General features: G+C 45.0%; 3 protein-coding genes and 1 pseudogene across 6 annotated transcripts; 1 reads left to right on the top strand and 3 right to left on the bottom strand.

The window, feature by feature from the left end:
* Nucleotides 1-16,871: 16,871 nt before the first annotated feature.
* SLC35B1 (solute carrier family 35 member B1) lies at nt 16,872-23,565 on the bottom strand. Of its 2 annotated transcripts, XM_004012787.6 has the most exons (9): nt 23,377-23,565; nt 22,526-22,629; nt 21,824-21,954; nt 21,503-21,533; nt 20,760-20,917; nt 18,866-18,992; nt 17,994-18,100; nt 17,687-17,840; nt 16,872-17,027 (listed from the first exon to the last, which is right to left on the bottom strand). In XM_004012787.6, exons 1-9 carry the CDS (start codon nt 23,478-23,480, stop codon nt 16,975-16,977), a joined length of 969 nt encoding a protein of 322 aa, XP_004012836.2. In that variant the 5' UTR covers nt 23,481-23,565; the 3' UTR covers nt 16,872-16,974. The 2 variants fall into 2 exon arrangements, with proteins under 2 accessions (XP_004012836.2, XP_042111772.1); XM_042255838.2 differs by lacking the exon at nt 22,526-22,629.
* Nucleotides 20,282-20,406, bottom strand: LOC114117053 (small nucleolar RNA SNORA70; annotated as a pseudogene).
* Nucleotides 23,566-25,855: 2,290 nt separating the features above from the next.
* Nucleotides 25,856-88,307, bottom strand: FAM117A (family with sequence similarity 117 member A). 2 transcript variants are annotated; one of them, XM_060395548.1, is made up of 8 exons: nt 88,230-88,307; nt 43,504-43,673; nt 35,093-35,188; nt 33,064-33,174; nt 32,545-32,679; nt 31,219-31,420; nt 29,925-30,075; nt 25,856-27,097 (listed from the first exon to the last, which is right to left on the bottom strand). In XM_060395548.1, exons 6-8 carry the CDS (start codon nt 31,310-31,312, stop codon nt 26,797-26,799), a joined length of 546 nt encoding a protein of 181 aa, XP_060251531.1. In that variant the 5' UTR covers nt 31,313-31,420; nt 32,545-32,679; nt 33,064-33,174; nt 35,093-35,188; nt 43,504-43,673; nt 88,230-88,307; the 3' UTR covers nt 25,856-26,796. The 2 variants fall into 2 exon arrangements, with proteins under 2 accessions (XP_060251531.1, XP_014954207.2); XM_015098721.3 differs by lacking the exon at nt 88,230-88,307 and adding an exon at nt 68,014-68,265.
* A 581-nt stretch (nt 88,308-88,888) lies between these two features.
* Nucleotides 88,889-124,804, top strand: KAT7 (lysine acetyltransferase 7). 2 transcript variants are annotated; one of them, XM_015098720.3, is made up of 15 exons: nt 88,889-89,057; nt 91,766-91,913; nt 96,351-96,527; nt 97,929-98,168; nt 102,540-102,622; nt 105,514-105,603; nt 107,031-107,129; nt 109,530-109,640; nt 111,474-111,665; nt 117,039-117,128; nt 117,335-117,475; nt 118,387-118,480; nt 121,069-121,215; nt 121,811-121,917; nt 123,136-124,804. In XM_015098720.3, the coding sequence occupies exons 1-15, from the start codon at nt 89,043-89,045 to the stop codon at nt 123,235-123,237; spliced, it is 1,836 nt and encodes a 611-aa protein (XP_014954206.1). In that variant the 5' UTR covers nt 88,889-89,042; the 3' UTR covers nt 123,238-124,804. The 2 variants fall into 2 exon arrangements, with proteins under 2 accessions (XP_014954206.1, XP_012041321.1); XM_012185931.3 differs by lacking the exon at nt 105,514-105,603.
* The last annotated feature ends 9,430 nt before the right edge of the window (nt 124,805-134,234 follow it).

Below are 134,234 nucleotides of genomic sequence, written 5' to 3'. Positions count from 1 at the left end.
TCGCAGAGGGTCGCGTGTAGGGCGAGGCAGGCTGCGCAGAGGTGCGAGGACGAAACAGCGACTGACCAAGATTGGGAGTCGGGATGAGCGTAACAATAAAGGCATTTAACAACAGCACCTTATATTCGCTAGCAGCTTGTGGATTACTAAGGACGTTTACATATATTATCTCATTTTTCTAACCAGTTCTGTGTCAGTAAAATATTTTGAACTTTTTGAAGATGTTAGACACCTTTAAGTAACTTAAAAACTTGAGCTTTTGGAAACAAAAACAAAAAGGCCCATTCTTTTGTGGTAAGGTGGGCATGTAGGTGGCTTAACTGATAGCAATCTTATTCAGGGACAATTTATTTTCTTGGACACCTGGGTCCCCAGTTGGTCTCACATCCTGTCTCCTAAGGACTATCATTGATTGCTGAGTTGAGTAAAAGAAATATATCTCAGGGATTTCCCTGGCAGTCCAGCAGTTAAGAAAGACTCTGTGTTTCTGCTGCAGGGGGCATTCGTTTGATCCCTGGTCAGGGAACTAAGATTCTGCTTGCATGCTGCATAGTGCAGTTAAACAAACTTAAAAAAAAAAAAAAAAAAAGAGGTCTCAGAGCATCTGGGAGAAAGAAGTTACCTTCACCAGTGATGGAATATTTCATCTGTTATTGCTACAATTCTTGCCTAAGCTTAAACTTTAAAAATTTTATTCTTACTGAATCGAGCCAAATAATCTGGAGCAGGCACTGTCTCTTTTCCATACTGAGGTTGTATCATTATGTAGACACACAAACACAAATGTGTGAGGAAGCATCTTATCCAAAAAAGCAACCAGATAAACCTGTGGGTCATGGGGGTGACAAAGTATGAACCCTGCCTTGGGGATAGCTACTGGAAGCTCTGCTTCTGTGGGACTGTCTCCAGGACACGGTGCTCACTATGTCCTGCCACATGTGTCCTGGGGCCCCTTGGCTGGTGAGTCTGTTCAGCAGGGACAGCTGGAAGTACATGAGCCAAACCACATGGGAGGCTGTGACAGTGCCAGGCTGTTGTCCACTTTCAAATACACAAGCAGACTCTACAAACTATCCTTGGAATGACAGACAAAACACTCCTAAAGCTTCTTCAACCCATATTTTAGCCAAAATGATCAAGAAATGGAGATCCTAGACTTCCTGGTGGTGTATGGATAGGAATCCGCCTGCCAGTGCAGGAGATGTGGGTTCAATCCCTGGTCCAGAAAGATTCTACGTGCCTGGAATCAACTAAGGCTGTGCGCCACAACTACTGAAGCCTGTGCTCCTAAAGCCTTGTGCGCCACAAGAGAAAGCCACCACAATGAGAAGCCTGCACACCACAATGAAGAGTAGCCCCTGCTCACTGCAGCTAGAGAAAGCCTACACAAAGCAACAAAGACCCAGCACAGCCAAAAAAATATTTATTTTAAATGGAGATCCTAAATTCAACAATGGTGTGGTTACTATCCCTGCACCACTTAAAACAAGTACTTTTGTCACCTATTAGGCTGATGCTTGAAACTTTCCAATAGATTTCACTCACTCATCGTAATCATCAACAAACATTTCATTCCATTATCTGAAGGCATCAAGGGTGTTGGTCCTTGAATAAATGTAGAGTGCCCCACAGGCAACCCAGTAACCAGCTACAAAGAATCGATTCCTAGTGTCACTGAAGCTGTTAATTTCCTGTTCTCTTGACTTCAGATTTCACAGGATGGCAGGGAAGAAAGAAAAAGTGTACCACTCCTTGGATGGAGAAGTATGGAAGTGGGGAAGGGGTGCTCAAAGGGGAGCAAATCTGCCTGCAATGCCAGAGACCTGGCTTCAATCCCCGGGTCGGGAAGATCCCCTAGAGAAGGAAATGGCAACCCACTCCAGTATTCTGGCCTGGAGAATCCCATGGACAGAAGAGCCTGGTGAGCTACAGTCCATGGGATTGCAGAGTCGGACACAACTGAGTGACTAACACTTTCACTTCTTTTCATTCTCACTTCTTGGAGGGGGAAGCATGGAGGTGGGGAAGGGGTGCAGAAGGAGAGTACTGGAGGCATGGTCAACATACTTTAGCTACCTCACAATTGGGGCTAATCATTACAGTTTAGTGAGGTTCTGCCTGGGACCTGGGAAGTGACACCTCAGAGCTGGTGAGTCTGCACTAGCAGCTTGTCCCAGCTGGCTCTGAATCTCTAGAGATCTGGAAGGACGTAAAAGTCCTATGCCCATCTGTGGCCTGGTGTGATGAGGCTCCCATTCTTCTGTGTGGACCATACCGCCCACCTGAGACGTGATCCCACCAGCCTCTGTACAAAGGGCTTTGATTTGGTGTGGATCTGATTAAATGACTGTAGATGTCCTTGGAAGCACTACGTGGAAGAATTTTAAACAGCTTCTCCTTTTTAATATGCACTTCCTCTTCGGTTTTAATTATTTTGTTCCTACATTTTCCCTTTCAATTTACTAAAATCTAGAAATGTAATTAGAGCAGAGGCTGGGCTCAGAGAAAGCTGCCAGGATTTCTACAGCATGATTAAATATACTAGGCATCCCTTTAGTGTGGGACTGAAAAATAGGATTCTCATTATTATCTTTCCTTATCCAGGAAAGAATCAGCACCACGTACAGATATGGATTTATTGAAAATGCAGCACTAATTAAAAACTCACCCAGTCTCTTGATGAGGATTGGTTGGGGCGGGGGGAGTGCAGTTATTTAAGTATTTCCTCCATTGACTGTTTTGTTGTTGTAACCACAAGCAAGAACCCCCCCGCCCCCATTCTTCTATCCTCAAAATAAAATTCTCTTCCTCATGAGGGACTTAATGAGGCTTTTATCTATGCCACAACAATCAAGCTTACAGTGGCACCAATTCAATTCACTGCTCTTTGTGATGGTAGGAAACACGCAGAACTCGTTTTCTTAATCCAAAACACAAATGACACAGTGTTCTTCGGCCATCATGAGCCAGGTCTGGGCAAGGAATCTGTCCCAAAGACCCCTAAGATGTCTGGTATTTATTCTGCCTACGAGGATCTTCAGTTCCATTTTACAGTCCAATAAGCAAAGGCATGGTTTTCGAAGGGGTAGGGGAGGCAGAGGCAGGCAAGAACGCACAGAGCATGAGCAGAGGCGTAGGAGAGGGAAATGCAGGAAGGAAGATCCTTAGGAGCGGCATGTGTGTGCTCTCAGTCTCTCAGTTGTGTCTGATTCTTTGTGACCCCATGAACCAGGCTTGTCTGTCCATGGAATTTTCCAAGCAAGAAGACTGGAGTGGGTTGCCAGCAAAGTCCTGTCTAAAGAGGCAGATGACACCCCCTGAGATGCGGGTGTAAGACTACACTCAAGGAAGCATACCAACAAGAACACACTGATTAGATCATGCTAAGGCTGCGATGGGGTTAATAGAAAATTGACAGCGACAAAATATTTATTGATTAAATTTCATAGTGGAACAGCTGTGGCTTAATGAATGAGCTCCAGGCGCTTCGCCTGGAGACTCAAGTTCAAACCCAGCACTAACGCTTACTAAATATAAACTTGGACAAACCTCATTGAGCTTCAGTTTTTCCATATGAGCAATGGAGAAAATAATGTCCACCATATCATGTTGTTGTGAGAATTAACTGAAATCATATTTGAACATATCACAATCACTATACACAGACTAGGATAGACCCCACTTATTTTTAGATGTGTGACTGAATGTGGATTTGGGGTAAGTGTTCACATGCCTGCTGGTCTTCAAGCCTCACTCTAATTGGTGCGCCATCCTTGCTCGTTTCCGCTATGCCCTTCTTTAGATTTGTTCAGGAAGCATGGAACCAAGGAAGCAGCATGGGCTTCTCGGCCAGAACACTGACACTTGCTAGGCGGGGCCCCTGACAAGCTCCTTGGAGTCTGTTTCCTCAGAGATAGTCAGGTTTCTTGTTGCAAGAACTCCCCGAATACTGGCTGCATCAGCCCCAGCTGGAATTTACTGAAGACATATCTCTGGCTCCCAGAATGGTCAGGAGTGGAAGAATCGGAAATTCAGCAGAAACCAAGGACTAATAGAGGAAGAGCAAAATCTTCTTTAGCAGGACCTTATGGCTAGGAGGTCCAACCACTGAGCACTGCCAGAGTGCCACCACCAGACACAGTTGCCCCTGCTGCTGCTGTTGCAAAGGACATCTAACCTTCTTCCCATCTGTGTGCCTCAGGCTGCAAACCCAAAGCCCCCTGTTGACTAATCCTAGACCACATCCCAGGCCCTGACCACCTTGGTGATGGTAGTGTTGGGGGTGGGGGGTGGGAAATGAAAAAGGCGTCGCTGCCATAGTGTCCATGGCGTCACCTTCAGCACTCCTCTTCAAGATGCTGTCCACAGCAGGGTACTCATCCCAAGCAGGAAGAGAGACAGATGCTGGACCACCAACCCTGCCACCTCATCTGTGAAATGGGCATTCATCATAGGGCAAAAGCAGCAGTGAATGACATGCTTGTTCAGAAATGCTTGGCATATAAAAGACATTCTCTTACTTTACTTCCCTCTTTTATAAAACAAAAGACTTGAAATGGTATACTTATCCGAGGATTTGATCAATGAGCTTATAGATATTGAAGTTCTGAGTTTTTGACCTGGAGAAATGGTTAGGAAAGATGATGTCGGAACAGTGGAGGATCAAGCAGAACAGATGCAATGGGAAAGAGAGGAGAGGAAATGGCAAGTTTCAGTCCAGCCTGTCTTTGATTTTTATCCTGGACTGGCCACACAGTTCCACCTCCATCTTGTTCAGCTTTATTTATTATTGGCCATGTGGCATGTAAGGATCTTATTCCCGACCAGGGTTCTAATCCATGGCCCCTTCATTAGGAGCATGGCATCTTAATCACTGGACCACCGTGAAAGGCCCTCCTTCATCTTTAAAATGGTCCTAAGAATTACCTAGTCATTGTTTCAAAATAAGTTTTGAAGCATCAATATTTGTTTTCAACAAAGAATATATATTAATAAAATATAGGTTATATCCCATGTTATGAATTATTTTCAGTGGTTTCTTGGTTATATTCTGAACGGGCTTGATCCATTACCTGATGTTATTTGCCCTAAAATAACATTTACTTAAATCTAGATAATTTGTTAAGCAAAAACAATTTTTTCTCTGTCTCCACTCGAATAGAAGTTACTTCTGATTTTGTAATTTTAGGTTATCCTTGCCATAGCTCTACTTTATCGAGGTGAATTGATTTCAATTGAAAGTTTATTCTATGTTAGAATCCTATTTTAAAAGGGGAATTTAATCTAAAATTCAATTATGGAAGGTCTGTGCCCAAATGAACAGTCAACTAGCACTTACTGAATGCTCCCCAGGTACGGAGCTCTACCGAGGAGAAGTCAAAAGAATAGAAATATTGTCCCTAGTCACAGAGAGTTTTCAGTTTAGAATTTTAAAATTTCAAAACTAGAAGGGACCATACTGAGAGTCTCCAGCCCAGTGGTTTCTAAACAGGGCTTGCTTCTCAAGCTCTGGGCTTCTGAAGATTTGCCTCAGGGTTTCCAAGGAAGAGGGGAGCAGCAAAGGGAGCTGGGGCAGTCCAAGCCAAGCCAATCTGGCTCTCTTTTCACTCATTCAGGCCAAAAGTTGAGCATCATCCTTGAGTCCTCTTCTAATACCTCATGTGTAAAGCATCAGGGATTCCCTTTAAATCTAGTTTCAAAGTATCCCTTGGATCTGTCCACCTCTCTCCATCTCCTCAGTCCCATTCAAGTTCTAGCCAACATCCTCTTTTGCCTTAACCCCAGTGATAGGGTCCTAATTGGACTTCTTAATTCTTTGCTTGTCCTTCAATCTAGTCTTCACTCTGCAACTAGAGCAGTCTAATTAAAACTTGTCAGATCATGCTGCCCCCCTGCTTAAAAACCTTGAATAACTTCCGATTGTACCCAGACTTTGTACCACTGCCTTTAAGAGTCTCATGTTCAACTATGTGCCCTGTTTGCTCTTCTCCCCCGTCTTCATTTTAGCCACACTGGCCATCTATCAGTTCCTGGAAACCATCAAGCTCTTTCCCCCCATGAGCGTTTGTGGTTACTATTCCCCCCGCCTTGAACACTTTCCCCCTAACTCTTTGCATTAGCTGGTTCTGCCTCTTATTTCAGGTCTCAGTTTAATTTTCACATCCTCAGAGAACCTTTTCTGATCACCAGCCTCAGTGGTCAGGACCTTCTTGGTATCTTGGTACTAAGCTTACTTCCTTTACAGCACTAACGATAACTTGTAGCTGTGTGTTTACTTTTTTACCATCAGTCTCCTCTAATCAGTTGTTGGCTCCAGCCCATTTTTTTGCTCTCTGTAATGTCCCAGAATTCAACACAGTACTGACACATAAGACAGAAGGTGCTTAGTACGTACTGAATGAGTGAACGTACAACAGAAATCCCTAGGCGTGTATGGAATGTCAAAGAAGGTTGGAAGTACATAAGGAAGCTTAGTAGGCAGAGTGCGCAGAAGGGGAATGAGGAAGGAAAGCAGACCAAACCAGATAAAGATCCTAAGACCAGAAAAAGCATGGAGTTTTTCAGGAACTCAAGGAAAATTTGTGTGGCTGGAGTACAGAGAGCAAGTGGGAGAGCTGTGGGGAAGGGATCAGGTGGGTGCGGAAGAGCCAGCCAGCATGTCTCCCCTGTGATCCAAACCGTGGAACTGAGAACAGGGTAGGAGTGAATTCCCCAAAGGAAATCCAGGGCTCTCTTGGTAGAAGGAGGAAATGAATGCTGGAGGCCAACGACAGAAGACCGTTTCTCCTGGTTTTCCTTCTTTCTTGCTGGCTACTTCTTCTCAGCCTCTTTACAGGCTCCCCTTTTGGCCATCCCTTGAACATCAGCTTTCCTTGGATTATGTTCAGTTCCTCTCCTCTTCACACTGTCCTCACTTGCCTTGAGATGGCTCCTTTTTTTCCCCTCACAGCTCCACTGCCATCCATCTGCTAAAGAATATTCCAAATCTATCTGAGCCAGGCCTTTCTTGAGCTCCAGACTTACATATCCCACTGTCAGCCTGATATCTTCAGTTGAATGGACCATAGGCGCATAATATCCAGCAGATGTAAAACCTGCTTCTCCTTCAGTGTTTTCTCATCTCACCAAATAGCTCAAGCCTAGGAGCTGGAAAGTATCCTTGGCGTCTCAAGTCCATTTCTAATTCAGCACGAAGTTCTGAGAGTTTTATACTTTAGTTATCTCCCAGTTCTGCCTACTTCCTTCTGTCTTCTCTGACACTCCCCTCATCCTTCCCAGGATCACAGCAGGCTCCTCCCTGGGCTCCCAACCTTTGGTCTTCACCCTTCCAGTTATTCTCTGCTCTGCAGCCAGACTGAGAGTTCTAAAAAACCAATCTGATCAAGCAATTTCTTTGCATTCCACCCTTCATTGCCCTCAATATAAAAACCTTAACAGAGGTGAGAGGCTCTTTAGCAGTGACCTATGCCTCAGTCTCCAGGCTGTGTCTTATGCTTCCCACTGTACCCAGCAACTAAGTTTCCTGTCATACAAAGAACTGCTTTCATCTCTGAAAACACCACGTTCTCTCATGTTGCACATACTATTACTTCTTCCCAGAACAGTCTTCTCCACACCTTTCCCTGATCTAACCTCATCTTCTCCTGGTTAATTCCCTGCTGATTCTCCAGCTTCAAGTCATCTATCTATTCCTCCAGAAAGCTCTGCATGTTACCTAGCCCTGAGCTAGGCCTTCCCGTATTTCTCTTCTCACTGCAACCCCTGTGTTGCTGTTGCCTGGTTCCTTCTCTGTTCCTCACTAGATGATAAGCACCTTGGGGGCAAGAATTTCCATTTTTTTTCTCTATTGTGTTTCCAGTACAGGGAAGCATTCCTAGCACATAGTTGAGTATTCAGATAAGTGCGTGTGTGATGAATAAACAAACGAACAAGAGGAACAAACATTCCTTCCAGGAACTTGGATCCTATGGTTTCAGGCACAGAAGCCTCCATTGGCTTCCTCTTCCTGCATCCACTGTTTGGCCACAGGCTGGTCAGAAGCCTGTAAAAACTCTGAACATACGCAAGAGCAGCTCCTTGACTCACACCATCCACTGGGAGCCCAGTCTTCCCTTAAAAGGCCACCTTATCAGAAAGTGCCAGGGATGGCATTTATGAGCTCTATTTTTATCTATGTTGGAAAAGTCTCAAAGTTAATTCCCAAGCCAATGACATTAAACTCAGGAACGTGGATGAGCAAGAAAGCATCTACGTGATGCCTTTGAGTCACAGCTTTGTCTTCCGTGGCAAGGCTTGCAGTTGTCCCAGTCACTGGGCCCTTGTTTTTCAGGACAGCTGACTCTAAAAAGCTTTTGATCTCCCATTCATTAAAACTAGATGCTGGAGTCCTTAATGATCGAGGGACAGGTGTTCTCTTCCTTAAAGTTCCCTTAACTCTGCTGGGGCCCTCAACGAAGAACAAAGAATAGATTGCCAAACACATCCCAGGTTATTCAAACCAACTTTCTACCCTCATTCCCAGATGGAAATGAATCACAGGTGATAGCATTGCTAGCAGCAGGAAGGAAGGAGGCAGCATGGCCAGAGGAGAGGGCTCCCGGTGAGCTTGGCCAGAGAGCTAATTGGACAGAAGCTACAGAAATGAGACGAGTAACCAAGCAGGGCTGGCAAGCACGCCGAGGGTCTGTGCCAGGGAAAAGATTCACTGTCAGAACTGGAGGAGAGTGAGAAAGAGAAAGAAGGAAGGAGATGGGGAGAGGAAAATGACATGAAGGACTGAAGGGGGAGGTGGCGGGAGGGTGGCAGGCAGTGGCAGAGATGGGAGGAATCTTAGGCAGTTTGCAGAGAAAGTGAAGAGAACCGAGGGAGCACACGTTTCCCTTTAATCCAAATGGGGTCCTTTGGGGAAAGGGGATGTTGGAGAGTCAGATGGAGGCCCCAGAGAGATGGTCAGTCACCCCGACCCCAGGCAGATTACAAATGAGACAAGGAATGGTCTTACTTCCAGATTAAAGATATTAAATTTGCCATCATCTCTACCCCTGGGAATTGAGGAAAGATAGTTTTTGTCAAAGGATGCTGGAACCCAGAGGACTCAAGCCACTATTTGAGTCTCCCTCCCCTTATCCTTAGCAAAAGCTTAAGCAATTTAGGGTTCAAAGTTAGGGTTCAATTTGGGTGCAATTTAGTCTTGCATCCCCATCCCCCCTTCTAGGCAGCATCACACAACCCAGGATCATAGCCCCCTGTGCTCCTCTGCCCCTTCTGGCTACTCTGGACCAGGGACCAGCCTGAGAGCTTGGAGTCTGGGCTGAGTCAGCACTGCCTGTGGGAGAAATTGCTTCCTGGAAGGTCTTGCTTCAAAGCTTCTGGCTGGCCAAGCTCTGGTAGGGTGCAAAAGGCACACTGGAGGCTGGATAGATCTTTGGCTTTCAAGATACTTCTCACCAGAGAGAGAAACGTGCGGCAAAAATTTCCATAATCCAGTTTAAAGAGTGACTCCAATGTACTTCAGGCTGCCCCTCCACCCTCCATGATTCAGAAAATTACAGTTTTTTTAGATCCCAGAAGAGATTTCGGGGCCAAGATGGAAGTTCTGATTCCTGATAGATCTAGTTACTTCTCCTGTAAATCAGACAAAATATACTTTCTGAACCTCAGATTTCTGTTTTCTGGAGATATGTCCTTATTCACTGGGGCAGCAAGAACGCTCCCTTGCGTGGGCACAAGGCAGCATCCTCTCTTGATAAAAAGGACAGCATTACCATTAGCAGAATCAGCAGACTGCTCCAGGGGTCAAGCTTCCTCTCTGTCTCTGGAGGCTGCGATGGGGAGTCAAAGCCATCCTCACCCTTCTCTTTAAGTTGGGAGTTTTGATCCCCCAGTGTAGGATGAGAGGTCATTTTGATGATCTCACTTTGGACAAGTGAGAAGAGAAAGTGCTTTACTTTGACCCCCACAACTGCTTGCTATGCAGTGGGCACTCTAGCGGGCAGGCAGTGGGTGGCAGCAGCTGCCAGACACCTTCCCCCGAGGATGTATCAGTTTGTGCCAAAAACCTCTATAAGCTCTTTCTGATCTCTCTGCCAGTGACTACAGGTCCTGGAAGGAAGCCAGGAGTCTACCCTGAGCCCTGCATTCTTCTCCTCCCCCTCATCCGCCAAGAATGGGGGAAGATGGCTTGGGAGCTCACTGAGAAAGGAACTGATGGTTCTTAGACATATTTTCCAGCTATCACACCTGCTAACATGGGAACTCACACTCATGAGCACACACACACTCAGCAATAAATTGTTTCAGGTTTTCTTGTTCCATCTGTCCCATGCCTAAAGCAGTGGGACTAAGAATTTCCACCAACAAGCTTATTCCTAGTTTATTTCCTTCTTCCTCCCTTCTTTCTCCCAAAATTTCCAATAGACATTTATTGATGTTTGACTGGCACCTACCCTGTGTCAGTTACTATGTGTTAGGGGATAAAGACACAAGGACACAGTCTTCGGGGAGAAAATTCATATCAATACTAACCAGATGTAAGACAGTGATACAGTGTTGCAATAAGGGAGGTGGCAAACTGGTGGCCATAGGCCAAATCTGACTTGTAGTCACGTTTAGTTTAGTAGGCAAAGAATTTTAAAAACTGTCAGAGTTCACATAAAAATCAATATTGCCGTCTTTTTTTTTTTTTAATAACAAGTCTGGCTACAATCCAGAGGAGGTGAAAAGCCACTGTCCCCTGTAGGTGGGATGTACTCTCAGTGCTCTCATAGGCCACGTATAAATCCACCATATCCGCCCACATCATCCGCTTCCTTGTCGAGTTAAACTTGTTCTTTTCATTCATCCATGTTCATCCACACGATTGGGCAGAATTTGGGACCCTTAAAATGAAAGCCATCAGAGGACCCAAAGCAGTTATCCCTCGAGCTAAGTCTGAGTACATTGTTGATTTGGTTGCTTGTGTGGTGTTTTTCCCTTGCCCCGATCATGAGATGTATAAGGGAAAGGCACCAGTCAGCTGCCTCCAAGCGTCTCCAGCCCACAGCAGAGTGCCTTGTACAGGACCGGTCTCAATGCACACTTGGAAAATGTGTTGAATGAATGGAGTTGCTAGAAGCATCAAGTGGAAAACGGAATTCCAAGCAGAGGGGCCTGTGAGTACAGAAGCATGACAGCGAATACCGTAGTGGGGAGCTGCAAACAGCTCATGGTGAATGGAGGTGGGGTGGCAGAAGTGTGAGGAGTGTGGGACCAGGTAGGGCGGAAGCAGCAGGAGATGAAGCAGGGAAAAGACTCCAGTGGGATCCCCAAGGGCTTTTTTCAGTGTATTAGGAAGTTAATCATGGAATCTTGGAAGTGATTTAAGGAGTGAAGTGACAGGATCAGATTCTTGTTTCACAAAGATAACTCTGGCAGGGTGGTGATGTGGGGAGAAGTGGGAGGCTCCAGAGGGAAGACAGAAGCCGCAGGAACTTCAAGTCCCTTTTCTGAGTCCCTAGAAATGTCACTGGGGATCTCTTTTAAGAAAATGGTGCCCCCTGCTGACCAAGTCTGGGATTGCATCTCACCCTGGCCAAAAGGAAAATTACAAAATGTTTGGCTCTGAGCAAAAGTACCTGGAAGCCCTGTGTATAGAATTGCAAGTGGTGATGCATCTGAGTGTCTTCTTTTCTAGGAAAAGAGGGGCCCATGAGAACAAGTGACAGTGACTGATGCCACAGGCTGTGTTTCCAGATAGTCACAGAACACCAGCTAAATCTCAATTTAAGATAAATAAGACAAAATTGTTTGGTATAAATATGTCTCAAATATTGCATGGGACATACTTATACTAAGAAGGCACGTGCTGTTTGTCTGAAATTCAAATTTAGCTGAGCATCTTATATTTTTATTTGCTAAACCTCAGAATTCTAGATAAAGTATATTGGAGGGGCCTAGAGAAAGCTAGATAAACTGGATATGTTACTCTTCTTGGGTTTCTCTGCAAACTTGATCCCACCCCTCCATCTAAACAGAGCTGGAGATGATGCTTTCTCATATTCTGCAGTGGTGCCCAGTTATACAGTAACTCTAGTTGGGAAATCAATTTTCATTAAATGAGAACATGATTACAGTAGACCCCCTACAAGAATATGAGAGAGATGGGCCCTTTTTACAGCAAAATTAACCTACTCGCTTGACATATGTGTGACCACTTGTCTTACATCCACATATTTACATTAAAATGTCAGAGAGTTCTCAGCCTTCCTGAAAGAGTGACACGTTCTCTCTAGGGCTACAGTATGAACGCGGCAATTTCAGGGTCCCAAGTAGGAGGAAATGGTGTCTAGTCAGTCCTTAAGCTGAAACATGACGCTTTTACTAGCTCTGGCCACCCATATACCATGACAAAACATGCAAGTAGACAGAAAGTAATTTCTGTCCCTCCTCTTGGAGAATGTCTTTTTTTTTTTTTTTTTTTTGGAGAATGTCTTAAACCTCTCTCTTCCACTTCTCTCCAGAAATAGCAGGGAGTCAGCTATACCTGGACAGAAAACCACCAGCCCTCATGAACTTGCTACTCAGGTGGAAGGCACTGGATGAAACCACTCCTCATTCCAAGACTCTCTTCGTTCTTCTTTCTAGCTTTCTTGCTGTGGCAGGCACAGCCCTGTGGTTCTCAGTCTGAGGACTGTGCCGGTTGGAGTTCAGCTCTCCCCAGTAGGGGGAAATTCTTCAGGAATCAATTCTAAGCTTCCTGAGCTGGGTGATGGGAGCCATTGCCGAAACATCCTGGGAGCAGCAGAACTGGGAGCCAAGGTGCCAAGTCAGTCTCCCTTCCACAGCCCTTGTGAAAAGCCTTCTGGCCCCCATGGCCTTCTCTCTTCCTGGCCCTGCACAGGGGAGGCAGAAGTGGCTCAGGTTGGGAGGATGTTGTTTTTAGACTCTCTCAGAATGTTCTAGATGATGTAAAACCTCATTGCAGGTTGCTTCCATCTTTGTCAGCATGCTTCTGTGACATTCAGTTCCAGTAGGCTGCATTATGGAATACAAGCCCCAGACAGACCACGGTGTCTCAAGCCAACAGTCAGAATGATGCACCTACAATGCATTGCCATAGGATGTTTTATGTTGAACATTTTCTGAAATTAATCAATTTTTATTACCTATATAGTGGTATGATTTCCAACTATCATTTCTGAAAGAAGCATTCTTTATTCTGAGGTGGATAGCTTTTCCTAAAATTTTGTAAACCATATGACATTACATTTTAAGTCCTTACTTGAAAATATAAAAAACCAGTATACCTATTATCAATACCCCCCGCCCAAAATTATTTGAAAATCCTATTGGATCAGGAAATCCAAAAGCTGGGAACCACTGATTTAGCTCATTGACCTCTGACATGTGCTGAGTGGAAGCTCACTTGGGCCCTGTCCTCCCATGGAGTCATGTGACCTTCAGCTGATGCACTTCAGTGTTTGTGGGGCTCTCTAGTCTGGATATGGGGAGACTTGTTTCTGGCTTAAGCTCTCCCCAGGAGTGTTGTAAGGATAAAATGTCATGAACTAAAGAGCTTTGGGAAAGGAGGAGTTCAATAAATATGAGATTGCTGTTCCTAAAGACAGCTGGTGTGTTTTCAGTGGGAAGGGCTGAACGATCCCGCAGAGACCCAGGACAATTTCTCTGCCAGGACATCTGGGGAGAGTGACCAGCACCACTTATAAAATGTGCAAACTGTTTCACCGCCAAGTGGGACCAGACAGCAGAGGCAATGGGTCTCCTGAGGAGGTTGCCTTCTGCCCTTCTGAGGGCATGGGTCCAAGATACAACTATAACTGGGGGAAACTTAAGTTCTCATTAATCTCCCTGGGACACACCCAGGGACCCACTGCAAGCTGCCCCCTTCCCTAACTTGTTTTTCCATTTCCAAAAGGTGCAAATGCCTGCTTAGTCCTCTTCACAAGGGTTTACAGGGCTGAGGAAACACATCACATAATGCTAAAGAACCCACTTTAGAGATTATCCACAGTGCCCCTTTAAGTCATTTGAAAAACAGCTTACGATTTTTCCCCCTTATGATGATTAATTCCAGAATAGTTTTCCCTACGGTTTTTACCCCCAAATCATATTTGCGTCACTCCCCTTGCCCTAGCCTAAGAGGTGTACAGGAAATGGAAAAACCACTCTACCACGAGCCTGAGTACAAACAGCTAAAGAGGCAAGCCTGATAGGCGGACCAAAATAGCAGCACAGTACACCCGAAATGAAAAAGAGTGCTTGGGAAAATGTGTGTGCTGGTTCCCTCCCTTCTCACAGAGCTGAGAATTAACTGCAGATGAAAGTCCTTTGATGTTTAGAAACCTGAAGCATCAGGCCGCCCAGGGTTAGTGATCAACAATACTTTTGTTTGAACTTGCCTGGTATTTCACGTTTATCAGTACCATAATAACCTAGCAGAGTGTTACTGAAGAGAGTCTGGCTTGGCACTCTCAGTTCCTGTGATCCTGTAGGTGAGTACAGCACCCCGAACAAGCTGGCAGCTTACACAACCTTTTAAAATATCTTCCAGTTGAGCTGAAATGATGCCTCACTGCAGAGCCACTCACCTGCTCCTGTGCTCTCACTTGAACTGACTAGAAGCAGGAGCATGGGGGAAAAAGACAGTTAGGGAGTTTGATATGGTCATATACAGAGCACTGTATTTAAAATGGATCAACAATGACCTATTGTATAGAACATGGAACTCTACTAATGTTATCATTTAGCTCATGGAATTCTGCTAACAGCCCGGATGGGAGGGGGCTTTGGGGGAAACTGGATACATGTGTGGCTGAGTGGCTATAGCCCAATATAAAATTAAAAGTTTTTAAGGCAAAAAGAAGCAGGAGCATGGGGAGAAGCCAGACAGTTTAAAACCCTATTTCCCACTTGGCAGTAGAGCCAAACCTCCCTTTTCACTTCCTTTCATCTTCCCACACTCTCTCCAGCTCAAGCCTCACCTTGCCCAGACACCTTTCTTCGTTGCTAGCTCTGCATTTCTGAGATGCAATGATTTACCTACCCGACTCCCTGTTAGACCCTAGAGGGTAAGTACTGATCCTAGTCAACTTTGAACTCCCAGCATGTCCACAGGATGTGGCATACAGAAGGACTAGAAGAACAGGCAAAGAACCGAATGAATATACCAGAACTGAGCTCCTGGCTCATTGAGGATAGGACAGCCTTGCTCTAGTATCAGGTGAGAGCCATGCTGAGCTGTTGGAAATCCTTCTTGCTCTTGGCAACTAGTATGAGGTGTGCCTGAGACCCCTGGTTGGGTAAGGCAGAGGGTAGAGGTGGAGGGGACTGGCCTGATAACTGGGAAAATGTCTCTTGTTAAAACACCAGGCCCAGAGACTTCCCTGGTGGTTCAATGGCTAAGACTCCATGCTCCCAACGCAGAGGGCCTGGGTTTGATTCCTGGTCAGGGAATTAGATCCCACATGCTGCAACTAAAGAGCCTGCATGCCACTGCTAAGATCCAGCACAGCCAAATAAACAATTATTTTTTAAAAGCCCAAAATAAAAAAACGCCAGGCCCAGGTAAGGACTGCTAAATAGGCCCCTGGCCCTGGTAACATGCTTTCACTGCCTAACTAACCCACAGAAGAGAGTTTAGAAGAACTGTCCGTCCAGTAGGTAAGGAGATAATTGATGCAACTTTCAGGATGAGAAGCACAGAGGAAAGAAAGGGGTGGAGAAAAGAAGGAAGTTCAGCCAGATGCATCTAAAACCTCTCTTCTCAAGGAGGAGTTCAAAATGAGAGGGGGCCTTTCAGGGCAAAGCTGCAGTGACACCCAGGGCCCCAAGAGAGTGAGACGAGTACAAGTGAGCCAGGCTTGAAAGGCTGGGTGCAGGGGGTGCGAAGGCAGCAGCGCAGGAAGGAGGCTGGGTGCCCATCTGGAGAGCCAAGGGGCTGGGGCTGCTGAACAGATGGAGTGAAAGTTGCAGCTGGTGGAAATGCACTTTCATGTGTAAAGTTTGGTCCACGGAGGATAGTGATTTCCAACTCCGAAGGCAGCAGTAGCAGGTGGCTCTGCTCCATGCTCCGCCTTCTCCCCCTTCTCCCCCCACTGCCACCCAGAAAACTCAACAGCGGCTCTATGCCAGGACTCAGCCACTGTGCCTTCCGCCAGCATCCCTTTCAACAGGCAGGAGCTGGCATGGGAATACCAGGGCACCGCCAGGATGGCAGAGGCCTGCAAGGCTTAGCAGCTGAAGAGGACAAGGGAGGATTAATCCAGCCTCCCCAGGAGGGGACCGAGAGGACGGAGAACAGACACGGAGGCAGAGGGAGGGAAGCAGACCTTCCAAAGCTGCTCACGACATGCACACTGGGTCTCCGCTCTCGTTTTGGTTGAGCTTTGGTTGAAGGGGAGGAAATGGGGAAATGTCAAAACGCAGCAGACTCTGAGGCTCTGGGCTCATTTTATCTCAACCTCAAAAGAACTTTCTTGAGGAGAGAATATATCTGCAGTTTTTTAAGAAATATTTGCCCACCAGAGCTTTAAGAGATAAAGTGCTTTTTGCATCCTCTAGTTCTCATACACAGCTACCTGTTCTAGCATATTTAGGCCTTCGCCTGTGGGAATAGAGGCCATAAGCGCAACAGTTCTTGGGGGAACCAGCCACCCAGCCAGGTTAACCACACCCACGTGGGAGCAGCCTGGGCCATGAACACCAAGCTCTGCCTCTTCTCTTTCTCTCTTTCTTTGTGCGAGGCTGTGCTCCTGGTCAAGAACAGAAATAGCCAACTCTTTCTTGTTAAAATCCAAATGCTTTTTTTAGAATATGTGATTTTGCTTCTTTAAAAAACAACAACAACAACAACAAAAAACAAAAAATACCCAGACTGAAACCTAGTCCTTTATCTCTATTGTGTCCATTTTCCCAAGAGATGTCACTGTTGGAGAAAATAACTTAAATATTCTTGGAGTGGAGGTAGTCTCTCTCTTCCTAGTGGGATGTCTTCTTGGCTCCCTTCCCAAACTTGGCATCAAGACCAAGACCTATGGAAAGAGAGAACATGGGGAGAAATGAAGTCTACAAATTATCTGGGGATGGGAAGTGGGGTGTGCCTTGGTCTCCAAAATTGGTGCTTTAAATAAAACTATAATTTTCAAACATTAGTTTTATAAAACCTCCTCAGAGAAAAGAGACTAGTATCAAATGAAAAAAATCACCAAGATACTGATAAATTACATGTGTATATAAAATACAGCAGGGATTTTCTGGGCAGTCCAGTGGTTAAGACTCCTTGGTTCCACTACAGAGAGCACTGGTTCGATCCCTGGTTGGGGAACTAAGATCCTGCGTGCTCCATGGTACAGCCAAAAAAAAAAAAAAAAAACAAAACAGCAAGACTGAATGAAGTTTAAGAGTCAAACTTCTAGTTTGACTCAGCTCATCCACAGCAGTGCCAATTAGTAGGGAATACGTATAACAATTTTACCCTGCTCAGTGTCTGGGGAAAAAAGAATCATTGGAAAGAAATCATTCAAATGAAATGTTCCTTAGGAAGGCTGGATTACAGGTAATGCTTCCTCTTCATTTTTAAAAAAGCCTGCTCTAAAATAACACATTTCAAAAATATACAAGTAAGTATTACGGGAAAAAAAATAAAGTCCCTTTGTATGGCCCAGAGCTGCATGCTCTGGATGTAACTTACCCAGGAACACCAGCACGGTGCCCACCCACTGCATGGGGCTGATGGGGTTGGCGAAGAGGATCACAGAGGCCAAAATGGTGAAGAACTTTCGAGTTGTGGTGATGATGGAGCAGGTCAGGGGACCAAAATACACAACTGTCATGAAGATGAAGCTCTAGAGAAAGACACAGACAAAGTTAGGCTGGTTCCTGGGTATCTACCAAGGAAAGTCTGTAACAGGACATCACAGCTGATCTTGCCACCCTCTTCTCCCAGCCAGGCCAGTTTCTCTTGGAGAAGCTAAGCCATCGCCGATCAAGGCACTCACCTGGCCCAGGGCACTAGTCAGGCCAAAGAGGAGGATGTTATAGATGATGGTAGGGTACCTTTCGGCAAAACTCAAGAACTCCCAGAGCTCCCCGGTGAACAGGATTCCTAGAAAAATACATCCAAAGATGAATGGTGCATCCTGTGTGCCCATACTCACGCATAAACCTGCAGAGGCCTGCAAAAGCACTCTGACGGAGGGTAGGGCAAGGAAAAATGTATGGTGTGAGTTTGTATTGTCCCATCAAGCATCTCCTATTTTTCTGAATAGAGAAACTAACTGAAGACTCTTCTGGGAAATACTTAGAAGTTAATGAGTTACTTCTGTCAAAGTGACAGGAAGAAGCAAACCTCAGATGCTGTGAAGATACTGATCCACACATCCCTAGCTCAAGGCAGCCCCAAGTACTGGTCAATTCCAGCCATCAGCAGCCTCCTCTGTTAAGCCTAGCATACTGTATGAAAAATACTCCGTGTGTGTGGCCAGATTTGGGAAAAAAGTTAGAAAGCACTGATTTAAAAGCAAACACATCCATGTTTGAACCATCTTCAGTATTCACCACAGACTGTCTCATCTACCTCAGAGAAGGGTGAGTTCCCAGGGCACCCCTGCATTTTACTACTGTGCGTCTTCCCATGACTCCTGACACAGATCTATTTCTGATTGTGCCAGTACAAGCAGCAAGCAGAGCTGACTGGTGCAAGTTTCTCTAAGACGGCTTCTCAAGGGCTTGGACAATACGGCATCTGAGAACTGAGGCTGACCTTTGGCCTAGGCAAAGAGCACAGCTGGCACCAGAGCTAGAGATTAAGTGGATGAAGGCAGTCTGCCCTCTGCTGATACATGGAAAGAAAAGCAGAACCACTCCTTACCAGCTCCCAGCAGCAGTGTCGACCAAAGGTTGATGTTCAGCATCATGTGGTTGGAGCCTGTTTGGTAGTGAGCTCGCATGTGGTCCTGGGAAACACCAGTCAGTCCATCCAGGGTTAGAGACAAGAGCTGGGAAAGAAAGAGTACAGCCTGCAGTCAGGCCACTGGGGCCCTCCCTAACTCAGGAAACAGACCTCTCACTTTTCTGAGATCCCTCAGAAAGCTGCTGCCTTAAGACAGAGTCCTCAGAACAAAACGCTGCCGTTTGCCCACAAGCAGAGGGCAAGAAACCTCGTGAGCTCCCTGCTGCCCCCAGCACCGGAAGGACAGGTGATCTGAGCCACACAGGTGTAATGTGATCAGAGCAGGGCAGGAAGCCTAACACTTCTCAACGCAATGCCATGAAGCTTGGCATGCAGGGGCCTAGAAGAGGCCGTGGTGAGCCACACACATTCTTCCACTAAAGGTGGAGAGAGGAAATCTAACCCCAGCATGTTAGCCTCCTGGCTTAGGAGTCCAGTGCTCCAATTCTGTGGATTCTGTGGTCATATTGCCGGATTAGAATCCAGGGCAACATTGGACAAAATTTGTTCAGTCATGTCCAACTCCTTGGGACCCCATGGACTGTAGCCCGCCAGGCTCCTCTGTCCATGGGATTTCCCAGGCAAGAATACTGGAGTGGGTTGCCATTTCCTACTCCAGGGGATCTTTTCAACCCAGGGATTGAACCTGTGTCTGTTACGTCTAACCTGCATTGGCAGGCGGGTTCTCTACCCCTAGCGCCACCTGGGAAGCCCATGTTAGTCCACTAATTCTTCCAATTAACACCCATATGGCCATGGGCAAATGACTTAACTTTTCTTTGCCTCATTTTCTTCATCTGTAAAATGGAGATTAACACTATCTAAGTTATGAAGTTATTGTAAAAATTAACTAGTTTTCATGTAGAACACTTGGAACAGTACCTAATACCTAGTCAGCAATAGCTACTATAGTATTATTATTTTTTGACAGGAAAGTAGGATTTATTGGTGGGCAGGAGGAAGGAGGGGACAGCACCCTCATGAGTGCAGGGCCCGCCATTTGTCCAGAGGACCACGATTAGGGATGTATTTGACCCTACAGCCATCTGGGATGAGCCGCTTTTCTGCCACCATGGTTTCAAATTCATCTGCGTGAAACTTAGTAAATCCCTACTTCTTGGCGATGTGGATCTTCTGGTGGCCAGGAACTGAACTTGGCCCTGTGGAGGGCCTCAATCATATGCCCCTTGTTCTGCAGCTTGGTGTGAATAGACCTTATAACTTGGCCAAAGTGGGCTCTGGCCACTGCGCCCTAGGCTTTCCAGAGGCACCACGCATACCTGTCTGGAGCCTAGACTGGGGACAGCATGCCAGTCATGAATGTCCACTGGCCAGAGTTATCTCCAAGGTCCCTTAGGGCAATCTGTACAGGCAACAGGCTACCAAGGAGGCTGCTGTTTGCAGCCACTGCACACTGGGCCCCATGGGGAAAAGAACATGGTTGGCTTAACTGGCTATACAGTATTATTTTAAACTCTGGCTTCCAGGTTTCTTGGAAACCCACAGTGAGAGACATACTACTCCTTTCCTCTTTACTCTCAGGTCTCAGGGACCTCACAGCAGCATTTAGACACGGGCCTCAGAGTTATCTCTTCTCCAGAAGGAGAGCTGAACTGTTGTGAAATATTCTAGGCTCCCCACTACAGCCTCAGCAGAGCCAAGGACCCTGCAGCAAGAGACAAAGACCGGAAATGGGGGGCAAGAAACATCACTTATCTCTCTCAAAACATAACTGGCCTTCTGTATGTGCCGGGGGTGGATATTCCTATGAAGATTACTGGAAAAGGCTTCCTTTCCCAACAGGATTACATACCAGGAGCAGCTCTCCATAGCCAATTGTGTGTTCTTCTATCCCGACTACTTTTTTGGGTTTGTACATGAAAAGGGCCACTCCAGCCACAATTAGCAACACACACAGGTACTTGGCCATTGGGTACTTCTTCTTCAAGAGGGTCACTCCAAGGAGCATGACTACAGGGAAGAAACAGGGTGGAAAATTCAGGCACCCATAGGCACTGTTGAGACCAATAATCTCATAGGAGCCAAAGACTCGTGGGGAAAAAAGAATGTCTGAGAAGGAGAGCTGACAGAGGACAAAAAGAGGAGAGAGCAAGACTAGCACCTACGTAGAGATGACGGTGCAACAAGACTGAATGAAGAATATAAAGCCGAGAAACATAGAGAACAAAGGCTCCAGGAAGCAACCTGGCAAAGGTGGGGCAGTAGGGAAGAGTGAGAAATTGAGAATAAGGAAACTGATGATCAAATGGGATTTAGGGTAGCTAATGACAATGTAGGCCACCAAAATGACTGACCATGTGAAGCAGATGAGGTCAGCTTCTAGCTCACAGTGAGGATTACCAGCTAATGAACACCCAACACAACAGGAAGTGATACAGATGACAGGATGGGCAGGAGGAAGGGATGCAGGGAAGTCCCTATAGATAGCAATGGTGAGATGACAAAGCTCAGAGGAATACAGCCCTAGCAGAGGGGGCTCAAGCTCACTCCAGGAAGACTGAGGATGGATGGCGGCGACCATCTTCTTCTGCTTACCTGGGATGGGCTTGCAGGATTTACCAAGGACCTGAAATTAAATTGAGCAAAAATAATTTCTGAGCTTCTTTGACATGCCAGGTACTGAACTAGGTGCTACATAAGATGAGTAAGTTAGCATGGGGCCTGCACCAGAGGCTGTAGCCTCAGAAAAGGGCTCTATCATGGCCCACCCACCATCACTAAATGTCAGATCTGTGGCTCTTCACACTCCTAATTTCCCAGACACATTCTCCTTTTATTTAAGTCACAGACCTGAGGGAAGAATCTTTCATCCTTTTGAACTTCTGAGCCAACCCTCACCCCACCCTGAGGTTTCACCTGAGTTGGGTAGTTGACAAACTGTAGTGCTGAGTTGCTGGAGACCATAGCACCCAGATAGGAGACAGAACACGCAGCATAGAGCCAGCTCCGAGTACGATCCACTCTGGCAGTGTCGAAAAACTGGATCACTGGGAGAAGACAAAAGAAAGAAACATAGAAAGTTGGTAGGGCTAGGATGGACCACTGAGCAAAAGTCAAAGGCACATGAAAGGAATTTATCTGTCAAATAAGATGAGAAGTACTTAGACAGAACTATTTCCGTCCTCTTAGACTGGGAAATCTCTGAAGATTCTCCAATTCTCCAACCCCATCTAAACCTAACACAAGACCTCATGCAGGGCAGTGGCGGGGGGTGGGGGGGGTGGATGTTCATTCAGATCAAGGGATCAGTCAGCCCTGCTGCTAGCCCCTGGGGAACAAAGAGAGCTGACACAAAAAGGAAAACCAAAAAGACAAAGAAAAAAGTTTTACATATTCTCATGGGGATCCGGAATACAGATCCATTCTCTGCACATTTCTGACTGAGAAATTGATTTAGTTTAAGGAAACAGAATTCCACCTTTTTCCAAAGCCACTAATTTTATAAGTTTAATAGAGAGGTTGTTAGCACTAAAGGGGCTGAGGGTCTTGAAAGTTAGACCTAATGCCTAGGATACATAGGGAAGGGGACACAAAACAGATTATTATCTAAGTACTCACAGATCTTGGCAAACACAGCATTGACCACACATTGGATGAAGACCAAAGTTAAGGCAAAAGTGAAGGTCTCCTGCTTGGCTCCCTCCCCATACTTTCCTCTTGTTCTAAGAATAAAATGCATGGGAAAGAGACCAATTAATATACTTCCCTCAGGGTCCTCTAGCAATCCAGAGCCACTGAACGCTTTGAAATTGTTTTGCTTCTCTAGACTTAAGGGAAAGTTTGGTAAGGATCACCGGGCACATTTACAACAGAAGCCAATTTTACTGGAGCTAGAAACTAGATACTCCAGGCTGCTAATCAGAGAGCCGAATGAAACAAACTCTGTGTGTGTACACACATATCCGTACAGGATGGTGCTGAAGGAAACGTGAAAAATTGTGTGTGTGTGTGTGTGTACACATATCCATACAGGATGGAGCTGAATGAAACGTGAAACATTGGTGAAACGACGTACACCGGGGCAGGGCCGGGGGCGAAGTAATCAGCAACCTGCAAGAATATAGGCGTTCCAAGGACAGCCCAGCACAGGTCATGGAAACCTAAGTCTGTAAAACCCATTCCTTTAGAACCAACAGGAAAAACATCAATTAAGGGAAGAAAAATAACCACCTCCCAAGAATCTAGGAACCAACTTTCGCGTTTTGTATAACCCTTGGGAGGTTTAGCAGCAAAGGGGTCAGGATGCTTGGAGAGCAGAAGGGGCCAAAGGAAACACTGGGGCTAGGGGCGAGAGGACCGCGAACCTGAACCTGACCGCAGGCTGGGGAGACACGGCAGGACTGAGCGGGAGGGGCGCGGGTGGTGTGCGGTGGCGGGGGTCCGCGTTCCCACCCCGGGGATCCGCTCACATCTTTTCCTGCAGGATCCCATAGTAGAAATAGCAGACAAAGACACCGAGGAAGCAGAGCGGCAGACGCAGCCGGTCAGGCACCAGGGAGCTGCTAGCGGCCATGAGACGCCCGGAGGACCCAACCGGAGACCCGCTCACAGCCGGCAGCGGCGGCGGTGACAAGTCCAGCCGGACATCGCCGACCGGCGACAGGGGCCTCATAGGAGCTGCATGAGACCGCTGCTGAGGAGGGCCCCAGCAGCCACCGCTGGAACTGCCAGCTCAGGAGCACCTAGGGGAAAACTCCTCAAAACCCAGAACCCGCTTCCAAGGAAAGGAGACCCACCCTGGGGCCTTGGCCTCGTCCCTGATGGCCAGGGGAGCCAGCTGAATCGAGGGCAACCCCTCGCCCTCGAGACTTTCCGATCAGGCAACTCCGAGGACAACTGCGACCCGGAACGCGACGGGATGGCCTAGGCGATACGCAGACGTGGAATGATGACGTATAAGGATGTGGAGGTAACCAATTGGCTACGCTGTGCAAAGATAGACAGGTGGGTGGGAAGGAGGAGTACGCCGGCCGAGCAAATCGAATAGCCTTTTTCCCGGTCGGCTGTCAGGCTTCTGCTGGGTCCTAACTCCCGGAAACTGTCAATGTAACCTTAGCGCCCCCTAGCGGGCCCCCAGTGTCCCCGACTCTACCCTCTTTACCAGAAGGCCTGTCTTTGGGGAGCCATCCTCCTCCTAGAGCACATCACAAGGCTCCCAAGGGCGGCAGGGCTCTTGTCTCAGCTCTGTCACTTGAAGGCAGGGTAACCTGTGCGTGTCACCTAAATGCCGAGCTACAGTTTTCCTAATCTATATATATAGTCCATAGGAATTAGTAATAGCCCCTTTGTCACCTCTTGACTGTTGAGGATCAAATGAGCTGAGCTTGGTGAAAGTGTTTTATAAACTGTAAAAGTGTGCTGTGCAAGTTTAAGGTATTTATTAGTCATGACTTGTTCTCAACTCTGATCTTATTTCCTCACATCTGGAGATGGAAATGGAAGCTTGCTGAAGTGGATTTTCTTCAGGGTCTTACAACTCACCAAGGGAGCAAACCCTCCTGCATTAATAAACTCTTTATTGGGCCCCCACCTAATGACACCAGGAGCTAAGGGTGGACTAACCCCAGGGCTTGGCACTACCAGCCTCAAGCCCCACAGTAGTCATTGGACTCCGGGCTGCTCTCTGGGTAGAGGCTCCTTCTCCCCTTCCAGCAGCCTACTCCTCTGGCACAGCCTCAGGCAAAGGAAGGAAACTCGGGGCAGCACCACACCCATCCCTCTGGGCCTGACTCACTAAGACTTTGGGGGTAGGCCAAACGTCTTTCAGGGGAGGGGCAAGAAGTAGAAGTAGGGTCTGTCCCCAACTCTGTCTTTATATTAATTGGGGAGGGGGACCCCCACACTTTTGCTCTCTTGCTCCTCTACTGAATTAGCTGATGATTCCAGGGCACCGAACTAGGGTTCCAGTCCCAGCTCTGCCTTTTTCCTATCTGGGACTTCAAACAATTCATTTGACCTCTGAGTCGTTTCCTCGGTTGAAATTAATGGAAATATAACGACTGGGAGAGTACTGTGGTTAGAAGAATGGGCGCTGGAATCAAATGATCTGGTTCCCAATCCTAGCTCCCATTTGTCCTTCCCTCATTAGTACAGTGGGATTTTCCACAGCAGATGGTTTATGATATTTCAGTGACCTTTTAGGTAAAGCATTTTATAGTGTATCTGTTGCCTACCTAGCTAATTCATGGTAGTTGGGATAGCCTGGTTTGTTTTGAGGTTTTATGAGATAGATGCAATTGTAGTTATTATGACTGCCCTTAAGGTAGTCAACTTTTTACCCATACAATGGGGATAATGTCTTTTGTGAAAATGCTTTGTAAATTGCAAATCACTAACAGAATTGTGGGTTGGTTATTCTCATTTCCCCCACAAAGCTCTTACAGGTGGAGCACTATAAAAGCTGATAGGCTGCAAAAGGACCAGAACAGTTTCTTCTGCCATCTGTGTTGTGGGTGCTCACTCATGTGAAAAGAACACTCAGAAGGAGCTAAAGCTTCCCTAAAACTGTGCCCAGAGATTCAATCTGAATGCCATTCCCTTGTCTTGTAAATTGCCAAACCGTTTCCCCTTGGTCACCCTCATGTCCCAGGTAAAATCCATTCTCTGTTAGGGTGTTTTCCCAGACTCACCCAAGAAAGGATGACTTCCCCCACTAACTCCTTCACCCCTCATGCACTGCACTCTTCATTCAGGACATCCCTTCTCTGGCTGCACTGTTTATATGTCCATGGCAAGTCTGCTGTCCTGAGGACACAGACTTTGGACCCATCCACCCAACATCTTGTGTTAAGGAAAGACTCCTCTTGAAGACAAGGATGAAGTGATTAATGATACCCTCAATCTCCATCCTGCTCCCTCACCCCCAAAATATTTAACAGAAACTCAAGCTGCTGGGAATACTTATTTATTTGGTCTATTAACACCAAGATCTGCAAAAAAAAAAAAACAAAACAAAACCTTCTAAACACAGGATAATAAAACTTGAACATTAACATTCTTCTTCAATTTTGTGTAAGCTCTGCAGTACGGAAAATATACAAACTTCAAACAGCTGCAAAAATAGTGTCTTTGGGAGAAAATAGAGTTTCTACATCGATACAAGAAAAATAGGCATTTTCCTAATCCAACCCAGTCCTGGGGCAGGTGGAGGGTGGAGAGTCGCCACTTGCCACCCAGAGGAATGCCAGCTCTCCCTCTCCCCCATGACCCACCTGGGGCTGGGCAGGCTGGGCTGCTACTTAAGACAATCTTAGGGTGAAAGCGAGATGAAAACGCCACTTGGGAAAACGTCTGGTTCCCCCTCTGCCAGCAGCTGGATTGGTCAAGTGTCATGCCCCTTTCAGGCTGCTTTGGTCAGCTCCTCCAGTGAGAAGGTGGCATGCGGATGGGACTGAGAGGATGGGGGTATCTGTTTGGGTCTCCTTGTCTATGTCTGAAGGAGAGGGAGGGAAATCTGTGGTGTCTCCTCTCCTTAAACCACGGCCAGCTCACTCCATGATAAAGACAAGGGTCCCGTACACAGCCCTTTGGACTCATACCCAGGAGTGGGAGACCCAAGACCTTCTGGGTGAGTTTTCCACCAAGTGAGAGAGGTGGCAAGAACACAGGTGTGACTTGTGAGCTGCCCAGCTATTAGTGGACAAAGCAGGTCCCCTCACATTTGAAGGGGCCAGTGTTCATCAGAAAGAGGACCCAGGGCTTTGACACGATAAATGAAAGTGCTCAAAGGCCGAGAGGGAAGGGCTCCTTCATCTCCCACCTCAGGGGAGCTAGGGAGGGTCCTGCCACCAAGGCACTGGTCTCCATGGTAAAGTGGAGGTAAAGCTCCCTCAGACCACCAGGGAGCTCTGGAAAAGCACAGGCTCTTCTGATGGTGGGGTGCGCTGCCACGGCTCAAAGGGCAGTGAGGAGGCCTTGGAGGCCTCTGGATCCTTCCGAGGCGGTGGCCTGGAGCTGGCAGAGGGAAGGGGGGATCCCGGGCTTGAGGGGCAGTTACGGAAGATGAAGCCCATGCTGGGGAAGAGGGGCTTCATCAAGCTGACGGGGCAGAAGGCCGAGCCGGTTGGGTTGAAATGGACTTTGTTCTTGTCAGGACAGGAAGTCAGGAAGGCCAGGTCAGGATCTGGGGACCTGGAGGATGGAGACAGAAACACAAACACAAATAGCCAGTGAGAAGGGATGAGAGGCGTCACAGTGTCGGGGAGCTGGGTCTCTGTTCCAACAGGTTGGTAGCTTGACCAAAAACACGACAGGCTACTGAGCAACAACCAGTGTGTAGGCCCCTCAGCTCTCCATGTTTTAGAAACAGGGCTAAACAACCGGAAATCTACTTTAGCTAAAAACAGAAGGGATTAAAGCTAGACAGGAAGGAGAACTTCCTGACTGTGATTCTAGAAGAAGAGACTGAGAGACCTTTTAATTTGAGAGATGTTTATCAGTGAACAGTGTTTTGGGGGCAGACCTCTTGCCTGAAAGCAGAGATCCTAGCAAAGTGAGTTTCTTAGACTTGTTATAGCCTAAAGGTGAGATTCTCAGCCTCCCCATTATTGGCATTTGGAGCTGGAGACCTCTTGCCTGCGGGGAGCTATCCTGTGTGGCGTGGAATGTTTGGCAGCATCCCTGGCCTCCACCCACTGCATGCCAGCAGCGCGACTGCCACATGTGTAACAACCGAAACTGCCTCTCGACACTGCCAAACGTCCCTCAGAGGAAAACGACCCCTCGCTGAACTCTCCTGGCCTCGAGAATCTAATTCTTGAGCAGATTGAAAAGATTTTAAAGGTATGATTTTCAAACACCCTTGCTGAAAGGAAAGGACAGCAGCTAGACCTTACCAGGAGATCTAGGTTCTAACTTACCATGTGCTCTTGGCCTAACCTGCCTCACCTAACGTGGAAAGAATTCCCTACTCTGCCGATCACATAGGCGAAACAGAAGGATTAAAACAGGTCAGGTCAGAGAGTTCTAGAGTAAGGAATCCATATGATTAAAAAAAGGTTCTTTCCCCTGAAAGAATGTCTGGCCATGCTTCAGGTGAAGAGCCCCAAGAAGCTGCTGGTTGTGAGGATTCCAGGCAAGAACACAAACACAGAGAAGACAGTTGAGCCCTGTGCCAGAGCTTCGCATCGCCCAACTTTTTCTTGAAGTATAACATTTACAGACAGAAAAATGCACTCAGTGCACAGCTTGATAAACTGATTACCATTTTAATTACAGTACCATTTAATTTAAATTCTAATCATTACAAACCCAGGAAGAAGAGCAAGGCATGTGGAGGAGGGCAGATGTTGGCCCAGCGTGGGAGGTGGGAGGAAAGGTGGAAGGAAGTGAGGGCCCATGTGCAGGGTGTGTTTGGAAGCCTGGGGTCCCAGAGAACTCCGCAGTGGCAAGGTGTCCCCTGACTGAGAAGGACTTACAAGAATCCCACTTTAGGAAGAGGTAGGGGATGGGCAGGAGAGGGCATGCCCTCGACGTAAGCAGGCACACAGGAGGGTGACCGAGGGAAGACCAAGTAACGCTCAAAGGGCATGACAACCAGCATGACCCTGAACAGCTTCATTCCCTCCCCGGGAAATCCAGGCCATCTTACCAGCTAGGCAGCCAGGAAGAGGAAAACATGAAAGAAGAAGGAATAAACAGAAGAACCTCCCAGCAGGAAAGTTCATATAATGAAGAGACACCAATGAGTTGAGAATTTCTGTCACCGGATATCTTAGAAAGTAACTGATGGCTCACCACCTCGCTTAAAAGAGTTAAGACAGGGGCAGGAAGCTGGATGAGATGGCTTTAACCCTCTTCTGGCCTTCAGAGCCTACAAAAGAATAAAGTCGAGCAGCAGCCTAATTGTCACAAGCAATTCCAGGCTATAACTACTCAACTATACCATGCATTGGGGAAGGAAACAGGGTCTAGAGTCTGCTTCAGCTACAAGATCTGGCCTTTTCCCTCTCACCTACCCCAGAGGACCGAGGATTCTAGGAGAAATGGCAACAGTGATGATGGGAGCAAACCCCTAGTGCCCACAGTTTCCCCCATAACTCCCTCTGGGTTATGTATGTATCTCTGGCTACTACCAAGGGTCATCCTGTCCCTTATCTGGGATACAGATAGAGCCATCAAGCCCCCAAGCCCTGTTCTAGCTAAATCTCCACTCATACACCATAACTCAACTTCCTGACTGCAGTTGAAACCATAGCTTTCACTGTGAAATGGCCCCAAGGAACATTACAGTGATAGAGGGAATGTGATGCGCTCTCTTCCCAGCTCCTGCTAAGCAGGGCCATGGGCATTTGGAAAGCTTTGGCTCTGGATTCTCTCTGCTAATGGGAGGGGACTGTAGTAAAGATATCAGTTTAAGAATGACTACTGAACTGTCCAGGCTGGTTTGGGGATATTCCATAGTCCTTACTTGCAAGGACTGGAAATTTCTGTCGGGAAGTTCATGACACTTGAACCACTGCAGCTGCAGGGTGAAGATTTGACTCAGAGGCAGTAGGAAAGCTGTTTAGGCTCCCCCGGCCGCGCCGGTGGGCGTGAGACACTTCTAAGCTCTGCCTGAAGAGAAGTACTAATAAGTTCTCTCTCTCTCTCTCATTATGGTCTAACAAATTCTCACACCTTCCTTGGAGATGGAAAAAAACAGAAGAAACAAAGGGTTTAAGTTTCAGATCTCTTTCCTCTCCAGCTCCTGCTGCGCTTGTGGCTGGCATGTGGGCAGAGAGCAGGTTTCTATGGAGATCATGATAAGCACAGATTTAGGTGCTCAGAGGAGGTAATGTCAACAAGTTTGATCATGGAAAAACTGCAGTACTGATTGTCTATGGCTGACAGTGTCTCCTGACAAGAGGGAGTCCGAGCCTGAAGAGGGGCCTAACTGGTGGGGCACCACAGGGCTCAGCCAACATCTCTGTCCCTCCCTCGCACGCCCAGACCCCCACCCACTGGCTGAGGTACTCACGTGGCCTCTTCAAACACCCGTACTCTCTCACAGCCTTCTGGGGGCTCCCGTTTGAAGACATAGCTGTGATTGGGCCGAGGGGAGGCGGCAAAAGCAAGGACTGGAGATGGGCTGCCATCTTCAAGGAAGGTGGGGTGGCCTGGAGAGGAAGCTGCACACACAGTAAGGCTGAGTCGAGCGGCACCAAAGGGAGTCTCAGCTCTCCCAGGCGGGACTGGGAGACACGGCACCATGGGTGGCAGTGGCTATGTTAATCCAGGTTGTTTGTCTACGCTCTACCTTGACACATCTTTGAGGCAGCTTACAAAATTATAGCTTCTGTCATACAGGGTAAAAAAAACACAGTTGAATTGAGGGGAAAGTCTGGTCTAATACCAATTCCATATGCCCCGGAGGTAGACTGCAATCGGAACTTCAAGTCTCAGATTGAAAAGAATCCTAACGTCTGTGTCTCTGCCTTCTTCCAAGACTGCACCACCCTGCCTGCCAACATACCATGGCTTCTTCCTTTCCACGCTCTTGAAAATCTATCCCTTCTTCCAGGAAGAGCTCTTCTACTGACTCAGACAAGCAATCTTTACTCACCCCACTTGTGGGATAAGATTCCTCTCATTTTCCACACAGCAAATGTACTTGGCCGAGGTTTCAAATATTGACTTTATCTGTGTTTATCTCGCATTTATCATTCTACGCTCTGTTCACCTCTGTATTGTCAGATCATGCCTTTGACCGGCCTACCTGACGGGGTTGCTATGAGATCAAGTCAGGTGATGCAGGCAACAATGCCTGCATGTTAGAATGTTAGGAGCATTCATACAGGAAAAGAGGGACTCGTGTTTCGTCCTCTCAGTGATCCAGTCAGGGTGGAAGCACAAAGTGGAGATCTGGAGTGAGAAAGCTTGGGGTTTGATCTGGGTCAGACTGTGTGACTCTGGGCAAGAGTCATTCTTTTATTTATAGCACTCACACCTGCCCTGAGATGCGTGCCTGGTTATGGGTACAGTGAACACTTGATGGGCTCATGGGTTCTCCATTACAGCCAGACCTCAGCCAAAAAATGGAGGTGGGAGGGATTGCTTCTCTGGATTACAAGTGAGAATTAAATAAAACTGTAAGTGCAAAAGCTTCATATAAATTATAAATCAGAATCTGTATCAAGGATCAATATAACATACAGAATGAAGATGTTCTAGTTGGTTAGTAAGTAGAAGTACCCAGCCAAAAGCTGATGAGTTGGGAAAAGGCACAGAGGGGACCCCATACTTGTCATGTGGCCTTGGCCTCCCTAGCTTACCTTTGTCACTGGGGACAGATGCCAGCTCCTCGGCTGCACCCCGGTGCTCCTCACGGCTGGTCTGGCCAGAAGGCTGGGGGGATGCCAGGGGCATGGAGGGAGAGCTGGCAAGGTTTCCAGGCTCCAGGAGGAGGAGGGGGTGATCACAGCTGCCGCTCTGGGAGGGAGCTGGGGCGCGGTGCCCGTCAGGGATTTCAAGGATCTGCCGAGGAAGAATGGGGTTGGGGACTCTCAGGCCTGTCCCCTCAGGCCATCAGGGCTGCAGGGACCCTTAGGATCCTCCCCTCGCCACTGTCCTTGTCCTCTCTTCATGACACATGACACCATTTCTTCACTTCCCTGACTTTCCCAACCACCCTCATCAGAGCGCTTTGTTCTTTTCCCTCAGGGACAGCACGTTACAACCACAAATTTTATGGTTTCACCCATGTGTCACTGCAACTAGGCTGTATGCCTCGTGAGGGCAGGGGCCTCCCGTGTGTCAGGCTCTGGGAACACAAAGGTGAATAACACATGGGGCATGAAAAGGAGCAAGCCAACAGGACACTGTCAGGCCCCTGCAGTAAAAACGGGCAGCTCAGTATCATGTGTTAAACACACATTCCCTTTTTAACATTCAATGGTACTTGTATCAACAGCTCACCAATTTGTATGCGTGTGTAAAATCCTAAATATATGCACATTAAAAATCAACCAGCAAGTAAATCATAAACTGAGGAGTGTGCCCATTAGAATTATATTAATACTGCCCAACTGGCATTCCCTAATTCTCCTGTGTCAGTATAAAAATGTGCCTGAGACTGCAGAAAAGGGAGCAAATAATCCGTCTGGGAGTGGAGGTGGGGAGAAGGTTGCACAAAGGCAGCTGGGCATGAAGGATGAACCCGTGTGACCAGGTAGCGATGGAGGAAAGGGAAGCGGTAACTCAGGCACCGAGGCTGCTTGAATGGAGACACAGCTGGGTGGTGGTGATGCTGACAGTGACGAGTGTGCCGGGAGCACTGAGCTGGTGCTTTGGCTGAAGAGTGACACCTAGTCCGCTCCTCCCAGCCAGGGGCCCTCCTCTCTGCCAACCCCTACTCTTCTTTCTACTCACTGCCCCAAAGCCTCCCCAGCTTCACCCACCCAGCTCTGCTGTTCCTGTGGTCAAGTCCATTTGAGTCTGATAAACTCCATTTGTGTTCCTCCCATGGGGTGGTGGTGGCACACTGCTCTGTTGACAGGTGCACAGCCTGTGCACCCCCAGACAGCACGAGTCCCACTTCCCTGTGTCCAGACTCAGCAAGATGTGACTGTCTGTGCACCCAGCGTGTGGCCCCCACTCACCCGCAGCAGCTCCTCTTCACCCTGGTCCTTCACAAACACCTCCTCCAGCTCTTGGTTGAGCCCTTCCAGGCTCCGGTGCAGGCAGGGGCTGAGTCTCAGGACAGGGGACCCTGCGGGGAAGCTGGGAGGGGACGCCTGAGGAGGAGGCAGATAAGGCCATCACTGAACCCCTCCAGACACCAACCAGGTATCAGTTCTGACCAGCGGGTAACAGTTTTGTCTACACAGCAGAACCAAGTGGGTAAAGGAGAGTTTGGGGACAGTTACCAATTCAGTGGGGCTTTCTCTATAAGGCAGAGGCCCAGAGTGTGCTTTTAGAGTCTGCACCGCGGCCTCAAGTGTTCAGGGGGTGGGGATGACAGAGACACGCAGCATGTGCCCTTCCCAACGCTGCCTCAGAACTTCCCCGGCACCCATGCGGCCACGGGCCCTGCGGTGAGGAAGGGCTCAGAGGACCTGCCCACACCAGGGGGCCCACCACGGCGGACGGGCAGGGAGAGGGCTGGGGGACAGACGTACCCTCCGTGCTCCCCGCACAGCATGGTCCCCTTGGAGTGGGGAGCCCCGCTCCTTCTCTTTCCCACCGCGGCTCAGCTTCGTCCTCTGCAGCTGTTGCTTCAACTTGGTAATCTAGTGGCCAGTAGAGGGGAGAGGACAGGCAGGTGAAGCAAAGCAAAGGCGCATTGGTCCTCCCTCCCAGGTGTGCATGCAAAGTCGCTTCAGGAGTGTCTGACAGTGTGTGAGCCATGCACTGCAGCCCGCCAGGCTTCCCTGTCCATGGGACTCTCCAGGCAAGAATACTGGAGTGGGTTGCCATGCCCTCCTCCAGGGGATCTTCCCAATCCAGGGATCAAACCCGGCATCGCTTACATTTCCTGCATTGGCAGGCAGGTGCTTTACCACTAGCGACACCTGGGAAGCCCCTCCCTCAGGCGTGGCTCCTGCCAAAAAGCTCAGGATACATCAAATACATAAAAAGAAGACGGAAGTTAATCTTCCATCTCAAAATACTTCAGTGGTGTTCAAATTGATGATATGCTCACTGGGCAAGCTAGACACCATATATGACCAGATTATTGGATGTTTTGAATTACCATGTATTCCACAGGTGGCTCAGGTTCGAAAAAATTAAAAATATACAACCCTGAAACCATTTTTGTCTTTCAGATTCCAAAGGCACGGAAAACTACTCTGTTAATAAAAATGGGAAATGATGTTTTTACATTCACTCCTCAAAGTACATTCACAGCTATCTCAAAGGCCCTGGGACCAGGAAGGATAGAAGGATTTCCCCCTGTTTTATTATGATTATTGTTTTGGGGGCAGGGGCTGTAGTGGGTCTTCGCTGCTGCTCGAGGGCTTCTCGCTGCGGCCCCTGAGCCGGGGCTGCTTCTTGCTGCGGCGTGTGGGCTTCTTGCTGCAGTGCTTCCTCTTGCTGCGGAGACGGGCTCTAGATACAGGGACCTCAGTGGCTGCAGCTCTAAGGCTCTAGAGTGCCGGCTCAGTGTGGCACACGGGCAGAGCTGCTCTGTGGGCGTGGGGGATCTTCCTGGATCAGGGATGGAGCCAGCGTCCCTTGCATTGCAAGGAGGATTCCTAACCACTGGACCACCAGCGAAGCTCCCCCCACCCCCATTTTAAAGGAGACTGTGCTCAGCAAGGAGCAGCCTCTCCAGAAGGAACATCAGCTTTTGTCCCAACTTCACATCCGGTAACAATTATGGAGCATCATCAACAACTCTGACTGTTATCCCAGTCACTCTGTAATTCTGGACCTACTGATCCTGTAAATATTCTGATAATTACAAATTGCAAACACTTTGTATTTCCCACTAGCCTTAAATACTTCATATTCTACTGGGAGAATATGAAGGACAGGGAAACCTGGCGTGCTGCAGTCCGTGGGGTGGCAAAGAGTCAGACATGACTGAGCGACTGAATAACAACAATTCTTCTTCTGTTCTTGCAGCCAAGAAGGCAGAAGCTACTGCCCTGTAAACGGTGACCCCTGGCAAGCTGGTCCTCCTGGGTTGGGAGCCTTGGAATCTAGTCTATAGCTTTTTCTATCCTCACCCTCAAACCCCAAGGGCCCTCATGAGAGGGAGGGAGGGCCAGGAAGGAGTGTTTGGGAACATATCACTATTTTCACTATTTTTCTCTGCTTTTAAAAATAAGGCTGGATGAGTGGTTAAGTAGTGAGGTTGGAGGCTTCCAATTCCCAGAAAACTCGTTCTCTGTCTCTCTGGTCTCTGAACTGCTTATCTGGATGCAACCTCAAAGTGAGGTGAGAACAATGGCCACCCCACCCTGAGCCTGTCTGTTGGAGGGCAGCAGTGGGTCCGGGCCAAGCCCCTGCCTGCAGGAGGGCCTAGGCTCATAAATCCAGGCCACCAGGAGGCTGGGAGGCAGCTACGAAGATGCCAACTCATCAGGAAAAGGCTAGATCAAGGCGGGTGAGACTGAAAACGTGGGTCCACTTTGGAGCAGATGGTGCTAGGGGGAGACAAGAGACAGCTACCCTGGCCAGGGCATCAAAGGGGGCGGTTACCTCTTTCCGGTGGTCTGTGCTGCCCCAGGATGCTGAGCGCTTGTGTGTGCAGGAGATGGCCCGCTCGCCTTCAAGCTCTTGCCAGGATAGGGGGGTCTGCAGGGAGAGAAACCCAGTGAGACAGCTCAGCTCCTCAAATGAGCCCTGGGGAAGCAGACACACCATTTTCAGGACAGAGGTGGTGGCTCTGGGTGGTCTTCTCTCACCTGCACGTCGAACCCCAGGATGCCGCCAGCCCCTCTTATTCTTTCAGGCTTCTCCACCTGCACTGCCTCTTCCCATGTCCACCAGGAAACTGTCCCTGATAAGCCAATGAGGACAACCTGCTCTTTACTCTCTTAAGACTTTTGCACATGGATTACAGCCCCAGAAAGTCCAGGTGCTTCTCCCCAGCAGTGAGGACCAGTTTTGTCCCTCTCTATCCCAACCAGGTCCAAAGGAGCTTGAGTTCAGGGAACCACTGGCATCCCCAATTCCCTCCCCATCTAAGCGCCCAGTATGGGCCCAGGTTCCTGTGAGTCTAATGAAAACAAGTTACCAGATGAGACCCCATTAAGGAGTCATTAATTGGTAAGACAGGAAAAAGCTTAACATAGATGCCCTGCTCTCCATCCTGGACTGAAGCAGGAGACTTCTTGCAGCGCAGTGCCTCAAGCTTGTTCTGTGATATTTCCCTGTCCACAGAGTGTTGGGGGCCCCAGTGTCCCCCTGAATACATGACAGGAGGGATTTTCACAAAGCAAGGAGCCAGAATTCTGAAGTCGGCTCAGACGCCTGACCTCTCTTGGCTTTGTCGCAGCTCCTCCTCCTAGGCCCTGCTCTGCCACTGTGAGAACCAGGCTCTCAATCCGCCATTCTTCCTCCCCCGCTGCGCAGAAGACAGAGGACCCAGGATGGAGGCAGGGGCAGTTGTAGACCCACTTCCTGAGCCCCTGCTGGAGGGGGGAAGCTGTTGACTCTGAGCATGAGGCAGAGGAGGACATGGTCATCTCCCCCGCCAGCATCCCTACTTCCATTCCAAGGGAGGGCCCAAGGGGGAGGCTCCAGTGGAACCAGTTCCTCTCTAACTTCTTTGCACAAGCTGCCAAAACCATGAGGGCCTGGGAACCGTCTCCTCCAACAGATCTGCTGACCTCTCCCGAGAGGTTGTTGCAAACAGAAAAGGGGGAGGATAAGAGGGAAAAAGCCCAACAGCTCACCACCCAACAGCTGTTAAGAAGAGCTCAGTCGGGGTAGTCTGAGTGGGGCTATGGGAGCAGGCTGCCCTGCACGACAGCTGGGGGCCGAGCCTCCCTGCCTCTTGCTTCTCCCAGCTGCCCACCCATCAGGAACTCTGCTGGGCCGTGCAAGATAGCCAGGGTGAGATGTTGCCCCGACTCCTTTCCCTGAGACTAGCACAAGGGGGACCCTCCAGAGATGCATCCCCACCATCCCTTCTTCTGCAGAAGGGTGACATCAGGCTGTACCCCAAAGCCTGGAGGTGGAGCTGGCTCTGACATGGGAAACCAAGCAGCCGGTCTTACTTCCAAATGCCCATCAGAGTATTGGCGGACATAGCCTCAGAAAATCCCCACCACTGCATATACTGAAAAGAGAGGAGAAGCCCCCTCTCCCATAGCCCCTGAGCTGGGCAGATGCACAAACGTTCCTCCTCACCAGGGCTCCAAGCCAAGCCGATACATAACTAGGTCTGCTCATTAGAGCTGAGCTCCGCTCAAGCTTGCTGTCCCTGGAAAGGTGGCAGAGGCTGCAGAGGAGGGGCAACAAAGGCTAAGGTGCTGCCCGTTTCTCCTCCACTGGGAAGACATTGCACCCACAGGTGGGTGGTGAGAAGGCGGTGAATCAGCCACCTTCAGGCTTGTCCTCGGGTCTACTAACATCTCCTGAGAACTTTTCAACTGCCTCTTTCTTCTGAGGTATGTGAGGGGGTGGAAGGAGAAGTGTAGGCCAGCGCTAGAGGCTAGAAGGGATGTGAAAACTCACGGCAGCTGGGAGACTCTCCTCTCTCAGTCCACCGCACCTCAGTCTGCTCAGCAGCATCTCCAGGCAACTGGTGCCTACTCTGTAAGCTGTGCTACTAAAGGCCATCGCTTTGCCTCAACACCCACCCCTTGCCTCAGGCATCACCATCTCACCCTCCACCCCGGGCTCTCTGTCATACAGACAAATGTAGCTCCATCTCCTTTGTCTTTCCTTATCCCTTGACCTCTAAGCCTGGCGTCCCCAACTACGCGCGCTCTACCAGCTCTTTCCAGCCTCCCCATCAGGGAGCCCTTCTTAACTGTCCACCTCACGTGGCCTGCTGCCACCCTCTGCATCTTCTCTGATCACGTGGGTTCAGGGCACATATCACAGGTGCATTCAGCAAAGAGTTACTGAATGCAAACTGTGTATCAGGTACTATTCCAGGTGCTGGGGATATAACAACACACGAAATGACAAAAATTCTCATCTCTTTTGAGGGTACATTCTAGTTGGAGGCACAGTTTAAACAGTGATAGGTAAAAGAGAAAAATACAGCAAAGACAGGAGATAGGAGGGACTTCCCTGGGGCTCTAGTGGTTAAAAATCCACCTGCCAATGCAGGGAACATGGGTTCGATTCCCAGGTTTGGGAAGATCCCATATGCCTCAAAGCAAATAAACCGGTGTACCACAACTACTGAGCCTGTGTGCCTAGAGGCCCCGTGCTCCACAAGAGAAGTCAAAGCCCACGCAATATCACAACTAGAGAGTTGTCCCCACTCGCCACAATTAGAGGAAGCCCGTGAGCGGCAACAAAGACCCAGTGCAGCCAAAGGTAAATAAAAAAAAATTTTTTTTTAAAGAAAGAGTATAGGAAAGTCAGGTTGGGGAACATGACTTTAAATGTCAAGGAAGTCCTCGTTGAAAAGGGAGAATCTGATGAAAACATGAAGGAGATGAGGAGTGAGCCATATAGATATCACAGGTGACAGTGACCCACATGGAGGGAACAGCAAGTCCAAGGTCCTGAAGCAGGAGCCAGTCTGGCAGGTTTGTGAATGATAGGAGGTCGGTGTGGCTGGGGTAGAGTGAGCAAGGGGCAAAGTAGTAGGCGACATCAGTAGGCATGACAGATTGAAAATGGCCCCCCAAGGAAATCAGGTCCTAATCCCTGGGGCCTGTTACTGTTACCTTATATGGGAAAGTGTTTGCAGATGCAATTAAGTTAAGGCTCTGGAGATGGGAAGTTTATCCTGGTGGGCCCTAATGCCATTAGAAGTGTCCTTATAAGAGGGAAACAGACACTCACAGAAGATGTGACCACGGAGGCAGAGTGGAGTGATGTGGCCACAAGCCAAAGGATGCTGGCAGCTACCAGAAGCTGGAAGATGCAAGGAATGGGTCTCCCAGAGAGCTTCCAGAGAGAGCAGAGCCCAGCCAACACCTCAATCTTGGCCCAGTGGAATGGAATTCAGACTTTTGACTTTCAGAACTATGACAATAAACTTTCATCATTTTAAGCCACTAAGTTTGAGGTGATTTTGTTACATCAGCCTCAGGAACCTAATACAGTAGGTTATCCTGGGTTTGAAGCTGCTTACACACTGACCTGGAATATTCTTCAGGCAGGCATGTGCACAGGTGTGGGCACTGGCCACTCCAACTGAACTGGGAGCATCAAGAGAGGGACCATGCCTTTGCCTTATTTCCAGTGCTCCTGGGTAGACAGGCTCCTCCTCTTGGGTCTCAGCCCAGGCATCTAGTCCAGGGTCTCCTTGGAGCACAGAAAAGTCAAGGCTAAGGAAGGCTACTCTTCAAAGAGCGACCCTTTATGGCACAACAGGGGTCAAGCCAGGCTGTGTGACAGCACCGTAAGTAGCTGTTCCAGATGGTCTTCTGGAAGCAGGATAAAGCTTGAGCTCAGCAGGCCAGTCGTGTTTGTCAAAGGGACTCACACACTGGAACAGATTTATTTTAACACCCTGGCCTTGGGGAGCAGCTGAGAGAGAAGCAGGGCTACTCACTGGTCATGAGTGGCATCAGCCAACTATGCAGATGATGCTTGGATTACGCAAAACTGATGTGAGTTAGACCAAGGAAGCTTTGCCTGGGACTCTGAAGTCTCGGAGCAACATGTAGGAAAACTGGGTTAGGGTGAGGACAGCTTTCCAAACAGCAGCCTGATCTAACAAGAGGGCAGGGATGAGATGGAGCCAAAACCCCCCTAACTGGAACCTCTTTCTTTGCCCCACAGCCAACTAAGCTTCTGTCCAGATTCTGAGGCAGGAAGAGTCCTGGTCCTCGCTTTCTCCAGTGACCTTGGCTGGGCTCTGGGGACATAACCCCATGTGTACCTACTATGCGGATGTGCAGAGCAGCATGGTGCCTGGCCTAGTATAGGTGCTCAGTAACTACATGGCGAGCTGAAATTCAGCAGGGAAGCCACCATTTGGGACTCTGGCCAGAAAAAGAGGCAGGGAGGGCTCTGAGGGTGGTCGGCCAGCCAGCACCAAGAACTCTAGCTGCAGAGTTAAGAGTTCTCTAGTCCCACAGTGTCTGCCACCCTCAAATTTTCCATCATGGACCCATTTTCAAATATTCTGAGCTGCCATCAAACCGTATACTGAACAACTGGTTCTGCTCACCAGTTTGGGAAACAGGCATTGTGCCCAGACCCTCACAACCGCAAAAAAAGGCCCGTGATGAGCAGACTGAGTTGTGTGTCATCACCAAATGCTGAGGCACTGTGTTGGGGAAAAGAGAAGGACAGCACAGAGGTTGGGAAAGTCATAGAAAGGGAAAACAAAGAGAAAAAACAGGCTTTCTAAACAAAGCCTGCCACCTCTGCCCTGCTAGTCAAGGGCTTAAGCTAATTTTTTCCCCAAAAGGTAACTCAGACCTAAAGGAAGAAAAAAGGTCTATCATCAGGGCATTTCCCCACATCACCTGGAGCCTGAAGAGGACACAGGGCTAGGGATGAGAAGGATGGGGCCAGGCGAACAGGCACCCAGGGTTGCATCTGTCTGCAGGATGAGCCACCAGTGGCTCCAACAGTCATCCCACTGTGGTAAGACCACTTCCTCCCTTCAGAAGACTCCCAGAATGAAGGGAGGGGGCGATCGCCACCACCAGAATGTGCTGCCATTACCCGCCCAGGCCCGGCGCTAGGAGGGACTGGCCCACGGCACTTGGTGGCCAGCTCTGAGTGACCAGCTGACCCGGGGGAGGGCAGACTGACCCAGACAATCCTGGCGCAGTTTTCCGAGACATTAAGACACTTCCAGATGATGGGGACACCACAGAGGAGCCTTCCTAGTCCTCACTGATTGTGCCCTCCGTGTCCAGCACCCACTGCACCCAAGCTCTTCCTTATACCCACCATGCTGACCTCTGGGAGATCTGGTCATCTTGCTCCTGGTGCACACCCTGGCTCAGAACATGAGAATCTCCAAAGCCCTCCTTCCCGGATGACCACATTCACACCCCCTTAGAAGAACCAATTTCCCAAATAAGGTCCACCCACCTCTCTTCCTCACTTGCCCCAAATATCTGGGTAAGCTAGCTCTCTACATCAGACCACAAGTTGCCTGGGAACCACTCATGCTTCCTTTGTGCTTTCCTAAGGGCTTAAAACATTGCTAAGCCCAAGGAGAGAATACTGGGACTGTTTGCAACCTGCTACCTTTGAGAACTGAGAACTTTAACTCCATCTTCTGCCTTGGGAGAAGCCTTGAGGACAGTGTGTTCTCATGTGAAACTTACAGGGCTTTTGCCTGCTCCGGGGGTTTGGAGAGGGGAGCTGAGCTGCTTGGCCTACCCCATGACTATGGCTGCTGTCTTCATTGCAGGTCCTGCCCCAGGAGTGCCAGGGTGATGAGGTCTTCAAACACACACTCTGGTGGCTGGATGGAGGTGTGTATGAGGAGGGGTAGAGTCAGGGGTCGGCGGCACAACTAAGAGAGCATAAGCGAGGGCCTTCCAGATGTGGTGGAGGTACCACACTGGTGTGGCTAGAAGACAGAGCACACTAGGTAGGGGGAAGGGGAGGCTGTCGCCCCTCGAGCACGGAGGAATTAAGGGAAGGTGCTGGTGTCATCTATGTTTAGCAACTGCTGCAGTCCATGGGGCTGCAAAGAGTCGGACTGAACTGAACTGAACTAAAGGCTTTCAAGAACTTTGGTAGATCTGGCCTTACTACCTTCACTCCACTCTTCGCTACACCCCTTGTATCTCCCCCATAAAACCTCTCCCCCATCTCCAGTCCTTTCTAGGTGATGTAGCTGTGCTCCACAGGGGAGGAGTACCAGTTACTTTGGGAGATGTCAGGAGAGGCTTCAGTTCCTTGTGTAACCCCAGTGTTGAAGAATGTAGCTTGTGCCAGGCCAGGGTGCTTAAGCAGGAATTTGAATGGAGCCCAAAACCTAGAAGCAGAAAATTCCCAGAAGGCCAGGAATGAAAGACGGGCCGAGCACATACTTGGGTTTGGATGCCTATGTTGATCAGAATTCTCCCACCTCCTCACTGCAGCCACAATATTGACAGGTTGCTAAGAGTTCCTCGAGGGCTGGAGCCCATCCCAGAGAAAGAGGAAAGCTGCAGAGCTCAGCCTTGCCAGACCCATGGAGGCGCATCGCTGACCTCTGTCTTGCTGTGGCAAGAAGCCCAGACTTGTTATATAAAAGATCTGGCCTGCAGCTGGAGCCTGAGCAAAAACACACAGCCTAGAGCCCATGCCTCTAAATCTGGCCAGGGAACATCTGAGGCCAACCCTGCTCTGAGTTGACAAAGAGAACGCCATCTGAGGAGTGGGATGGAGGCTTCCTAGAAGGCGGAGAGCAGGAAATGACAGAGATGGGGATTCAGGGATAGGTGGGGTGTGTGGAAGCCTGCTGTCTGATGAAACGGGTGTAATCATGAGCACATCTGAAGCAACCTCAAGTCCTGCTCCTCCAGGAAGCCCTCCATGACTAGACATGTTACTTGGACTAACCATTCTCTCAAAAGAGAAAGGGATGTATGCTCCAGGCCTGTGATGGGCAATCATAACCTATCCTACTTGCCCTTTTCAGGGGACACAGGGAACGACAGTGTCCAGGGCTCCCAGGAAGTAGGCCTATTTGGTCTGCTACCCAGAGCATGCTTTCCAGTCTGTTCCTAGATCTAAAAAGGGCCATCGATTTTAAATGCAAACTTTTTTTTGCTCCAAGGTGGCGTACTCCTGTGAGAATGTCCCTCCTGTAAACTGTGCCAGACACTTGGCCCCATCTCATCCCTTGGCTCCCGGTTTACTGGCCTTCATGGAACTGGCATCCAGACTCACCAAGGCCAAACCTTGTTCTCATTTCCTTGTTCTTCACTCTGACACGCCAAGAACAGCACTGGGCATTCAAACATTCACTAATAACATTTGAAAATGGATCTCATTTAAAAAATAAATAAAAGGGACTGATGAGATGTGCTCAACAGAGGAGGACAGGGGAAGTGAGCACACAAAAGCCTTCTCCACTTGGCCAGCACCCCACCTCCGATCAGGCAGGACGGGCACACTGCAGTGACTGCAAAGGAACAGCGGCTGGCCCGGCATCCCCCAGGATGCGGGCTGCCTCGCCTCTGAGCCTGTGTTCTCCCCGCCCTGTTTCCTCTTTCCTGAGAACAACCCATTTGTCCTGAAGTCGAACAGGAATGGGCTTAAACCGCATCAAGGGGAGAAGGTTTGATTCTTCAAAACTTAACTGCTGAGAATGTCAAAGTCCTCAGTCAGACGAAGAAATATCTTTGTATAATTTCACATGTGAGACAACTTCTTGCTCAGGCTAATACTACTTTATTCAAAAACTGACCAACGAACCGGATGATTGTGGAGATTCCTTCTAAGTTTAGGTTTCTTCATGAAAAGAAAAACCCTGAAGAGGGGACCTGGGCTCCACAGGACTCAAATGGGGCCCCTAAAACCCCAGACAGGGCTGCTGACTAAGGAGCGACTCTCTGTTATCTGAGAACTCCCCACTCCTGTTGCCCTAGTGGAATACATCCTGGCTCAACACATATTTTGGCAACCTCTTTCAGTTGTCTGGGGAATGCACACTCAGCTGAATATTGGCTTGTTTTAGCAAGGTAAACCTCATTTATTAAAATCTAGAATAAATTCCAAAATCAACTCTTGTATATCCACACATGAATACTCAAAGACAAACGGTTTGCCTTCTCTCTCCCAACAGGTGGAATGCAAGCTCATTTTCAGGTAAATTTACAAAGAGAACTAAGCTGGTAAACATGAGGTGATGAAAAGCTATATGTATATAGCTTTTCTTGTATAGTGAATATGTATAGCTGAAACCGAGAACAAATCACGTACATGATTGAGGGTTGACAAGTAGACCCAAGACCTTCTCAGGCACCCCACCACCCCATCCTTACCCCTCACCCCATTAGAGAGAGCTTCGTTACCTGGGTGGCCTTGTCATTGGTACAGCAGGTGAAGGCCCCATCAGCATCTCGTGGCCACTGGCCCAGAAGGTAGGAGCTGAGGATGGTGTCCAAGGAGAATGTACGTCGGACCTGGGGTGGCTGAGGCCTCCACCCTGGTTTTTCTGGGCCCACATTGCATGGGACGCTGGCTGGAAGAGAGCACAGCCCGCACACCTCGAGGTCAGCATGGGCGCAGGCGTGGTCATCAGCTATCTCTCTTTTAGGAAACCTGGCTGAACTGCTGCACCTTCACTCACCTCCCTCCTACAGGAACCCGAAGCAGCCCGGGAAAGCACATACAGCTTGACCAAAGCCCTCCTGACTTAACCAGCTGGTCTTTGTCACTGGAAACAATTTACACCACGTCCCTCTGGATGAGGGGTTACTTTATATACATCCTCTTTCTCCTGTTCCTAATGGACTACGAACTGTGAACTCCAGGTTTCCACACTGAGTTTCCCGAGAGAGGTCTCCCATCAATAAAAAAACAACTGGATGCTGGAAGTGGACAAAAACCAAGTTTTCCTTCATCTTTTGTTTCCTGCCTTCTTCTTCCTTGCAGCTCTGATTGCAGGGCTCCTATGCACAAATTCAACCCACTTAACTGAACGACATTTCCTACTTCCTTCAAGACCATTAGCTCTGGGGAACCTAGGTGACTGAGACAGACAGAATGATGTAACTACTTTCATCTATCCAGGCTCCAGGAGAATATCTCAGTCTTCTGGTTCTCTCCTCTGACTCTGACCCCTGGCTAAACAGAACAAAAATAAACCACTTATAAGTCCACTCATTTTATTTTTTCCTTGATTAAATCTTTCTGGGAGAAGGTAAAAGTTGAAACTGTTGATAAAATCTAAGAGCTGTAGAATCATCTGTAACTTTCAGTTATCTGAGTTGACCATGTCTTCCACAACCACATTCGAAACACACTACGGCCTTAAGCTCTATAAAATTCTTCCCTTTAAACAAAGCAAAATGCTTTCATATCTGTATTAATCTCTTGATAATTCATGTGTGCACTAATCACAGCAAAAGAAACTGGAGACTGGAGATATAAATAAACTTGAAGAGCTTTATATTAAGAAGACCCTAACAGGTTGGCAGTTCCTCAAAAAGTTAAATAAAGAATTGCCATACAATCCAGTAATTCCACTTCTAGGTATATATATAAAAGAATTGAAAGGAGGGTCTCAAAGAGATATTTGTACACCCACGTTCATAGCAGCACTGTTCACAACAGCCAGGAGGTAGAAACAACCAAGCGTTCACTGACAGATGAAAGGATAAACACAATGTGTTCCAAACATACAAGAGAGTCTCAGAAAGGAATGAGGCTCTGATACCTGCTATACCATGAATGAAACTTTAAAACATCATGCTATGTAAAAAAAAAAAAAAAAAAAAAGCCCAACACAAAAGAACAAATATCACACGATTCCATTTAAATGAGGTACCTAGGATAGGCAAATCCATAGGGACAGAAAACAGAACAGATTCCCTGGGGCTCATCAGGAGAAGGGAATGGAGTATTATTATTTAATGGGCACAGAGTTTCTGCTCCCAGGTGGTGCTGGTGGTGAAGAACCTGCCTGCCAATATAGGGGACATTAAGAGACACTGGTTCAAATCCTGGACTGGGAAGATCCCCTGGAAGAGGGCATGGCAGCCCACTCCAGTATTCTTGCCTGGAGAATCCCATAAACAGAGAAGCCTGGTGGCTACAGTCCACAGGGTTACAAAGAGTCGGACGTGCTTGAAGCAACTTGGCAGGCATGCACCAGTTTCTGCTTGGGGCGATGAAAATGTTCTGGAAATGGACAGTGGTGATCATCACACAACACTGTGAGTGCGCTTAATGCCCCTGAATCATAAACTTAAAATGGTTAAATGCGAAATTTTATGTTATGTGTCGTGTGTGTGCGACTCTGTGACCCCATGGACTGTAGCCCACCAGGCTCCTCTGTCCATGGGATTTTTCCAGGCAAGAATACTGCAGTGGGTTGCAGTTTCCTTCTCCAGGGGATCTTCTTGACCCAGGATCGATCCCGCGTGTCCTGAGTCTTCTGCTTTGGCAGGTGCATTCTTTACCACTGAACCACATGGGAAGCCCCTATGTCTGTTTCACCACAATAGAAAAAAGAGAAACACTAGCAATACTATCTACATTCTCCAAATCCATTTAAATATTTACACACATTTCACTGTGTGAAATGTATCACATGACATAGTAATCAATATGAAATGCATTAATGATATTCTTCTTTGTTCTACCCATTTCACATACTCATTTTCAAGTATGAACAATCCACATATCTGTCATTTTTAATACAATGTATTAAAAAAGTAAAGACACCACTTTGCCAACAAAGGTCTGTATAGTCAAAGCTATAGATTTTCTAATAGTCTTGTATTTCTCGTAGTCATGTGTGGATGTGAGAGTTGGACCATAAAGAAGCCTGAGCATCAAAGAATTGATGCTTTCAAACTGTGGTCCTAGAGAAGACTTGAGAGTCCCTTGGACTGCAAGGAGATCAAACCAGGAAATCAACCCTGAATATTCATTGGAAGGACTGATGCTGAAGCTGAAGCTCCAATACTTTGGCAACCTGATGTGAAGAGGCAACTCACTGGAAAAGACCTTGATGATCTTTCCCTCAATCTGGGAAAGACTGAGGGCAGGAGAAGGGGGCAGTAGATGATAAGATGGTTAGATATCATCACCGACTCAATGGACATGAATCTGAGCAAACTCCAGGAGACAGCGAAGGACAGGGAAGCCTGGTGTGCTACAAACCATGGGGTCACAAAGAGTTGGACACAACTTAGCAACTGAACAACATTTTACCAAGTTGATATACAGTAGTTTGCTTAGCCACTCTCATATTATTAGATGTTTGAGAGGTTCCCCTCAATTTGAATTTCATAAATATTATGGCATGGATAACTTTTAGTCTCAGTTTTTATCTAATTCCTTTTGTCTAGTTCCTATAGTTCTAGATCATTTCCCTCAGCCATCATATATGTGCTCATTTAAAACAAATTAAAAATGACCTAAAAATGTGGGAACTTCCTTGGTGGTCCGGTGGTTAGGACTCCATGTTTTCACTGCTGTGAGCCCAGGTTCTCAGGGAACTAAGATTATGGAAGTCACATGGCACAAACAAAAGATAAATTAAAAAAAAAAAAAAAAGTAGTGCAAAGAAATATGTAAATAAACAAGAAAAAAGCTTCATATCTCAACACCCAGAAATCAGTTCAGTTCAGTTCAGTTGCTCAGTCGTGTCTGACTCTTTGTGACCCCATGAACCGCAGCATGCCAGGCCTCCCTGTCCATCACCAACTCCCAGAGTTTACCCAATCTCATGCCCATTGAGTCAGTGATGCCATCCAACCATCTCATCCTCTGTCGGCCCCTTCTCCTGCTTTCAATCTTTCCCAGCATCAGGGTCTTTTCAAATGCATCAGGTGGCCAAAGTATTGGAGTTTCAGCTTCAGCATCAGTCCTTCTAATTAACACTCAGGACTGATCTCCTTTAGGATGGACTGGGTTGGATCTCCTTGCAGTCCAAAAGACTCTCAAGAGTCTTCTCTAACACCAGCGTCAATTCTTCGGCGCTCAGCTTCATTGATAATACTATGAGATACACATCCTTGGGGGCCTTGCCTTCTGTGCAGTGTATGCGTGCATATATTTCAAAATAAAAATGGGATTATACTGTACATATTATTTTGCAGTGTTTTCACCTTATAAACACCTTTCCAAACCAATATACAGTGATCTCAACACATCATTTTAAATGACCTTCACACTCTTAAAACTCTTCAAAGGCTTTCTTTCAAAGATGGTACTCAAAAGCCTGGTGTTCTGGTCCCACTTACCTTTTCTTTACACATCACTACTCTTCAAGGTATCTTATGTCCCAGACAAACTACTGCACACCATTTCCCATCCACCACTTGGGCCTGACCTCCTCTGAGGTTTTGCACATGTGGATCAGGGCTAAAATCTGACCCACCCATCAGGGCCAGCCTAACCATCTCCACCTTGATGGAGCCTCCAGGGTCCCCTGGAAGGAATGTCTCAGATTTTCTGATTTTCCTCAGTACCCTATACTCTTCCTTTTTTCTTTTCTGTCTAGGTGCTCTGTGCAGCATCAGAATCTTAATTCCCTGTCCAGATTCAACTCATGCCCCCTGCAGAGGAAGCACAGAATCTTAACTGCTGGACCCCCAGGGAAGCCCTTGCTGTGTCCTCTTCTAGTACTTTGCAGCCTCTCTCGGATGACAAGTATTTGTAACTCCCAGATAATAAATAACCAGTGGCCAATGGCTGTGTCTAATTTATCTTTGAACCCCACACAGCATCTACAGCATAGGGCTGAACACTGGCAGATGCATTAAGTATTTGCACAAAATCAAAAACCTGTTACTATAAGGGTGAGCCTGCTCTAATTACACCTGGATTCCAAGAATGTCTGCCTTGCATATGCATACTCACCCTGCTCCCTGTGAGTAAATCCCCCAGAGTCGCTTGTCCCCTTCCTCTGAGGCTCAGGGAGGCCCAATGACTTTCCTTTCTTCCCTGCACCTGTTGCTCAGTAAGTTAGTGACAGGCATGCTAGGCTCAAGTCCCAACTGCATCTCCTACACTGGCATTTCAACCACTTGTTTTTCTATCCTTGGTTTAAGATCAGAAGATGGCAATCTGGATATTTCTGGGAGCTTCTGACCCATGCTAGCATCCTGGCCAGACACCAAGATGCTATCCTGTGGTTCTCTCAAACTGTCTCTCAAGAGTCCACAGATGAGGCAGGGGTTCTGGAGGGCAAGTTTACAAGATTACACGACAGAGAAGCAAGGAGCAGGTGGAAAGCAGATGAGCCAGAGATTGGCATAGAGGCCAGAACACCATGATCCTAACAGCTGCTTCACTGCTGTTGGAAGGAAGGGGACTGTGGCTCCAGGGGTGAGAAAAAGCTCTGGGGAGAAAGATTTCTTGGAGACACCTCACCCAGCCCCTCAGCGGAATTTGTTGCAAAAACCTCCTTTAGAATTTTTCCATTCTGAGGCTTTAAGTATACCCCTATTTACATAATACTTTCAAGTTTTACCCCAAAGTACTTGTGTGGGCACAGTCTTTTGTTTTCCTAAAAGGGATTCCAGAAAGACTGATAAGGAAAACAAGGCACAGGGAAGTCCAGTCTTGCATTGGACTTGGTCACCCAGGGAGTGAGGAGCAGTCATACATTCAAACCCAAGCCTCCTTCTTCCTACATCAGCTTACGGGGGCTCTCGGCCTTCATGTGTCAGTAATGCCCTTGAGGGTGTGGGGCACCTGCCTACACACCTGCAGGAAGGAGTGCCTGGCAGCTCCTTCAGGGAGAGGGGTGAGGAAGGAGACTGCGGGCCTGACCAGGATGTCTGTTTATTTTGGGGGCGGGGGTGGGGGTGGGGGGAGCAGATGGTTAGTTGGTTTTCTGGAGAAGGTTTTGAAACCTGGGGGAAAGTCTAGTATCCCCAGGGATGTCTGAAACCACGTCTGTCTTACACTGTTCCCATGGATACCCTTCACAGCCTACCCCATTGCTTAACTACACAGATCCACTCTCAGGGGCAGCAACCAGAGGCTACAGCATTCCCCAGCACCTCCAGGGCTAGGGAGGGCCCAAGATCTGGAATTTGGTGTAAGACTCCAACCACCCATTTTGGTCAATTCTACACGCCCTCCAGTCATTTCTGACCAAAGTTATTCATAAAGACTCTCACGGTTTCAGGGGTTCTGACTTGCTCCTCCCTATACAAAAAAAAAAAAAAAAAGGAAAATCACCAAAACTAATTAGGGCAAAACCGAGGTGTCACATTCCCCCCAAAATGCAACACAAACCAAAGCCGAAGTCAGACACCGGCATGTTCTACACCATCCTCAAAGGGGCCACAGGCTGGTGGAGCGTGGCCCCGACATATCTGGAAGGGACCTGGGTGCAAGAGATCTGGTTCCAATCTCAGCTCGGTCCTCACTGTGATGTGACTGCAGCAGGCACCATGCACCCTTCATCCCTCACCAGACCTGCTCTCCTGTCGTCGAGCACAGTCCCGGCTTATTATCTCTTAGGGAAGCAGCACTCCCCAACCTTTTTGGCACCAGGGACCGATTGCAGGGAAGACGATTTTTCCACGGACCTGGAGTGCCCGGGATGGTTTCGGTATATTTCAAGCACATTACACTTATTGTGCACTTTGTTTCTAATCTAATGCTGCCGCTGATCTGAGAGGAGGTACAGGTCGGACCCCTGCTGCAAAGAACAGAAGATGAGAGGTAAAAGACTTTAAAGTCTTTGATAGATTACATCAAACCAATTACTGTCAGTTAACCCTTCCCCACGCTGTGATCTTTTAGGACTGAAAGTGGTGGAGGTGGGGCATATAGGAAGAGGAGACACGCACGGTGAGTTCCAGCCACAAACGTCCCCTGGGAAGGGGGCAGCTTAGTGTCAGAGCCTTTTCCTTCCCTAGTGTTGGTCTAACCCAGGCCGGACAGTCTCCAGAGAGAATAGTGCAGGGGAAACAGCCACTGGGAGGTGCAGGCATCAGCGGTTTGGTCAGATTGGGATGTCCCGAGTGTGTGCAAATGGAACAGGAGCTCCTGGGCCCTCCCTCCCTCTTGGGTACACCGGAAAGACCTGGGGATGGGGTTCTGCCCTGCAATTGTGTGATTATGGTTAAAGGAGAAGCGTTGAGAAGTCACAAAGAACGGTTGCTTGTGGTCGGAAAGTGGACTGGTTTCATTTCTGGAAAGTACCCTCTCAGATTTGGGAAACAGGGGGAGAGAAAGAGGACAATTGGCTGCCCTGTCTGAGAAGAGCCGCCCCTATCACGACAGGCCAAGACAAAGCAACAGGCTGCCAGGGCACTGGCTGGGTGGCTGCAGAAGGGTGGGGTGTCCTGTTTACAGTGCTGTGGGTATTATCGGCCCATCGCATGCAGCAGCCTCTACAGCCCAACCACCTGGTGAAGCTCCCTGGCATAGGGCCAGGCTGTTTCACCATGCAGCTGAGCAGTGGCGGATGCTTCGGTTCTTGGGCAACAGCAAATGGGGAAAACAAAACAGCACACACCGGAGATAAGGAGCCGTAGGTGCTATCTTCCGGAGCCACTTGGCCCTGTCTCCCAACTGCTGCCTGTGTATGGCTTCGGGGAGGGGGCCTCTGAGTGGAGAGGACCAGCGGTCCAGTGTCTGTGCCTTGGGGAACAGTGAATAGGAACAGCTGACAAGGGGCCTGGCACACCACAGCAGACTGATCGATTCCTTCAGTAGCAGATTCTAAGTGCCCATCATGAGCCAGCAATGGTGACACAGGAGGAGCAGGACAAGAAGCTTGCTTCTGACCAGGCTGAAGTGGGGGCAGCCAATATAATCCCTCAGGGCCAGGCTGCCAGCTCAGCCTCTGGGGTTCCTCCAGCCACTGACTCTCCAGAAGGACCTCATATCCCTGGCTGGAAATCAGCTCAGGCCTGACCATACCAGCAAACCCCCACTCTGAGAACCCAAAGGAGAAGGGCAACAGCTCTTAGGAGGAGGGGTTGGGACAGGAGGAAGGCAGCAGATGACACAGGAAGTGAGGCATCTGCGGCTGCCCTTCTCAACTTGGCCAGAGCTAGACTGCAGGGTGGAGGCTTAGCAGCTTACAAGGAGAGGACAGCCCCTGACCAAAGGGTCCTGGCTGAGCAGCTGTGGGGCTACTTCCCTCATTTTACTATCTTTTGGGCAACGCAGGAGAAGCCTGGGAAGTAAGATGAGGCTACTCTCCATCCATCTTCCAGACTCACTCCATGAGTCTGAGTAACCCCACACTATCCAAAAAGGACTAAAGAAGTAAGAAGAGACAGTCAATGAGATTTCACATGTGGCAAAACTCAGCAACTGGCAGGTTCAACAAACAAGTTATTAGTCGCTTTCTCATGTCGCTGAGGTTTGAACCAATATCAGCACTAGTCTTCTCACCTCCCGTCTTTAAGAAAAAAAAACTCTCATTATAACAGAAGCTGTAAATATATTGGAGGAAATTAAAGGAAAAATTTTAAATGCAGATTAGCAAAACTTAAAAAATGATGCATGCCACCAGTCAGAAATCACCACTGAGCAATCCTTCCTGATCTCGGGGCACATACGTAGGCATATATATATTTTAAAATGAGATCCTATTACACATGTTTTTCTAACAATGTGCTTTTTTCAGTCGCTGATCTTCACGCTGGGAGCGGGCAGAGGCAGGGCCGCCGGGAGGCTGGGGCAGGCAGCCGGCTGCACACCGGGGAGCAGGCCCTGTCCTGTCTCCTAGCTGGGATGCAGCACTTTCGTTGGGGGTGGGGGGAGGGAGGAATGCTCATCTGGAGGGGAGCAAAGTAAAACAGAGATTCCGAGTTTCTAAACATTTCCCCAATACCAGATTTGCAGTAATTAGGGGAAGTTCCTTCATGCAGCTTCATAGGGATTACTTTTCCATTTTAGTATGTGTGTTGGGATTAAGCAGTGCAGGCAGTCTTCTGAGCTGCTTGTGGTCCCGCGCCGCTTAACTGCTTAACTCGGGGACATGTGGGTTTTGGAGGGAAGTTGTGGTCAAACCGAAATCCCCAATATGACTGTACAGGAGTTAGAAGCCCTCCTTGGAAAGCCCAAGGAGACCCCATCCATCCCAGCTGGGAAAATTAAACCCGGAGCTTTAAACACTCTTTCAACACCAAGCAATAGCTCATTTCAACCATAACAGGGAGAAGAAACTAAAGAAACGAGATTAAAAAGAAGAAAAAAAAGAGTAACAGCACATTTCCCTTACCAAGAAGGCTTAACTCAAGAGAAAAAAAATGAAAAACTTCAGCCAAGACCTCAATACTGGCTCTGTACTTAATACTCCCTCCGTATCTAAGTGTGCAGCTCAGGTGAAAGCATTTCTTGCTGTGTGTCTGACTCCCCAGGATACAGACCACACCTATGGGTGGCTGGAAAGAAGGGTCAGTAGAAACTCATTTGGAGGTGTCACTATGGGGAAAAAATAAGGAAGTCCCAGACTCTTCCTAGCAAGGAGGGAAAGGGTGATTCCACAGTGTACGTGTGTGTGTGTGCGCGTGCGCATGTGTGCGCACAAAGAGAAGACAGCAGTTACTTAGATATGTGTCCAATTCTCAAGCAGCTGCAGCTAGAAGAAAAGGAAGTGGTGTGGACTTTTCACCTTTTATCTGAATTCTTTGAAAAGGAGTTCTGTAGGATTTCAACATTCTTAAAACAGGACAAAATATTGGAGCATGCTTTCTTTTGGGATCTAGCTGGCCTTTGTAAGAAGAGCATAAATAGCCATGGCCTAGCCTTCTCCCCCTAAAAACAATTCTCACACCTTGTTTATTTGGGAGTGATGAATTTCTGGATTGCTAGAAACTCAGAGGACAGGCATAAACCTTCAGTATCTTCACTCCAGACAACAATCGGATTCCTATCAAGCAGAGAAGAAATCATGATGCCCAGTCAGCTCTTTAAAGATAAAAGAGGTGAAGGAAGAACCAGAGGTTGGGGAGGTTCATCTACAGTCAATCCTGTGAGAGGACAACCGTGATTGAAACCCTACCCTGCTTTCTGTTCTGAACGTGTATGCCCCACAAACTCCCAGGAATTCTCCCGGTGAGGGCCCAGAACACCCTCGTGTAGACATTTCTCCAATGCCACAGAGCAACTTGAGACACAGGTCTTTTTTCCCCACAGAAGATTTTTCAAAGTTCATTTCCCCTCTTGTGTTTCACTGTCAGATTCAATTGGCATGACTGGCTGGATGCCTTGGTTCAGGAACTTCCCTTCAGTCTGGAAGGGTTCTCTATTCCTTTCCCCCACTAGGAACCAGCACAATCAAACCTGCATCCAGGGGACAGTTCTGCTCACTGGGCATGTGAGACAAAGGACAAAGACAATTAAAAAAGGAGGGATCCCTTTTCTAGTGAGGACAGTGGAAAGTGAGTGAAAGAAAGAAAAGGAAATAAGAACAGAATTACAAAAAAAGAATAGAATTACAGATAATGTTCAAATAGTCAAAATAATTTCTGCTTTGTAAACAAATCATGACTTATTTTTAGCTTCATCTAGCCTGCCTTCTCCCTAACCTCACAAACTGCCAAACAGCAACATATGTGTGAGCAGCCGATACTCAATTTACTATCAGTCCAAGTCACACAAAATAACCTTGACTTTGACAGAATTTGATGGACTAAATTTGTTGCCTTCCCCCACCTAGTGGATTCCAAAACTCCCCAATTTTTTATTCCTCTTTAGAACAGCTCACATTAATACTCATGCCCTTCTGTGTTAGTTTAGAACCAGCTTTATGCAACTCCCAAAGTAACAGCTCAGTCAGGAAGAGTCATCAGTGGATGCCAAAACTACTGGGAAAAACATTGTGGGGAACAGAATATTTAAATGCTGAAGTATCTCCCCATAAACCACTTATAAGAGAATAATGTACTCCTGCAATGGGGAAACTGGTGGTCACCACCTCGAGTGATCAAACTCAGCATTACTAGTAATGGAAGACCTGACCCCACGTGCCTCCTGAAGTGATACATCATGGGCACACAACTTCACACATGAAATGTTCGTGCCCAAAATGTTTTACTTGAATCAAATCAGGCCCCAGACCTAACTTCCCACTTGCAGGAAATACAGGGGATGGAGGCAGTTTCGATCCCTGGCTAGGAAACTAAGACCCTGCATGCTGCCCAGCATGATCAAAAATTTTAAAACAAACAAAAAACTAAATTAAGAAGTGGCGTGTCCTCCCAGGAGCAAGACCTAGACGGGGCAGACTTAAGGGGTTCCCACAGGTCCAGAAACACAGCTGGAATTGGATATCGCCTCAGTTAAGCCCCACCATGTTAGCCCTGGTCATCCACTCGCCATTACTGCTCTTCAGCAGGAATGTAGGAACCACTGAAATCCCAGGGAAAATGAGTGAAGGTAGCTAAAGGGAAGGTAGCTAGATCCTAGGAGGAAGGTGAGCTGTGTGAGCGTAAAAACAAAGGGCAGAAAAAGACTTCAATTAGGAAGGATTCCAACCAGATAAAAGAAGAACTTCCTGATCATCAGAACAGGAGGGACGGATGAGGAAGATGGTAGTGTCTGCCCCTGAAGAGCTCCAGGGAAGGATCGTCACATGGCCCCAGAGTTCTCAATATTCACCTCCCAGGAGGCAGGAGGTTGTATCTGGAGAGTTTGAGTCCCAGCTAGTTCTAGCATTCCCCAACTGTTCAAGAGTGAGTAATAAGAGATGGCTACTGACAGTCAGCTAAACTGAAAGCCCCAAAGCCCATGCTGTCATCTGGGGCAAAATTAGCTAAGGGAGAAAACAGGCACAAAGTCAAAGAGAGGTATGTCTTACCTGGGCTGATCAGGCAGCTGTATTGTGGGCTCCCAGGCCATCTCTCCCACCTCCACCCCCACGCAGGAGAATATAAATAGCACTCAATTTACCTGTGGCTTGCCACAGGCAGAAGGGCTGTCACGTGGTAACTGCTGAGTAGACACCAGAGCTCAGGGGGCAGGTTTGCTCAGTTGCTACACCTCAGTAGGTCTGACAGGACCGCTTCTCTGGTTCATTTTGCTTCGGGCTGGGGGTTGGTGAGGGGGGGTTAAAGGAGCAATTAATCGATTCTGTTTCTCAGGGCCATGCTTTGCCTTCAGGGTCTAAAATCCTATTAGGGTTGACTCTGCTCAACCCTCAAAGCCTTGAAAACCTCCATGGATCATTTTGTCCCACTTGCAAAGTCTTCTCTGGTTATGTCCATCTCTTTACTTAAGTTCTACTCTGTTCCCAGCTTCAAAACGGAAATACCCAAAAGACCACTCCATCCCACCGAGTGATTCCCTACCTGGCCTCTGACATTCTGGAACTGATCCAGCCTGACCTCAAATCCCAGGCAAATTCCCAGGCTGTGCCTGGTGGAAAAACCCCAAAGTGTGCTAGGCAACATTCCAGGGCAGCCCCTGCTCTAAAGCCCCAGTCGTGCTGGTTGCTTAGATCTCCTAAGGGAGGCTCAAAGGTCATATAGTGCCTCCAGGGTAAACCCTGTCTGAAACACGAGATCAAATGGCTCCTCTAGAAAGAGCCTTGAAAGGTATGACCTTGGGAAGACTTTTCCTACCCTCACTATACACCTGAGACCACTGATGACTTCACAGCAGGATGCTTGTCAAGTGACCTCTCCACATGTGCCTTCAGGGGCTGAGGACGTAGAAGGTGGGCTATCCCATTTTCCCCATATATGATGGGTTTTGTATCTGCCCTTAAACCAAAAGCTGCTTGACAGTAACGACACCTTTTATGAGTCAGGTGAAAAACAGGTTTATCCTCCTGAAGCAAAGGCAGAATATGATCCATGGGAACAGACTAGGGTGTTAATTACCAAGATGTCCCCTCCATGCCTCTAAGAGCTGGAAGAAAAAGACTCAGTGGTCAGGGTCCCCCTCAAGTAGACAGCTCTGGCCATCTGTACAGCAGCTCTAACACAGGCCTCTACACTGCACAGAACCCAGCAGGACCTTGGGGACAGCCTTTTCTCATCCTCTTGCATGTTATCTGGATTCTGGATGCTATCCACTGGGCGCTGATTTTGGGGTGAGACAGAGCCAAAAGAACACTATATAGCTTGATAACCGCTTAAGAACACACAACCGAAGCATAAAGACTGGCATAGTAATATACTAAAGGGGCTTCCCAGATAGCTCAACTGGTAAAGAATCCGCCAGCAATGCAGGAGACCCCAGTCCGATTCCTGCATCAGGAAATTCCCATAGAGAAGGGATAGGCTACCCACTCCAGTCTTCTTGGGCTTCCCTGGTGGCTTAGACTGTAAAGAATCCGCCTGCACTGTGGGAGACCTGGGTTCGACCCCTGGGTTGGGAAGATCCCCTGGAGGAGGGCATGGCAATCCATTCCTGTATTCTTGCCTGGAGAATCGCTATGGACAGAGGAGCCTGGCAGGCTACAGTCCATGGGGGCCCAAAGAGTCGGACGTGACTGAGCGACTAAGCACACCACAGTATAGTAAATGCTCGGGGGTCCATTTCACGTAACTGGCTGGAGTACCTGAAAAAAGTCCTTTGAGGCCAACTTAACCACACTCACACTTTAGGGTGGTCATGGGGTGGCAATTTAGGTAAACAACACATACTAAAACTAAAGATCTTCCAAAAACTGTTTCTTCTATGTTAAGAAGTAGAGTTGGACTCATTCACTTACCCCAATTCTGAAAGCTGGCAGGAAATGTCAGTAAACAAAAATGTCAGGAATAATTCAAGTGCCTTGAAGGAGCACAGACAGATGCAGAGTACGCAGTGTGGAGTGAGAGAACAAGGGCTGGGAACAAACAGTAGCATCTGGACCCGTAACACTGCTTAGCGGCGATGACCAGATCCACCCCTCTCGGGGCCCTGTGGTCAGTGGAAGATTTTCATTGACAAGGAGTGCAGCCCTTCATTTGTGTATGAAGTTGTAACTCCTGTCTACTTGGTGAGATGAGTTTCACTAGAGCATAGGCTCCTGTATACTCACAAGGTGGTGGGCACAACAGGCAGACTGGTACACAGCCAAGAAAGCTGCCTGGGCCAGCCTATAACTGGCATCACTTTCTATTAGTAAACAAAACTTATTTTCCCCTCAGGTTTCTACTATAAAAATGAAAAGTAGTATCACTCTGCAGCTCTGGCACACGAAAGCCTTCTGATTTCATGTATTTTAAGAAATGGAGAGAGCTGAATGAAGAGCAGAGTGAGAACGTTTCTCAGAATGAGGAAGCACTTTTCCCTAGAAGATACCTGTATATCCTGAACATGCTCCGTGTGGATCAGCAGCCTGCTGCAACACTGCTGACCCCTCTGCCGGGTCAATGTGGGGCATGGACTGGGCTCAGACACATGGTAGCAGGCACCCAGCGGCTCTCAGAATCTGAGGCCAACCTTGTCCAGCTCAAGCAGCAGGGACAAGCTGCAGTCTCCTACCACAACGGTCAACACTTGGACTCAAATCCTGCCTCAATGTGCTACATGAACTCAAGACGAGTCACTTAACTTCTTTGGGCTTCGGTTGTTCTTTCTGTTAAATGGGAAGAATAAGAAATGTTACAAGGATGACAGAAGAAAACTTCCATTCTAAAGAACTCCTGATACAGTCAAATTAGCCTAGCATATATTCATTTTTCAAAACTTTTTATTTGGAAAGCATTTCAAACATATAGATGTAAGAACAAGAACAGTACACAGAATACCCATAATGCCCTCTCCCCAGATCTGCCTATTGTTAAACATTTGTCCTGTTTATCATTTGCTTTCTTTCACATGCACTTTTCCTTACATACACACTCATATACATGCTCTCCTACAGTCACATCCAGCTCCCACATGTTCTCACTTAAAACAGATGTGAGCGTGTGCACACACATACACACTCACATCCACCTACACAACACATACTGTCCTTTGCTGGGTTTTGTGTGGTGGTCTGTCTAAATGACCAGGACAGGGGGCGGTGCGGGGGGCGGGGCCCGGGGGGAGTTCGTGATGAAGAAAAAGCCAAGTGGGGCATGCTAGTCGGCGATGGGTCCACAGCCCCCCTCCCCACTCCCCACCTCCAAAGCAAAAGTAAGCCCTCGCATATTCTGGCTTAGAGATGAACTATTACATGGACAGGGAGCAGAAAAAGTACTTTTTACATAAGATAGTTGGTTATCCTTTTCTTTTTCTTTAAACAAGAAAAAAAAAACACAAAAAAAACAACAACAAAAGCATTTAAATGAAGCATGGAAACAACTTTATTATATAGAACTATATTTATATTTGTTATAATGGGCCTTTACCTATGCAGTTGGGAAATAACTGGGAAAGAAAGGTTCCACATAAGCATATGGTTATTAGAACATTCAAGAATTCTATACAAAATCTAGTTTTGTAAGAGAAGGAAGGACGTCAGAGCTGCCCATAACCCTCCCTAGGAAGCAGCCCAGGCAGTTCTCCATGATACCACATCCCCAGATGGAGCTTTCTCCTGAGTTCAAGTCCCTGCCAGTCCCCTTACTGGATACACACTTGTCTCATACAGGCACTATCAGGTATCACAATGACTCCACTCCCAGTTAATCTAAAGCTAGAAGAGAGACACATTCAGGCAGGACGTGGTCAGGGTGGTGGAGGTCTGCACCAGTCATCCCCTACATGGAGGACTAAATTGTCATCTAAGCCACAATCCCATCTGTACCTATCTCCCCATCACAGGAATGCACCACCCACGTTTATCTGGGTGCTTTGGGGGGATTCCACACTTACACATAAGAAAGACACCCTTTCCCATAAGCTCCACCTTAAGAATATCTCCTTGACATGGGTCAAAGCTCAGCAACCATAACCATGACTCCACAGAGGTAGGAAAACTCTACCTCTTGGTTAGCTTCTCAGTCCGCATGGAAATTGCATATTTCAAACCAGTTGGAAACACTCAAGAGCTGCCACCATATCACACATATAATGTTGCTACCATCAACTTCCAGTCAGCCACATCAAATGGACAGTCACTTATGGGGCGCTAAAGGAACAGACAGATTTCTCTGCAGCCCATCTTCCTAATTCTCTCCGGTCAGTTAAACATATGAACTTTTGCTCCTGGTATACACGTAAGTGAGCAGAAGGGAAACAGGCTGGATGGGTGCGGGCAGGCAGCACAGGATGCCAGCCTGGAGGGAAATTCCTCACTGGCTCTCCACACGTAAGTGGGAAGAGTCCTGGATCAGGAGCAAAAGGACCTTACTAGTCACATAGTCTAGGGCAAGTCACTTCCTTTAAGGGCCTCAGTTTTCCTATCTGCAAAAACAAGCAAATGCCACCTGCACCTGCAGGTCTTTGACGAGAATAAAGGAAAAACATTCAAGGGTACCGACTGCAAGCAACGAAGAGCTAAATATGCAGAATGTACTGTCACAACTAATGCTACCCACATTCTCAGCTTCCCTGAAAAATGCACATGGATTTTGGGGCTTTCTGGGGTTGGGATCCAAACTTTCTTTCCACAGAGGTAGCTGCTTTAGCATTCTGTGAAAAGAGAACTCCCCAGGATAGAGGTTCCAATGAGAAGAGAGTCCAGGTGCTGCCTCCGGCATTAAGATGTGCACACACCACACGGATGGCCTTGCATGGGCCTCCCTTCCCCAACCTTGAAATCCAGACGACAAAATATTGTGAAAGCTCTCTGGCTGCATCCCTCTGTCATGCCAAATGCTATCCACTCCACTCTCAACTGCCAACTTGTGTGTCATATCTGATGGGCATGAATTACAAGACAATCACCAAATAGGGGCCAGGCATCAGGTTCTCAGCCAGCTTGCAGGTGTGGGGCAGGGCGCGCACGTGTTATCAGCTGCGGTTCTCTCAAAGCTGTGTGGGCGATCAAACACACACAGGGCACAGAAAACTCTTAAAGGGAAGCAGTATGTGGCAATGGGGTTGGAGGGTGGAGAAGAGGGGAGGAGGGGAGAAACTGCTTTTTTCCCCCTTATAATCACATTTTTACTCTGTTCAAAGTTACCCCCAGCTGGGCAGGTTTATGAAACTGTTTGGACTAAGTCACCAGGACTGCAGTTTGGCAGGAGAACACAGGCTCTACACATGACAGTGTAGGCATCAGGGCTTGGAGAATGGCAGTGAGCATCTCTTTACAGTACTTCCCCCATTTGGTGGGGAAAAGAGAAGAAACAGCAGTGCTTTGTATTAATATAAAGGATGGTGCCTGGGTTGGGATGGGAGCTTCTAGCCTGATCACACCTCTGGTCACCCTAAAGCCAACAATTTTGTCTAGCCAACAAGCTAGACAATTCCGTTCTTTAGCCCAGAAAAGCTGCTAATTCAGATTCTGCTTTCCTTATACATTATAGCACTCCTAGGAATTTGGTGCAAATCCACCTGGAATCAAAGGACATCCAGCCTTCATCCTTGGCTTCTCACCCATATACACATCTAAGCCTAAAGCCAGGTCATCTAGCTCTTTTAAAAAATCACAACAAAATCCTAAACATTGGCTGTTTCCATGGATCAACCTGGTAACTAACCGCGAAGCTCACCCTCTGGCTTTCAGTGTGTGGGGGAAGAGAATCTACAGGCCTAGCAAAGACATCCATGGAAATGCCACGTCTTTGCCACCAGCTGGGCTTTGAGCCCAATAACCAGGATGAATGGGAGACCAGTGATTGGAAGAGAGAGAACACTAACACTTCAGGAGGGGAGGGGGTGCCTTGTAAGTAGCTAAAGAGAGAGTGTGGGGACCAAAAGTGGGAAAAACCATTTCAAATGAGCCTGGGGAAGCGCGGCTCACTCCCGCTCCCCTGCTCCCTTTCCAGCAACTCCATCCAACAAGTATTTATTGAGCACGACACTCCCCAGCTGCCCTGGCCCTCCCTCTGCAAAAACACTCAAATCTGTTCAAGCTGCAGGGTGAGTTCCATTGCACTTGAACTTGAAACATGAGGTGCCTATCTTTTAAAAAGGCAGGCACACAATTTCCAACATGGGGCAGAAGGGCCTAAGGAGATTTGAGAAAGTTAAAGAGCACAGCTGACCAAACAAGGACACACTAATGCCACTTTCAAAAGGGAAGGGAGAGGGTAAAAATTTAATTTAACCGTAGGGAGAATAATACACTGGCCAACTTAAAAAAAAAAAAAAAGCCCACTAGAGACATCTCAGTAACTCTCTAATTAATCGTACCTAACTCTAAATATTCCTTCATTTTGTACCTCCTCTAGCTTGAATTTGCCTTTTATTCACCAGTGCATGTGTTAGTAATTTGCTTTCAGGGCTCTATGTTTAATCCTACCTTTGCCTCTTAAGGAGGTTAGACCTCCATGCTCTCCTGCATGTTTTTATTTAGGATCAGATGATGAGGGAGGCAAGCAGCAGGGCAGGTGGTAAACAAGACCTACACTTGTTAACAAAGTTCCTCCTGGGAAAGCCACCGGCCATTTGCAAGATGGGGTACACAGAGTCAGAGAAGTGGCGCCCCAAACTACCACTCTGCCTGCGAAATCCTGCCAACTCTAAGAAGTCACAGTTGCGCAGCGTCGGAGAGAAAACCCCCTCAACCCTCAAGCCTGCCACTTCAGATCATCCAAAGCCCTGGGAAGTATATCCCCAGCACGCCCCGTCAACCTCCACCCTTCCAGAATGTGTAGCAGAGCTGACCCCAAGGCGTTCACCACCCCTGGCGTCGGCTGTCTGGGTAAGTGTCTGCACACAGCCCGGACTTTAGTTCCAGGTTCCCCAGGGGCTGGAGTTAAAAGTTTTCCTATTATGAAATACTTTGATAGCATTCTTTTAAGTTCATTAAAGCCACCCTTGATTGGCTGTGGTGCTCCCACAAAGTAAAAGTCAACTGAAGTATATTCAGGGCCTGAGGACAAATACTTAAATAACTCCAAGCTGGGCATTCAGTTTTGTAGCAACTCTGAGGAAAAGTGTGGAGGAAAAAGCAAAGTGCCAGGAAGAGTTTTCAAACCCAGGAAGTTCAGTAGGGAGCATGAGCTGGAGGCCTGGCTGAGAGCAGCCAGCTGTGGAGAGCCTCCCTCCAGACAGCTGTTCCCAAGAACAAGAGCCCCTTCAGTTCCACACGACCAAGAGGAACTGGAGCACAGATCATTTATAACTTTAAATATAATCCCAAACTTTTTTCTCTCTGAGATCAGGATTTGTTTTAGACCCAACAATGTGACTAGTTTGGCTAATGTTTGGTTAATTCATAAAGTGGCAAACCAAATAACGGAGCCCTCTGTGAAGACTCAAATCACCAGACTTCTCATTCATCTTTTCTCTGCTTTCACTCTTCCCTGATCCCTCTTCTATCCATCTCAGAGGGTGATAAAAGATGAGACAGCCCCATCTCACCAAACTAACTTGCTGGTAGTGACCCACCTTCACTCTGAAATGGGAAGAAACACAAGGCTGTCCCTTCCAGCCCTTTCAAAGGGCTCCAAGCTGCCCGCGGAATAAAAGTAAGCCCAGGTAAGTCTAGTAAAGCATTTGTGCTACTGTCCTATAGCATCTGATATATATGATGGTGTCAAAAAGAACTCAAAACCAGACCTGCCCGCAGAATGTCACACCCTAAAATAAAATCTGACTCCTTCGGCATCAAGCCTCTACATGAGGACTGTAAGCATCCGGAGGGGGATGCTCCATTAAGATCCAAGGGATAGTGTGGCTTTGGTGCCCATCACATCATTCATTATAAACTGGCAGAAAATGTAGGTGAAGTGTTCTTGGACTACTAAAGCCCACCAACCACTTGGGCAACACTCATACTGCCAACACAACTATGAGAATTTTGCAATCCTGCCTCAAATTTTCTAGAGGATAGTCTATATCTGGAACCAGAGAGAACAATGTCCTTTTACCACCACACCCCACCATTGTTCTCAGCCTTTCTCCACTGACCTCACATAGTTTGAAAAATCCTCACTCTATGTTACCTAAGTGGAGAGCTTCCCATTGGATAATCCTTTGCTGTACAAAATACTGAATAACACATGGACCCATGCTTCTCTGGGTACCAAAAGGATACGTAGTTAGGAATTGTGGCCCCCAATTTCAAGGATGCCATCACTGGTGATAACATTTAAGAGTCAGATACTTCAACAGTGCATTTTGCTGACCATGTGCCTCGTGCCAGCAAAGCTGTCAAAAGCAAACTAGCAGTGTTAGGCTGGGAAGTGCTTCATGTTTAATGCCTCCCAAACAGAAGCTGCTTCAATCACAGGTTTTTAAAGGACAATTGTAGCTCTTAAAGGATTTTAACTGCAGCCCCAAGCTTCTTTATAGGCAGATGGCTCTGTGGCATAGAAAAGTTACCCTCTATTCTAATCTCCAGGCTGTTTCTAACACCAAGGTCTAGAAGGACCATGGTCTGATGAGGATCACTAATAAGCAACCTCCTTTATTGTTCCATACCTCTCCAAACACCCATCCCTAAGGACGAAGTTTACAAAAGCATGGCAGGGAAAGACAGTTTAATAATTACCAATAGCACTGCTAATAACAATGCTGCTTAACATTCACTGAGACGGCCATCGTGGAAAACCTGATGGACATTTGCTTCTATGTCCCTGTGGGGAAGTCAGTATTTGAGGGCAACGATTACTATGCCACCTCTCAATGACCAGTTCAGAATAATAAAAGGTAAGAAGAATCCAAAACAGGAGATAAGCCGAAAGTAATTTCCATCTGACTTTGAAATATGTTCACTGCAACTGTGGGTTTGTTAGCTTTGGAAGGAGGGTAAGAAGGGAAGAGATGCAAATCTGCCTAACAGTTAAGCTTTTATGTAAATCCAAACTAGTTTATATCTACTGAACAGGTCACCTGACAAGGGTGGGGGTGAGTAGCCTAGGTTTACATGTGCTGATCTTCTATAAAGATTGAGAACTGACTAGAAGTTGATGATGTCTCTTTCTTTTTCCCTAAAATATGAGTGGGGATACAGGCTTGAGTTTTCTTTGCTCCCTTAGGATTTTCTGCAGAGGTATATACCACATACATTTGAAACTCGTCTTTATACAGTAATTTTGGTCAGGAACATTATGAAAGACAAGGGGTAGGCTATTTTGTTTGTTTCCTGAAAAGTTCACGTAGTAAATACTTTAGGTTTTGTGGCTATTTGGTCTCTATCAAAACTACTCAACTCTTATCACTGTGCAAACGTCTCAAATTTTGCCAATGTGCAAAAACAGCCACAGACAATACATAAATGAAGGAGCATGGCCGTATTCCAATAAACCTTTATCTACAGAAACAGGCAGAAGCCTGGATTTGGTCTGCAGGCCATAATGCCAAGCCTTGGTTTAAGAAGAATCTAGTGGGCAGAGGAGATTCAGAGGCAGCATTTGGCTCCCCCAGCACCCAGCTGGCCATTGGGCCTGGTCTTCTAGGGAAGAATTTGCAAACCTCAACTGAACATTAGCTTCATTTTCAGGACATGGAGACGGAGACACTAAACAGAATAGGTAAGACTGGGGCCCAGAACAGTTTACCTCCTAGCCCCATTTTGTTCAACATCAGTCTGTCCTAGAAGAACTTAAAAGTCAGCAGACTCCAACTGACATAAGACACAAACAAGAATTTAATTAAAGGAGAAACTGCAGTAAGATATTTCTCCTAGGTTTCTGTTACCTACTAGCAGCTCTTAGCTTCTTAAGAGTTGATCTTCATTTTTGTCTTCATTCTTCTGCCTTCCACACCCCCTGCCCAGGCTCATAAAAGCCCAGGCGTCTTCACATTATGAAGACATCCCTTAAGGATGAATGGCCACAGAAGGTAAATCCTTAACCCCCTTTTTTAAAAAACAACATCTAGGACTTCCCCAGTGGCTCAGTGGTAAAGAATCCTCCTACCAGGAGACACGGGTTGGAACCCTGATCTGGAAAGATCCCACATGCCACCGGAGCAACTAAACCCATGCATCCCAACTATTGAGCCTGTGCTCTAGAGCCTGGGAGCTGCAACCTCTGAGGCCACGACTCACGACTACTGAAGCCTGCACACCCTAGAGCCCATGCTCCCACAAGAGAAGTAACAGTGCAACTAGAGAATAGCCATTTGCTGCAACTACAGAAAAGCACAGACAGGACTGAAGATCCAGCACAGCCAAAAATAAATAAATAAATGGATAAAATAACAACATCTAAGATATCTTGTCAAGAACACAACAGGGTGTGTGGTGGAGAGATAACTGCACAGCCCTGAGCACTACATCACTTTGAGATGGGAAACAGAAACAGTGACGATACGATTATTTCTGAGACTCAGTTTCAGCTCACGTTTTTTTAACAGTTGGGTTTCAGAGCCCAGTTTAGAAAGCCCATTTTAAAAGATGAGTGAATAAAAGTGCAAGGGGAGGCCCTGAAATTCTGAAACCCGCAGTACTGGTTTCAGACCAATATGGGTTTGCTCTTTGAAGCCTGAAAAGGCAATGCACTCTGGCCAACAGGCTCTCACCTTGGCTGGGTGGAGAAAATAACAACAATATAAGCAGCAGCAAACACTGCAGAGTGCCTTCTACTTGCCAGGCACTGTTCTAAGCACTTTACAGCTATTGACTCATTTGATTCTTATGATGTAGATATTATTATTCATACTCTACAGATGAGGAAATTGAGGCACAGAAGTTGCTTAACTTCTTCTAGGCCACACAACTAGTAAAAAATAAAACCTGGATTTGATACCCAGGTAACTCTGGCATCCAAAGCCATTCTCTTAAGGGTTTATGACCACAAAGCATTTCCTTCTACCACATACACCCTTCGGGCCCAGAGGAAACCACTTCTGCCACTTCTCAAGGCCGAGGAATGGAAAAAATCTGAACACACATAAAGGTAAAAGTTAACATGCAGGAGACCTGATGCACTCCCAAACCAAAGGCCAGGGACATTCCTTTAATGTTTGGTCTCAAATAAGTCCACAGGCTCAGGCTGCTCTTTCCTCCTGTCTTTCCTCTCTCCTGCTTCACTGCAAACCTACAAATAATGCCACTACAGACCAGGTAAGTGCCTTATTAGCAGTGTCTCTGGGATACTAATAGGTGGAGAAGAAACAATCCTTCAGCCCAATCTATAAGCAAGAAATCACTCAATCTGTCTTAAATTATCCAACAAATCACGCAGAGCTCTAGCCTCCTATGTTTTTACCAGTATCTTAGGGTACCTGGTCCTAAAAAAGGAACTGGCCACGTAAAGAACTCATTCATCCAAAGCTACACTCTTCTTTCCACAGTATCCACCAGTGTTTGTCCTTTTAATCTTAGTTCTATAGCAAACACAACATAACTGCTCTTAAAATATGACTGTTAATAGCTTTCCAACTACTGCACAGGCAGGCGTTCTGCTGATGTCCACTAAAAGTGACTAGGTTCTGGTGCTTGCTGTTCTACTAACTTCCCTGACTCTAAGGAGGCACAAACAAAACCAACAGGTTTGTACTCTCGTGGTTTGCTTTAGAGCAGTTCAGGATAGGCCTGAGTCTGTCTGGGCATTGTCTGGCTCTACATCGTCAAATTCTAGGCATACTTTTACTAGTTGGTTACCACCTTGCTACCAGATTTGACCAAGTTTCTGTGTTCCAAGATGCAATGCTAACATTTACAATGAAGTCCAGATGGACGAAGACTTTCTAGTTCAGAGACCCTCTTAATCCCATTCCTACCTAGGAAGGCACCGTAGCAACTACACTTTCAGGAGGGGCTGGAACTAAGCTTAGTAATCACAAAAAGCCTGAGAAACTCTGGTTTAGAGAATGTCATTAACCATCAGATGGCAGGGACTATGACTTTTGTACATTTGGTAGACCCTGAGGCTTTGGAAGTGTGCAATGATCTTTTCACATCTGGTGTGAATCAAATTTAAGCCTCACTTTCAACTTATTGCCAACCTCCTCATGCAAGTAGGTTCCTTCTCCCATTCCTAACTGCCTGCATTTGCAGGGGATCCATTACAACTTTGAGTGTGAAAGCAAGGTTAAGCTTGCTCTTTGCCAACCACATCCACCACGTTAAGCTGCTATTAAGACATCTTTTTGGTGCTGTTAAGAAAGTGGGAGTATTTGCCACACTGTACTTGATGGTAGCCCTCACCCCACTGCCACGTTGACCGACAAGCTCAGGACAAAACAGCATTGGTTGGGGGAGAAAGGAAAGGCAGGGGGCAAACTACCCAGATCCTACACCTTCACACACACGCGCGCGCGATGGTTGGAATGAGACAACCATATTAAGCAGGTCTGTGATCTGGGAACATACAACTTTTGGGCCATACCAACAGGAACGTAGGGAGTAGGAGCGGAGCGTTTGTATGGTGGTAGAAGCCGTTAAACGTATTCCAACGGCTTAGAAGAAACAAGCTCCAGGAGGTGCCATAAAGCGAGGCGCATATGAAGTGGTGGGAAAAGGAACTCCAGAGCTGCAGAACGGGATGCTGGGGCCAAACTCAAGTTGGAGAACTAACACATGGCTCCACGGGGCTCTCCTCCATGCCCCTCCCCCTCAGCGTGCAGACATCCAACGCCCACCGGCTCCCCGCTCCAGTGCAATCCCTGCTTAGGGCGCCCCCATCACGCGCCTCACACCTCGCTGCCACTCGTGCATCTTCCATTCACCCCCACACCACATCTCTGCCCACATTTCGGTTACGCCCCCAAAGCCAGCCTCCATCTGCCTGGACCTTCCCCTCACCTCCCGGCCCGACTCCCCCGCACTATGTCCCGGCGGTGCACTCCGCGTTCACCGCTCCTCGCTCTCGCTCCTTCCATCCTCGCAGACTCTGCGCGTCCCACTTTCTCTTGCTTCGCCCCTATTCCACTTCCCCTTTACACTTTTCCCCCCCCCCCCCCCCCAAACGGCTCCCTCAGCGGCACGCACTCCAGGCCCGGCTCACCTGCGCGGCCACCCCCGTCCCGGCGCTGGTGCGGCTGCTGCAGCTGGAAGGGGACGGTGGCCCTGAGCGGCTGCAGACCAGCCCGGGGGGAGCCGGCAGGGACTGGGGGAGAGCAGCCCCGCCGGAGCCCCCCGGCCCCTCCGCGACCCGGCCCCCAGGCACCTCCGCCTCTGCCGCCCGCTGCGGCCCCCGCCATCGCCCGCCCGCCGGCCGAACTACTCGCCCTCCTCGGACCCACAGCGAGCCCCACACAGCCCCCAACCCCCGCTGCAGCTGCTTATCTGCTCTACGGGGCGGAGACCGGCCCCCTCAGCCCAGAGCCCTCATTGGCCTACGGATCCCCAGACCCCTCCTTCCAACCAATCCGCCGCTTGATCTTCCCCTACCAGAGGATGATTGGTTAATATGCCTAGCGATCCAACTCCAAGACCCCACCTCCATCCCACCACCTCCTGCTGCCCCACGTCCGAGAGTTCGCTTATTGGTCCGTCCGGAAGGGGGCTGGTTCTCCGGTACCGCCAATGACAAGATGCAGAAAAGGGGAGCGTCACACCCAGTCCCAGGTAGTATGCAAATACGATGCCACGTGACGTCAGGCAAAGTGGGGGCGGGGCCGGGGCCGAGGCTGGGTGTAAGATGGAATAAAGCAGTAGTGAAATCATCGTGGGGAGCTGAGAGGAGTGTCAAACTTTCAGCAATTGAGTCCCGGTAAGTATGAAGAAAGCACTAACTTCAAAAAGCATTACATTTGGTTTAACCTAAAAACATTAGTTTTAAATCCTCATAGGATCCCAATGTTGCTTGCAAGCTCTAAAGTAAGTTTCTACAAATTAATGAAAAGTTTGCATAACATTTGCATGCGATTTACATTATATCCGTAACTTAATAGCTACACTGCCTCATGTGGCACCACATTTGTCTTTCTTCACATATCCAAGTCCTTACTTGGTGTTGGTCCAACCTAAAAACGCAGCTGCTAGCTTGTAAATTAAACAGACTGAAAAGGAGCAGAGTTGTCCATTCCAAGATTGTTCAGCAGAGTGGAAGGAACAAAGTAACTGAGAAAGTAGAGCAAATCTACACAGTGACTCCATAACCAAATCCTGGTCTTCCCAGCTCAATGCTCTCTGACCTGCAAGTCAAAATGAACCCGAATGGGCCACGAAGAGAATGCACGCCGTTGTGAAAATCACATGCTATAATATATACATGCGACGTTTGAGGGGGAAAAAGCACTTAATTACTGCTTAAAATTATTCTCTTCAAAAGAAAAAAGTTATTACTCTTGGTATCATTAACCATTTTGTTCTCTTATGTAGAAAAAGTGAAAGGCAATCAATCCTAGATTGTCTGTGATAAGGGACCATCTAAATAATTAGATAATTCCCTCCAGATTTATATTTAGCCATGATATCTATTTTTGATCTTGCTACAGATTTATCTTTCTATTTCTGTTTTTTCCCAGTTTAATGTTAAAATGAAAGTATTCCCTGAAGCCATACTAACTATTAATAACCAGAAAAAAGGAGGTAATCTGGAAGCATGCTGCAAGGCAATGAGAGGTCATTTTTGGGATTAAATATTGAAAGCAGATAATACCCAAAGTGGAAATTCAAGAGTTGGATGAATATTAAAATCAGCCTATGTACAGAAAACAAATTGAGGATATGGAACACCCTAAAGAAAAATTTTCTTTGCAAAGAGTATATTCTTGCAGATTTGTAGAATGTACTTTAAGATGATATTTGAAATCTTTTTTACTGACAGGGAGATGTTGTACTCCTTTTCTATGAAGTGGACAACTTTACCAAAGGCAGATAGGAATGAACAAAAATTGATGAACTGATAAAAATTTAGTCCTAATAAATAATTTTAAAAAATCTTACAATTTATAACATTCCAATTAGTTCAAAGTCTTCATATATGTTTTTTTAATCCCCATGAAAATCTAGAAAAAGGAAACCATGATTTTTATTATGGTGCAGGTAGAGAAACTGAGGTCCAAAAAGGTGACTCTTTTTGATTCTTGACTCAGATTTCTATCAGATCTTAATGGACTACACTGCCTCATTGTGGCACACTTCATTAATAAAATCAGTAATAGTAGCAACTAACATTCACAGAATTTCTTTCTCCATGACAGGTATATCCTAAGCACCATCCATACATTGCCTCATTTAATTCTCATGAGCATACCTGTGAGATGGGTATTATCTCCTCTTCATGGAGGCTTCAGAAAGAAGCAAGATTGCTTACTGCCCAAGGTTACTCAGGCAGCCTGACTCCAGAGATGAACTCCTAATCTGTTATTATAAAACTGTCTTATAAACAAAGAAGGATTACTATTTACATTTTACATAAAGAGTCTCCAAAGATACAGTTTGGCTGAGATGTTAAAATTAACGCTTGTCTCGTACTTCATAGCTTTACACATACACCATCTCATTTAATTTTCACAAGTGCATAATAGGTAGACTATTATATGTACAATAGGTAGAAAATGAAAATATCATTGTCCCTATTTTACAGAAGGCTAAGTCTCAGAGGCTTAGATGACTTGCCTAAGATTGTCCACTTTGTAAATGGCAGACCCAGGACAAACATCTAGGTCTTTTGATTTCAGATTCAAGTATTTTCTCAACACACACTAAACTTCTAGACAGTTAACTTGCCTGATAGCCAAAGTGTGGGCCAGTTGGCCTCTTAAAATCTGTTCTTACCTGACAACTTTGTCCATCTTAGGACACAACATGTAAATTCTTAGGCAGTCTTAGAAGATGATGTGTGATTTTCACTGGTTGAGCCATATGGTGTGTATTACAGGTAAAAGCCCGGAGTGAGGAATCTTGAAAAACTTTGGACAAATGACTTTCTTGCTCTGTGCCAGAATCAGCTGTGCTTTATCAACCTGATAGAGTTGTTCTAAAGAGAAAATGGCATATTATTGGGCAGTGGCATTCTTCCCTTAGAGAGAAGAGGGCAGTCTCAAGGATATGGAGTTTAAATTTTATTTTAAAGCCAAAGTACCAAGAATAGAGGGCCTAGACAGCGGAAGAAGAGTTGATAGAGGTGGCACAGCTGAAGAACTGGATCTTCTGAATCCAGAGAGTCGTGTTCCTTCTTGATAAGCTGGCTAAAGACACTAAGGTGGCCCAGCTGGAGGAATGCGAAGGCAGGCATGCAGAGGAGATCCCTGTCCTCTCCTTACCCCAGGTATCATGCCCAAGCAGCTGTCTCTCATTCCCTTCTCTATCACTGGTTGCTTCTCCTGGCATGGACATGATGGGAGGATAAAGACTCATCTGAAGATCAACTCCTGTCTGTTTCCTCTAATTAAAGAAGCCAGGGCTTACGACTTCCCTGGTGGTCCAGTGGCTAAGACTCCATGCTCCCAATGCAGGGGGCCTGGGTTCAATCCCTGGCCAGGGAACTCGATCCTATATGCTGCAACTAAAGAACCTGCATGCCGCAACCAAGACCCGACATAGCCAAATTAAAAACAAAAACAAAAACATTTTTTAAAAAAAGAAGAAGCCAGGGTTTGGGGGAGACTGCGTGCTGCCAAGGGGAGATGTATTGCCTTAAAAGCATCTTCTAGCTTCAAGAAAACCTTTGTCATTGTCCCTCTGTCATCTTTATCAACATGATTGTCACCAATTAATTTGCTTGTCACAAATTTATTGAAATGACCACTATGTGCCAGACACAGAGCTAGGCACTATGGAATGACAATAATATTCAGAGACATACTTCTTATTCTGAAGTTCATAACCCAGCGGCCTGGAAGCCTGGAAGCCGAAGTGGTCTAGAGGCTGTTCTGATTGAGACATGTTCTGGGTGCTGCTTTCAGGGAGGTCAGAGGCAGGCACTCAAAAACATCAAAAGTGGAGGATTACATACACCAAGTATATCAATAAATTGTTTTTCATCTATGGGAGAATTATTTTCCTCAGAAGGTTCCAACAGCAAATGCTCAGCCCCTTGATCCTAGCCTGCTCTTGGGATGTCCACAGCTGCCACAAATAAATGAGGACTCAAATTATTTTTCCTACAGGTGTGGGGTCAGAGGTATAGTCCTTCCCCAAGCAGTCCCTATAAGGCCTGGGGTCTTAAAAGCTGCAGATGTCTGAAGGGCTACCAAGGATGAAAGGCTTTGGAGATTTCTAGAGGATCAGAGGATCTATAGGATCCACTGGCTACTGAATTAAGAGAAAGTTGGATTGTCATAGTCAAGAGAAGCTTTGCAGTTCTGAAGGTGCTGTTTGGCCCTACTTCTGGGGCACCTTGATCCTTCACTCTGTACATTTATGCCACAATTACCAACAAGAATGGAAATTCCAAATCACCATTTTATTCTCCAGAATCTGATACTCAGGAGCAATTATTCAGCAAAGATTAGCAAAGTCTTGATATTCCTTGGTACCTGGGACTATCTCTGAACTTCCTGGTAAATGTATAAATACTTACATCTTTGGTCCCTGGGTTCCAAAATAATAAAGGCAAAAAATAAAATGACGCAGAAACGCAGTGTCTTTTTCTGACCTACCTCCTTCCCTCAGCCTCTGTCTGAAATGTCAGGCCTGGTTCCTCAGGGAACGAGATCCTGAGGAAATGGGGTCAGAGCTGAAGGAGCAGAGCAGCCTTAGAGGGATTGAGAAGGAGTGTTGAGGGAATGAATGAGGTTATGGGAACAGAGTAGGGAGGGGGGCTAGCCCTCAACATCTCTCCCACTCTGGGGGCCTCCCTTTCCCTGCATCCCTGCCCTAACTCCCAAGATAACTGTGGCCTGGATTTTGACCTTCGGTACTCTGTCTGACACACTTTGTCCCTTGCTGCAGCCCACCACTTTCTGTCTTCCGGTGAGTTATCTCACTTGTTCATTCTCCATCTCTCAGACTGGGTAATGTTCAGTCCTTAACTCTTCTTTTCCTCTCAGTGGGAATCAACTTTTCTTGCTAAACTTCAACCTTTTAAAACTGAAGTTTCCTCATCCTTCACAATAAAGGATTTGTTACATGTTTAAAAAAAAAAAAAAAAGTCAAAGTGTTAGTCACTCAGTCTTGTCCAACTCTTTGTCATCCCCATGGACAGTCCAGGGTCCTCTGGAACTCTCCAGGCAAAGGATACTGGATTGGGTAGCCGTGCCCTTCTCCAGGGGATCTTCCTGACCCATAGGTAAAGGGTAAATGTGACATCAAAATGGGTAAATGAGACATCAAAATTTTGGTATACAGGACCTAGTGGCACTCCATGAAAAACACAAAGAACCATTAGAGACTGGGTATGATCAGTCTAGTCCCTTCATTTTACAAATGGAGAAGTGGGCGTCAGGACAAGGGAAGGACTGGGTGGAGGTCAGTTGGCAAATAAGAGGCAGGACAGAAGACCAGGGCTCCTGCATCCTGGTCACTGTTGCCTCAAAACATAAATAACTTCCAAAAGAATTTATAGAGAATGCTGCTGCTAAGTCACTTCAGTCATGTCCGATTCTGTGTGACCCCATAGACGGCAGCTCACAAGTCTCCCCCATCCCGGGGATTCTCCAGGCAAGAACACTGGAGTGGGTTTCCATTTCCTTCTCCAATGCATGAAAGTGAAAAGTGAAAGGGAAGTCACTCAGTCGTGTCCAACTCTTCGTGACTCCATGGACTGCAGCCTACCAGGCTCCTCCGCCCATGGGATTTTCCAGGCAAGAGTACTGGAGTGGGGTGCCATCACCTTCTCCATTTATAGATAATGCTATTCAGCAATAAAAGGGAATAAATTACTGATATATTCTACAGTGTGGATGGACCTTAAAAACAATAAGTAAAAGGAGCCAGATACAAAAGACCACATATTATATAATTCCATTTATGTGAACTATCTAGAAAAGGCAAATTTATAGAGAAAGCAGATCAGAGGTTGCCTCCAGCTGAGAGTAGAAGCAGGGATTATCTGCAAACAGGAACAGTGGAACTTTTTGGGGTGATAGAAATGATCTGAAACTGGAATATGCTGATAGTTGCACAACTCTATAAACTTTAAAAAATCATAGAATTATACATGTATAGTAAGTGAATTTTATGGTATATAATTTATGCCTCAATCAAGCTGCTTTTAAAAAAAGATTTAGATATGTTTATGGATGAGAGATCTCTGATGTGTGTCAGACCCTGCTAATCTTTTAAGGGAACATTTCATGAAAAAGATATACCTACCCCTATGATATCCATATGCCAGCAAATCTGGAAAACTCAGCAGTAGCCACAGGACTGGAAAAGATTAGTTTTCATTCCAATCCCAAAGAAAGGCAATGCCAAAGAATGCTCAAACTACCACACAATTGCACTCATCTCATGTGCTAGTAAAGTAATGCTCAAAATTCTCCAAGCCAGGCTTCAGCAATACGTGAACTGTGAACTTCCAGATGTTCAAGCTGGTTTTAGAAAAGGCAGAGGAACCAGAGATCAAATTGCCCACATCCACTGGATCATCGAAAAAGCAAGAGAGTTCCACAAAAACATCTATTTCTGCTTTATTGACTATTCCAAAAGCTTTGACTGTGTGGATCACAATAAACTGTGGAAAATTCTGAAACAGATGGGAATACAGACCACCTGACCTGCCTTTTGAGAAACCTATATGCAGGTCAGGAAGCAACAGTTAGAAATGGACATGGAACAACAGTCTGGTTCCAAATAGGAAAAGGAGTACGTCAAGGCTGTATATTGTCACCCTGCTTATTTAACTTATATGCAGAGTACATCATGAGAAATGCTGGGCTGGAAGAAGCACAAGCTGGAGTCAAGATTGCCAGGAGAAATATCAATAACCTCAGATAGGCAGATGACACCACCCTTATGGCAGAAAGTGTAGAGGACAAAAAAGCTTCTTGATGAAAGTGAAAGAGGAGAGTGAAAACGTTGGCTTAAAGCTCAACATTCAGAAAACAAAGATCATGGTATCTGGTCCCATTACTTCATGGGAAATAGATGGGGAAATAGTGGAAACAGGGTCAGACTTTATTTTGGGGGCTCCAAAATCACTGCAGATGGTGACTGCAACCATGAAATTAAAAGACGCTTACTCCTTGGAAGGAAAGTTATGACCAACCTAGACAGCATATTCAAAAGCAGAGATACTACTTTGCCAACAAAGGTCCATCTAGTCAAGGCTATGGTTTTTCCAATGGTCACACATGGATGTGAGAGTTGGACTGTGAAGAAAGCTGGGAGCCGAAGAATTGATGCTTTTGAACTGTGGCATTGGAGAAGACTCTTGAGAGTCCCTTGGACTGCAAGGAGATCCAACCAGTCCATCCTAAAGGAGACCAGTCCTGGGTGTTCATTGGAAGGACTGATGCTGAGGCTGAAATTCAAAAACTCTGGCCACCTCATGCAAAGAGTTGACTCATTGTAAAAGACCCTGATGCTGGGAGGGATTGGGGGCAGGAGGAGAAGGGGACGACAGAGGATGAGATGGCTGGATGGCATCACCGACTCGGCACATGAGTTTGGGTGAACTCCGGGAGTTGGTGATGGACAGGGAGGCCTGGCGTGCTGTGGTTCATGGGGTCACAAAGAGTCGGACACGACTGAATGACTGAACTGAACTGATGATATCCATAAAAGGTCACTGTGAGACACCAAAGGTTTGGTTCTTTGACTTATGAAATACCCAGGTTAGCATTCTTCCTAAGTGTCCTCCTCACTAAAATATGTAAGTTTCTCGAGGAGAACAGACATGTCTTGGTCCTCAGTCTAATGACTACACCTAGCACTATGACCAGCATGCAGATACTGCTTCACAAAAAGCAGATTAAAATAAACTTCAGCTCTGCAGTGTCACGTGATTATGGGTACCTTGAGGGACCATCCTCTTTCTAGAGCAGCACCTTGGTGGGAACAGTTTGCATCCCCCACACATGACTCTCCAAGGTCCTTTAGAGATCAGTCTCTGGAGAGGAAATGCTGGTTGTGTATATCCCTAGAAGACTGTGTATAAACCAAAAGGCCTATTCATTTCAAACCACCTTAGACTTTTCTCTTCCCCACCATTGTTCCCATTTACCTTATCCAGGTCAGCCTCAAAAATACAATGATCCCTGGGCAAATAAGCTACAATACTCTAAACATTCTTCATCTAGTTTCACATTTAATCCTCTTCCTTACACCCTCACACCATGTACCAAATGAAGAATCGAGTACCATAAAATCCAGTTCAAAGATACTATAAATCTAACAGGAGAGACAAGTGATGTGAAAGTTGAGCTGTAGTTTGATTTCCTTCAGACCTAGGACATAGGCTCAGAAATTATTTTCAGAGCCAAGAATATTATCTAAAGGGCTTTTGTAATAGATAACTGTAAAATATCACCACAGATGTGTCCATAGTTTTATCTTCTGTGCTTTGGAGATGATATTCCCCCTCAGTTCAGTTCAGTTGCTCAGTCATGTCTGACTCTTTGCAACCTCATGGACTGCAGCAGACCAAGCTTCCCTGTCATAACTGTCTTCATCATCAACTTCAACTTCCAATCAGACCTCACTTCCTGCAAGCATTCCTCAGCTAATCCTGTGAGACAGTAATGATGCCTCCAGGACTTAGGTGTTTGGCCCATTATTTTGTGCTAGCTTATGAGTAGCTTCATAATTCCTCTTCTGTCATTTTATATGTTTGTCCTTTCTCGCCAATTTTTAATTAATTAACTTATTTACTTTTGGTCGTGCTGGATCTTTGTTGTTTCGCACAAGCTTTAGTTGCTCTGGGTTGCAGCGAGCTGGGGCTCCTTTTCATTGTGGAGCATGCACCTCACTGTGGTGGCTTTTCATTGTGGAGCCCAGGCTAAAGGCCTGCGGGCTTCAGTAGTAGCAGCATGTGGGCTTGGTAGTTGCGGCTAGAAGTCCCTAGAGCCCAGGCTAGCTGTGGCACATGGGCTTAGCTGCCCCAAGGCATGTGGAATCTTCCCCCACCAGGAATCGAACCCATATCCCTTACACTGGCAAGCGGATTCTTATCCACTGAGCCACCAAGGAAGTCCCCTTTCTCCCCAGTTCCAAGCAAAGGAACACATTTGCTCTGTTATTTCTTGTCAGTTACTAGGGCATGCCACTGCATCTGGCAATGTTGCGGCAAAGTTGATTGTTTAAGTATTCGTTTTTCCAACTGTTTATGATCACTCCTGAAGGTTGATGCTAAAAGTCCTTCAGACTAAAAGCAGGGAAGGGTTCAGGTTCTGTGAAGTCTAAGGCTTATACTACTTGAGGTTTCCTCAAGTTAAATAGTAAAATAATTATAGAATTAGGGATAAGGACTTGGAAGGGTTCTGTGCAAGTGAGGGGCTCTGACTCTTGAGTTTCATTAGCTTCATGGTAAATCTGTTTCTTACTGAAAAATGAAGTTATATCTCATCCAACTCTTAAGCCCTGATTGATTAGGTGCCTGTTCCTGGCTTTTCCTGTGGGTATCCTGTACACAGCAGATCTTTTCCACAAGATGCTCCTCACTCAGTAAAATGGGCTTAGCAGCCAAGTCTCTCTATCTAGTGAAAAAGCCCCAGAAGACTGTACTGACACTCCCCACACTTAGTAACTTGGTATCACTTAGAATAATGCTTCTTTCAGAACAGGTGATTTCTTGCTGTGCATGGTGGAAGGGGAGGTCCTTGTACCCAATTCTTCCTGGAAGACCCTGATGGCTATAAGCTCAAGGGGTGGTGTTATGCAGCAGAAGGCCCTGGAATGTTCCAGTACATTTCACCAGTGGCCTCTGTAACCCCTGCTTCCATTCAACTTAGGCAAAGGCTTGGTAATCTACAAAATAGTGTGTATTTAGCTTGGTCTTGCTTCTTCCATGACAGTCTGATAGCATCACACAAGTTGGTACCTTCCCTGGAAGTCCCACCCAGAAGCTCCATCCAATTCTCTGATCTACTGGTGTTTGCCTAGAATGCCAAGCCAGGGTTTAGATCTCAACCCTGTCAATTTTTTGGCTATATACACCAAATTTTGATTTTTTCCCCAAATAGGTTAGAAATCCTGGGATCTCTGAATCAGTGGTGAGTCTGTGTTCCTCAGAATGCCCATGAAGCTTGTGCCACATGAGGAGACACTAACATCAAGGCCCCAGGAAGAAAGCAACATACTCAGGATGCTATAGGCCGTGTGCCCTGGCCAAAAGGCATAGAAGAATACCACTTCTACTTACTGGGAGTGTCCTATAGGCTAAGTAATTTGCCCATGTAATATTATTTAACTCTTAGTCACAATTATTATATCCTATAAGTAGACATAACTATCCCCAGTTCACAGGTAGAAAACTGAGGCTCAGAAAGGTTAAGAAATGTATTGAAGTTTATGCAGCTAGAGAAGACAGGTCCATCCGCTTTCAAAGACTATGTCTATAACCACTACGGAGGGGATCAAAGGACTAAGTCAGAGGGATGCAGACCCAGAGGTCCAATCCTTATCCAGAAACTGAAGGTCAGAGTTAGGAAGACAGTCCAGATGGTCATGGTATAATCCACTTCCCTGCCTCCCTGTCACTTCGCTGGGTCCTAAACTCCCTAGAACTCTGACTTTGTTTATATTGCAGAGAAGCAATGCTCAGAAATTATGGAGGTGAATCTGGCAGGTTCCAGCTGTTCTTGGTGAGGGAGTTGGAACATTTTTTGGAACTTCTTGACAAAAGCATGTCTCTCGTTCAGTGGACTAAACGCACTTCCTTTCTCCAAGTTTTTCCTACCTTAGAGAAAGAGAGAGAGATGGGGAAGCTGGGGGATTTCCATTAAGGAGAAACCAGAGACGATCAAAGGAGGAGGAGAGTGGTGCTGCCCTTTAAGAAAGCCTGCCAGAGCTCTGGAACTGGGACTCTTAAGAAACTTCTGTAATGTGCCAAGTAAAGTGAGAAAGCTCTTCGTGGGGTCAAAAGAGAAGCTACAAGAGGAGGCCCCACGGAAGACTTGGCAGAAGAGAGTGGGAAGGAGGTAAGAATCTATCCAGGACCAAAAGTGTGTTTTAATTCTGAACCCACCAAAACCAAAAAAGAAAAGAAAAGGACTCATGCCCTGACTCCCTACTTCTGGGGTGGGGCAGCCAAATAAGGGGAACTCTTGCTGGACTTCGCTCTCCATTTTGACAGAAAACACTGGCTGCACTGCCTGCCCAGCCTGCCAGAGCACTGCTGGAAAGAGCCACCAACCGCTGCGTTTGGTTGATAAATGATGGGCACCCCTGCCTGCTGCCCAATCTTCTTTTCTCCTTGCTTAGTTTGCAGCCTTTTGCCTGCTGGGGAGACCCAGAGTAGGGGTGGGGAGAGAAGGGTCCTCTAGACAATATTAATACTCAGTGATTTATAGACTGCTGTAAGGGGAGGGGGGAAGTCAGAGGCGACAAGCCCCTGGGACTAGTTTCCATGACACATCAGCATACCACTGACAAGAGTCAAATTATTTTTGTGATGCCTACGCCTTCAGGCTCATCTTTGAAAGACACAGCCCTTACCCTGCTGGTACCAGGTAGGATGAGACCAGCAGAGCTGGCTGGAACAAGGCTAATGAACATACAACCAAGTCCTCAGCCTTTACTTTAAGCCCCACACTGCTGGGAGAGGGAAGAAATAAGTGAGATCGAGTAGCTCAATAGCTGTTTTTGGAGGATTTATTTTTTTAATGTGCAAGAATTCTTTTGAACCCTCCATGGCTCTAAGAAAAACTGTTTGAAATGTCCCCACTTAAGGGGCCTGAGGTTAAGTGCCAGGGATGGAAGGCTAAATGCCAGGGATGCTGCTTGCAAGGATTCTTGGGACCGGGGCTAATGGCCTCCCTGCTGTGGGCTCAGGAATACCAGCCCCAGGCTCTGGTTGCCCTGAGAGATGCAGCCATTTTTACTTCTGTTTGAAGGGCACCACCTTCTGGGTTTTTCCCTTCTTTGGTGAAAACCAGAGTAGAATATGCCCATGGAACCAACGGGGCATGTGCCCAAGAGTCTGGAGGGCACTGGAGATAACAGTGTGAGGCAGGGTGAGATCAATGCTTTATATAGCTTAGAGTTTGGTCCCTGCTGGTGGAGAGACGATGCATTTTGTGAGAGTGCATAGCAATTGCCCTTCATAAGGATGATCTCAAAAGGTCAAGGGATGGGCCTTGAATAGCCCTAATGTCCCTGAAACAGTCTATTGTATAGCTATTGTCCATACATGTAAAGGAGCCCTTCTTGACCCTATTCATACTTTTCTGGCTCTGAGATTTCCCAAGTGAAAAACTGTACTCGACTTTATCCCCAGTCCCACCTCTACCTCTTTTAAGCTTCAACAAAATAGTTCAATATACATTTCTTGAGCTCCTATTATGTGCCAATCATGCTAGGTGCTGGGGATATAGAGATAAATAACACACAGTCTCTTCTCTGGGGAGTCCATAGTCTAGTTTTCAAAAAATTTTCCTTTGCACTGATTTTGGGGATTTAGTAAATAAAACTGTACTTATCTCCTTTATAGTTTCACATGGATGGATCAGAGCCTTTGCCTCACAAGGTAACTTCCACTTTCCTCTTGACCAATTTAAAAGTTTCTTTGGACTCTGATATGTCTTAGGAATTGAGTGACTATAATTAGATACTATATAGACACATCTACAAATGTTATATGCATGTGGGTACAAGAGTAATTTTCTGTTTTCTAACTTCCTTCATTTATTATTATTACTGCCATTTTTTCATACATCCGATAGTTACTAGGTGCCTGTTAAGTACTATGTACCTTCCTAGGTGCTGAGAATGCAGTGGTAAATAAAATGGACACTGCTTTAATGAAACCTTTAGGGTATGCATTGGGAGGACAGAAGGCAAAGAATCTAGATTAAACAGACATACAAATAGATATATAATTATAAACTGAGACAACTGGTATGAAGACAAATGCAGGGTACTGTAACAGTGTAGAAATGAGGGCTTTGGTCTAATCTAGAAGCTTTGGGAAATAGTTCCCTGAGGAAATGACATTTGACTTTAGATCTGAAGGATTAGTAGAAAGAGGTGAAGAAGAGAATGAGGGAAGAAATTTCAAGTCAGAGTAAAGGGTATGTGCAAAGGTCCTGAGGTGGAAGGAACCAGGGCAGGAGGGTCAATGAGGTTAAAACACAGAGAATGAGGTTGTATGGGATGGGCTGGAGAATTAACCAGAGGGCAGATAATGCAGGGAAGGTCATGATGGTTGGACTAGGCCTTTTTGAAGCCCTCTCTTTCCTTCTAGGCCTATCTTTGGAGAATGTAGTCAGGCCAGGTAAGAATTTCAGTTTTATCCTACAGAAGATTATGGAACCAAAGTCTTTATAGAATGGCTCATTTCCCTGGATTATTAATGCTACTTAGATTTGTCTTGAAGGAGAACAGTAATGACAGTCTGAACTATTAGGAACTTTCCCAGTTTCCTGGCAGGGTGTGGCTATATGTCTGGCTGGCCCTCTGAAGGCCCAAAGCTGAAGAACCAGCCCCAGCCTGGCAATCCTCAGGCAAGGGATGGCCCCTGTCAGTGAGGACAGAGGGGCAAGGGTGGAGGGTGGGTGGAGCGCTTTGCTTGAGGTATCTACTCCACAGTGACATTTGGAAGAGCCCCAAGACTATGGCTCTTGTTCCCTGATAAGTCTATCATATGCACACCCCCATTGAAATGGTCTTGCCACCCTTCCTATAGCAGCTGTATGCCCCACCCCATCTGGGGAAGGCCTCTGGATAAGAACTCTGACTCTGCCCAGAACCTGAGGTCTTGGCCTTCTGAGTTCAGGCTTTAGTACTGTCTGGAGCCATATGTATACATATTTCTGATAGTTTTCCAGAGTTATTAATGGAAGCCATGGGAGAATAGGGTCAAGATGATTGGACTGGGCCTTTCTGAAGCCCTCTCTTTCCTTCTAAGCCTATCTTTGGAGAATATGCTCTGGTGTAGTGACATCTATCGGCAAGGCTAGGCAGGAAAGAAAATGACCAGATGCCCACTCATCTCCAGGTAATTTCCAGACTAGTAAGAAAATCATCCTTCACCCCTGAGATTGGGTTGGATCAGTAACCTCAGTTGGTTACAGCAAGACTAAGTAGTCCAAGGTTGTGAGTCTGGACCATGTATGTGCTGACTTACCTTAAATAGAGAAATTATTTTCCTAGTTGTAGCTTGCATCCCTCACCCTGGCAGTTGATTCACATCTGGGGACAATTAGTCACAAGGGAGATTGACTAAGCATGTGTAAGTGACTCAGAGAAACCCATTCCTAGCCCCTATTCTGGGGAAAACATCTCCCAACAAATGAAATGACGCTCAGTTTACAAATGGTAGAATGCAGGATCATTTTGCATCCTCCTGAAGTTGACTGGTTTGTGAATTTTTTTTTCTTCTAGGACTCAATTTCTCCTAGGTAATCAGGAAGATAGTGTCTATAAGCCATCTTCAAAGTTTCTGTAGTGGGCAAGAGTGACTTCAGCTTTTCAAGTTGCTCCTCAGTTCTTGCTGAGGAAAGACATAACCTGCTTCCTCGCTGCTTTTAACCATGTCATCTATACATTCTGTTCATGATCTCATTCTCTTTCTCAATAGCACGCATACTTGACAAAGACTTTACCACTAGAGGTAATAGAGAAGCCAGAGAGAGAGTGAGGAGAAACTACCAGAGAAATCATTATGAAGCAAATGTTCTCCTTTCTCCATAGCATGGACTCCATAGCTGAATGTGGCTCAGACAAAGCATCTGTCTCTCCGTCTTTCAATCAAACTTACAAAGAAAATCATCAGGCCCTCAGTGGAGAAATGAGTAATGCACAGGATTTCATGGAAGAGGAAACAGGACTAGTAAATAAACGGATGGAAGACTGAGGTCCATCCTAACTAGAAATAAAATGAAAAGCACATTTGAGGTGCAGTTTTCTTTTTTAAACTAAACTTGCAAGATTTTATTAAGTGGTAACACTCAGTTCTGGGAACATCTTAAAATTGGTATCCTCCCACAAGGATGGTGACACTTTAAATTTGGACAAGTCTTTGGGGGAAAAAAAATCAAGCAATGTAGAAGAGGTAGAAATAAAAACAGGAGAGCTACAGATGCATGCAGACACTCACTGCATCATTATCTGACTTAAAAGAACCTCAATAATCCCAAACAGAGCACGTTACGTCACAGTGCACATTACAACATTATACAGCAATTACAATTATAATTACGAGGACTACAGAGAAACAAGGAGATATTAAGAATCTAAAAAATATGGAATTTCATGCAAGCAATGAGTGCATCTATGCAAAATGTGCACATATAATAAAATGTACGCATGTGGAGAAAAATTGGAAGGCAATACGCAAACAATAAAAATAGCTCTATAGCAACAGTGAGATTAAGGATGTCTTATTTTTTCAAACACTTATTTAGTGTTATTATACTGGATTAATAACTTTTGAAAAGGTGGAGAGGGTTGGTGCAGGTGTATGTCATACTCCCCCAGCCCCTACTATTATGCACTGGTTCTAAATCAACAGCTCTAGGAGGAAAAGACCTGTCTGTTTATTCACAGAGTACACTCAGCTCCTACCCAATGCATAGCACTTGTCAGATGCTTGATGAATATTAGTTGAATGAATAAATGAAAATAACTTCAGTCTAAAACATCTCAACCCATGATCACTGAATACATTCCATCCTGGGAATAAAAAAGAATTTGGTTTTGCTGGAATTAAAAAAAAAGAAAAAAATGAAGGCCCATCCATAATGGCAATTCCCTGGTTTTCTTGATAAATAAATTTGGGCATAGAGAAACAGGGAGAGACAGTCTGTTAAAGCAAACCCAATTACCACCCAGGAACATATGTTGCCCTGAGGCCTCTGCTGCTATAACAACATTGTGTAACTATAACTACAGCCCTGGAGGGCTTTGCCCCTGTCAAATAAGGGAAAAGATGTCTTCATTGTATGAGGGCTTTGTGCTTAGATTGGCTTCCCTAGGGAGCTTGGGTCAGAGAAGAGAGGTAGATAAGTGAAAGAAAGGGGGAAATGAAGGGCAGGAGTGGGGAAACTGCTACTCAGTCAGGATCAGAGTGATCTTTTTTTTCAATTTGAGCAATTTTCAAAATGTACTTATTTGACTGTTTAGTTTTGGTGGTTATTTATAACCCCAGCTGCAGAGGCGGGGAACAGTGCCTGAGCTTGCTGGGATCTGTCCAATACCTTCCCCCAGGGTAGGGCTGGAGGTGGGTGTGGACAAGGTGATCCAAGAACCAAATTAACAAGTGGCCAAGAAGGTAAGAGAAGTTCCTGGCCTTATCCAGCAAGAGTAAGAAAGAAGGAACCACAGATGATCTCACTGACTCTTTTTTTTTTTTCAATTAAAAAAAAAAAACATATATTTTCACTGATCCTATTTTTAAGGCAGCTGTAAATGAAAAGATTTTAATATGAATTATGGTCACATCAGCAAATTCTGAGATTTTCACAGAGGGATAGGGACTAGGTCAATACTTTTACTCAGAAGTTATGAGACTGGCCTGGCTACACTAGCATTGTCTTTAAAAGGTCAAGGCATGCTTCCTCACCTTACAGGACAGTTATTATGCACACAGAAGAAACTGCTGTCCTTAACCACTACTGGTCAGAAAGAGGCTTAGAGGAGAAAGGACGACTGGTTCTGTGCAAGTCTTTCCTAACTAAGCCAACACATGGCAGTGGCTATCCCATTTACCGAGCCCTTTTAGATGCCAGCAAGAAAGAAGCTAGAGACGATGAGGCCAGCCAGGCAAGCCTCCCGATCTCGAGGAACTCCTAGGCCTCTGAAACAAACAATGGACAACTATACTTTGTATTTGAAATATGGTATATATCATTTTACTGGCAAGGGGAACATCTGAAAGGAGATTGAGGGATCTTTTAGGAAGTTTCAAATATAACAGAGGAAAGGAGATACAGATATGAGGAAGAAAATTCACGGGAACATACATGAAAGATTATCCCTGCTAACCCTGCCCTGTTTGGTTCCTCCTCCACTCTGGGTAAGGTTATTATTACGGCAGCGTTCTGATTGGTCTCTTTGCCACTCTGATCAGTCCCCCTCACAGCTTCCAGAAACAGATCTCTAAAGTGCAAGCCTAATCGTGGGACTCCTCTGATTAAAATCCTTTAGAGATTCCCCCTCACCTTCGGCCCAGGCTCCTCGGCAGGACACTTAAATGGTTCCCCAAACCGTTCCTGCCTCTTCTTTATGTCAGCCACTCCAAATCTAGTCATGCCTTTAGCCACCCACACACGGGGCTGGCTCCACACCTCTGTGCTTCTGCACATGCTGTTCCCTGTGTAAGAAAGTCCTTCTCCTTGTCTGCAGAGAAACTTATTTGTCCTATGAAGTTCACCTCCTTCATGCATACGTTCCTAAAGCTTCCAGATAAAATCCATTTCCTCCTCTGTACCACTTTTGAACTTTGCTCATTTTCCTATTTTTCCATTACTGCTCTACCGTGTTTTGGAACAACAAGCTTACTGACCTAGGGAAACACAATGTTTTGTCTGTCTTGCTTTGACTCAATATCTAATATATAATGCCTGGGTAATCATTCTGTATATTTTGAGTTAAGTGAAGCTCAATAGAAAAAAAGCAAACAACCCACTGAGACCATATAAAGTTATAGTCACAAACATTAAGATGTTACAGCCATAACTAGGGTGTCTGGAATAACAACAGCCATTTAGTTAGCACTTACTCTATCAGGAATTGTGCTAAGCTCTTTATAACAATCATTTCCTTTAATCTTTATAACAACTCTTAAAGTGGCTATTCGTATCTCCACTTCACAGACGAGAAAACTGAGACCCAGGTAAATTTTATAACTTGTCCAAGAGCAATGCAGACAGAAAGTGACAGAGCTGAAATTCAAATCTAAATCTGACATCAAAGCCCTGTGTTGGACACTAGAAGAGCTGATGAATAAAATACGTAGGAGTTCTTTTCCTATTGCTTGTTCGGCACAGAGTGAGGGAAACAGCGCATCTACCAAGCTGTATAAGAAAAAGTACATATAAAGCAGCAAGTGCAGAGTAACAGACATCACTGTGCCCTAATACCTTAGAAAGAATAAGTCAGGAAAGGCCTTCGGAAGAAAGTAAGTATTAAAGAAGGCTGAGCGATGCATCAGGGCAGGAAGAAAAGCCTGTATGAAAGTGTAGAGGCAAGAAGAACAGTGGAGCTACCTATGTGAAGTCTGGCAGATGGGACAGGCAGCGGGCAACTGGTAAAAGGTAACTGATGAAACCAACATCAGTTCCTGCTTCAAGTGATAACTGTGTCATGATGGAAATAGCAAAGTAAAGATTATGTGTAGTTCAGAAAAAGAAAGGAAGAGAGAAAAAGCTTTCAGGATTTCCCCCTCTCCATCCTAAACATACCTAGGTGTTTTTCATCTTTAGTACACACTTTTCTTACGATCACATTTCTATCCCACTGGTGTTAGTTTTTCCATCTTTTTGCTAGAGGGTATACTTTCCAAGGGCAAGAACCATGTCTAAATGAAACCATAAACTCTCTCAGTGCTGGCTGCAGTGTTTGTAAGTGATTAATTAATGTTGAACATCTGTAATGTTGGTGTTTGTATGATGAATAGTTAAGTCTGGATAAGATTTTACTCTAAGATACTAGTTTCCAGGGAGGCATCCTTCACCATCTTTGAGTGCTATACATTCAGACTGTGAAACAGTAAACATATTATGGTTGACCAGGAAGAATTTACTGTAGGCTTCACAGGTGGCGCTAGTGGTAAAGAATCCATCTGCCAATGCAGGACACATCTGCCAATGCTGGACACGTCTGCCAATGCAAAAGATGTGGGTTCCATCCCTGAGTCAGAAAGATCCCCTGGAAAAGGAAATGGCAACCCCCTCCAGTATTCTTGCCCGAGAAATGCCATGGACAGAAGAGCCTGGCGGGCTACAGTCCATGGGAACGCAACGAGTTGCACACGACTGAGGGACTAAGCACAGCATAGAATGGACTGAGTACTATTAAGGATGGTATTAAAGAAGTGAGACATGCTCTTACCATAAGATCTCCTTACCAACAGCTGGGGAGCCAGAACACTAAAAAATAACCTTAGGAACATACCAGTAAGTGCAGAATAAAAGTAATAGTGTGAAATTAAATGCTTAAGTCCTGAGGGGATACAAACGAAGAATAAGCAGGAGCCCTTTCCAAATAAGATCTTATGTGCACTTCAAACTAAGTAAGTTATTCAAAGGTATCTATAGTAAAGACTAAAAGCTAAAATAAGAAAAACAAAATACCAAAAGCTGTGTGCCTTAACATTAGCCTAGAATATCTCCCTGGTGGCTCAGATGGTAAACAATCCACCTGTAAGGTGGGAGACCTGACTGAGTTCGATCCCTGAGTTGGGAAGATCCCCTGGAGGAGGGTCTGGCAACCCACTCCAGTATTCCTGCCTGGAGAATCCCATGGACAGAGGAGCCTGGCAGGCTGCAGTGCATGGGGTCGCAAAGAGTCACACACGACTGAGGGATTAAGCACGCAGAATATCTCCAAGGAGAGTGTTAGCTAAGGGTCTGGAACTTCAATCCTTCAGAGTCCTCTGTTTAGCACATCAATCAAATGATCCTAAATTAACGACTGAGCCTGCCTGGATCCCACCCATGCGCTCCGGGGCAAGCCTTGGTCTTCTCAAGGCTCTTCTTTTAGCAAGGCCAAATCCTCAACGGGCTTCCCTTGTGGCTTAGCCGGTAAAGAATCCGCCCGCAATGCGGGAGACCTGGGTTCGATCCCTGGGTTGGAACATCCCCTGGAGAAGAAAAAGGGTACCCGTTCCAGTATTCTGGCCTGGAGAATTCCACGGACTACAGCCCTTGGGGTCGCAGAGTCGGACACGACTGAGCGACTTTCACTCACTCAAATCCTCATCGTCTGCTATCCACTTCCCTACCTTTAAACTCTTCTAGCCTTACATCTTCCACAACTTCTTCTTTCGAGGCTCCCTCACTATTATTTAAAAATCAGTGCCTGAGATACACCTTTACTAAAAATATTCCTTCCTGTTCCTCCGTCCCTCAACTGTTGGCTGAAGCAGCTGAGTTTCGAGAGGTCACTTGGGCTCATGAAGTTCAACGCTTCTGTGGCTCTGGCGCACACAGATGCACACACATTCTGATCCCGCGGGCCACCCAAGGCGCTCATAACCATACAGGATGGGGTAAGGAGACGGGTGCTCACCACAGAGCTAAACTGGCTCTTCTTTGGAGCTACAGCTTCTGGAGAATGGTTCGGTCTCCTTCCGCGATTGAACGAATTAATCTACTTGATGTTTGCTAAAGGGCAAGGACAATGTCTCCTCTACCAGACAAGAAACTTCCTGGCGATGGACGCTACCCTTTCGTTCCTTTCCCAAGCTCCCATTCCTCACCATTTTGACACAGGATAGCTGTTAAAATTGTTTCATCTGCAAAATATCCCTTCCCAACTTTGAGTTTATGCCCATAAACGGAAACGTCCTTTAGCCAATTCGGCGACGAAGGGGTTAAATCTCAGCAACCTGATGGATTCTGGGGCTTTCCTTCCTCGACTTCAGAAATTAAAACGACCAGGAAGGGAAATTTTGCCCTAGGTAAAGATGAGAACCGTTAACTTCAATTGTCTGGCTTCTGCCCCAAACAGGAATGGCTACCTACGCCTACAAAGGGTGCCATTCCCCTAACTAAACTTGGCTGGCCCTACTTTCCACCACCGGAGCCACTTCCTGCCCAAGTCCAAAATGGCGCTCAGTAGCCTCACCAGGGTAACGAACCTCCCAGCATCCTCTTTGACCCGAACGTCATGTGACGCAAACCCCAGCCGGAAGTGGAGGAAAAAGCGCCTCAGCCCGCGGCGCCTGCGCAGAAGGCTCTAGACGCTGAGAAGCAGGAGGCACTTGGGATCGTCCGCAGGATTGGGACTGCTACACAGGCCGCCACGGAGCCCGCCGGAGCCACCGTTCCTGCTGCTGCCGCCGCTGCCCGAATCATAACCGTCGGGCCGCAGCAGCCGGCAATGCCTCGAAGGAAGGTGAGAGGAACAAGACGGGAGGGATGGCGGGTTTCTAAGGACAGTCGTTTGAGAAACATGACGCAGTTGGCCACGCCTCATAATGGTTGGGTTCCAACTTCCCGCTCCCCCGAACCTAGCTTAGCAACCCTCTTCTGTCCCTACCCAACAGAAAAATGTGGGCCCGACCCTGGCCTCGGCCTATGGTTGCAACTATTCCCGCCCTCTGCTTGCCTGGCTCGGAGGCGTTCTTCTCGTTAATTGGTCGCTGAAACGTCTAGAAACATATTGATTGGCTGGTGACACCGCCCATTTGGGCTCAACGGTCACCTCCCCGCGTGTGGGGGCGGTGTATGGGCCCGGCTCTATCGCTGTCCGACAGGCCGTAGAGAACGATCTCTCCTCTCTTGATTGGCTAGGCCTGCCAGTCTGTCCTGTGGGGGCGCGGTTTATCGGGACCGCGGTTGGGTGGCTCGAATCCCCTCCCTTCCGTCTGATGATGCTCACAGAGGCAGAGTTTTGGAGCATCCTTCCTTTCCCCGCGGGGGACAGAACAAAGCCGAGAACTGGGTGGTGGAAAACCAGCGCCCACTCCCCAGGGATCTCACTCTGGCCTGTTGCTCCTAAGCTGTGATTTTTCCTTGTCTGCTTAGTTAGCGCCTACAAAATGCAGTTCGTTAAATCAGAAACTTTATAAAATTAGATGGGGTTTATGAGATCACCTAGGGACACCCCCCACCCCTTCTTTTCTCAGCTAAACAAACAGGCTTAATGGAGTACCCCAAGCCACTCAATTAGGCAATGCAGAGCCGGGACTCCAGAACAAATCTAATTCAACAAATGTTTATTGACTGCTTGCTACCTGCTGGCTGCTGGGGATTCAGAAATTAATTAGACATGATCCTTGGCTTAAGGAAATCTGAGTCTGATGGGGAAAACAGACTCGTAAATAACTTGAAAGGATCTAGTAAATTCTCTACTTGGCAGTAATAGACAAAGCTTAATGGCACGAAAGTGAGAGAGCAATTAAGTCTACTATGGAGTAAGATGGGAAGTAGATTAGTAAAAGCCGGGAGAGAAGAAATCAATTCCATGATCAAGCCGGGAAGGTGATGGTCAAAGATAATTAGGGATTCAATATCTGAGTAATTGGACTGGATGACTTTTAAGACTCCCCTTTTGTTCTGCCAATTTTCTGTGACTGTCTCTGGAGCCTCCACTCAGTGTCTGGGCAGATTAGCTTTGGATATTTGGAAAGTTTATTGTATTTTTGTTCATTTCTGCAGAAATGTTTCTCTTCCCAGAGGCTTTCAGGTATTTATACTTTTTAATGTCTCCTACAGTGATGTACATTGATAGGTGGTATTAAGGCTCACCAAATGCAACAGTAGTACTGGTGCCTTGGAATAGGCCCACAGTTCTTTCTGCAGTTCCCAGATACAGAGAACTTGTGAAAATGTGTGCTTTTTAGTAGCTTATTTGGTGGCATAAACTGTCCTGAGGCGATTTACAGTTTTTGTGTGTCTCATTTAGTGTGAATGTTTATAAATTTTGCTGCAGAAAGGTTATTATTTGCAGATGTATGCAAATTTTTCTCTTTCCAAAAATCTAAAAGGTTATGAATGCTAAACAACTGGTGCTTAGGATTTTGAATAAAGAACTTAGTAATTTGAAGCTTTAGTGTTTTTTTTTTTGTTTGTTTTTTTTTTTTTTTTAGCAAATATGTTTCTCTTTCTGGTTTAGTAAAAGGTATAGTGTTAATAAAAGTTAATACTTTTATTAGCGCAGTTGATAAAAGTTATCTCTGGCTAACATGTTAGCTCAGAACGCTAACAATTGGTAAATAATTATTAATTGAAAAGGTGATTTTTAAAAACCTTCTGTTTGCTACTGCTACTGCTGCTAAGTCGCTTCAGTCATGTTTCCGACTCTGCCACCCTATAGACAGCAGCCCACCAGGCTCCCCTGTCCCTGGGATTCTCCAGGCAAGAACACTGGAGTGGGTTGCCATTTCCTTCTCCAATGAGTGAAAGTTAAGTCGCTCAGTCGTGTCTGACTCTTAGTGACCCCATGGAGCCCCAGAGGAACCTACCAGGCTCCTCTGTCCATGGGATTTTCCAGGCAAGAGTACCGGAGTGGATTGCCTTTGCCTTCTCCAACCTTCTGTTTATGCTTACCTATAAGTCTTTATGTGCAAGTCACTCCCTTCCCCCCTTTCTTAAAGCACTTTTGGCATTCAAGTGAAGAAACTTTAAAAGTAGATAACATAAGAAAGAAGGATATTATTCTGTTTGCCCCTAAGTTCTTTTAGGACCATGACATTTTGAATTCATGTGTGGTTTTTAAAAATGTAATAGCTGTTCATGGAGACTTTGAACAAAAGCTACAATAAAGTTCAGTGGGGTCTAGCACTAACATTTTTCTCATTACCCTTGAGTTACTGTAAGTACATGTTTTATGTCAATCAGACTGTTTTGAGTAAAATACTTTATTAAAGTTTGTGGTACTGACCTAATGAACTTGTTTTAGAATTATAATAATACAGCAAGAATTCTTCTCCTGTATTTATTTAATAAAGGTGCATTATTTGTCAGTTGTTCCATTTAAGTAAATAAAAGGAAGGTTTGAACTTGGTGTTATCAGCATTACAATCTGTTTTATTTCCAGTGTTAATTCAAACCCACAGAGTAAATGTTTCTGTGCTAATATCTGAATCTATGGTGTTACAGAGGAATGCAGGGAGTAGTTCAGATGGAACCGAAGATTCCGATTTTTCTACAGATCTTGAGCATACAGATAGTTCAGAAAGTGATGGCACATCCCGGCGATCTGCTCGAGTCACCCGCTCTTCAGCCCGGCTAAGCCAGAGTTCCCAAGGTAAAAGGCAGCTTCCTTTTTCATGATCACACCTCACAGCTTATTGGACATTGTATTATTGTGCTGGTTAATGTGGAAACTGGTCCCTTGTCTGAATGTTGATGACAGAATCTGGTAAAATACAGAATAAATGGCTGCGAAGTATCGCGTGTTTAAAATGGTTCCATTTGGGGAACTGTCTGATTTGTAGACCCAAAAGAACCGTGTCTGGTTTAATAGATATGTGAAACGTGAATGTCCTGAGTCATTTAATTTTTTATAGATTACAGTTTCCCAATCAGTAAAATGAGAGTGTTATCTTTTCACTTCCTAAAAGTGGTTTAGGCCTAGGGACTTCAAGTGGTCTCTTGAAGAACTTGTTATTGTAGGAGGCCCAGTACTTTGAAGTGAAGTGAAGTGAGTTGCTCAGTCGTGTCAGACTCTTTGTGACCCCATGGGCTATAGAGTCCATGGAATTCTCTAGGCCAGAATACTGGAGTGGATAGTCTCTCCCTTCTCCAGGGGATCTTCTAGGTTGATCTTCTTTGATCAACCCAGGGATCAAACCCAGGTCTCCCACATTGTAGGCAGATTCTTTACCAGCTGGGCTGCAAAAAAGTCCCAGTACTTCTAAAACCATGTTTAATTATACAGTATAGTCAGGTACAGTTAATAAAAAGAAACAGTTGACCAGCTATCAATTGTAAATACCCAGAATTTTGCTTTGGTAGTAGAGAATGGGAAATCTTGGTTTTGGAAGGTTCTGTAGTGCAGTTGGCCATCTGGGCTTAGATTTGGAGGGTATCCCTGACTCTCCTGGCTCTGCTCTGGGATTCTCTGGGAAAGACAGAAATTTGTAATTAATGCAGAAAGCGACGATCAATTAAGAGAGATAGTAAATTAAGAAGGAAAATATAAAATACTTTGATCACTTAAATAGTATTGATTTGGTTATTGCTGTATGAGCATGTTGCAGAATAAGAGAAAAACATCTATTTTTTCAAGCAAGAAGGTGGAAACATTCTCTTTTAGCAACTGTTCTTTATTTTTGAATCTAATATTTGAGCTGAAGTATAGATGTCTCTTGATTTCGCAACTTTAAGTTTTTATCTTTTGGTACAATGGGAATATTGATAAATGGCTACTATAATTGAGGTACTATGCTATATTCTGGAATACCATGATAGAAAAATCACACTTCTTGCCCTCAAGGTGCTTACAGTATAGTGCAGGATGTAAACTGATACGATAATGCATTGTGGAGTGGGCTTTGAGAGAGGTTGGCGTAGAGTACTGTGAAAGTCCAGAGGTGGAAATCTTCAAGGATCTAAGTAGGAATTTACAAGTTGAAAATGGAAAAGTGGTACTATAGGCAGAGGGTATAGTATATGCAACAGATTGTGCATAAGTGTTCTTATAAAGTAATTGGCCACGCACTGGACAGCTGAAAGTTGTAAATATTCAAAATAACTAGGAATTATTAGGTTGGGGCAAAAGTAATTGCAGTTTTGCATTGTCGAATTTTGCCATTTGATACTGGAATACATTCTTAAATAAAAGTGGTTATCTTATCTTATTTCAATGCGCATTTCTTGCTTTATGTTTTTGCTAATGAGTTATTACTTGCTGTTTATGTGTATTTTAGACTATGGAGATGATGTTAGACCTAAAGCAGATTTGAGCGATTTTCTTGTTCAAATTCAAAATGGGTCATAAAGCAGCAGAGATGGTTTGCAACATCAGCAACACATTTGGCCCAGGAACTGCTAATGAATGTTCAGTGCAGTAGTAGTTCAAGAAATTTTGCAAAGGCCTTCAAGATGAGGAGCGCAGTGACCAGCCATTAGAAGGTGACAGAGACCAGTTGAGAGCAATCATAGCAGCTGATCCTCTTAGAACTACATGAAGAAGTTAACCAAGAACTCAGTGTGGCTTGTTCTACAGTTGTTTGGCATTTGAAGCAAATTGGAAAGGTGTAAAAGCTCAATAAGTGAGTGCCTCATGAGCTGACCACAAATCTAAAAAAGGATCGTTTTGAAGTGCCATCTACTGCTAGGTTGGTGCAAAAGTAATTGTGGTTTCGGACTGTGAATTTTAAATCATTGTAACTAAGCTCAAACACACCTTTATTAATCAAAATAGGAACCATTACAATCAACACATTATTGCAAACAAGAAATAAATTTATTTGTGTAGTGTAAAAATCCATGCTTTAGAATTCAGCGAACTCTTGAAAAGCACTTTCTGCCTCCTGCTGATTGTGGGAGCATTTTCCCTGCAGAAAGTTGTCAAAATGCTTGAAGAAGTGGTAATCGGTTACTGAGAGGTCAGATGAATATAGTGGATGAATCAAAGCTTTGTAGCCCAGTTTGTTCAACTTTTGAAGCGTTGGTGGTGTGACGGGTGACCAAGCATTGTAGTAGAGGAGAAGTCTGTTGGCCAGCATTGGTTGCAGGTGTTGCAATTTTCAGCGCATCTCATTGATTTGCTGACCATGCTTCTCAGATGTAATGGTTTCAGAAAGCTGTAGTGGATCAGACACCTGCAACAGGCCACCACACAGTGACTGTGACCTTCTTTTGATGCAAGTTTGGCTTTGGGAAGTGCTTGGGAGCGTCTTCTCTGTCCAACCACTAACCTGGTTGGTCGCTGGTTGTCGTATAAAATCCACTTTTTGTCGCCAAGTCACAGGTCATAATCCGATCAAGAAATGGTTCGTTGTTGCATAGAGAAGACAACACTTCAAAATGACAATTTTTAAAATTTTTGGTCAATTCATAAGGCACCCACTTACCAAACTTTTTCACGTTTCCAATTTGCTTCAAATGCCAAGTGACCATAGAGTAGTCATGTTGAGTTCTTGGGCACTTTCTTGTGTGTTTGTAAGAGGATCAGCTTTGAAGATTGCTCTCTGTTGGTTGCTGTCACCTTCTGATGGCCAGCCATTGCATTCCTCATCTTGAAGGCTCTTGTCTTCCTTTGCGAAACTGAACCACCACTGCACTGTACGTTCATTAGCAGTTCCTGGGCCAAGTGCATTGTTGATGTGTGAGTTGTCTCTGCTGCTTTATGACCAATTTTGAGCTCAACTTAAAAAACTGCTTGAATTTGCTTTTTGTCTAACATCATTTCTATAGTCTAAAAATAAACAGCAAGTAATAAGTCATTAGCAAAAAAAAATAAAGCAAGAAATATGCATTAAAATGATGCATAACATAACCACATATATTTAAGAATGTATTCCAATATCAAACAGCAAAGTTCAGCAATGCAAAACAAAAGTTACTTTTGCACCAACCTAATACCTGAGCCCTTGGTCTCTTTCTAGTTACACTTTATCACCAGTAAGTTACACAACTCCTGAGGACACCATTCACAGTATGATTCATGTTAGATGGCCCTTTCTAAAACAAAATGTAGACTACATTGTAAATGGAGCCCCTTGGAGATACACAAACTGAAAACTGAGCTGTGTGCTAACTTTTACACAAGAGTTTGAGACTTTCAGTTTTCTTTGAAGAATCTGTAAGATTTACATATTAGGATCTTTTTTTGTTTAAAATAGACTTTAACTTCTGAATTGCCTTTATTCCTGTAAGTATCTTTAGATTGGAGATGTAAAAGAACTGTTGGCTGCTTCAGAATAGATTTTTGCATCCAAAACTTTTTAAAGTTGTAGCCCTGCCTTGCCCTTTATGAATCTAGTATTATTTTGTTTTAGAGTGTCAGACAGGGTAATCAGGAAGAAAAAAGGTCCTTAAAGAAAGGAAATATTGGTTTTTCATGTTTTTACATAGAATCTTTGTTATTTCAAATATTGGCCACTTTTTTTTTAAGAAAGTAAATATGATGCCATCAAACCAACAGTCCATGTTGGCAGGCTAGAAGTTCAGTAGTCCATAGTCTTGGCTGTAAGGCCTCTGATTTGGCCTGGTGAATCACAGCCTCAATAGCCTACCATTCATTCCCCATTACTGACAGTCATTCCTCCTCAGAACTACTAAAGATGTTATATCTTTAGTAGTAGAGTATCTCTTTTCTGGTGGGTTAAAGAAAGAAAGAGCATGTAGCTAATATTTATAAAGCACTACATTTAGATATCTAAGGATCTTATTAAGTCCCTTATGTGAGTTATTTCACTTATTTCTCACAGCGAATGTGTGAGGAATGTGTTACTAGTATTTTCCCTTTTTTAAAAATAGATCAGGAAATAGGCTTGGAGAGATTAACTTGCCCAGTATGCCCAACTAGTTAGTATGATGAAGTGGAATTGAATTACATTCAATCTTGATTCCAGTGCCTAAGCCATTAGTTCTGTGCTGTACTGTACCTCTCTGCCATCTCTATGTTGCTTATATTTAGGAGAACCTACATGCTAATAAGTCACACTAATGGAATATAAAACAGATTTCTTTCTTTTTTCTTTAATTGTTTTATTATTTTTAAAATCGGGATCAGATTCCAGTCCTGTTCGAAATTTGCAGTCTTTTGGCACTGAGGAGCCTGCTTACTCTACCAGGAGAGTGACCCGTAGTCAGCAGCAGCCTACTCCAGTGACTCCGAAAAAATACCCACTTCGGCAGACTCGTTCATCTGGCTCAGAAACTGAACAAGCGGTTGACTTCTCAGATAGAGGTGAGTGGGTGTGGGTGATTTGGAGTCATTACAGAGAGGATCTAATCAGTTTCATCTTAAAAGAGGCTTGGAGCCGCTGCAGATAGATGCCCAGTACAGAATTCAGCTGGGTGATTGCAGTTTGTCTGATTCCTTTCTTAAACCTCTTGCTGAGGACAGTTTGATACTCTGCTGTTCTTGAGGTCCAGAGTAGCTGGATTATTATTTGATCTGGCTTGCAATAGGCAAAAGAAACTGACGACCTCTTACTCACAGATGAAGAAGGCTTAAAGCAGATTTTCTTACAGTCGTGCTTATGGGTCCATTTATGTCTGAAGTTCTGAGGAGGAATGACTGTCAGTAATGGGGAATGAATGGTAGGCTATTGAGGCTGTGATTCACCAGGCCAAATCAGAGGCCTTACAGCCAAGACTATGGACTACTGAACTTCTAGCCTGCCAACATGGACTGTTGGTTTGATGGCATCATATTTACTTTCTTAAAAAAAAAGTGGCCAATATTTGAAAAAACAAAGATTCTATGTAAAAACATGAGTTACTAGTTTCTTTTGAAAAATGGAAAGCTCTGGGAACATTAGGTGGCCATTCACCACATAACTGACTAGAACTGAATAGTAGTTATCCCTTTGAGAGAGACAGTTGGCTCTTGATTTGGCCTTGCTCAGCACTAGTAGGCATTTGGTTTGCAACACCTGATTCAGAGTCAAGTCCTTTCACACTCACTGCTACTGCTGAGTCACTTCAGTCATGTCTGACTCTGTGCGACCCCATAGACGGCAGCCCACCGGGCTCCCCCATCTCTGAGATTCTCCAGGCAAGAATACTGGAGTGGGTTGCCATTTCCTTCTCCAGTGCATGAAAGTGAAAAGTCAAAGTGAAGTCGCTCAGTCGTGTCTGACTCTTAGTGACCCCATGGACTGCAGCCCACCAGGCTCCTCCGTCCATGGGATTTTCCAGGCAAGAGTACTGGAGGGGGGTGCCATCGCCTTCTCCTTCACACTCACACCAGGTGTGTTCAGTTTCATCCAGAAAGAATCATTTTCATTTATATTCAATCCTATGTATCTCCCAGCAAGAGAGTAGGATGATAATGTTTTTTAAAAGTTTATTTCCATCCAGGTTTGATTATTCATGATTTGGGGCTTAGGAGAAGCACAAATGAGAGAAATGTATCATGTAAACCTCAAATGGAATTTTAGTCAGAATTTAAAGTTGCAGAAGAGGAATGCTGTTATTAGTTTTTCTTCATTTTCCATTTAGTTTTATGGCAGATAAATGGCAAAAGTTCCTGATTAAATCACAGAAAGAGGATCTTGGGAAGCCTGTAAACTCTTCTGAATGTAATAACCCTCTTAAGTAAAATACACTCTGTTCATGAGTTTTACCAATTGTTTTACTTTAGAAACTAAAAATACAGCTGATCATGATGAGTCTCCACCTCGAACGCCAACTGGAAATGCCCCTTCTTCTGAATCTGACATAGACATCTCCAGCCCCAACGTGTCTCATGATGAGAGCATTGCCAAGGACATGTCCCTGAAGGACTCGGGCAGTGATCTCTCTCATCGCCCTAAGCGCCGCCGCTTCCACGAAAGCTACAATTTCAACATGAAGTGTCCTACACCAGGCTGTAACTCCCTAGGTAAGTGTGCCCCCACCTCATGACACTGTGGATTGTGTGGTTTTCTTTCTCTCTGGAATTAGGATCACTCAGAAATGTTTAGTGCTCCATTGCAACTTAGCTTCTTAGGCTCTTCAATGACCACTGCTTAGGATAACACTGAATTGTTCACTTGGATAAAAGCATTCCTGCTTCCTGGCTTATTGTCCATAATAACAGATTTAGTTACAAGGAAATTAACTATGATGCACCATTCAGTTTATTGAGAACTCTTCCCAGTGAAAAGTTCTTTCATTTTTCCAACAAAAACAAAACAGAATGTCAGTTATCTCCAAATACCTCATTGTATGGTGCATAGTTCAAGTGTACCGAGGACTAGTAGAGTGTAAGGTGAATAAATTATGGTTATATGGCCATAGCTATTAAGGAAACAGTTTTTTTGGTCAAGAGGTACTGAAGGTGAGGAGTATGGATGAGACCTTGACCTTTTGTGACTTTTAGGCCTTGTGGCTTTGTATGCTTAGGAAGTATAAACTAGATAAATATTTCTTCTCAGATAGATGAGTTATATCATTGTTTCCTTAAGGGTTATTTTTTCTCCTTACTGAGGGAGTCTAGTAATGTTTTAAAAATCTTCCATGTGTTCTTTAAGTGAGCTTAGGTGCAGATGTTGGTCTAAACTGTTGTCTAGAGTTGGAAGGTGCTGATTGGAAGACAATGGGCCTCTCTTTCTGTCTATCAATTTAGCATTTGAATGTGGCCTCCAGGTTCAGAAGAAAGGTAGAACAGAGAAAGTTGCTGCTTTGCAGACTACCAGTATGTTTTCCCTAGTATTTGGATCCTTTCTTGGTCTTAGCAGCAGTTTCTTAGGTAATTTCAACCCATCAAATGCATAACTAGAGCAGAGTTCCCCTGGATGCTGTACCAGTTGTTACTTGAGGTAGTTGTTTCAGACCTAAGTCAATTTCCTTGAGATAAATAATGAAAAACTAAGAGTAGATGGTATTGTACAAATACTAATGCAAGAGATAGCTAATATACTTTAAGAGGATCTCCTTGCCACACAGCAAGAGAAGGAATTTTCAACTCTGCTTGTTGCTGTCCATGCATCCTTAAATTGTCCCGTTTATTTTATGTACCGTTTAATCAGTCATTCAGTGCCTACTGAATGTTTTCCTGGTGCAGGCACTGTTTTAAATTCTGGGGGTGAAGTTGTGATCATGTCAAATTCCCTGCCTCTTGTAGCTTGTGGTCTAACAGGGGAAGACAGACAGATGTATAACACATAATCCGCTAGAGATGTGTGCTGTGAGGGGTAGGATACTGCACCTACACACAAGCGTGCCTGTGTAGGGAGAGCCACTCTGCTATGCCGATATTTGAGCAGAAACCTGAAATAATTGAGAGAGTGAACCATTTGAGTATATGGGAGATAAGCATTATGGGCAGAGGGAACAGCAAGTGGACAGGGTCTGGGGCAGGAGAGTGCTTAGCCACCTTGAGGAATGCTTTAGGGGCCAGTATGCCTGGGCAGATAGACCAGAATGGGGAGGAGGAGATGAGGTTAGAGTAGGGGTCTGATTTAAGTGTTATTTATGCCCTGAACGCAGTACTCTTAATGTGGTAGACCGGAGGGTTAATATTAATCTTTTGCATCATAGGAAAGTTTACTTTGACTTTTGGTTTTAATGTCAGGCGAAGCTTGGAAAGTATGAACTTGAGCTTCTGCAATGATTCTTGATCCTGTTCCACTCCTCATTGTAGCCAAAACAATGTCATTAGGTTTGAGGGTGGGTTGTTTTTTTTTTGTTTTTTTTTGGTATGAAAGTATGATGTCCTTATGAAAAATTAAAACCGTATAGGAGGGCTTGAATGCTAAGTAAAAGTTCTCCTTTATTCATATCCCCAGAATATGTCCTAGGTATAAAAACTACTATTGGTAGTCGTGTATGAATACTTCTAGTAAGTTCCTATACAAACATAACACATGTATATGTGCACATATATTTCTTTCTCTGTTGTTACTTATAAAAAGGAATATGAACAATGATTGGTTTGACATCTTAGATATTTTACATTGTTGGCACTCAGAGGTCCCTCTTGTTTAAAGGATACGGAGAATTCCATTATATTTGAAAGTTCAGAAATTACTTGAATTGCCCTGTATTGATTTTTATATTGTTTCTCAATTTTTAGCTTCTTTTCAAAGCTATTTAGAACAGTACTCTAATGATAGCCTTGTATGCATGTATAATATTTTAGTGTCTTTCTAGAGATCTATTGGATGAATTCATGGCAGTGGAATTGCTAGGTTAATAGAACAGCTATCATTTATAAACTTTTAATATAGGCAGATTGGTTTTAGTTTACATATTATAAAATAAAACAAACTTGAATAACTTATTCAGAAGTTACAGATAGATGCATGATATCTAAAAGGCTTGCTAGAGCCATGATGCTTTACATTTTGTACATAGTATTTGATCACTGAGGGTAGTCTTTGGTGTCTAAGATAAATGTGTGGATCTCTAAGATTGCATTTTTAATAATATGTGCTGTGCTGTGCTAAGTTGCTTCAGTTGTGTCCAACTCTGCGGTCCTATGAACGGTAGATCGCCAGGCCCCTCTGTCCATGGGATTCTCCAGGCAAGAATACGGGAGTGTGTTGCAGTTTCCTTCTGCACAAGATCTTCCTGACCTAGGGATTGAACCCGTGTCTCTCTTAACATCTCCTGGATTGGCAGGCAGGATTTTAAATAATATAGTCTCGGAGAAATGGCAGCCTGCATATTATTGTATTAACTCTTGTCTTGTTCTGGTGTATGTGTACTCAGTCATGACCAACTCTTTGTGACCTCCTGGACTGTAACCTGCCAGGCTCCTCTGTCTGTGGAATTTCCAAGCAAGAGTATTAGAGAAGGTTGCCATTTCCTCCTCCAGGAGATCTTCCTGACCTGGGGATCAAACCCACGTCTCTTACATCTCCTGCATTGGCAGGTGGATTCTTTACCACTAGTGCCACCTGTAAAGCCCTGTATTAATTCTCCTCTCCCGCAATACTTGCACTATTTTTTTTACCCTTTATTTGTTTATTTATATATTTTTTGGCCAATCTGCCCAGCTTGCGGGATTTTAGTTCCCCAACCAGGGATCAGCCCTGGGCCCTTGGCAGTGAGGATGCAGAGTCCTAACCACTGGACCACCAGGGAGTTCCCTGTTGCTGCTACTGCTGCTGCTGCTGCTGCGTCGCTTCAGTTGTGTCCAACTCTGTGTGACCCCGTAGACTGCAGCCCACAAGGCTCCCCCGTCCCTGGGATTCTCCAGGCAAGAACACTGGAGTGGGTTGCCATTTCCTTCTCCAATGCATGAAAGTGAAAAGTGAAAGGGAAGTCGCTCAGTCGTGTCTGACTTTTTTGCTACCCTTTAAAGCTTACTCTATAAATCTTGTATGATTTTTAAATCTCTTTTAAATGTCTCCTTTACTACAAATTAAATGTCTTTTTTCCATGAAAGAAAGAATTTTGTAGATTTGCAGTTTAACTTAGCTAATTTATCTCGCTAGCATTGTCTTACCATCTGTCTTAGATGTTTGATGAATGTTTTGATCGAAGAGACATATAAAAATGAAATAATTACCTGTGTATTTTCACAAACCATGTGAAAAACAGAAAAATAAATACCCCTTTAGATAAAAAAGAGCTTTCGGTATTATCTTTTCTAATATTTTTCCTTCTTTCTCTTGCACAAACTGCCTGTTTAAAAGTTTGATTACGTATTTTAAAAACAAAATAGCAATAATTTAAAAGTTTGATTATAAAAGAAGCCTAAATCTTTAAACAGAATCAGCCACCCCCTCCACAAAAATGAATATATTTAATCTGGTCCAGAATTACCAAAGTATATTTCCTCATATGTTAGAAAAGACCACTTCCATCTCCATTTTCTTTTGGTTATTGTAAGAAGTTCAGTTTAGATTGGATAACATTGCACAGTAGAAAGCATACTTATTATACATATGACTTAATCAGTTTAGCATAGGAAAGTTAAGTTCTACCAAAAGAAAATATTCTTGCTTATAACTTTGTGCATTTTAAGTAAATTTATGGGTTTCTGACATTTTGGAATTTGAGAAATACTTGATCAGAAAAGAAGGAACTACAGTTTATATTGAATATATGCAAATATGTTCAGAGATGGTTAGGTCCAACCTGTAGAAGAAAAGAATTTATTATGGGTGCAAGTTATGACCCTTACCTTTGATGGATTTAATCTGTAATCAGACATATACTTGATAAAAATGGTGTCGTAAATAAAGGTTTATTTTAGTGAAAACTATTACTTTCCAAGCTTAGATCTTTCATCTTGAGGTTAAGTTTTTTCTTCTTTTAACAGGACACCTTACAGGAAAACACGAGAGACATTTCTCCATATCAGGATGCCCTCTCTATCATAATCTCTCAGCTGATGAATGCAAGGTAATTATATTGTCACTTATTCACCATATACTTATTGAGTGCTTACCGTTTGCCAGGCACTTGGCTAAACAATGGGGATACAGTGTGAACAAGATGGGCAGGGTCCTTGTTCTTACATACTAGTGGAGGAGACATTATTCAACCGCTGTGTTTAAAGAAAGGAAAACAGACTAGTAAAAGAATTATTGTCTGTAAGGAGTGCTTTGAGAAATTAACAAAGGGATTATCTATGGAATATTTGGAACGTCACCCTCTAATTGCATCAATATTTTCTTTTGAAATTTTTCTTCAAAGATTGCTAGGGACCTTTTCCACTAAGGAATAATTTGCATAAATATGTGATCTCAGTATTTATGCATTAGTTTCTCTTACATATCTATGAAGATATTTTACTTTTTAAAGGTTTTTCTAAATTCTCTTCCTCTTTGTCTACTTCTATGGAATACTTTTCCTTTTTGTTACTCTCAATCATACCTATTCTTGGCTAATTCTTGTCTTACAGTCTTGAAAAATACAGTTCTAAATAACTTTTGGAATCTGAAATAATGAATTTAAGAGTAGAACCTAAGACCCTATTTTGTATGGATCTGTCTGGATTGTTGCTACCAAGGAGGAACCAAAAAACGAATTATGGGCAAACAAGTTAAAAATGTTATTAATTAAACACATTGCTCAGGTAGTATTTGGATAGGGTATCCAGGTTGGTTAGACCAAAGTATTAATTGTTGCTTTTGTGGTGATTATTTTGCTAACAAGGCCAGTATAACAGGTTTATTCCTGTCTGGGCCAGATTCCTCCTGAGAAAAATGAGATTCCCTAGTTAACGTTAATCCTCCCTGATTCAGGAATGTGTTCTCTTATTTACAAGTGGACCACAGGAGGGAAAGCTTTTTTACGCGTTGTTTTTAGTCTTTCAGTAAAGTATTATACTTTCGGTACTTAACGTGAAGTTTGAGTTTGTGGACTCTTAACCCTTTTTTTTCCTTCATCTCAACTTTCTCTTATAAGCAAAGCAGTTTATTCTGCTGACTATAGAAGTGATAGGTCTTGCCATTATCTTCCTGTTAGTGTGAGACCAGATCAAAATAGGAATAGCTCTTCCATCTTCTCCTTCAGAAGCTGACGAAGCATTAGGTGCTTCTTTCTCTGAAAATAACTCTGATCCCTGTTTTTTGGGATTTGTCTGTTACTGCTTGTCTTTAAATGTAATGATCTAATACTATGGATAGTTTCACATAAATGTCTTCCTAAGGTATAAAATTGTTGGATGATAGCAGTATGAACATGTTGCCTTAAGCAGTTTATTTAAAAAAAGAAAGACAATTTTCAGTTTGGGGAAGAAAATTTTGGAAAAAGAAACATATTTCCTGAACTTTACTCTTTTGTGGTCTCTGTTACAAAGGGAATCAGACTCAGGGTAATCCATCTTTACTACTGGACCATGTGGTTAGAGGATCAGGAGTATTTTTTAGAATCTCAAATGGAAACATTAGATTAATTCCTCACATTTATTAAAAGCCCCAGAGTTTTTAAAATACTTGGCATGCACAGAATTACTCTGACTTTACCGATAAATGATTGCAATCCGCAGTATTACCATTTTTATTCAGTCAAAAGACCGTATTCAGTGAGTTTACATTTTCATGGGGAGAGGTATAATCAACATAGAAAATTAGTATGAATTTCATTTAGTGGTAAATGTTGTGAGAAACAAAAAGACTAAACAGAGAATGACTGTTCTGGAGGTGACGGTGGCACTGCTTTTGCTTGGGCTACGGAGAAAGACATTTTATCTGAGTCGTGGGTGATGGCAAAGAGGCAGTTGTGTCTAGATGCTAGAGCAGAAGGATGGGTGAGCTCAAAGGCTGTGAGGTGGGGAAAAAATGGTTGGGTTTGAAGGATGGAAGGTAGGCCAGTGTGGCTGAAATGTGATAGGAAATGAAGAAGTAGGATCCAGATCATCAAGGGCCTGTAGGCCTTGGCAAAAGGAGTATGCTTTTGTTCTGACAGCCATGGGAAGCATTCAGAGGGCTTTAGCAAAATACCAGAACACTTTTGAAAAATCACAGCTTGCTGGTATGTGGAGAGTGAACTGGAGGGGGAAAGAGTTGACACAGGGTAGACTTGTGGGAAGGCTACTCAGGTTCAGGCAGTAGATGGTGGCTTGGACTGTTGTCAGTAGAGATGGTCAGAATTGGTTGGACTCAGGATGTGTTTTGGAGAGGGGCAGCCTGATAGACTTGCTGAAGAATATCATGTGAGGTGGGAGAGAAGAGAAGAATCAAACATCATCGATGTCCAAGTTTTTGACCTGATTGGTTGTTTAAAAAGTGTTACTATTTATTGCTATAGAGGAATTTTGGGGTGGAGCAGATTTGTGGGGGAGAGTTAGTCGCCCTGTTTTGACCATGTTGAGTTTTAGTGTTGATGTGAAATAGGCAGTTGGATATGAGTCCTCACTGCCCAGTAGATGAATCTGAGACTGTTGGCAATCGAAAGTGGTTTATCTAAGGTCATAAATGTAGTTAAGTTTCCCTTTAGACTTGATCTCAAGTATCTAACCTTTTCTTTGTACTTCTTTACTCTGTTCTTGCACTTCCTCACACTTAGCATTGCACAGTGGAAAGAGGCTCAGACATCAGCCTTAGTTAAAATCCTAGCTTTACCACCATCCAGGTGTAATTATGTCACTTTCTGATTCTCGGATAATGGCTGAGAAAACAGAATATGAAGCTTGCCTTATCTGTTTCTTATACAGATTGTGCTAATGTGAAGACCCTTTGAAAGTAAAAGTACAGTGTAAATTCAAGGGATTACTGCTGTATTCTTACGCTTTAAGTGAACATAGTCTTAGAAGCAGGTGGATTGATTGACGTTGTTGATGGTTGCAGGTGAGAGCACAGAGCCGGGATAAGCAGATAGAAGAAAGGATGCTGTCCCACAGGCAAGATGACAACAACAGGCATGCAACCAGGCACCAGGTATGGGCCTTGCTAAAGCTCTGGCCGTTCACAGTTGGAGAGCCAAGTCTTGGATTCTGTCTGCCCCATGACGGTTGTAGCTATGTCCACGCCTCTTGTTTCCTGTGCTGTGTGTTCATAAGTGGTCTTCAGTCATAAACTTAGAAACAGTGCTTTTTCCAAATAGTAAATTTTCTAGAAACAAAACTTCTACATCATGAAGGAATCATGCTACTTGTGATAATAATAGGTAATCTTGATTATTTGAAAGATTACATTCTCTGCTCTGTATCCGCATTTCCATCTACTTTCTAACCCATTATAATTTACTTTCAGGCCCCATTACTCTGCTGGTATGTTTCCAATGGCACCAGTGACTTTTTCTTAGCATTGATACTTGTTGATTATGTCATTTTTCTTCTACTTTTCTTTTCTGTTGGATTCCAAGATGCTGCTTTGCTCTAATCTTTGTCTCTCTGAACATTCATGCACATTGATTATACTTCATTCCTTGTCCCCTCCCCTGCCCTCGAATGCCTTTGGTGTTTTTTCTTGCTGTTTTTCTGCCTAGAACTCTATACTTTTACCAAGAAGAGATTGTGTTTTTCCATCAAGGCCTTGTGCAACTCTTAGCTGTTGTCAGAATTCTTCCCTAATCTTGTACCATTAATGAATTTCTTCCTCATGTATTCCTGTTTGTAATTCTCAGAATGTTAGTTTAGGTTTTGGCACATTTTATATACTCACAGCTCATCATATGGATGTCTGTTTTTGTGGTTAGATTATAAGTGGATAGCAGAGGAGGCATGGTGACAGGGAGAAATTTGACTTTGGAGCCAGACAGGTCTGGATTTGAATACTGAGATTCTGTTACTCTAGCTGTGTGGTCTTAGGCAGGTCAGCTAACTTCCCTGAATTTTATTTCCTTGAATAACACCTACCTGACAGTGTAGTCAGCTAAACTATGCATGTAAAGTACCTGTCCTCAGTGCTGGCAGGTAATAAGCACTCAGTAAGAGGTGGCTACACGTCTCTTCATTGTTTATCTTGGGTTCTATTCTTATTCCGTTTTTAAATTTTTATTCATTTTCCGTATTAGTGCTTGGAAAGCAGTAAGCATTCAATAAATGCCTAATGAATTGAAATGATCTTTATTTTATTCCTGTTGTTTCCATCCTTAATCTATATTCCATTTGGATTAACATTAAAGAAAGTACATTTCCTGACCTCATCTTAACTGACAGGGTAGTGGTCTATGTGACGAGGGAACCCCATTTGGAGTTTAAAAATCACTGCAGCATTCACAGTGCGGCTGTAATAGACTTTGCATCCCACCGCCACCGTTTTTCTCTCTACCCTTTCTTTGGTGTATGTTACTTTGATTTAGAGACTTAATTACATAATGAGTTTTCTAGCTAGCTTCTCAATTTTCTCCTTTTCCTTTTTAGGCACCATCAGAGAGGCAGTTGCGATATAAGGAAAAGGTTGCTGAACTCAGGAAGAAAAGAAATTCTGGGCTAAGCAAAGAACAAAAAGAGAAATATATGGTGAGCATAAGTTAAATATTTAATAGCATGAACTCTTGTTATCACATTTGATTCCTTTTGGTTGCTAAGATTCTGCTTTCACATTTGCCATTTCGTATGCTCTGTAACAGGACTCTTCTTTGGCAGTTAGAGTTACTATATATATAATTCTCCAACAAGAGTGGGACTGGGCGTCCTCAAAAAACAGTTAGAATTTAGATTAAAAAAATAGAATCTTCTGGTTTATAAACCTCTTTAGGTTTAAAGGGTTAAATTTTCTTGTTTGAACAAATACGATGTTAAAGATAAGGAAGATTATTCAAGCCAAGCATCAGTCCATTTCTTTAAATGAAAGAATAAAACACCTACACGATAAAAGGTTTTAATTGGGTGATATATAGTAAATCTTTTTGTAGTTTTTTATTTTTCTAGTTTTAAAAATAGTGTCCATTTATGACTTCCCTGGTGGTCCAGTGGTTAAGAGTCCACCTACCAGTGCAGGGTACATGGGTTCAATCCCTGGTCCGGGAAGATCCCATATGCCTTGGAGCAGCTAAGCCGTTGTGCCACAACTACTGAGCCTGACTGATCTGCAACAGGAGAAGCCAGTGCAATAAGAAGCCCCCTCATCTCAAGGAAAAGTAGCCCCCACTCACTGCAACCAGAGGAAGCCCATGCACAGCAGCAGCCCAGCAGCCAAGACCCAGCTGTAGAATTGGGCTTTCGGGTGAAAGTTGTATGCTCCCCTCTGTCTTGTTCAGTATTTTTATCTACAAGTTGGGAAGAGATGTAATAATATGATAGTACCATTTATTATGTGTTTATGTGCTAGGCAGGCACTGTGATTATGTTGCTACCATAATCTTTGTTACAAAGATGGATGATATTTTGGCTGTTTTATAGATGGAAAACTGAGATTTAGAGAGGTTATTTTCCCAGAATCATAAAGGTAGAGAGTGTCTGAATAAAAGCTCCTGAAATTTACCTTAACATCTGCTTTCTAGTTTGGGCTGAACCTTCCTGGTAAAAGTGCTAGCTGGATTTTTTAAAGCTTTTTAAAAAAGTACACAAAACTAGAAGAAATACTTAGAACCCAAGGCTTAGATGACAGAGCCCAAAATTAAAAAGATACCCATCAAAGGGGCCCAGATTAGCCAGAAGAAATTTTAATAGGGGTAAAAGTACTGGTGAGTGATTTCTTCATATGCTAATATATGAGTAAAGTCTACAGCATTCTTCCTGGAGTGAGCCTTCTGATGCTCTTAGCTGTTATTTTCTACTGTCTTCCGATCCTCTTCACCTTCTGCTAGGAGGTGGAGTCTAAGAAGGAGTGGGAAGGGCTAGAGTTGAAGGTTAAAAGGAGAGTTGCCCCTATGGAATTTCTTGCTTGTGTAAGGATACTTGTGTACTGACTGCCATGGTAAGATTTTATATTATTTATTTAAAACTGGATTATTTTTATGATTCTAGTTTTCAATAACTGTTCCCTCTTTTGTCCTTGCTTAATATTTAGTAAAGCATTTCTCAAGGAGGTTAACCTTTTTTCCTGTAGACTTGGACTGGAGTTCTAAGGTGGGAGTATTCCAGTACCTTTGGTGGATTGTATTATAGTAGGTGCAGCAATTCAAGGGAAAGAGTTTACAAAAGCCTGCTTAGTCTAGCTGCTCCTTCCTGTAGATTTTTTTTTCAGCCTGAAGTCTTAGAATTGAAGGCTTAGAGATTCTAGTTTTTATTTGGTTTTGTTTTTAAATGAGTATTCAACTAGATTTCAGGGTTCTAGGAGTTGGTAGTGCATTTGGGTTTTGTTATATTTTATTGATTTGTTTTGCAATGCACATTTTCAGAGGAAGAAATGGAAGCATAAAATTCTGAAGAATGAAACTCTCTTTTGGGGTGGTGGTTAGGACATTTCCTTTCCAGGTTCACTAGAGTGGATAGTAGGTATCTTCTGGAATTAACCTGTCTGATAAATAGTTTGTTTTGTACTTGATCCCTAGTGCCTAGTATAATGCCTGGCAAATATTAATAGCAGGTACTAAATAAATAAGTATGGTTATTCTTGGCCTTCTGGTTGGCATCCGTTGAAAGGCAATAGGTTAAGTAAGGCAATGGCACTCCACTCCAGCACTCTTGCCTGGAGAATCCCATGGACGGAGGAGCCTGGTGGGCCACAGTCCATGGGGTCGCTAGGAGTCAGACACGACTGAGTGACTTCACTTTCACTTTTCACTTTCATGCATTGGAGAAGGAAATGGCAACCCACTCCACTGTTCTTGCCTGGAGAATCCTAGGGATGGGGGAGCCTGGTGGGCTGCCGTCTATGGAGTCGCACAGAGTCAGACATGACTGAAGTGACTTAGCAGTAGCAGCAGCAGCAAGTTCTTAGAAGCAGAAAGTATCATGCTCCGGTTATTTTCCTAGGAACACAGGCAGACCTATGGGAACACTCGGGAACCTCTCCTGGAAAACCTGACGAGCGAGTATGACTTGGATCTTTTCCGAAGAGCACAAGCCCGTGCTTCAGAGGATCTGGTGAGTATTGAAACTTCCAAGATGAGGACTACTTGTGAGGGTCACTTGGAACTGCCAAGGAAAATTAGCAGTCAGTTTGCTAGGGATTAAACATACCTTGCTGCTTGACCCTTTTTCCCTTCCCCCGGACATCCTTATTTGAGACTTCCTTCCCATTGATATTTAAAATTAATTACCCCTCCTCCCTTCCTTTGTCCCTTAAAGTTTTCCCTCTCCACCTCAACTCCTGGAAGGACCTGTTTGGTAGAGGTAGTTATCTGGATAGAACAGTGGGTGCCCCTTTGTGTCAGTTGGATAATTTGTAATTCTGAGAACCCCTAGACTGGAAGGTACCCCTCTGTTGTCCTCTTAACCTAAATAGGAACTCCCCTTTGTGGGATTGCTTCAGCCTTTCATTGTAGCTATAAAAGAATGGGAGAGGAATAATGATCAAGGTTGTTGTCAGATAGTTTAGCTAATTTAGAATCTGACAACTATGTTGTCAGATAGTTTAGAATTCTGATTGAATGAATTAAATATGTCCAAATGGCAGTCCACTCCAGCACTCTTGCCTGGAAAATCTCATGGACGGAGGAGCCTGATAGGCTACAGTCCATGGGGTCGCAAAGAGTCGGACACGACTGAGCGACTTCACTTCAAAGAAACTTAAAGTTTGTAAAGTGAATTTCATCTTCCTTTTTTTTAAAAAAATTTATAATCAAATACTTTATTTAAGAATTCTTGATGATATAGTGGTCCATGGGCTGGTTGGAAAAGAATTTCCAGACATGAGGCAGGATGAGAGGAGAACAGAGTTTCTTAGAGTGGGAGATGTTATTAGAACAGCAGACTGGCTCAAGGGAGAGCTGACCCCTTTCTTGGGCTAGTTGCCAATTTTTATAGCCTCAAGGCAGAGAAAATTCCAGCTGGAAGGGTAACATTAAGTGACTGGTTAGAAGTTTCAGGGTGGGGTATTTTACCTAATGGAGGGTAAAGGACCTGGCTGATTTAGATCTAGAAGCTCATGGCAACAGTTGTTACTGACCTTGGTTAATTACAGAAATTTTTGTCCTGTGACCTTGGTATAAGGCTCCATAGAGGAGACTTGTTGAAATTTTGGGAGAGGCAGGGTTTGATTGCTGCCCTTATTTAGGCTGGGCTACCACTGCCAGTTTTCTCTATCTTACCCTGGTACTGAACATTTCCTAGGCCAGCTTTTCAGAGCTCTGCCTGATTATTCTTCAGAATTATTTCTGTGACTAACTCATAGCCACTGAGTGGGGACAGGTATTCAAAAATATCTTCTACTTTCTAGCTTTAAATTCCAGAATTAAAGCATCATCCGTGTTTCAAAAGTGTTTTTTAAAGGACCCAAGTTGAGAGCATGGCCAGCATGGGTGCATGTCATGCAGATCCATACAGCTTTCTTTATAAAAGCTTTTGCACACGTATGAAGTGCATTCTCGAGAAGCTTTTGTTTAGGTTTAGAATGTTTGTTAAGGTGTAGGGAGTTTGTGATAGATGGTCTTTTAAAATTCTGTTTATTTCAGACTGATAAAAAGTAAAATTTTACGAAGGGCTTGTTCTGATGTTCAAGAGATTAGGCCCAAGTGGGTAGGTAGCAGAGAAAAGCCACTCTCAAGACCTGTGCTCTGGGCAGTGTAGACAGTACATTTTCTCTAGCCTTCCTGGTGACCCATGCCCCCATAGTCCTCTTCAGTGTAAGTTACTCATGAGCTAGAAGCCAGAAACTATTTTTTTCATAGCCGGTTGTGGTGGCATGCACGCAGCTTACAACAATAGAAATGATTAATTCTTATCCTCCTTTAACTTGATTTCTTCTCTGCAACACAGGAGAAGTTAAGGCTGCAAGGCCAAATCACAGAGGGGAGCAACATGATTAAAACAATTGCTTTTGGTCGCTATGAGCTTGATACTTGGTACCATTCTCCCTATCCTGAAGAATATGCACGACTGGGACGTCTTTACATGTGTGAATTCTGTTTAAAATACATGAAGAGCCAAACAATACTCCGCCGACACATGGTAAGTTGTCTGAAGGTCCATGACCATGGTGATGATAAGCTCTAGGGTGTCTTGATTGTTGTTTTCCAGTTGCTCAGTCATGTCCAATGCTTTGCCACCCCATGGACAGTAGCACTTCAGGTTTGCCTCAAAGCTTCCCTTTTGCTCAAGCTCAAGTCCATTGAGTTGGTGGTGCCATCCAACCATCGCATGCTCTGTTGTCCGCTTCTCCTCCTGTCTTCAATCTTTCCCAGCATCAGAGTCTTTTCCAGTGAGTTGGCTCTTCACATCAGGTGGCCAAAGTATTGGAGCCTCCGCTTCAGCATCAGTCCTTCCAGTGAATATTCGGGACTGATTTCTTGTAGGATTGATTGATCTCCTTGCTGTCCAAGGGATTCTCAAGAGTCTTCTCCAGCACCACAGTTCAAGAGCTCAAATTCTTCGGCGCTTAGCCTTTTTTATTGTCCAGCTCTCACATCTGTACATGACTACTGGAAAAGCCATAGCTTTGACTAGACAGAACCAGTCTGTTGTTCCGTGTCTGGTCTAACTGTTGTTTCTTGATCTGCATACAGATTTCTCAGAAGGCGTAAGGTAAGGTGGTCTGGTATTCTCATCTCTTTAAGAATTTTCCAGTTTGTTGTGATCTACACAGTCAAAGGCTTTAGTGTAGTCAATGATGCAGAAGTAGATGTTTTTCTGGAATTCTCTTGCTTTTTCTATGATTCGATGGATGTTGGCAGTTTGATCTCTGCTTCCTCAGCCTTTTCTAAATCCAGTTTGTATAAATCTGGAAGTTCTCAATTCACATACTGTTGAAGCCTAACTTGAAGGATTTTGAGCATTACTTTACTAGTATGTGAAATGAGTGCAATTGTGCGATAGTTTGCACATTCTCTGGCCTTGCCTTTCTTTGGGATTGGAATGAAAACTGACATTTTCCAGTCCTGTGGCTAGTGCTGAGTTTTCCAAATTTGCAGACATATTGAGTGCAGCACTTTAACAGCATCATCATTTAGGATTTGAAATAGCTCAGCTGGAGTTCTGTTACCTCCACTACTTCCTGACTCCAGGATGTCTGGCTCCAGGTGAGTGATCACACCATTGTTGCTATCTGGGTCATTAAGATCTTTTTAGTATAGTTCTGTTTACTCTTGCCATCTCTTCTTGATATCTTCTTCTGTTAGGTCCATACTGTTTCTGTCCTTTTTTTATGCCCATCTTTGCATGAAATACTCCCTTGGTATCTCTAATTTTAAAGAGATCTCTAAGCTGTCCCATTCTGTTGTTTTCCTTTATTTCTTGGCAGTGATTACTTGAGGAAGGCTTTCTTATCTCTCCTTGCTATTTTCTGGAACTCTGCATTCAGATGGATGTATCTTTCCTTTTCTCCTTTGCCTTTCTCTTCTCTTCTTTTCTCAGGTATTTGTAAGCCCTTCTCAGACAACCATTTTGCCTTTTTGCATTTCTTTTTCTTGGGGATGGTTTTGATCACTGCGTCCTGTACAGTGTCACGAACCTCCGTCCATAGTTCTTGAGGCACTCTATCAGATCTAATCCCTTGAATCTGTTTGTCACTTCCACTATATAATTATAAGGGATTTGATTTTGGTCATACCTGAATGGTCTAGCAGTTTTCCCTACTTTCTTTAATTTAATACTGAATTTTGCAATAAGGAGTTCATGATCTGAGCCACAGTCAGCTCCCGGTCTTGTTTTTGCTAACTATATAGAGCTTCTCCATCTTTGGCTGCAAAGAATATAATCAGTTTGATTTTGGTGTTGACCATCTGGTGATATCCATGTGTAGAGTCATCTCTTGTGTTGTTGGAAGAGAGTGTTTGCTATGACCAGTGCATTCTCTCAGCAAAACTCTATAAGCCTTTACCCTGCTTCATTTTGTACTCCCAAGGCCAAACTTGCTTGTTACTCTAGGTGTCTCTTGACTTCTTACTTTTGCATTCCAGTTCCTGATGATGAAAAAAGATCTTGTAGGTCTTCATAAAACTGTTCAACTTCAGCTTCTTTGGCATTAGTGGTTGGGGCATAGACCTGGATTACTGTGATATTGAGTGGTTTGCCTTGGAAACGAACAGAGATCGATCATTCTGTCGTTTTTGAGATTGCACCCAGGTACTGCATTTCAGACTCTGTTGTTGACTCTGAGGGCTGTTCTACTTCTTGTGAGGGATTCTTGCCCACAGTAGTAGATATAATGGTCATCAATTAAATTTGCTGATTCTGGTCCTTTTTGGTTTACTGATTGATTTCCTGAGATGTTGACGCCCACTCTTGCCATCTCCTGTTTGACTACTTCAATTTACCTTGATTCATGGACCTAACATTCCAGGTTCCTATGCAGTACTGTTCTTTGTAGCATTGGACTTCACTTTCACCACCAGACACATCCACAACTGGGTGTTGTTTCCACTTTGACTCAGCCTCTTCATTCCTTCTGGAGCTATTTTGTTGCTCTTCTCCAGTAGCGTATTAGACACCTACCGGCCTGGGGATTCTAGATTTTGACATCTATCTAAATACCTCTCAGTGGTCCACAGAAATGGAATGAAGGCACAGGAAATTGAAAGCCACATATCAGAGTTGGAGTATACAGCCTTTGGCAAGGCTGGTGCTGGGTGGCTGTTAAACACATGCTGTCATTTTCATCTCCTTGTCTTTTTCTTGCTGTGTGCTCTTCTCTGTTCCTGGGGTATGAATTACCTCTGCCCACAGTTTTTCTGTTTCAAAGTGGATAAAAACGGATGGACTTCACTAGATAGAACTGGGACAACGTGATTCACCTTTGTATCTCTAGCAACTAGCTTTGGCAATAAATGCCCCATAAATGTGTGTTGAAGGAACTCTAAATTACGAAATTAACAGAATAGGTCCTTGGGTCAGCCTTTCCCATGAGTTGTTTAGTGTTTGCTGGTTTCTGAACAGCCTTCTTGTGAAAATAGGAATAAACAATTGAATCATTTTATTTTTTTTTTACAAATTTATTCCTTACTTATTTTATAGTTTTAAGCCATTTTTCTTCTCCTGATTGTGGAATAAAAAGTCTTGTCTTGAATTTCTGCCATGGAGCAGGGGTAGAGATTGGTCTGTAAGATGAGGAAACCTCTGTTTTTTCTTATTTCCATAGTCACAAGTGATTGTGGCTGTATCTATAGCTCAGCATTCCTATAGTTTCTGTCATAGTATTTGTCCTAGTTTGGTGCTAAAACTGCTTTTTTGTGTTCCCATCTCTGAAGTACACTCTGGCCCAGAACCACCATTGCCAATTAAGACTGCAGTCTAAAGACTGCCCTTTAGACTGCAGCACAGTAGGCTCTCACTAGACTGACTGGGTGGGGAAGAATGCTGGGAGTAGGGGGCAGGTGGGTGATAAGTGGGGACTGGGCTCCGTGATTGTAGACCATGAAGATAAGCTAATTCAGAGTTTGCCATGTGAAAGACTGGTATTTTTATTGATGTGAACTGCTTACTGTTTCTTTTTTCTTTCTGTTTCTGTTTATTTAGTAGTACTAACTAACGAAGTAGCCAAAAGGCAAGAAATAGTAAGGAGAGAAAACAAAGGGCCTATATAGTCTGAGGATCAAGTAAACAGTCTGAATATTTGATGATATCTACTGTATTATATGTTACAAAAACCAAATTTCACGAAATAGAAAACCTATTTTAATTCATACCTCTGAAGATTCTTGTTACTTTAGGCATAATCACAGAAATGGGCTTACTTTGCCTATTTGGCCAGTAGTTTGGCTTCTGTTTCTGAACAGATCATTGCCATTAGTTTGCTCACTGTTGGGAAGAGCCTACATGAGTAAAGGGGTGGAGACAGGAACAAATCACAGGTGGAGCTCTCATTACTGAATGAATATGTGCACTTATATGTGACAAATTGGGGCATGCTATTTTTTAAATTATTATTTTATTTTTGGCTCTGCTGGGTCTTCACTGTGGTGTGTGGGCTCCTCGTTGTGGTGGTTTCTCGTTGCGGAGCAGGCTCTAGGCACATAGGCTTTAGTAGCTGCGGTGCCTGGGCTCTATCTTAAGTGCTGGCTCAGTAGTTTTGGCATGTGGGCTTAGTTGCCACACAGCATGTGGGTCTCCTGCATTGGCAGGAGGATTGTTAACCCTTGGACCACCATGGATGCCCTTATGACTCTTTATTGACCAAAAGAGTCAGAATACAGTTTCATAAAAAATATCCATGTGTGTGCTTTTTTGTTGTTTAGTCCCTCAGTCGTGTCCGACCCTGTGACTGCATGGACTGAAGCACACCAGGCTTCCCTGTCCATCACACTTTCCCAGAGTTTGCTCAAACTCATGTCCATTGAGTTGGTGATGCCATCCAACCATCTCATCCTCTGTTGTCCTCTTCTCCTGCCCTCACTCTTTCCCAGCATCAGGGTCTTTTTCAGTGAGTCGGCTCTTTGCATCAGGTGGCCAAAGTATTGGAGCTTCAGCACCAGTTCTTCTAACGAATATTCAGGATTGATTTCCTTTCGCATTGATTGGTTTGATCTCCTTGCTGTCCAAGGGACTCTCAAGAGTCTTATCCAACACCACAGTTTGAAACCATCAGTTCTTCGGCATGCAGCCTTCTTTACGGTCCAACTCTCACAACTGTACATGACTATTGGAGAAGACATATGCTTTTTAAAGTATTTACATAAAACCTTTGAAAAAGTCACCTATTTACAGTAGAGGCTTCCCTGCATTAAATCTGTGAGCACTTGAAAGTGTGGAAAGGGGTACCTTGTGCCCTCTTGTGGCCAAGTTGTTGTCTCCCCACCCCCCCACCCCAGCCCTGTCTTCCTGTTGCTCAACCAGGCTTCCTTGCCTATTTTTCTAAAGCCACAGAAGGACATGTCCTATTTCATTATAGTACAAGAAAGAGAACATTTGGAGATGGGGTATGGTTTTTATCACTGGGTCTGTTTTCTAATCTGAAAAGAAGACCATAATGGTTTAGATTGTAATGAGAAGTTACTGGTAAAGGTGAGAGTACCTTTACTTAGCAACTCTTAAGCTGCTGGAAATAAGCCGCTTAAGAATTTCCTGTTGGCACAAGCCATTTTATAATAAGCCTGGGGTATTTTTTATTTATCTTACTTTTACATAGTAGAAGATTTAATCTCCTAGGTTGGAGCAATGCCAGAAAATAATCCAGAAAACTTGTTCCAAACTGCTATAAAAATCCGTAAATATATTGCAGTGAATTTAGAAGCCTTTGTTTCACTAAAAGAAAAGAATCCATTTTGCTGTCAATTTGTCAAACTGTCCATCTCAGCTAACCCAGTTCAACCTGTGGTTCCTTTTCCCTTTTGAGCAGCAAGTCTTACTGGGAAGGATTGTTTCCCTGATGTGAATTCCATTCTTTTACAGGCTAAGTGTGTGTGGAAACACCCACCTGGTGATGAGATATATCGCAAAGGTTCAATATCTGTATTTGAAGTAGATGGCAAGAAAAACAAGGTAAAAATGGTGACATCAGAAAAAGGGATGGAAATGTACTTTCACTAGTTTCAGAAATTTATCTCCAGCTTGTAAAGAAGATAGAACTTTTCTATTGGCCAAAATACAGTTTCTGCTCCATTAACAATAATGGTGTGATCTTTTAGTCCTTTATCTAAGTATAAGAATCACTTGCTGACACATAAATGCTGTTTCTTTACTTCCAGATCTACTGCCAAAACCTGTGCCTGTTGGCCAAGCTTTTTCTGGACCACAAGACATTATATTATGATGTGGAACCCTTCCTGTTCTATGTTATGACAGAAGCAGACAGCACTGGTTGTCACCTGATTGGATATTTTTCCAAGGTCAGCGGGATCTGGAGATTAAGAAGCTGATGACCAGAGCAGGGTAGTTGATGGTGGCATATGAAGCCTCAAATCGCTGACAGAAAGAGGCGGTTCCCTGGGCATTGATGATTGCCCTTCTCTTAAAGGGTGCCAGGGGGTGGGGTGGACATCCACGTATCAAAGATTATTTAATGAAAATGTGCAGTCTTTATGAAAAGCTTTTGGCTTATTCATTTCTGGACTTGTGGGTTGAACCTGCCCATTAGTTGCTGGCCAGCACCCGGCCTACTAACCCACAAGCCCACATCTTGCCATCCAAGCCAGCCAGCTCTCTTGGCTTTACTCTCCTCTGTGTTATTAGCTTAAAACCAGGAAATATGTTCCTTTTGCCTGGTTTTCTAGCTGGGCTCCTTCAGTGGTAACACCACTACACCTTTAAAGATTCAAGGCCAGATTTTGCTTATAACTGTTCAATATAGCAACTTTATTGAAATATAATTTTCACAGACCATACACTTCACTCATTTACAGTGTATGATGCTGTGGGTTTTAGTATAGTTACAGAGTTGTGCAGCCACCATGCAGTCACCACTATCAATTTTTGTTACTCCCAATTTGAAACACTGTACCCATAAGTAGTCACTCCTCCTTTCCACTCATTCTGTTCCCAGGCCCACTGTCTCTGTTTAAGCTTGCATATTCTGGGCATTTCACGTAAATGGGAATCATACAATATGTGATTTAAAGAGTGCTACTCTAGACTGGATTCAGTGTTCTAAACCTACTGTACCAACTGTGAGGCCTGACAGCCACTCCCCAGGACTAGTTAGCATGTATTTTGTAAGCAGCCTTGCTTGTATCTGGGACTGCTGAGACACCTTTGGTCCCGTATTCTTCCAGTCTTCTCATCTGTTTGCTCTTGATTTTAGGAAAAGAATTCATTCCTCAACTACAATGTATCCTGTATCCTTACCATGCCTCAGTACATGAGACAGGGCTATGGCAAGATGCTCATTGATTTCAGTAAGTAAAACAGCCAAGTCATAAGTTGCACAAGCAGGGATTGTTGAAGTATTGTTGTCTTTTTGTCCTATGGTCTGTCTTCACAATTCCTGGCATATAGTGGAATTACACTCATATTAAGTGAGTGAGTAGGTGGAAAAAACCTGAACATTGTCAGTTGGCCTGCTACACATTGAACGCTCGGATGAATACAGGACCCTGAGTTGGTCCCTAATAGACTATAGATATATGAGATATAGAGGATAGTAAAGTAAGCTCTGTAGTATTATCCTGATGTGAGACTTATGAATAGCACATTCATCCGTAAAGCTTCACATTTGTTTATGGGTGTTAAGTTCGGTTTCGTAAGTTGTTCTCTAAAGGCACTTGATAGAGGCTTTGGGTCTTATTAATCATGAATGCTGTATTTGAGAATTTGCCTATTCAGTAAAATTTATGTGTAACCTAAAATCAAAGAACATGCACATGGCAGCGAAAAAAAAGTCACCACATGTTTCCAGATGAGGTCAAACAGATACTTATTTTGGCTTTGTTTACGCTGGTGTCCTTTACAGCCATGTTGTTCATATTTTTATGCTTTTTGTTGCTATTTTTATCTTTTATTATTATTTTTTGGCCATGCCACATAACTTGTGGGCCCTTAATTCCTCTGACAAGGGATCAAACCCAGGCCCTCAGCAGTGAAAGCGTAGCCACTGGAATTCCCTGTTGATTTTCAGTGGCCCCTGAGCATAGTGCTGAAGTACTGTCTAGTAAGTCTGCGATGTGCCTTCCAGAGAAAATGTGTTTTCTAGACAGGTTTTTATCAGGCATTCGTGATTGTGCTGTTGGCTTTTAGTTCAGTGTTAAGTCAACAGTATGTATTAAATGGGTGTCTTTAAACAAAAACACATAAAATTGCCTATATATTGATTGGTTGATGAAAATGTGATGAGGGGTCCACAGGAACCTAACCCTGTATTTACCCCAAGAGCAATGGTTCAATATAGCTTATTCAGTGTTTGCTGTGACTTTATAGAATATAATTACTGTAAGTAATGAGATATAGCTGTATTTTATTCCATGTTCACTGTAACATGATATATTTTGGTCAAATTAGAATTCCTAGAATCAGCTTTTTGATCCTTTTAGCCACTTGGTTAGACCACTAATGGAGTTGAGGGGACTGTGTGTCTTTGAATAGGTAACAACTATGTTATAAACTTTGTGGAAATTTTCAAACATACACTAAAGTAGCATAATAGTATAAGAAACCCCCCTGTAATGATTATCATTTTATGGCCAGTCTTGTTTTACTTATAGTCACACCCTCAGTTATTTTGGAATCTCTAAAAGTATAATGTCTGTTATACCTCAAAAAGCCCTACAAAACAAAAAATTCCTTAATGTCATAAAATACACTATTCAAATTTTCATTATTTTGTGATTTGATTCTTTAAAAAAAAAAGTTGTTTTTATACAAATACAGATAGAACTGTGTAGCTTATAAATCAGTTTTTAGTTTAGAGGTTCCCGCTCCATCTCTTTTTTTTCTTTGCTATTTATTTAAGTTGGTTATCCAGTAGTTTTAGTTTCCTGAAGTATGAGTTTGCTGACTTCATCCCCCTGGTGTTGAAAGTTAGATGTTTAGCTGTTAAAACTGGAGACTTTGTGAAATTCAGATCATGTCTATTCCCATCTGCTGCCCACCACCAATATTTCATAGGCAGTACTGAGATAATCCATTCTTTTTTTCTTTTAAGAATTTTTAGGGTTACTTAAAAAAAAAATTTTTTTTTTAAATTACTTTATTTTTGGCTGCATTGGGTCTTTGTTGCTTTGCCTGGGCTTTCTCTAGCTTCAGCGAGCGGGGGCTACTCTTTGGTACGCTATTCAGACTTCACATTCCGGTGGCTGCTCTTATTACGAAGCGCAGGCTCTAGGCACTCAGGCTCAGCAGCTTCAGCTCTGGGGCTCTAAGGGTGCAGGCTCGTCAGTTGTGGTGCTCAGGCTTAGTTGCTCTGAAGCATGTAGAATCTTCCTGGACCTGGGATTGAACCCTTACCCCCTGCATTGGCAGGAGTATTCTTGTCCACCTCACCACCAGGCAAGTTCTGAGATAATCCATAAAGTGCAAAAATCTGAAAAAGCTTGAAAGCTATATAGTGAAATGGCTTTCAAATCTGTTTCCATCTACTCTGTTCTCTTTTTTGGCTTGTGGGATCTTAGACCCTTGACCAGGCATCAAACCTGGGCCCCAGGCAGTGAAAGCGCTGAGTCTTAATCGCTGAACTGCTAGGGAATTCCTTATCTACTTTGTTCTTAATGCATACCTACAGATAACTATTAATATTAATAAGTTTCTAGTGCAGGCTTCCACTAGAAGGCTTTTATATTAAATGTCTATTATAAGTAAATGTGAAAACTCATTCGTCCCCTTTTGTTTGTACAAAGGCAGTCAACTGTACTACAGCTAATACATAGCATTGCATTAAATGACTGGACCCTGATGGATATTGCCAAGCAGACTCTATTCCTTAAATCTTTATCCATTTTGGTACGCTGTTCTTATTAGGATGAGATACAGTATCTGCATTGTTCTCTGGCAGGTTATTTGCTTTCCAAAGTGGAAGAAAAAGTTGGCTCCCCAGAACGTCCACTGTCAGATCTGGGGCTCATAAGCTATCGCAGTTACTGGAAAGAAGTGCTTCTTCGTTACCTGCACAATTTCCAAGGCAAAGAGATTTCTATCAAAGGTTGGTTTTTTGCTCTTAGAGAATGTTACCTAAGATGTTTGCTCCTCTGAATATTCTGACTTTTCTGTTTGGCCTGGTTCATGTTTTGTAATCAGCGAAGGTAATGCCACATTCTGTGTTGCATCTGAATATGAGAGCGGAAGGCTAACTGATGTGGACCACTCACCAAGGTGCCTAAGGATTCCAGAGCATTTGGCCCTAGGGACTGGTTATCTGATTTGGTTTCTCAAATTTTAGGTTGCTAACACTTTATTTCACAAAATTCTCAACAAAAGCAAGAAAGAAGAAAAACTTCAAGTCATTTGGCACACACAGGAACTTCTAACATCCTGGAATATTTATGCAAGAGTGAAATAATTTAGTTTGTTCTTTGACTTCAATGTCTATAGGAGCCAAAGTGGTTTCCTGCTGTACTGCCCCTCTTTTGTAGTTATTTTAAGTGGTCAGATGAATACTTTATAAACTTGTGGACAGCTTGGGTCAAGTAGCAAAGATTCCAAATATTTGGAGTCTGTAGATTTCCTTCAAAGGAAAGGGGTCCTTGGTAAGGGAGTGGGGAGGTCTGCATTTTGAGCAAGTAGCTCTTCTGTTTCAGAAATTAGCCAGGAGACAGCTGTGAATCCTGTGGACATTGTCAGCACTCTGCAAGCCCTTCAGATGCTCAAGTATTGGAAAGGAAAACACCTAGTTTTGAAAAGACAGGTAAAGTTTCTGTTAGCCTTTTACTCATTGCTTTATGTCTCTTGAGGCCTAGCAAAGTGGAACCTTCACACCTTAAAGGTAACCTTCCCTTTTTAAAGAGTTTGACTCCATGCAGCTTTTCCTTTGCTCTCACTGTTAGACTTGTCTCCGACTGTACCCTTATCAGAAGCTTCTGGTAAACTCCTGTCTCATACTTGGATGACAGAAGCATTAACAGCTCTAGTTAAGCAGCTTTATGTTGCACTTCTGTCCTTTGATGATTTTCTTACATCAGAGAAGAGTGCCCATCTGTGGAGGAGAATCTCCATAACCTCCAGGGCCTGTAGAAGTGGTTTTAAATTCCTTTAACAAATGCCATCTCAGTTCAGTTCAGTTCAGTTCAGTCACTCAGTCGTGTCCAATTCTTTGCAACCCCATCACAGGCACGCCAGGCCTCCCTGTCCATCACCAACTCCTGGAGTTCAGTCAAACTCACGTCCATTGAGTCGGTGATGCCATCCAGCCGTCTCATCCTCGGTCGTCCCCTTTTCCTCCTGCCCCCAAATCCCTCCCAGAAGCAGAATCTTTTCCAATGAGTCAACTCCTCGCATGAGGTGGCCAAAGTACTGGAGTTTCAGCTTTAGCATCATTCCTTCCAAAGAAATCCCAGGGCTGATCTCCTTTAGAATGGACTGGTTGGATCTCCTTGCAGTCCAAGGGACTCTCAGGAGTCTTCTCCAGTACCACAGTTCAAAAGCATCAATTCTTCAGCGCTCAGCTTTCTTCACAGTCCAACTCTCACATCCATATATGACTACTGGAAAAACCGTAGCCCTGACTGATGTCAATTTAAAAATTTTTTTCAGTTGACTTACAACATTTACTCTGGAGGTGCCATGGCAACCCACTCTAGTGTTCTTGTATGGAGAATCCCATGAACAGGGAAGCCTGTCAGGGTTGCACAGAGTCAGGCACGACTGAAGTGACTTAGCACGTATGCACAATTAATAAGGGAATATGGATAATGATTTTCAGGTCTTGCTGAGGGCATAATAGGAAGAAATGGATTAGGTAGGAGAACATTAGGTAAATCAAAAGAGCTTTTTTTTAATACCTGTCTCTTAGTATATTATGAAACCTTTGGTGATTTCTTCTTTGCTAACAATCATTTTAGAATCCACATATAAAGATGTTTTAGTTGAATGCATATAATAATTTTTTCCCATTGTTTTCTCTCAGGATCTCATTGATGAGTGGATAGCCAAAGAGGCCAAAAGATCCAACTCCAATAAAACCATGGATCCAAGCTGTTTAAAATGGACCCCTCCCAAGGGCACTTAAAGTGACCGGTTACTCCGAGCCAGCGAACCCCAGCAGTAGGAATCCGTACCCTAGGGATCTGTCTGTCATTTCTGTTGCTCTTGTGATTGGCAAGTACAGTATCCTTTGGGAAGGCCATCCCCCTCAGGACTGTCCTGGCTCCGACCTTCGTGTACACTGCAGACGCTGGTTCTGAGGAACTGTTGTTTCGGCCTCAGTGAGGTTGCCTGGATGGGATCTCTATTACACTTGAGTGCAGATCCCTAGTAGCACTGACCCAAGGTGTTCTGTTTCGGTACTGTACCTGTCCAGTCACTGGTTCTCTCCTCTGGCCCCATGAGGTTGTGTCGTGTCTTCTAAACTTTGTAATAGTGCTTCTTGCCACCTGGTCACCAGACCACCAAGTACGGTTACTGCCACCAGGACCTTTCCAGTTATTCCTTACATGTGTTTTTGGAGGGGCAGGGAAGAGGTGACACTTCTGAGTGTGTGTTGGGAGGGGTCCCTTCCCTTTGGATTTCATCTCACTTTAAGTTATTTCCTCCATTTTTACTGAAAGACCTGTTTTTAATCAGTATCAGGCTGACCAGAGCCAAATACTTGTGAAGACTCTTGCAGGGATTAGTCTCGGTCACAGCATATAATCTAAATGAGATGGAGAAAAGGACTGAGAGGCGGTGATTCTCTGATTTGGATTTGAGTTCACCTGTGGGCAGTGGGCAACATCTTGGTGAAAGGGAATGAAATAACTACTTTTTGCCTCACGAGAAAGTGCCCAGTAGTAAATGTTTTCTTCTCTTTACTCCCTGCCTCTTTTTACTTTTGCAGGTGCCAAAATAATTTCCAGTTCTCCCTTTCATGCTGCATGATAACCGGTTAATTATATTGCAGAAACCTTTCACCAGTACTGGTCTGATCTTACACACCTAAGTTGCACATAAGTTGCGTTGCTTTTGTCTGAACATCTTGGAGAAGTGATTGAGAATGACTCCGTATCTCAGCCCATGACTCAGCAAGGCAGAATGGCCACCCCTGCCAAGGTTTGCTTTTCTTTTCGACAGTGCCTCACCCTCCCTCTGAGGACTAAAGTGCTTATGCCCTTCCAAGAACTCCATTTCCTTTTTGGGATTTACCACCATCCCCCCATTCTCTGGTCTCCTCTATTTTTGGTGTTGTTTAAGTGAAGGAAGAGATGCTCCCTCTAATTTCTCTCTAGCCCATTATAACCTGCTATCTTGGGGCAGCTTTTGATGTATGACATGTCACCCTTCCCAACTTGGTCTCCTGCAACACTGCTGTCTTCATGTGGAGCCCTCACCACAATCCCAACTCTGGTCATTTGTGCCTTTCTCTTGTCATCTTTGTACACTACTTATATTCACTGTGGGTTGGGGGGAGCTAACTTTAAGCATGTTCAGTGGCAGCTCCCTGCCAGTTTCAGTGTCACTGTTAAAATTTACCCAAAAGCAATTTCACTGGGGGTTTTCTTAAGGGGTAAAGGCCTTTTACAGAAGCTAACCCTTCCCCAAATGTGGTAGAATGTGCTGTTCTGTATCTACTCGTCAATAAAGCATGTTCTCTGCTGAAATTTGTTTCACCCAGGAACTCTCATTTGAGTATGACATGGTGCCACTGGCCTACTGCTAATAAGAAATGCACTTGGGGTTTATTTTCTAAGCAGTAAACTGACTGTTTAGGGATAGGATTTGTGGGTGGGGAAAGTTGTGTTTTCCTCTGATGCAGGCTGTCTGGAGGGAGTGCTTAACTCTGAGCATGTCTAGTTGATGGAGTAAATTCTCTGTGCCACACTCTGGTTCCAGCTAACAGGTATGCATAGCTGTGAGTAGTTTCTGTTATCCATTCGAAGACTCAGCAGGAGGTCAGGCTAGGTGGTATAGCTGTGGGAAGTGGGAACAGACGTGTCCTCATTGACCTCCAGGCTTACTTGCCAGTAGTGAGCAATGCCATCTCTAAGAATCATTGTCTCTCCCAGGTTGAGGTGATTTCTGAAAGTAGCTGCACTTTCCTGTAGCGTTTACCTAGTGTGAGAAATGGCAGACCGGGCACTTAACTGGATGGTAGAGAGGAGGGGGGTGGAAATTGTATTTGTTGGAGTGAATTTGCCCCCTCTGGCCAGCATGGTGAGAACCTCTCCTGGCAGGAAATCTAAGTATCTTCCTTGGTAAGGTTAAGTGTCCTGCGTGTCACCTACTAGGGTAGGAAATGGGATGAGAAAAACTCAGGCTTATAAAAAGACCATTCTTACACACATCTTAGAGAAACGTGTGCCCTCATTTCCCTCTTCTAGGTGTTTGCGTCTAAGGGAAATTCTGTTGTCTCTCCCATTTTGGAAAAGCTGAGGAAGGTAATATGGACCGTGATACTGGATAGACAGTGCAGATCACAAGTCTTTGGTGACTGTCATCCCTCTTTCCTCACCTAGAAACCAAAGGAAGATTTCTCTGCTTTAAATCCTTACAGGTGTGGGAACTGGCCGTTCACTTCCTTGGCTGTTTTGAGTCAGACTGTTCGCTCTGGCTCCTTTTGTACCTGCACAAAAGAAGTTTAGCTTCTTAGGCTCCTTTGTTAGAAGAGCAAAAGTCTCGAGTCATTCCTGCATCTCTGAGACTCCATAAGTGGAAGCACCAACCATTTCTAGAGGAAGAAAGCCTCAGCATGTGCTGGTTGCTGCTTTTCTGCTCAGCACTGTGCTGGGTACTTTAACACTGGCCTTGTTTGACCCTCCTCTGCCATTTGCTTTCTTGGCTTTTTTGATTCCCTAATGATTGATTTACCTTCTCCCTTCTAGTTAGTTTTCTTTGCTTCAGCCACAGTCCCCCATGCTTCTAGTGGCTTCCATTGCAAGAAGAATGACAAGACTGGTGAAGACTTTAAAATGAAAGAATTGAGTTTAGTTACTCCTGTAGGGCAGCATTTGTAGGTCAGAGACCTAAACCAGGATACAGAGATGTGCCTCATTCTGGATCTGCTTCTGATTTAGGAGTAAACTGTTTAGTAAGCAGTGTCCCTTTACTTTTGTGGTTTCCTTCAGTCCTTAGCACATCATCACTGTAAGGTAAATATTGTAGCCCTCTTCCACAGGAGAAAATTTGAGGCTCAGAAGTCTTACTGCTGGGTTATAGAAACAGAATGAGAGCGTTGCTTCTCTTGAGTCCAGATCCCATGCTTCTGACAAAACTAATGTGAGTCATCTGATGCCTCGGTGCCTGCTTTCCTGTTTCTCACAAGGGGGAACAATGAGTCACATTAAGTAGTTTTTAAGAATATGGTGTGCCCTTTATATGGCAAGATGATTCTCTTGACATGACCTGAGCTTTGGTTTATCCCTGTGGTTCTGGGCAGGTTGCCTGACTGGGGTTAGGAATGGCCTCTAATGGAGTTCATGTGAAGCCAGTATAAAAAAAATACCACAGCTTGCTTCCATCATGCATTCCTTCTGGAATATGAAATGAGTGGAAAGCAGTTTTTTGGAAGTATATTAGTAACTAGGCATAAACACATCTGCCTTTTCCTCCTTTGAAGAGCAGTTGATATGCCAAACATTGAAGGAGCATAGTTTTTATGATCCCAGGTACTGGGATCAAACAGTGTTGCTCTCCGTGGTGATCCTTACCCATTTTTACTTCTGACCTTTTGAAAATCTAATAAAAGTATTGGGTCTTTTAAAAGAAAATGTACAGAAGTGCAAATATGCGCACATTTATCTACAGTTCAGGAGATTGAGGGTTTGAGAAAGCTCCAGCGGAAAGGTAGACAGGAGCCCCCCCGGCCAGCCTTCACTCAGCCCTCGGCTTGTGCATGGTTTGTGCAGGCCCAGGTGACAGGTCCCATTAAGTGAGGTCCAGCGACGACCAAAGGGAACTCCTTACTGAAGGTTAACATTACTGCCTGCCCATGGTTTCACAGATGCACTTGTATACACAGTGCTGTATAGAGTTTTGCATATTCAGAGAATAGGGTGAAACTTTGCTAAATATAATGTATGTTAGGAGTTCTAAAAACTACTTTTTGCTATTCATTGGGATTATGGAGTTATAGAATTGGACCACTGGTTTTACTCCAGCACTTTCTGCTACAAACTTGTATGACTGCATCTCCCAGACTGTCTCCTGCTGATGAGGGCAGTTTAATTGCCCACTTCCTTTGTGGTATCTTCAACAAAATGCCAATGAATGTCACTAAGAAGGGGGTAAAAAAGGACTGCCCAGTGGTGAAAAATGTCCCTTGTGCTGAAAGATCAGTTTGTCTCTTCTGTCTTATGTGAACCTATAGATGCTACCGCCGTTCTGGGGTTTGGGGTCTGTTGATTTGTGCTCGAGTGGAGAAAATAACCTGTGGTGGTGTACAGCTTTGGCTCCACTGCTCCCCCTGAATGTTCTGTGTGAGAACATCTTTACCCTGGACAAGTCATTTCCATTCACAAAACCAGTGTTTCTTAACTCGGTACATGTTTTGGAAACCACTCGTGTTTTATTCAATCATATGCAAAGTTTTCTGAAATCTATACCCTTATCTCAAAAAAAAAGGTGTGGTAGATCACCTCCAGAAATGGTCACCAACAATCCCATCTCTGTATATGAGTGCTGTTCCTTCCAATAAGAGCTAATTTTCCTTCAGGGTGTGGGCTGGACTTCTCACTAATCAAGGTGCCAGAAGTGATAGTTTAGCTGTTTCTACTTTTGCTGTTAGAAACCTGACATTTTCAGACCAGAAGTTTAAGTGTCAAAAATCCAGGCCCTGTACTCAGACCCTGTACCCTGGTGACCTCCTGAAACTACAGAATCATCCAGCTGAGGGTTGCCAGCCTAGAGAATCATGAGAAGTACTGTTTTATATTTTTGGCCACGCTGAGTGGCATGTGGGATCTTAGTTCCCTGACTAGGGATCAAACTCATGACCCCTACAGTAGATGTGCACAGTCTTAACAATTGGACTGCCAAGGAAGTCCCTAGAAGTATTTTAAACCATTGACTATTTTAGGATGGTTAGATATACATACAGATACATAGCAGTGTGTAAGTGAAAAAAGGACTTGAGAGTAAAGGACCTTTCCTTCTGACCTTTTGAGAATCTAATAAAAGCATTGGGTTTTTTAAAAGAAAAGTGTACATAAATGCAGATATGCACACATTTGTATACAGTTTAGGAGACAGACTTTGAAGTCATTTCTGGACTTGGGTTAATAAACTGGTTTGAGAAAGCTCCAGTGAAAAGGCAGGAACCTCACCTGCCTGCCTTCACAGTTGGTCCTTGTAGTTTTATTTTGGTAAATGATTGCCTGTTATTGGAAACCAGATGTGCCCAGAGGAGGACCTCCACCTTGTGTAACTCCAGGGGAGCACTATTCATGCAGTGGCACCCACAGACCCAGTTTGACCCTATTTGATATCTCAGCTTCCAGTCAAATTGCCTCTCAGGTCCTTGCCTAGCCTTAGAATTCATAGTCACCACCTTAGAGAAGTGGATCAGGAAGGGTGAATATCCTATTAGAAATAGGTCTCCAGTTCCTCCCATTTTGGGATTAAGTTCCCGTTTATCTTGGCTTTCAAGTTTCCATAAGTGGACTCCACCTGGGTAGTTTTCATCATCCCCCAACACAGCCTCCACATACAGCTGAGTTAGTCTCTTCCTGTTTTCATTTGGGAAGCCTCCATGTCAGCATTCCCCTAAGTGAAGTATTACAGGTAACATGGGTCCTGTGGTCAAACTTGGAAAACAGTTGTTGAAGTTGCATATTGATATGTTTCTTGAGTTCAGGGCATCTCAGAACCTCTTGGGATTTTCCAAGAAGGAGACAGAATGTAACGTTTCCTAAAATGGTCTGGAAGGATTCTCTGGAGACCAGTATGCTATGGGGGCAGACATTTAGATGTTTCTTTGGTGCTTACTGAAATGGCCCTACTAAAAAGGAATTCCTTGTGAAGACTTATTTTTCTGCCTAAGACATGTCTGTAATTGTGGCAGAGACCAAGTCATTGTAGGGGTCAAATGTGCTTGGAGTGAAGGACCTTCCCTCAAATCCTGGCTCTGGGATTTCCGGTGCAGATTGAGGATAATACTTGTGGAGGTGACTTGTCTTTTAGTGTGCCTAATATATTCAGTCAGTCATTTGTACACAAAAGATGTAGAACTTGGTCTCCTGGAGAAGATCAGCATTAAATTCCTAATTGTGATCAGTGCCCTGAAGGACAAAGGACAGGTGTTGGGTAAACATAACTGGAGAGAACTAGCTGAGCTTGGTTATCCAGGAAGCCCTGACTGAGAAGGGAGCTTGCTTTATCATGGGACCTGACAGATGATTGGGTTAGCCAAATGGGGCGTGGGCAGCATTCTGAGAGGGAGAGCCTGAGCACAGATCACAAAAGCTGGTGAGCCTCTGGTGTGCCAGAGGGTCTGAGAGAGTGTCTGGTAGTGGCTGAGGCGGGGGTGGGGGGTGAGAAATCAGGGAGCACAGGGCCTTAAAGGCCCCAACAAGAATTTCAGGTTGACGTAGGAAACTGAACTGTGGCCAGTAGGGGATGGACAGGCCCACCACGTTAAAAAGTCCTGCTCTGGATGGAGAGCAGTAGGGTGGGAAGCATGGATGCCCGTTCAGGAGGCTGCTGCCCCCGAGGCCAGGGAAGATAGTACCTCCTGTGAGTAAGTGTAGTGAGAGCGGCAGGATGAGTTTAGGTATATTTGGAAGAATGACCAACTAGGGGGGAGGTGTTTAGAGGGGGCAGTGAGGGATGGGGAGTCACTCCCAGGTTTCTAGCCCACAGCAGGGTGTGCGGCAGTGCCATCTGTAGACCTGAGCCAACGAGCAGTTAGTCATGTGGCTGCAGGTCAAGAGCTGAGCATTTGAGGACCATGCGTTCTATGTGAGTCCTTCGTGAAAACCCTCTCCAGGGACCTCTGAGCTCTATTGTTGGCACTGGGGTAAAGACAATTAAGAAGCGGTCTGTGTACTTGACAAACCCTGTTGTTGAGATAAACTATTAAATTTTATATCAGATATGAGTTCTGTAGTGGAAGAATGTGCAAAGTGCTGCGGGAACTCGGTGGAGGGAGTGATTAAGTAGTTGCCAGGTTGGGACCTCTGAGTAAGAATTCACCAGCATGGGAGGAGAATGGCATGTGCAGACACCAGCTTGAGGGAACGTGGTGGGTGTGAAAAGAGTTGTTGGAGGGCAGGGGCTGCCTTGAGCGAGTACATTGCCTCTGCCCTCTGTGGTCCATAGTTCTTCAAGGACAAATTCCAGTCTCCCTCCCTGCTCCCAGTCCCACCTGAGGGCCCAACAAAATGCCAGCCCAAGGAGGGAACTTACTGAATGGTCAGTGGCTTCAGCCAAAGCTTGGATGTCTCCAGCTTCAAACATGGGAATGAGATCTTCAGTCCTCTCTCCTTCATGTTGAGCTGTCACAGTGAGCCACCTCCCAGGACCACAGCTGGGCCAGGACAGTGGTCCCGTCACCTCCCTGAGGTGTGGCCTTTTTCCTTACTCTACAGCTCTTCAAATGACTAGCTGCCTCTGACCCCAAAACAGAGTGGTCAGTTGAGGGGCCACCTCATACACGAGAATTGATGAAGGACCTGGGCCCCGATTCTCCAAGTCCAAGGACACATGGATTTGGGTCCTTGAGGTTGTGATGGTGGGTGGGCAAGGGCTACCTGTGTCCCAAGCCTGCTTTCCCACCTCAGGTGGGGACCAGGGCTATTTAGTATTTCCCTTTACAATTCTGGAAGAGGTTTCCTGGCTGCTGACATGCCAGGCCCTTGGGCTGGATGTTGAGCCCAGGCCATCCCTGTCTGCTGCCCTGCACCAGAGAAGAAATCATCTGCTCTTCATTGGTTTATTGAACCTTTGCTGTGTTATGGGCACAGGATTTGGGGAAACCGGGGTAGGAAGGGCTCAGTGGGACTCATCCTGCTACACAGTGACGTCCAAGAGTGTGTGGGGTCATTAGCTAGCTTACAGAGGTGACAGTGCATTTACGCACGACTGCTGCTTGAGAACGAGAGTCCTGGGAGGAGCCCAGTGAGTTCAGCGTGGTGGGAGGAACGCATGATGAGCACAGAAGACATGGAGCAGAGGGCTGGCCTGGTCGGCTGGTTGGCTGCCACGTCCAGGTAAGGAGAGGGGTTTCGTCCTCTGGGAGGCGTGGGGTGGGGGCTCTCACTCTGACCCATGGTTCTCATCCTCTGCCTGGGAAGAGTGCTGCACATAAGCAGTGGTTAGGGGAGCCTTGTCTGCCTCCTCCACCCTTGGAGGCCTTCCCTGGTCATCCACTCAAGGCCCTCCATTTGCCCAATTCAGGTTTCTCCGGCGGTAGTTACGGCAATCAAATTCCAGGTTAATCTGGCAGAGCTTCCGTTTTTCAATCACAAATGCCTCTAGAGAGTGGATGAGCCAACCCTCATTAATCCTCTCGAAAGAAAGGGAGTGGTAATCCTGCACTTAAAATTCCAATGGCCCTCTGAGAGCCCCGTGAAGTGCCCGGACTAGGGAGCAGGAGACAGTGTTTAGTCCTGGCTCTGTTAACAGCTCACTGTGTGACTTTGGGCAAATTGTTTCCATCCCTGAAGAATGATCATTTCTAAGGTTCCTGCCAACACTTTGCATGGAGGGATGTGCATTTCCATGTTGGCACTGGGTTGACTTCCATGGCCCTTTGAATGAAATGGCTCAAACACTTGGGAAAAACTCTCGGGGGAATATAGAGAACTTTCCCACCTTGATTCCCAAGAGCCTCTGTTGGAAGGCGCAGGTGTTCTATCAGGGAAGCTAGAGAGGGAAGCCCACAGGTCTGCAGCTCTTGGGGGAGAGTCAGGATTAAGGAAGCAGACGAGCTTGGTGTCTCTGCTCAGCTGTGTCACCCCATGCCTTTTCTTGAGCTTTCTAGCTTGAGCTCTGAATTTTTCCCCAGTCACTGAACTGGTGGTGCAGAGGTTAAAGCATCTGCCTGCAATGTGGGAGACCTGGGTTCGATCCCTGGGTCAGGAAGATCCCCTGGAGAAGGAAATGGCAACCCACTCCAGTATTCTTGCCTGGAGAATCCCATGGACAGAGGAACTTGGTAGGCTACAGTCCACGGGTCGCAAAGAGCCAGACACGACTGAGCGACTTCACTTTGAGTCACTTATCTACTGATTCACTTACCTTCTTGTTTATTTATTGAGCATGCCCTTGAACACCTTTGTGGTTATGGCCCAGGCCAGAAGGCGTCAGCTGATAACCCCTCCCAGAGTGATATTCCCTTTATTTAGGTTGTTGAAGACAAAATACCTAAGACTTTCTAACAGTTAGGGAATAAGGGGAATGTTCCAGGGGCTGGAGAACCACCCACCATTCTCTGTGGCTTCGGCTGGCCCTGAGAGTGGGGAGCAGAATGTGCCCGTGTGTGCTGGTGGAGAAGCTATCGCCTACCTTCTGTAGTTGCTCCTCCTTGCCCCTGGACCAGTGGTTCTCGCTGATACCCTGGTGATGCAGAGACAGAGAAGAAAAGGAGAAAGTGAAGCAGAGGAAGACTGTCTTGGGAACCAAGAAAGACAGGGCCAGAACTGGGGACTCGTGAATAGAGTAATTTCTCTAGGAACTGAGGTTCTTCATTCATTGATCCCTTCCTCTTTCTCTTCCATTTTCCCTCCCTTCTGCCCTTCCTTCCACAAATACCTCATGAGCGCCTCTAATAGAAACTGTGGGGACAGAGGAGATGGCAGACTTTTACCTGCCCGTGGGGTGGCTTTTACTCTGAGGACACCAGCCATGTGACCCAGCAGAACAGTGCAGGGCAGTATGCCAAGGAAGGTGCCATGCCCAGGCCATGAAGACAGAGTTGGGGTTTTCAGTTTTAAGGTCCTTCTGGATTGATGGTTTCTTCAACTCTAGGCTTTAGACCCACGGTAATTTTGAACCTTTGGCAGAGCTGGATTCATCGCCATCTCCTCATCCTTGCAGCTGCTCCCTAGGCGCACACAGACCACCTCTCCAAGGAAACAACCAGGAAGCCTAGCATGCAGGCAAACCACTCTGGCCCCACCCTCAACAATGCCTTCCTGTGCACCCTGGCCAGAGCATCCCCCTCACCTCCCTGACAACTCAGTCTTCTCCAGGGAGCATGTGGGGGGGAGGTGTGGACAACACTTACCTGTTGCCTCTGACTGGATGGGAGGTCTTCCTGCAGGAAAGAGAAGAAATGAGGGTTGCACTGCTTCCCTGGGGGCCCAGTGAGGTGAAACAGCTCATGGTTCTTTGGGATCCATGCCTTTGGTAGGTCTTCAGGGACTCTGGTCACCCCCTGTTGTCCTGGTGTAACAGCCACACAAGGTACACTCTGGGTAGGAGGCAGTTTAGGGTAGTGGGAAGTGTGCGTACTGTGGAGTCTTTGCCTGGTGCTAGTCAGGCATTCTTGGGAAAGTAGCCTATGTGAACCTTAGTTTCCCTGCTGGTAATAAAGGGGATATTATGAGATTTAATCACAAGTGAGCACAATGTTCAATAAATATTTCCCATATACCCCTACCTCCTGCTTCCTGGGTTTCTGGATTTGAAAGAGACCTCTGAAATGGCCCAGTCCAAAACTCATTTTGTAGAAGAAACTGAGGCCAAAGTTTGGTCACAAGTTAATTTTCTCTATTTTATTTTATGGTGCATGTAGCAGGAAGATTTTTCTCCATTTTTAAATGTATTTTTTAAAGTTACAAAAGCAGTTTCTGAATAAATGCCCACTGTGAAATGGTAAGGTAGAGGTTAGTGTAGTGAAAGACCCCTTAACTTTTGCTCTCCCTCGCCTTCACGTCTTATTCTAGATGTAAAACACTGGTGACAGTTTGATATTTATCCTTCTGGAACTCTCCCTATGTTTTCATATGTGTGTGTGTGTGTAAGTATGCAGTGATTTTTTAAAACATGTAGGCTCCTATCTTATGTATTGTTACATAACTTGCTTTTTCCACTTAGCCAATATCTTGGAAATCTTTATCTTTCCACAGATCTGCCTCATCCATTTCAATGGCC

Source organism: Ovis aries, chromosome 11 (genome assembly GCF_016772045.2).
Source record: "Ovis aries strain OAR_USU_Benz2616 breed Rambouillet chromosome 11, ARS-UI_Ramb_v3.0, whole genome shotgun sequence".
NCBI classification, from domain to species: Eukaryota; Metazoa; Chordata; class Mammalia; order Artiodactyla; family Bovidae; genus Ovis; species Ovis aries.
The sequence above is the reverse complement of the archived record's forward strand: the minus strand, read 5'-3'. Positions and strand labels throughout refer to the sequence as shown.

Coding starts and splice junctions, on each gene's coding strand:
- FAM117A (XM_015098721.3), bottom strand. CDS start 68,209: ATGGCGGGGGCCGCAGCGGGCGGCAGAGGCGGAGGTGCCTGGGGGCCG. Junction 33,175..35,092: donor GCACAGACCACCGGAAAGAG/GTAACCGCCCCC, acceptor ACTGGCCACTAG/ATTACCAAGTTGAAGCAACA. Junction 30,076..31,218: donor ATCTGTCCCCAGTGACAAAG/GTAAGCTAGGGA, acceptor CTGTGTGTGCAG/CTTCCTCTCCAGGCCACCCC.
- SLC35B1 (XM_004012787.6), bottom strand. CDS start 23,480: ATGGCCGCTAGCAGCTCCCTGGTGCCTGACCGGCTGCGTCTGCCGCTC. Junction 22,630..23,376: donor GGGATCCTGCAGGAAAAGAT/GTGAGCGGATCC, acceptor TTTTATTCTTAG/AACAAGAGGAAAGTATGGGG. Junction 17,841..17,993: donor TGACTAGTGCCCTGGGCCAG/GTGAGTGCCTTG, acceptor GTCTTTCTCTAG/AGCTTCATCTTCATGACAGT.
- KAT7 (XM_015098720.3), top strand. Junction 109,641..111,473: donor CCCGTGCTTCAGAGGATCTG/GTGAGTATTGAA, acceptor TCTGCAACACAG/GAGAAGTTAAGGCTGCAAGG. Junction 117,129..117,334: donor TAGATGGCAAGAAAAACAAG/GTAAAAATGGTG, acceptor CTTTACTTCCAG/ATCTACTGCCAAAACCTGTG.